This window comes from Trachemys scripta, chromosome 19 (assembly GCF_013100865.1).
Source record: "Trachemys scripta elegans isolate TJP31775 chromosome 19, CAS_Tse_1.0, whole genome shotgun sequence".
Lineage (NCBI taxonomy): Eukaryota > Metazoa > Chordata > Testudines > Emydidae > Trachemys > Trachemys scripta.
In genome coordinates this window covers 17,861,956-17,986,552 of record NC_048316.1, presented here as the reverse complement: position 1 = coordinate 17,986,552, position 124,597 = coordinate 17,861,956, and the positions used below count along the sequence as shown (strand labels likewise).

The following is a 124,597-nucleotide window of genomic DNA, read 5'->3' as shown; positions in this document are numbered from 1 at the left end:
CAGATCGCGATCACGGCTTTTTTTTAGATCGCGATCGCGGCTTTTTTGTTTGTTTTGGCTGCTTGGGGCGGCCAAAACCCTGGAGCCGGCCCTGCCCCTATCCCAACTCCATTTACTGACCTGCTCTTGGGTTGCACATTTTTATAACACTTCACCTAAGGAGATCTGGACCCCATCAACAGTTCTCTGAATACCAGTCACGAGTTACCTGATGTGGGTGGCCCCAGGAGCTTAGAACTCTGCTTCTCACGGTACAGTGCTGCAGAGATAACTGCATCAACCTCTAGCTTTTTACATTGCTGACACTTCTCTTCTCGGTATTTATAAAGCATGCTACTTTTATGGCTAATCCATTTTCTTGATTGCAATTACTTGGGAGCAAAAACTGGTTGATAGCCTATTGAAAATGAGAGCAAGAGTTCTCGTTCTAGATTTTGATTGATTTATGTGCTGCCTGGGGATCTCTAGTAGGAAGTGTCACTGACCTCCCTTTGTAAGGCATTTTGAGATCTACTGATGAAAAGTGCTATCTAAGAGCTAGGTGGTATTATGTACCAGTGTTAGACCAAGACCTGGACTGTACCAGGCGGTGCCTATCAGTTGGGGGTGGTCTTAACCTGCTATGAAGCCTGGGCAGCTCCAAACTCCTAGAGCTGTGGAAGATCTGTGGCAGGCTAAAGTATGCATAGCTGCATGGAGAGTGGGCAGTGATGGTACACATGGGCCCAGCACAGAATCTCATCAGTACAGTAGGGTGGGGGAGCACATAGTGCCTTTCAGCGCCATCAGTCTGCTGATGGATGAGAGAATCATTAAACAGATTGTAGTACAGGTGCTAGAACCAACCAGAGGTGGTGCTCTTCTAGCATGAGACCTCAGCAGCATGAAGAAATAGCTTACAAACGTTATAGTTTTGTTGGGTGGAGTTTGTAATATCTGCACTGCTTTTGTTCTTGCTTTTAAAGGAAAGGCATTCCTGCTGTATTGTCATTCAAGCAGCAGAAAGCTAGCTCCCTTCCTGGTCAGGCATTCTTTGCAAAATCAGAGCACTTCATAATGTGGGGGGATCTGGAGCACTGCTCAGCTTCAGAGATGCTAGGGACTTAGTACTGGGCTGTCTCATCAGCGTTTGCTTTTGTAGTGTTTCATACCACACAGAAGCAACTAAGTCAAATTAGCTTATTTTGCCTGTAAAGGAGGCTGGTTAAGAGTGTGTTAAGTTGCTCTGCTGAGGGATAACTGCTGTGTGCTTAATTCATGCTTTGAGCTGTTAAGGTGGAAAGTTTAAAAATCCAATCCAAGCAAGAAGACAGGCTAAATCTCTCTTAAACTGATTAAGTTGTATCTCCCAGACTATCCATATGAAGAAACTGTCATTTAAGATTTACAGCTGCAGGTCAGGTTTATTCCTAGCTTGTTTTTTTCCCTGTCAGTGGCATGACTAACTCATGTGGTGCACCACTGGGTGTGGTGTATTTAGTTATGTGAGATGCTGCTTTAAAAATCATCTCCTCACAAACAAAGCTTCATAATGCCTGTAAGAATTTGTTGTAATGTTTCTTCTCTGATGATTTAAAATGCAACAAAATGTACACATGTCCTGGATCAAAAGAGCTTAGGAAGTATAAATGGGCCTACAAGACTAGTGTAGTATAATATTAATTGATGTTGTCAATAATGTATTTAGAGGGTGGGGAGAAATCACGTTCGTTTCTAATCCAGCCAAGGTGGATTGATTTAAATCAAAGTAAATCCTAATTTAAATAATCAAATGGAAAGTCTCTATTTAAATCATTTATTTTAATCAGCTCTTCCATTTGTACTTCCTTTCTTTTTCTAAAGAAAGGTGCATTCTCATTGGTTGATATAACTATTAAAACATGTTGATTTTACAGCTAAATAGAACCGTTACAGTAGATTTGGTACATCTTTTTGCTATGTAGGAGGATACTACAGTATAACTATATACATTTATTTAAGCAATTATATAGCTTAATATTTTAGATTCTTATTAATTATTAATTGCACATTTTTAGTATGTTAGAAAATGGTGACTGATCTGCTTATTGACTAGATAATTAACCTTTTGCTCATGATTTGTGTCAAGCTGCATTAGGATGATAACTGGAATTTAAACACAAAACAGCACATAAAATATTTTTATTAAACAAAATAAGCCCTTAAGACAGTACATGATCTGTTGTGCCATATTTATAAAGCAAACAGGATGTTAGGAATCATTAAAAAAGGGATAGAGAATATGACGGAGAATATCTTATTGCTCTTGTATAAATCCATGGTACACCCACATCTTGAATACTGCGTACAGATGTGGTCTCATCTCAAAAAAGATATACTGGCATTCGAAAAGGTTCAGAGAAGGGCAACTAAAATGATTAGGGTTTTGGAATGGGTCCCATATGAGGAGAGATTAAAGAGGCTAGGACTTTTCAGCTTCAAAAGGAGGAGACTAAGGGGGGATATGATAGAGGTCTATAAAATCATGAGAGGTGTGGAGAAAGTGAATAAGGAAAAGTTATTGTTCCCATAATATAAGAACTAGGGGCCACCAAATGAAATTAATGGGCAGCAGGTTTAAAACAAATAAAAAGTTCTTCACACAGCGCACAGTCAACCCGTGGAACTCCTTGCCTGAGGAGGTTGTGAAGGCTAGGACTATAACAGGGTTTAAAAGAGAACTAACTAAATTCATGGAGGTTAAGTCCATTAATGGCTATTAGCCAGGATGGGTAAGGAATGGTGTCCCTAGCCTCTGTTTGTGAGAGGGTGGAGATGGATCGCAGGAGTGAGATCACTTGATCATTGCCTGTTAGGTGCCCCAGAGGGAGTGAACCTGGCATGGCCACTGTCGGTAGACAGGATACTGGGCTGAATGGACCTTTGGTCTGACCCAGTAAATCTGTTCTTATGTTCTTACGTTGACCTCGAAATGGATGGTTTTGCTCTGATTCTTTCTTCATATAGCAAAGCAGCCTTTAACTCAGTTTTTGATAGAGCACATGGATTCAGCATATTTTTTTTAATTTAAAAGATTTAAGAGATTATGTGTTTAGGACTTAAAATATTTTGTATTAAAGTCAGATTTCATTTTAATCAGGTTTATTTTTAAAAAGAAAAACTTTTCATAGTTTAACAAAATAAAAAAAACTAATTTAAAACAAAAATGATTTTATCCACACTGAATCCAGGCATCAGCCTCCAGCATAATTCAAATACAGTTTTGTTCTAACTGCTTTGGAAACGTGCATCTGTTTTAACAGCACCTACTTCATGTTTCAAATCCAGCTCCAGCTTTTTTTATCTTCCGGAGCCTGAAATATTCTGAGAATGCAAATGTCAGATTTTAGAAATAACACTAGTCAAATTCTGGTGTTTTAGAAGCAAATGATTTTAAGGTAAGCTTGCAAGTCTGCAGTATAAACCAGAATACAGTACTGAAGAAACTTGGGTACTTGCAGTGGTTAATCCTAATATCTCCTCGTTTGCACAGCAGACCTGATAGCCTCTCCCATTGCTCAGCAAGATTGAACAGTGAATGAGAAGGTCCTGTATTCTTCTCTGAGTGTAGCCTCTGTACATGGCCACTTGTGGGATCAAGATGGCTCTGCCTTGAGCATAGTCATTTGGCGCCACTCTCTCCTCCTTCCCATCCCTGAGTCTTCCAAGGGTGTAAAGGGGTGAGTGACCCAATCAGCATGCAGCTCCTTAATTCAGATCAGATGCATTGACTTTAGTTCATCCCTCATTGTTTGTTCTTTCATTCTGTCCTTTGGAGCTTTTTTATGTATATAGTTAGATTGCCCATCATTCGGCTTTTTGAGAGAGAGAGAAGTTGAGGAGGTGGCAGCAACCTGTGCAGCATGGACATTGTCTGGACTTGCAAAGGTGGGAGGGCTCTTTAGGGCCGGTTGTCCCAAACTAAAGATAGTTTTAATTAAGATACATTATAGCTCAAAGATATCTCATCATAGGGATTATAAATTCTAATTCCATAGTGTGAGACAATATATCCATGTAATGTTTAAGAAAAGTTTTGTAAATGAGTTCCAATAGTTCATGGATTAGGAATCCAATCTTATGGGGTCCCAGGGGCTTCTGTATAGATTATTTAGGTTAATCTTTCTATCTACCCAATGGGACTCAGTGCTCAGTCTAGAAGATACCCCATCAGAGATGCTTAGTTTTGCAGTTCTCAAACTGTGGATTTCTCTCTCCAGAGATAATATGCTTGTTAACAGGAAAAATGTTTTTAAATAAATAATATGTAGAGGTGAGAAATAACAGACCTCAAGCCTATTGTCCCTCTGCAAATTTGTGTACAGAGAGTCAGTCCCTTACCTCTCTAAAAGTGCAAAGTTTCAAAAAGTTCAATGAATAGAAGATTGTTGGGGGCGGAATAGATCTGGACAAGGAGAAGAAGTCTGAAGATAAATGTGAGAAGGGAGGGACAGGCAGTAGAAACAAAAGGGAAACTGTTTGAGCAGCATATTCCAGAAGTCTTGAGGTCTTTCTGAGTGTAGCCTTCATTGATCTGAGATTTACCATACCATTCTCTCACTAGAAGGGAAAACCTAGAATGGCAGCAGGCCATAAAAGAGACTCAGTTTGGGAATAAGAACCATTCAAGACATATGTTTGCTGATGATGTTTTAAGGAAAGTCACACCGGTGAACTGGTGGAAGTCACTTAAGCACTTGGAGTCAGAGACTGTTGAAGTGATAATCTCACTTTTAACAGCAGTAGCTTCTTCTGCCGCTGTAGAAAGAATATTTTCTTCCTTTGGACTAATTCATTACAAATGGAGAAATCATTTGAGACCTGAAAAAGCAGGAAAGCTTGTTTTTCTTTTCCAGATTATGAACAAACAGGAAAATGAAGGTGAAGACAATTGAGTTAGCTGCAGAAGCCAATATTTTGTTTCTCATATTGACCTGGCTGACATAGTCGATTTAATTTTTTTGTTTTTTTATTTTTCATTTAACTATTTTAGTTGAAAACAATTTTAAAAAAACAAACCTGATTTTAAAAAACTTGAATGTTTAACTAAATTCAAAAATTCATATGCTTGTTTTGTTAAAATATTGTATGTTTGCTGTTGAAGAAAAAAATCCAGAATACACAACATTGTTGTTTTAGTTAAATAAAACAATTTAAATGTCTGTCTGGTGATGTTTTCCTCCTAATACAGCATGGCAAGAGAATCCTCCAAATATTAATGATTAACCTGTTGAATTGGAGATAATTCACCTCCCAGTGACTTCATAAATATCTGCTTCTGTTACCTTTGGTAAATGAAATAACCAAACAATCATTCACTTTCAGATATAGCTGTAAAAGTAATCTGAAAAGTTTTCAAAATAAATCACTTTAAAAATGTATACCTTCTAAAATGAAACCTACATCTATCTCTGAGTTGTGAAGAATATGTATTAAGGTTATAAGAACCCACAAGAATGCACTTTTATGTAGAATCCATGATTAAATTAAGTCTTCCTGAGTAAATGATTAAATCCATGATTAAATCAAATCCACCCCGCTGAAGAGGATCCTAATGGGAGCAGGAAAGAAACCATTGATTATCTTTCATGTGGGAACAAATGATATTGCTAGATTCTCACTGGGACACATCAAGGAAGACTGGCTGGGGAAGATGCTTAAGGAAATGGAGGTTTAAGTGATCTTCAGTGGGAGTCTACTTGTCCATAGAGGCGGAGAGCAAAGGCAAGATGAGATTATGATGATGATCATCAGATGGCTCAGGGGGTGGTGCTATAAGGAGGGCTTTGGAATGTTCGACCACTAGGAGCATTCAGCTGTTCCATCTGAGTAGCATTCAGCTACTCAGATGGACTCCACCTGAGTAGAGAGGGTCATAGACTTCTGGGATGGAGGCTGGCATAATTGATTAAATGAGCTTTAAATTAAGAATTTGGGAGAAATGATTTGGAGCTGCTCATATAATCTCCACACCTGATTCTAATATTTAGCAGGAGGGAAATCAAGTAAGTGGATAGAGAGGAGGAGAATGGACAATGAGAGGAAAGATTGATACCGTCATTGGTACTGGCACTGTCAGGCAGGAGATACTGGCAGTAAAATGATTGTGCCTAATCAGGTGAAGAACCTGGGTAAGACCAAGCAGAAACAGCTGAGATGTCTGTACTCCAATGCAAGGAGCCTGGGTTGCAAATGGGAAGAACTAGATCTAATGGTGCAGGAGGTGAAACCAGGTATTATAGGGTTAATGGAAGCATGGTGGAATAGTAGTCATCATTGGAGTACAGGTTTTGAAGGGTATGTGCTGGTCAGGAAAGACAGAAATAAAGATAAATGTGATGTAGTAGCACTGTATGTTGTTGATGAGGTAGACTGTAAAGAACTTAGAAGTGATGGAATGGAATGTTTGGGTCAAAATCATTTTGGAGAAGAATGGAAACACTCTCCCCTGGGATAGTGCTTGGGGTCTGTTACAGACCCCCAGGATCTGATTTGGATATGGATAGCCCAGTGAGAGAGATACTACTGGGAATTGTGTGATTATGGGAGACTTTAATTTCTCCCATAATTGGCCTTGTTAGCACTACAAAAAGTAATTTTCCCTCTATTGATATTCACCCCATCTTGTCAACTGTTGAGAATAGGCCACTTCCACCTTGATTCAATTGGCCTCGTTAGCACTGACCCTCCCTCCCCCCACACACACACATTTGGTAAGGCAACTCCCATCTTTTCATGTGCTGTAATATATATACTGCTTACTGTATTTTTCACTTCATGCATCTGATGAAGTGGGTTTTAGCCCACGAAAGCTTAGGCCCAAATATGTCTCTGATATTAACTGGAGGACCTCATCTGGACTACTGCATGCAATTCTGGTTTCCCATGTTTGAGAGATGAATTCAAACTGGAACAAGTGCAGAGAAGGGCTGCTAGGATGATCAGAGAAATGGAGAATTTACCTTATGAGAGGAGACTTGGAGCTTGGGTTGTTTAGCCTAACTGAAGGCTCTGGAGAGATAGGATTGCTCTCTATAAATACACCCGGGTGGGAGAGGAGTTATTTAAGTTAAGGGCCAATGCTGGCACAAGAACAAATGGATTTAAACTGGCCTTCACTAAGTTGAAATTAGATGAAGATTTCTAACCATCAGAGGAGTTAAGTTCTAGAAGACCCTTCAAAGGGAGTACAAAAACAAGGAGTCTAGTGGCACCTTAAAGACGAACAGATTTATTTGGGCATAAGCTTTCGTGGGTAAAAACCTCACTTCTTCAAAGGGAGTAGTTAGTGCAACCTAATTTGTTTCAAGACTGAGTTTGACAGGTTTATGGAGGGGATGATATGATGAGGTTGCATACTGTGGCATATGGCCTATCCACGATTGCTATTCGCAAATATCTACAACAGTCAGAGATGGCTCAGGGTCTAACAGATTACTATATTTGGGGTTGGGGAGGAATTTTCCCGCAGGTCTGATTGACAGTGACTTTAGGGGTTTTTTTGCCTTCCTCTGCAGCGTGAGAGAGAGGGTCACTTGCTAGGATTATCTGGGTACATCTTATTTAATCATTTCCCTGCCGTTGCACTGGTGCCCCTTAGTCCCTCTTAGTCTCTCCGTGCGGCACATAGTAGGCTAGTCTCTGGTGGGCTGTATTACTTTGGTCTAACTCCAGTTGTTGGATTTAGTGTGCGGATGGTGTTGGCCTGTGACATACAGGGGGTCAGGCTGGATGATCTGTTGGTCCCTTCTGACTTTAGAATTTATTGCGCATTGACATAAGTTAATGATAATGTAAGTTTCTGTGAAACTGGGTATTCTGGAAAGTCATGTCTACATATTCAGAATTCCACTGAAGACCTCATGTCCTCCTATCCTGTCCAGGATTCAACACTTCTGCCTTAAAATTTGTAAAGTTAAATGCTTTATTGCTACCATCATTTTTGATGACGAGATCTGCATACTTATTTCTTGGGATATATCTGCCCAGTGCACAGGGCATTTGATTTGCAGCAGTCTGATGAGAATTGCACACTTACCGGTAATTCTTTTGGATTCGTCTTCAAATTTATAGTGAATCAGATTTAATGTTCCTAAGTAAAATCACCATTTAGGGTCTTGCTGTCAGTTCACTTTGTGCCATGTATAAGCTTGTTTCCTATCACCCCGTCTCTCTCTCTATGTACAGATTGTCTATGCAGAGAGGCCTCTAACTGACAACCACAGATCATTGGCCTCCTATGGCTTGAAAGATGGGGATGTGGTGATTTTACAGCAAAAGGAGAATGCAGAGCCACGGCCTCCAGTCCAGTTTCCAGGTGAGAAACTCTTCAGACTAACTCGCTGGGCTACCGGCTGTTGTCTTGCAGTCCCCCTGGCTGTACCCAGATGTCCATTGTACCCAGAAGATTACCTTTAAATTGTGGCTGTTTAGCCTCTTAATGCTCTGGAGGTTTTATTTATTGATTTGTGTGAAACTTAACTAATGCCGTCCTGTCACGGGTCTACTACTAATGTATTACATTTAAAACGCCCCCTTTTTCAGAGAGTTAATAACTTGGTGATGAAAAATATACTTGGGGCAGAACGTTGGTTCATTAGTAAATAAATACACCAAAATACTACTTTATATGTGTGTGATGCATTTCATACAAGTGCTTGAGAAACTTCACAATAGCCACCCTCATCAGGCAAAACTGTTCTTGTTTGGGGGTGGGCTTTTTCTTTGCTTTGGATACTTAAAGGGTTTACTTCTTGCAGTGATAAGTAGGCATGATTTAGTTTGTTGTTTGGGGGTGGGAGAAAAGTGACCAAAATAATTTTGTTCAGAAAGCAGCTTCTGTGAAATCATGTGGATTTTCCTGTTCCCCTCCCATTCAGTATAATGGTGCAATAATATGCAGTCTGTGCTGCTCTTACACATTAGAGGGCTGTGGCAATGTGTGCTCTGAGTACATATTGTTACTAATGCACAGAGACGCTGAAGCTTAGCAGACCCAATCACGTGATGCAATATATATTCAAAAGGTTCCTCAAGCCCCATAGTATGGAATTGGAGTCCTACTTCTACCACCCTTCCCCCCACTTTAATTCTTAGTCCTAAGAGTTTCCATTATAATTGTATCCCTTACCAAAGGAAATGTTGACCGCAGGTTATAGCAGGGGAATGGCCGTAAAGGTCCCAACTCTGCCTCAGCTGGAAGATTGGTGGCGGCAGTGCAGGACTTCAGTAATATTTTTCTTACTACAGTATCTTCTTTCATGTGAGGAATTCAGAAGTGCTTTACAGACGCTGTTAAGCTTCATAACCCCCTCGTGAGGTAGATTGGTGGTATGCATATCTCTGAGCTGGAGGGGGTTAAGTGAGTTTCCCCGTAAAATGGGCCAGATATGTGAATAGATCAGTTACATAAATATGTGATAGTATTCCTAACCCACTAACCTGAATATCAGGGGGTAGCCGTGTTAGTCTGTATCTACAAAAACAACAAAGAGTCTGGTGGCACCTTAAAGACTAACAGATTTATTTGGGCATAAGCTTTTACTCACGAAAGCTTATGCCCAAATAAATCTGTTAGTCTTTAACCTGAATATGTCGGTGAGGCAGTGAAGCTCAGACATGAATTGCTATGGGCATGAAATGTTACCGTAGTTTGTTCAACCATTCCACAGCTTTTCACTGCATTGTCCACAGCAGCTGAGAATGTGAAATGGTCCAACTGTTAACTCGTTTTTCCTTCAGGTCTGCCCAGGATAGACTTCAGCAGCATTACAGTGCCTGGGACGTCAGCGCAGCTGCAGGAGCAGCAACCAGCGCAGCGTCCTCGCCCATCACCTCCGGATACACCTTCATCCCCTCAGGGCTTGGACAATCCAGCACTGTTACGGGACATGTTGCTTGCCAATCCCCACGAGCTGTCCCTGCTGAAAGAACGCAATCCACCCCTCGCTGAGGCACTGCTCAGTGGAGACCTTGGTAAATTGGGATTTGGAGGCGATTGGTTCTTCCTTGCTTTGTCTGAGGCTGTTACGTGGCAACGTCTATCTGTACTGAATTCTAGTAAGAAGTAGTTATGGGTGTTCAGTCACACAATGGCTTCTTAGTGCGTTTAATGCTGACAGCATTGGAGATGGAATTCCCCTATCCCCAGAACAGGAATAGCACTAGCTAGCAACAGCTTTGCAAACTTCCTCCACGTGACTGCTGATATGCCTTGTCCCCTTTCTTGGAGGGATCACGTCTGGGGGGTGAGATCAGTTTTTAGGGCCAGTTCCATCCCTGGCCTCTGTACTGAGACTCCTGCCAACTGTACCAATTGGTGGTGGTAATCCTGTCCTCTCTACGACCCAGACAGGAAATAGCTCATTTTAAATCCCATCCTACCTCCCTTGCAAAAGCCTGGAAGATATGAATGTGTCACTACAGACATAGACATAAAAAAAACCTAAATAAGAAAGGCTTCGTATCTCACTGGCAGGCACCTAATCTGGCAGCCTTGTGGTCGCCCTGGGAACCAGTAAACAGTGTTTATTTCACTATTCCTTTTAAAGAGTTTCCTTAAATGTCTTTTTAAAAAAATTTAAATTTGGCTTTTTTAGAAACCACTTGTTAAAATCCTTCTGGGTGCTATCTAAGAGGGTGGTGCACTTGGCAGACTTAGTGGTATGATGCCCTCCATGTTCTGCTGGTGAACACCTGTTCTTTGCTGCTCACACCTTGTCTTATTTGAGCTTTATTTTATTTATTTTTGCAATAACAGAGCTCATATAGTATGAAAACAGATCATTTGGAGGCATTAAAATGCATGGTTATAAACCCTTACTAGAGATCCATTTGTGGGAAACAGCTTATCAAGAACTTGGCTACTAATGGGGAGGTTTGGGAGAGATGATGGAAGGAAAAAGCACTCTATAGAAGAGCCTCTCCCCAATTTTTCTCCTTTTCAAAGACTGCAGGCTGGGTGACTTCCAGTACAGGAAGGCTGGAGGAGAGAGCTACATGGCTTTTTTTAATTCTCTATATTGATTTTATATATATGAACAATTGCAAAGAGCAAGGGAACACAGTAATGCACAATACTGTATGCCATGTTACTAAAGCAAATCCTTTACTTTCCATAACAATTGTCTTTCATTGGCCCTCTCTTTTGAGCCTAGCAGTGTGTGTCGTATAGCGGAGAGCTTGTTGCAGAACCACGTGAGATGTTCTTCCTCCCCATCCTAGGATGAGAGCACTGCTTCTAGAGCTTGCCGCCCTTGATGGCGCAAGGACACGCTCAGTGGTAGTGGTGCAGAACACTAACTACAGGATCCCAGGACTAGTTCATCTGCCGCTTTTCTTGTCTAATCTGTACAGTAAACTCTCATAATTCAGATTTGGTACAGCTCTGTGCATTCATAGGATGGATTATCAGGTTATACTGTCAGTATTTGCTATCAGCATTTGGGCAGATATCCAGATCTGCTCTCACTGCAGTGTCCAAAATACATCAAGCTTCAATGCATATGTGATTGTGTTAGATGCATTACAGTACATCAGAAGGCACCAGCTATACAGAGCATGGCGCCATGGAAATCAAAACATCCTACTCCTTGCGGAGTAAATAAGTTTTCAAGGCCAGGTGTATTTGGAACCACTGCATTTCCTGAAGTGAAAGCACTAGCTACTGTTGACACAACTGTTCTGATTTCTGAATACAAGTGGTGTTAGGAATGCATTTTGTTGTGTACAAACCTTGAAAAACCATGGCTGAGATTTTCGACCCTTGGTATCTAAAAGTTGTGCGCCTAATTTTTTTTCAAAAGCGACCACTTCTTAACTCCCGTTAAGTGTAGCTTTAGGAATCTAACTGTAAGAACTCAGATTTGTAAATCTTGGCCTATGTTGTTTGGTTTTAAAATAAGACTACTGTTTGAAGCCTCCAATGTCATAGAACTTTGACTTTGCTCAGATGCAAAATTAATCTATGGCCAGTGAGTTCTGCTGCTGTCTTTTTGGCAGAACATCTGGTTTTGTCAGCAACATGGTCCAATACACAGCGCACCACACTGGGATTCAGAAGACCTGGAATGCATTCCTGGCTGTGCCACTGACTCTTTGTGACGTTGTGTAAACCAACTGACCTTGGTGCCTCCATTTCCTCATGTTAAAATGAGTATGGGTAATGACATCCACTTTCGTAAAGCGTTTTGAGATCTATGAGAGAAATGTTAAGTATCATGGTTATTGTGACTTCAGTTTCTCCTAATTGAAAAAAATGTTTGACTAAAGATTGTTCTACATACGAATGAATAATTTAGACTAGACTAGAAGAATACAAATGCTGAATTTCTGGATGTAACTTATTTGCTGCTTTTGGAGATGTTCTTGCATGATATCGTTGGGTAGATCTTGCTGCAGTAAAGCAATGAAAATATTCTTTAATTGCAGCTCTTTGATTTAAATAGTGTCTCTGCACCTTACATTTATTTGCAGACAATGGAAAGATAAATGTAGGGTAACTTCAGTTCATTCGGAACCTGAGAACTCTGTTATGTCTACGTAGGCTGTTGGGCATCAGGCCCAATGCGAAGCAGTTCAGTCCACTGAGATGGGAGACAAAGTGGGAATCTCGAGCGAGTACGTGATCAAGCCCGTGAGTTCTGTCTGTGCTGGCTGGTTTTTCAAGTAGCCCTGAAATAGAGCCCACTGCTGATGGCACTAGTCACTTTACCTTTCAATGGTGGCCAACATCTTTAAAAGACATTTTTTGCTACAAGTTTAATAGCTTTTCATTTGTAAGAGTAATTTCCAGTAAAGAGTATCTGTGCATCTAACTATGGTGTTTGTATCTGTTTTTGTTACTGCAGAGAAATTTACCAGGGTGCTGGTGGAGCAGCAACAGGACCGAGCCCGCCGGGAGCAGGAGAGAATCCGTCTGTTTTCAGCTGACCCTTTTGATCTTGAGGCTCAGGCAAAGATAGAAGAGGACATAAGGTAGCAAACCTAAGTCCAAGGGAGAGCTCTGGACCCCTTTGTGGGACCCTATTCCAGTTGAAAATGCATTTTTGGAATCAAGAGGGGCAGGGTTGATGCAGCATTGTCTCCTATTTGTTGACTCTGTCACTTCTTTTGGTGGTGTGGTCTCGCTCCCCCTCCCCCCCCCATAGCCGTCAGAGTAGAGGCAGTCTTGGTCATCTCTCTCGACACGGGGACTGCAATTTCCCAAAATCCAGTCAGAGTCTTGGTTCTTTTTCAGGGACCTTTCCCAATTCTGTGGTGCGTCTCCATGAACTAGCCAGTAGAGAGCACTGCATAGAAACTGCTTAACCAGAGTTCCCTGGAGACCCTGCAAGTAGCTGCTTGGGGTATATTGGATCCCCTCAAGCCTGAGCACCAGGACTTGCAAATGTAACCTCTAACCCATGTCTCCTGGGTATGTCTACACAACAAAGAAAAACTCGCGGCTGGCCTGTGCCGGCTGACTCGGGCTGCAGGACTGTTTCACTGCTGTGTAGACTTCTGGGCTCACTTCACAGGGTCCTAGAGCTCAAGCTCCAGCCCGATCCTGGACAGCTACACAGCAGTGAAACAGCCCGCAGCCTGAGCCCCATAGGCATGGGTCAGCAGGCCCAGGCCAGCCCTGGGTGTCTAATTGCTGTGTAGACATACCCATCGAAGCTTGGTCTACACTTAAAACTTACGCTGGCATAGCTCCCGGTGTAGATGCTTCTGACCGAAGAGTGCTTCTTGTCAGCATAGCTAACACTGGGGAGGTGGTTTCTCTACACCAACAGGAACTCCTCCTGTCAGTATAAGCTGCCTCTCCACTGGGCGGCTGTAAGTTTGGTAGTGCAGATATAGCCCAAGTCTCTGCTTAGTTGCAGATTTCGAGCATAGTCCTTGTCAGAAAAGTGGCTCTGTAAAAATGGCACCATGCTGCCCCGGTTTACTTCCCCTTTGTATCTTTTCTATGTAACTTCAGAGTCTGTAAGTCCAAACCAGGCTTCTCTCACTGCCAGTGCTACAGGCTCAGCTGGGTACTGCCTGTGGGAGGGGAGGTCTAATTCTTCTGTTTCTTACATGATCAACAATACATTTTTGAATCAGAACACAGTAAGCAGTTTTGCTGATGTATGAAGACATTCTGCTTCATACAATAGGCTCATATTGGTTTTGCAGACTTGGCAGTGCTAAAATATGCATTAGTAATAGGGAAAATAATCATTTATTATATTGTAATGACTATATTACAATATAATAAAGCATTTTGCACTATGTACATGTTAAGTATTTTTCAGTATTTCACAGTGCTGTTCAAACGCTGACTAAACAAAACATCCCCATGAGCTATTTAAGTGGTGGTGTTTTATAGAGAAGGGGAAACTGAGGCAGAAAGAGCAAGTGATTTGCCCACAGCTAGACAGTCATTTAGTGACAGTGGGGATTAGAACCTGGGAGATGCTAGTTCTCGGTATTAGTCTCTGATCACCTGACTCAAACCCCTCTATTAGATTTTGTCCCCATGAAAAGATGGGTTGGGAGCAGATGCTGTGTGCAGCATAATAAATGCCGCATTTTACAGAGCCACGTTTCTAACCTTTATGCACATTTTAAAGAAAATTGGGGGGCGGGGAGGAAACCGGGTTTGCTGTAATTAGGCTGATACTAAATATCTGCCAGTCACATACACTTCTTGCTTCAGACTGACTTAATCTTATGTACTGTAAGCGGGCCAATAGGTGTTGCTTTGAGCTAGATCATGAGTAAATAAAGCCAGGGCAGCCTAGTGCCTGTGTAATATGCTGCTTTGCAGTTGTCCACTGTAGCAATGTGAGACTCACCAGTGCGGCGCCTCCTGCTGGTCGCCTGGGAATTAGCTCTTTTCCAGCGTATGGAGCGCCCTCTGCAGGCCGGTGTCTTGCCTGCCCTGGCCCTGTGTCCCTCTCAGACCCTGGTGCCCCTTACCCTGGGGTTCTGCCCCAGCAGGAACCCACAGTCTGGGTCTCCCCTCCCAGGAGAACCTCCAACCCTCTAAACCCCACCTTGCCTCAGTGGCTACTGCCAGTCATCACCTAGCCCCCGCTCACTGGGGCAAACTGCAGTCTGTAATGGCCACTCATCACTGGCAAGGGGGTTGGACCAGCTGCCTCGGCCTAACCCCAGACTGCACCTCTGTAGCCCCAGTGCCTCCATAGGCCTTGCAAAAGGCCTGCAGCCTGGGGAGTTGCCAGGCTGGAGCTCCCCAGCTCCTCTTGCCTTTCCCCAGCACCACTCTACCTCAGGTGCCCTTCTCTCTCCACAGCTAGAGAGAGACTGCCCCAGCTCCCTTGTTCACAGCCCTTTTATAGGGACAGCTGTCTCCTAATTGGGTGTGGCCCCAGCTGTGGCTGCTTTCCCAATCAACCTACCCTATCGGCTCTGCGGGGCAGCCCTTTCCCAGGGCTGTTTTAACCCCTTCAGGGCTGGAGCAGGATGATCGCCCCACCACATCCACCTTCAGTTCCCAAGCAGCCACGTCTTAGAGCACTGCATATTCCTCTCCAGTGTCCCCTTCTAGAAGGTGTATGGAAGATCACTGACTGCCTCCAAAGGGAGTTGCATTCCGCCTTCCTGTGGTGGAGGGAGGATTTCTATAAGGTAGGAGAAGGGCAGGTTCCCTCCTACTGAAAAAAAGGGAACCTATCTCTTTAAACTAGAGACCCTTCTATATTGGTAGATGAGCTATTTCTGGCAGGGTAGCTGCAGACACCCAACGTGCTCAAGGTTGCTGCAGGCACGGAGCTGCATTTCATTTGGCTTCTATCGATCTTGTGTTCCTTTTTGTAGCCTTGAATTTGGAGAGAGAATTTGTGGTGCTGTCACGGCACTCACAAGAGTTTCATGTAACCTGTCCCAACCCTGATACTTGCAAAAGGGAAGAATCTACTGAAATGTTATACAAGCATTTTGAAACATAGCTTTTTGGGATCCTAGTGTTGTAGCAGAATGACTAACGAATGTGCAGCCTTTTGCCCCTGAGTTCTTTTTATTAACTCTGTAATGACAGCTTTTTGTTGTGAACAGAGAATCAGTTGCAGGTCTCCAGGTGCTAAAGTGCATCTGACCACTTTACTCCAGACTGCTGCATTGGGTCTCTTTAAAGTGCTACAAGGAACATTCTTTCCTTCCTGCTTGCCAGCAACCTGATGCCTCTGGATTAAGGCAAGATCTTTTGCTAACATCTGCTAAGTAGGCTGGTGTTTAACTGCTGAAGTACTCCTTTCACAAGCTCTTCATAACTGGTGGTAGTGGGGAGAGGGAAGATGACAAATCTGTTTGTAATCCTTGTAAAGGGGAGGCTTTATAAATATGCCATTTCTGCTCATGGAAGGCATGATTCCGGTTTCTGGTTTTCATTTAATTCAGGCAACAAAATATTGAAGAGAACATGACAATAGCTATGGAAGAGGCCCCAGAGAGCTTTGGCCAGGTGGTGATGCTCTATATTAACTGCAAAGTCAATGGACATCCAGTGAAAGCCTTTGTTGACTCAGGTGATTCTCCCCCCAGTCTCCCCATTTTAAATCTCTTTACGCTCTTTCCGCTCTCCCTGCTCCCCCTTCTCCAGGAAATAGTAAACCCCCCAATAGGTCAATTTATAACATTCCCTTTCCACATTAAAGAATTGTTACGAGATTTAAAAGGATCTAATTAAAATCTGAATGTACTTTCTGTCATTATTCAACCTAATTAAAAATATTTGCGATGTGTGTTGTGGTTAAAACATGACCAGGAATCAGAATTCCTGGGTTCTAATCTTGCCTTTGCCGCTGGCCAGCTGTGTAACCTTGGACAAGTCACTCTGCCTATGTGCCTCAGTTTCCCTAACTATAAAACTGAGATTTCCTTTCCTTTATAACACAACACTTTTCATCTGTAGATCTCAGTGTAAGTATTCAGCTTTATTATAACTCCATAGCCATAACCATCTTCAGGTGGCAGTGGGTGACCTTTGTGTATACACACAGAGCCATGGTATAATCAAATGCCTTTATGCCATAATGTAATTCCCTGCCTGCTACTGAATCTTAGATTAAAATCTCTGTACTGGAGGAGATCAAAATTTTTAAACTACCCCTTGGTTGTTTTTAAATATTGCTAACTCCTCTTGTCTCTGGTGGTAGGTGCCCAAATGACCATTATGAGCCAAGCTTGTGCTGAAAGGTGTAACATAATGAGACTGGTGGACCGGCGCTGGGCAGGCATTGCGAAGGGAGTGGGCACACAGAAAATCATTGGCAGAGTGCACCTAGGTAAGTAGCGGTACAACAGGATAACGTTACCTGTAACGGCTGCGGCTCTTCTTGGCGCCAAAGAGTGTCTGCTTTGATACTGTTAACCAGGGGTCTCAAACGCAAATGACCACGAGGGCCACGTGAGGACGAGTACATTGGCTCGAGGGCTGCATTACTGACACCTCTCCCCGGCCGCCCTCAGCCCCGCCCCCACTCCGCCCTTCTCTGCCCCCATTCCAACCCCTTCCCCAAAATCCCCACCCCAACTCCGCCTCCTCCCTGGCCCCAAGGGGTGCAGGAGAGGTGTGGGGTGTGGCAGGGGCTCAGGGCAGGGAGTTGGGGTGTGGGGTGCAGGAGGGATGAGGGGTGCGGCAGGGGGTTGGGGTGCAGGAGGGGTGTGGCAGGGGGCTCGGCAGGGGGTTGGGGTGCAGGAGGGGGTTCAGTGCAGGGTGCGGCAGGCGGCTCAGGGAAGGGGTTGGGGTGCAGGAGAGGTGCGGGGTGCAACAGGGGGCTCAGGGCAGGGGGTCAGGGTGCAGGGTATGGCAGGGGGTCGGGGTGCAGCAAAGGCTCAGGGCAGGGGGTTGGGGTGCAGCGGGGGTTCGGTGCAGGGTGCGGCAGGGGGTTCAGGGCAGAGGGTTGGGGTGCAGGAGGGGTGCGGGATGCAGCAGGGGGTTCAGGGCAGAGGGTTGGGCTGCAGGAGGGGTGTGGCAGGGGGCCTCGGGGTGCAGGGTACGGCAAGGGGCTCAGGGCAGGGGGTTCGACTGCAGGAGAGGTTCGGGGGGTGGGCTCTGGCCTGGCGCGCACCGGGGGCAGGGCAGGCTCCCTGCCTGCCTGCCCTGCCCCCGAGCCACTCCGGGAATCGGACGGAACATGGGGGAGCAGGGGCACAGGGGTGTGTGTGTTGCTGTTGCTTCAGGCACTGCCCCCATTGGCCGGGAACAGGGAACTGTGGCCAATGGGAGCTGCTGGGGGGGCGGAGCCTGAAACAACATCGGCACACACACACACCCCTGTGCCTCTCCTTCCCCAGGTTCCATCCGCTTCCCGGAGCGGCGCAGGGGCAGGCAGGCAGGGAGCCTGCCCTGCCCCCGGTGCGCGTCAGGCTGGAGCTGCTCTAGGTAAACGCTGAGGGAGGGTGGGGGACTGTGAGGAGCTCGCGGGCCACAGAAAATAACTTTGCGGGCCGTGTGTTTGAGACCCCTGCTGTAAACTTTGGGAACTGCTATAGAGTGGGTGAGCTTAATGTGATCTTGATAAATTCTTACACCAGAGACACAATAACCAGGACTCCATCACGTTTAATGTTTTCATACAATGATCCTAACACTTTAATTCCGGTAGGTCTAGAGCCCCCATACAAATACTGAGGAAACCTTGATTCCTGGTTCTAACAGGTTATAAATAGCTTTATTCTTTGGTATGGGGGATCAGGATGGGGGTAATGGGCAGTGTGAATTGTTCAGGGCAGAATTCCAGTGCAGCTGAGTGTCTCTCTTTCCGCAGTGAGGAGAGCACTTCAGGATATCCGTGTTCTTGCATAGGTTTGTCTGAAGAAAATGCCATACAAGGAAATATTCTCTTTATTCCTTAAGACGTTGACTGTGAATTAAAGCACCAAAACCAAAATTCCACACCCTGAGCAGCTGCATGCAGCTTCTTTAGCTCTAGCTTGAGGGGTTAGTTGATCAGTTCCTACTGCACTGCAGATCCAGTCAGCTTTTAAAATAAAGGGGGGGGGATAATTAGCCCCTGGGGGCTAGAAACTCACAATAATCACCAGCGCTGGCTCAGAGTAGACTTTTCCACAGCCAAGTCTATGTGCATTGTGCTCTGATTCCATAACCTACCCACGGAGACTTGATAAGCTTTCTCTTGGATAGAGAGATACGTACAGTAGAATCCTCCTGCTGCAGTGCTTGAACACTTCTAGAGGCTGGAGGGCAGGTAACAGGGTGTTTTCTGTGTGCTTCAGCTCAGGTTCAGATTGAAGGGGATTTTCTGCCGTGTTCTTTCTCTATCCTCGAAGAACAGCCCATGGATATGCTTCTAGGACTGGATATGCTTAAGAGACATCAGGTAATGGAATCCATTGGTGCTTGTTTCGCAAACGATCCTTGGCTCTTCCGTGAGTCCTTCAATGTAAAATCGTTATCATCCTTATGAATTTTTTAGGGATTAAAAAAAACTCTGACGAGATATGTTGAGATGGTTTTCCCGTAGATTATGGGGGAAGCACTTATACCTTATAGGTTGTAAGTACTTCGTATCTTGTCCCAGCCTAAAGGTCTTTGCTCTGAACTCTTGGTGCCTGGAAAATCCTCTGAGGTCTATACATGAGCCATTTAGAATAAAGACTCTGGGAAGTCCTCACTTGTAGCCGTAATCATAGTAGGGCTGAAGAGCAGAAGGGCCATAATTATTCAAGAGCTGGCTAATAGGAGCAGCTGTAAGAAGCCACTTGGCACATTGAAGGCACAGGCTGGTGAGTTATTTCTACCCAGCATTTGTTTTTAGATTTACCAGTTGTTAGCACGTTCTTGACCCTTCGTCCAGTGCATGTAACTTTGCACTGTGTTAACCCCTTGATGTTTGGAAGGGACATTTTTCTAGTGCATTGTTTAATGTGTCACTAATTTATGTATTCTGGTCCTGTTTTATGACTGACGGTCACCAAGACATCCTTTGCATGTGTCCTCTTTTCCCAGTGTTCCATTGATCTCAAAAAGAATGTACTAGTGATTGGTACCACGGGATCTCAGACAACTTTCCTTCCAGAAGGGGAGCTCCCAGAGTGTGCAAGACTGGCATATGGGCCAGGGCGGGAGGACATGCGGCCGGAGGAGATTGCAGACCAAGAACTGGCAGAAGCTCTACAGAAATCTGTAGAGGAAGCAGGTACCACAAGGAGCCAAATCAGAGTAACAATCCGCAGAGTGCTATCAGTGACATGTCAGCCTGTGTCCTGTACTAGAAAGCTCCTCACTTTTCTCAGCTGTTCTAGTGCATCTTACTGAATGTAATGCCAGTGATGAGCAGGGGGACTTCACCCTCTCTTGCAGAGCCTCCTGATTGCTGCACTCTTTTCCTTGGGAGATCTCGATCAGATCTCTCTTCCTGGACAATACAGGCCGATGGGTTGCTGTGCCATTTTAACTTGGTCTTTCTTTGTGGTTGACCAGTAGCTCTCCCATTCCTCCCTGCCTCCATAGTCCATTCATCTTGTTGTTTTTAATGTACAGCAAGGGGACAATTTCAGTTAAGTGATATTTTAGCCATTTTAATGGGGGGAGGGCTAGAGGGGGGCTTTGTGGCAACAGCCATGAGCCATGCTCTAATCCCCACAGTCTATACAAGTGCTAAAGGAAAATTGTAGTGAGCAGTTACAGAATTGTCAATTGATATTTATTTGCTCTGTAGCTACATAAATATATGAATTTTCTAAACTGTTTTTAGAAATACCTATACTGCTTCGGTTTCTCTTCGGTGACTAGTGACGGCATCTCAGAGCTGAAATACTGCTTTACTCTGCAGCTCTGAAAATCTGATTTTCTATTTATTCAAATGAGGAGTTACATTTACTGTATCCTAACCTACATCTTCGGTGTTAAAGGTGACCTGCAAAGGGGAAAAATAATGAGCTTGTGCCCCTTCTTTTACTGCTTTACAACATAAGAGAAGCTGTAAAGGACTGCAGATTCCAGTCCTGGGCTGGAAGGCCATGATGACAGGGGAACTAGTGAAATGGGGCTTGTCTGCACTGCAGATGCTCTATAGCATCAGAGCTGGGATGCTGCAGCTGTCACTGTAGCGTAGACACTTGCTGTGGTGATGGAGCGAATGTTCCTATTGCTGTATCTAATTCACCCCCTTGGGAGGCAGTAGCTAGGTCAATGGAAGAATTCTTCTGTCAACCTAGTGGTGTCTGTACTGGGGCTTAAGTCAGCTTATAAGAACAGCCAGACTGGGTCAGACCAGTGGTCCATCTAGCCCAGTATCCTGTCTGCCGACAGTGGCCAATGCCAGATGCTTCAAAGGGAATGAACAGAACAGGGCAATTATCAAGTGATCCATCTCCTGTTATCTAGCCCCAGCATCTGGCAGTCAGGCTTAGGGACATCCAGAGCATGGGGTTGTGTCCTGACCATGTTAACCAATAGCCATTGCTGGACCTATGCTCCATGAACTTATCTTACGCTTTTTTGAACCCAGTTATAGTTTTGGTCTTCGCAACATCCCCTGGCAACAAGATGACTGGGCACTGTGTGAAGAAGTACTTCCTTTTGTTTATTTTTAAACCGGCTGCCTAGTAATTTCATTGGGTGACCCCTCGTTCTTATGTTATGTGAAATCCCTTTTCCAAGCTGAACAGTCCCAGTTTTTTTAATCTCTTCTCAGATGGAAGCTGTTTCAGACCCTTAATCATTTTTGTTGCCCTTCTCTGTACCTCTTTCCTTTTTTTAAGATGGGGCAACCAGGATTGCACGCAGTATTCAAGGTGTGGGCGTACCATGGATTTATATAGTGGCATTATGATACTTACTGCCTTATTATCTATCCCTTTCTTAATGGTTCCTAACAGTCTGTTAAGCTTTTTTGACTGCCACTGCATACTGAGCAGATGTTTTCGAGCTATCCATAATGATTCCAAGATCTTTCTTGAGTGATAACAGCTAATTTAGACCCCATAAACTATGGCTCTTGGGGCAGGGAAGGGCAGGTAGTGAGTTTTTCACACCCCAGAGTGATGTAGCTAGGTCAACATAAGTTTTAGGTATAGATCTGGCCATGGTGATGGCCTAAAAGCAGAAGACTGAGCAGTTAGCCAGGCTGTTTGAAACGTTGTGGTTCTGTTTTTGTTAATGCATCTTTGACTTCAATGAGACATGGTTTGAGTGAAAAAACTTTAAGGATTCAACGTTCTCGCTCCAGTCAATTAAGGTGTTAATAGCTCGAAATATGCATCTCTTAGACCTCCCAGTGATCAAAATCAGGAAAGGCCAAACTTTGCAATCCTGATACTTCAAAGGTGTTAAAGGAAAAAACCTTCCAGTCCTTTATCCATGATTGAGATTGAAAAATGAATTTGTGCTTTTAAAAAAAAAAAAAAAAAAAAAAAAACTTTTGCAGGTCAACTTTAAAGTAATGGTTTTATTTGATTTTTTAATTAGTTTCTTTCTTGAAGACACACTTTAATTTTTAGAGATTTGCTGTTTGAGTGGAGATGCAGTGGCAAGAATTCCTTTCATATTCCGTTAGTTTTCTTTTAGCTAAACCCTCCGCTTTTCCTCTAACTACACAGTCATGGTCTAAGGAGTAAGTAATGACTTGTTTTCAAAACTAGGTCTTTTGTATTAAGGGGCAGCGCAGGGCTGTTGGCATGTGCCCTGTGGATCACTTCATCTTTTAAGGAAAATCTACTTTAAAATTTGTGCATAGAAGAAATATCTTTAGAGTAAGGCCTGTATCATGAATTGTGAGGTTCAGTACATCAAAACAGGAAATAGTTTACTACATCCTTGAATGTTTAAGTCAAATCTAAGTCTTTATTGTCTCGAAGACCTGATCTACACTTAGAAGTTAGGTTGGCATAGCTACTCGGTTCCGGGGTGTGAAAAAGTCAGACACCTGAGTGCTGTAGTTTTACTGACCTACCTCCCTGCAGTGTAGATACAGTTCGGTCAATAGAAGAATTCTTCTCTTGACTTAGCTGTCACCGTTCTGGGAGGTGGATTACCTACATCGATGGAAAAACTCCTTCTATCACTGTAGGAAGCATCTACGCTAAGGAGATATAGTGGTATAGCTGCAGCCCTATAGCTGTGCCACAGTAGCCAGTAGTGCAGACATGCCCTTAGTTTACAGTAGGGTGACCAGATGTCCCGATTTTATAGGGACAGTCCCGATATTTGGGGCTTTTTCTTATATAGAGGCCTATTACCCCCCACCACCTGTCCTGATTTTTCACACTTGCTATCTGGTCACCCTAGTTTACAGACAAGTAGAGAGAGGCATAAATCATAACCTGGATCCAGCCTTGCCATCACCAAACCCTGGCAAACTCTAGAGCCAGACTTGGTGTCTTAGAGTACGTCTATACTTACCCGCTGGTTCGGCGGCAAGCAATCAATCTTCTGGGATCGATTTATCGCATCTTGTCTAGACGCGATAAATCAATCCCGGAAGTGCTCGCCGTCGACGCTGGTAATCCTGCTCCGCGAGAGGAGTAGGCGGAGTCGACGGGGGAACCTGCCTGACGCATGTGGTCCCGCGCTAAGTACCTTTAAGTTCGAACTAAGATACTTGGACTTCAGCTACGTTATTCACGTAGCTGAAGTTGTGTATCTTAGTTCGAACTGGGGGCTTAGTGTGGACCAGCCCTTAGGTTCATCTCATTACCTTCAACAGGAAATGTAAAATAATATTAGTAGGGCTGTCAAGCGATTAAAAAAAAATTAATCACGATTAATTGTATTAAAAACATAAGCACGCTATTAATAATAGAATACCATTTATTTAAATATTTTTGGATGTTTTCTACATTTTCAAATATATTGATTTCAATTACAACACAGAATGCAAAGTGTACAGTGCTCACTTTATATTTATTTTTATTACAAATATTTGCACTGTAAAAAACAAAATAGTATTTTTCAATTCACCCAATACAAGCACTATAGTGCAATCTCTTTATCATGAAAGTTGAATTTACAAATGGAGCATTTTGTACAAAAAATAACTGCATTCAAAAATAAAACTATGTAAAACTTTAGAGCCTACAAGTCCACTCAGTCCTACTTCTTGTTCAGCCAATCACTCAGACAAACAAATTTGGTTACAATTTGCAGGAGATAATGCTGCCCGCTTCTTGTTTACAGTGTCACCTGGAAGGGAGAACAGGTGTTCTCATGGCAGTGTTGTAGCCGGCATTGCAAAATATATACGTGCCAGATGCACTAAAGAGTCATATGTCCTTTCATGCTTCAACCACCATTCCAGAGGACATGCGTCCGTGCTGATGACGGGTTCTGCTCAATAATGATCCAAAGCAGAGCGGACCAACGCATGTTCATTTTCATCATCTGAGTCAGGTGCCGCCAGCAGAAGGTTGATTTTCTTTTTTTGGTGGTTCGAGTTCTGTAGTTTTCACATTGGAGTATTGTTCTTTTAAGCATTCTCCAAACCTCTTCCCTCTCAGATTTTGGATGGTACTTCAGATTCTTAAACCTTGGGTCAAGTGCTGTAGCTATTTTTAGAAATCTCACATTGGTATCTTCTTTGCGTTTTGTCATCTGCTGTGAAAGTGTTCTTAAAAGAACAACATGTGCTGGGTCATCATCTGAGACTGCTATAACATGAAATATATGGCAGAATGCGGGTAAAGCAGAACAGGAGACATACAGTTCTCCCCCAGGGATTTGAGTCACAAATTTAATTAATGCATTATTTTTTTAACGAGCGTCATCAGCATGGAAGCATGTTCTCTGGAATGGTGGCCGAAGCATGAAAGGGCATACGAATGTTTAACATATCTGGCTTGTAAATACCTTGCAACGCGGGCTACAACAGTGCCATGCGAACACCTGTTCTCACTTTCAGGTGACGTAAATAAGAAGCAGGCAGCAGTATCGCCCATAAATGTAAACAAACTTGTTTGTCTTAGCGATTGGCTGAGCAAGAAGTAGGACTGAGTGGACTTATAGGCGCTAAAGTTTTACATAGTTTTGTTTTTGAGTACAGTTATATAACCAAAAAAATCTACATTTGTAAGTTACACTTTCATGATAAAGAGATTGCACTACAGTACTTGTATGGAGTGAATTGAAAAATACTATTCCTTTTATCATTTTTACAGTAAAAATATTTGTAATAAAAAAGTGAGTACTGTACACTTTGTATTCTGTTGCAATATAAATCGATATATTTGAAAATGTAGAAAAACATCCAAAAATATTTAATGCCAATTGCTATTCTATTGTTTAACAGTGCGATTAATTGCAATTAATTTTGTGTGTTAATCGCATGAGTTAACTGTGATTAATCAACAGCCCTAAATATTAGTTTTTCTCCCTTTAAAATGTTTGATAGGTAAAACCAAGGTTGGTTTTCCAAAGCCTCATCAGTCAGATTGTGACTTTGCAAAACCAAAGGTTCATTTTTCTCTGACCCTCAAAACTGAGCTCAAGCAACCTGAAAAGTTTGAGGTTTTAAAATTTCGCTGTTAGTCAAGTGCAAAAAGATTGCAATAACTTATTATCAAAAGCATTTTTGTGCTAATATCATTAAAAATGCTCAACTGTTCGTTCATTTGCCAACAGTCTCACCTGGGGGTTGAGACCAAACACGCAACGTTTCAGCTCTGAAGGAAGCTGAGTGATTTAACAGAGGGATTTAAAATAGAACAGATCATCTCTAGTTGTTCTGTAGCACTCGTGGAACACTTTGACATACCTGTATAAAATGAAGTAAGGTAGGTTTTGTTTTGAGTGATTTTACGGAGTCTTAGACATGTGACAAACCTCACGTTTGTGGGCAATTGTTAGCTGTATATTGAGTTGTCAGAATATTAACTCTTGTACCATCCTCGTCCTTTCCAAAATATTAGCTGCTTGCAGATGGCACCAAGAAAACCAAGAGAGAGAAAGAGAGAGAGGATATAGTTCAGCCCTAAAAGACTCTTCTTCCTGCAGGACCTCCTGTGCACTTTTATAGTGGTTTGAATTTTGACTCCTTTTTGGTTCATGATGCGCTAGATATCGCATTGTACATCATTAGATCAGTAAAGTTCCCATTTGAATATACCTGAATTAGTCCTGAGCCTTATTCGACCCTTTCCGACCCACCTCAGAGGGGCTCGGAGTTTGGAGTTAGATGCCAGTGTCATCCTGGTATTAGTCCTGCAGAGACAATATCAATGTATTCGTTACTGTGAAGTACCAGATTCTCCACGTGAACTCCATTTCTGTTCAAGGATTTGTACTCTTCCAACAATGCGCAATGCTTTCTCCCCCGGTGGATTCCGATGGTGCCAACTCCCTGTAATTAATGAGATTTTTAGGATATTGACAGCAAAACTACAACAAAACCTAGCAATAGCAGTGGTTCTCAAACTTCGTTGATCGCACCCCTCCCTTCTTTGTGTCTGTAGTCGCTTATGCAAATCTCCTACCCCCCAAAGTACATATACTCTGAAGGCAGAGCAGAAAGCAGCAGCAGCAGCGGCTGCTGGCTGGGCGCCCAGCTCTGAAGCCAGTGCTTGCGCCAGCAGCAGTGCAGAAGTAAGGGTGGCAATGTGAAAAGTGATATTTGTCAATATCACTTGTCACAGGAGACTTAGTGCCCATTGCCACCCTTACTTCTGCGCTGCTGCTGCCGCCTCGGGGCTGACAGCTGGAGCCCCCCATCACCACCTGTTGAGGTTTTGGGGGGTGGGTGGCAGTACTCCAGCTGCCAGCCCCAGGGCGGCGGGATTCTGGCTGTCCCCTTTATCCCATCCCCCACCTCCCGGTGTGCACGACGGTCCTTCTGCATGAGCCCAGCAGCCCGGGGCTGACAGCCAGAGCTCTTTTTAAAAAAAAAAAACCAAAACAAAACAAAACAAAAAACCGCACATCTCATGCCTCCCTTGACACATTCCCGTGCCTCCCTTGGGAGATCTATCCCATAATTTGAGCACCACTGGTATAGAGAAGTAATCTACCCCTTTATATAGCTGTACTTGCATCTAGAATGCCTATGTATAGTCCCATCATGTCTATTGCCCTTACTCTTTCCAGCCCAGGAAAACCCTATCAAATATGGTGCGTTTTATCGGAGACAAGTACTTTCCCATTAATTGTATTGATTTCCTTGACAGTGTTAAAAAACAAATCCTTCTGCAGATTCTGCCATGTCTTTGGTCCTTGATAGACCATGTTCAGGTGTCTGGCAGGACACCAGCTACTTCTGTTGTCTAAATGGATACAACTCCCTGATGTATCTGACTGATTAGACCCTTATTACAGATTCCCTGTCAACAAAATCACCTTCCACTGCACCAGGGGACAACCCTGTCCCACTTCCCCTTCCAAAGAATCGGGCTGTGCAGATGGGGGTCTGAGTGTAGTGTTGGAGACACACAAATCCCAGTCTTGTTTTTCACTAACATTCTGTTGCACAGGCCTCACTGCTCACCCTGCAAAAGACTGTGACAATGTGAAAGGCTGGAGGATTTACAGAAATGTTTTCTGTTAAAATCACAACTTGACAAAATTGTTGCTATAGTTACATTAAGATCAGCTGTGCAACCAGTAGAACAGGAGTGGCCCAATGTATCCTCTTGAGACTCCACATCCCAGCTTGATCTAAATGGAAAATAATGGAAACAGGTATTCGAGGAGACCAAACCAGACTTCTTACAAGACAGGCATAAACTTTCAAGCTAATCCCAGGGGCACATGTGAGCATGTTTAGTCAGCAGAACTCAATCCAATTATCTATTTAAAAGGAGGAAGACTTTTTGAAGATTTAAATGAAGGAAAGCAATTCAGTGTGTCTTAATTACCTCAGTTGTCCTGCTGGTCCTGTTAAAGGCCACTGAGTTTTGGAACCTGTGCACAGGGAGAGACAGATGACGACAAACCAGGCAGCGCAGCTAAAAGTTTTGGATAGCTGGTTGGAAATAGGAAACTTGGACAGAGAGATTCTAGTGTAGGGACACTCACTGTCACACTGAAGGTCATGCTGGAAATTTGACAAGAGCCTGAGAGCTGATACGTTTACCCAGAATCTTAGCAAAAATAAATGAATGCAACTTTAACTTGTTGGTAATACATCTTTCTTGATCAATAGAAATTGTTATCTGAGGTTACTAATAACCAGATTCACAGCTGATCAAACACATCCTCCCCTCTGCATGAAGATGGCTGCTGTTAGTCATGTTTCACCCTTGGCTACATCTGTTCAGTCCCTGGGGTGTTCTGAAAAAGTATTGCTGTCTGAGACTGAGCACTTCTCTGGTGCCTTTCACCCAAGGATCTTAAATCTTATAACCTTCAGGCCACACTCCCATTGTGAGGCTGGTATTATCCCCATATGTAAAATGCGGATACAGGTACATAATGGGTAAGTGATGTACCCAGGGGCACAGAGGAAGTTGCTGGCAGCAGAATCCAGGAACTGTTGCGCTGTCCCCAGCTCCAGCTTCTCTGAAATGTGCCTGCTGTGTATTTTCAGCAGTGCACAGCGAGCGAGCATGCCGTTAAACATGCCTTGTGCTGTGTATTTGTATTGAATACGTAGCTTCTCCTGCACGCCGTACTGATCAAATGATAGTACAGTAAAATCCTTAACTTGATTGAAGAACAGTTCCTTTCTGACTCAACATGGCAAAGTGCCCAAACACTCTTATATCGGAATGGCCAGCCGAACTTCTGGAAGGCAAGTTGACCACAAGGAGCTCCCCGTTCAGAACCGTATATTTGAAGAAGCTGGGGGAGGGGAGAGAGAGAGAGCGGTCACAAGACTATAACCATGCATGTTGTGTGCTTTGAATTGCTAACACAAGTTTGGTGTGTTGTGTTTCCTAATCCAAACAGAACATCAGAAGCCTTGATGCATGTAGTGTGTGTGTACTGCAGCTGGAGTGGGCCACAGACCAGGTATTTATAGCTACCCATTTATGAGCTTTCACTACAACTTTCACACTGCCAGCAGCAGGGCTAACCTTGCTTTAAACAGTATTATGGAGAAACCTATGGGATGTGAAATTGACCGCTCGTTCCTTTCAGAGGATGAAAACATTCCACCTCCTTTATCTAAATGTAACAAACCTATAGTGTTGTTTTTTCTCATGTAAACATTTGTTTAAACCATTTGTTCATGGAAAGGAGGGGCTAATAGTTGTATGAGCTTTCCTGCACTACTTTCCTAATGCACCTTATTTCTTACCCACAGCACCTATGGTGCATAAACCTGAAACTCTTGAGCAGAGATGGCTAGTCATATTGAACTGCGTGGTTACTTCGCAGTGTACACAAACAAGAACTAGAAGGACACCATCACACTGATATTTACTTGTGTCCTCAGCTAAGATTCAAACACAGGTCATATCTGTATTCATTTTGGATTTTTAAAGCAAGAAATTAATTGGTGTTGACAGCAAGTCAGGTTACCAATATACAACCATTGGCCACTGGTTGGTTGGGCTTTATCTGACAACAGATATAAAGAAATAAATAATATAAAGAAACCTGGTTAACTGTATGGTTATGTTAAGCTTCCTAACTGAAAGGCTACAACTTCAGCTTGTAATGGCTGCGTGTGCGGAGTTTAACAAACAAGCCGTGACCATGTTATAGCAATTGATAATTTTATTTTTTTAAAGATGCTAGCAGTACTGACGCCCCGTGGGTTACGCAAACCCAACTTACGCAAATCCACACTTACGGAAAAAGTTCCGTAAGTTAGAAATAGGTTGGGGGGAGGGAGGGAGTTTGCCTAATGCTTGGGTATACATTACCGACTTAAGCAAAATTTGAGCTACGCAAGGCGTTCCGAAACGGAACGCTTGCGTAAGTCGGGGAGCGTCTGTACCTAAACACTTGCAGTAAATTTATTATGCAAAGCTGTCTGATTATTTTGAAGTGTCTTGGGCACAACTAGATCATATGCATACTACTTTATTACACCTTGAAAACTTACACTCCCTTGGGAGAATGTTGTTATTCAGCATGATGCATTTGAATTGCATGATTAAATGCTAAATCTCTTTTGTATTACTATGTGGCCTTTCTGTACTGATGCAAGTGTTTCTCAGAGGCCCTTTTGGGTTCTGTAATTAAAAAGCTTTACAGGTTGCTTATTTTATCACTATGAAAATAGATGTTTTGAACTCATTAACTTTGCTCAGAGGTGAACCTGTCTCTTCCCATTATGGCAGACATCAGTAGCATGGAACAGAAAATAAATGTTAAGTGAATGAAGACGGAAACTGTCAAGTAATTTAGATCCACAATTTTTCTACTCTAAAATTGTTATAATCTGATGGTAAATGTTTTCTGAACTCTAAATATCTTGCTTTTTATCCACCGCTCTGAGAAATTAAAACAAATAATAAACAGTGGCTTTCTATTACTCTGTGGCATTTCTCTTTGCTGTTGTTCTCACATCTTTGCTGATATCCAGACAAAGAAAGGATCCTCTTGTTTCTTATGAAACACAACAAGGCTAGGGGAAGGGAGCAGGTATTACCAAATAGAAAAGGATAAACTTCTATGAAAGTTGCTTTTAAACTTCAACAAATAGCTATACAAGCTAACACCACACGCACACACACACACTCTGAACATTTATCCTGTTAGAGGGGCTGTATGTAATATTTGGTGGGAGGCATGGAAGCGAAGTTGGGATCTTAACTTTTTAAATTTAGCATGTTTTTGCTCTGAAAAGTGACTCTGTATGTGGAAACATAGGATTTTCTGTTTGTTTTTTCTCAATGACTTCAGATTATACTCGGTGGCTTTACTAGTTAAAATGTCTCTTCTAATTGTGAGTGTAGCAAACACCCTGAGATCTGAAAGTCAACCTGGTTTCATCCAGTCTCTCTCATACTCACCCGTAATAACGTATCTGCCCTTGTAATTTAATTACCAAATTTGCATTTATTCAAAGAGCTCTGGAAGGGCAGTTACATCTGATCTAGTCACAGTACATTCATGAGAAAGTGACACTTCAGGTGTAGTTACCAAACTGAAATGGCATACCAAACTGATATACAAAATGTATTCTGAAATTGTTATATTACGTAAAAATGTAATAGCTCTTATAATCCTAACTACTTCTTTCTCTTTCTATCCATGTATAGAGAATAGTGATAAAGAAACTACCTCACTGGAAATGCCATCTTTACCATCTTCTGATGGATTTAAGAGTCCAGTCCATTCTTCAGGACTAAGTTCCAAGGTCTGTAATCCCACAAATCAATTACTTGATCACTCCGTCTCCGCCCCTGCTTCAATTTGCTCACACAAATCTAGTCTAGCAGAGAGAGATCCTACAGCTGTGAAGTCTTTGGAGTCACCAGCTGAATGTCAGCTAGCTCCAGACCCTCTTCTGTTACAGAATCTTTCTGATTATGCTGCTCGTTCAGCACACAATGACCATGCTATCCAGACTGGAGCAGTAGCCTGTCATAGTCCAACTATACCTTCACAGAACACACTTGAAAAAACAGTCGCCGCTGACCGTCTAATGAAATATAATATTAAAGAACAAGCCCATGGTCTGGAATCTCCTATGGAAGTGACAAGAGAAGGCAGCTTGGCTGACACCACCAGCAAGCATGGGCAGCAGGCAGTTCTAGATGTACCATTGCCTTCAGAACAGCTGGAGCTGAACCAAATGAATGAGTTTCCTTTGGATCTTCAGACATACAAAGAACCAGTGAGTGAACAATGTCTGGATAAACAGAATGAACCAACTGAGCCAGACCATCCTTGTAATGTCAGTGCCCTTGAGTTACCTGCTGTGGGGGAGCCAGGCCTCACGAACATCCAGCCAGAATCACCCATTGACTCTCTTACTGAGAGACGAAAAAGTGGGCGGGAGACTATAGAGCTTTCGTGTGGGAAAGAAAATATCCCAATGTCAGCACCCCGTGGCTGTACACATACAGAAATCTTCATGGAAACGGATGTAGCTGAGCAGTCTGTCATCACAGTGCATAGCTTGTCAAGCAAACAGAACGCTCAAGCAAAGAATATTGGTGGATCTGTTCTGAACTTAGATTGTTCTTTGATGCAGATGGAGTCATCAAAGCATGACCCCTCTGTGTCTGTATTTTCGAGTAACCCGGTTTCCACTAGTGATTTACTGCAGCCTGAAACCAGCGTTGAAATGACTGCAGTATGTACGGAGTTACCTAATTTATCAGCTGAAAATAGCTCTTCCTCCTCTGACATTCATCAGCTGAACGGTGATACAGCAGCATCCACTGAAGAGCCAAGTTTATCTTTAACAGCAGCGTTGAAGGAGCTTCATGAACTTTTGGTTATAAATAGTAAAGGAGATTCTGTCATTTTTATGTCTGAAGAAGACACAGATCAGCCAGAAACTGTTCTTGAAGAGCAAATGGAATGCAAGGAGCTTTCTGATGATGAACATGCAAGTGTGGGTCCGGAGCGTGGGGATCTAAATAGTTCTTTTCATATGGTGATGCCTGAACATGTGAACCCTGAGGGGCTAGCAGGGGCACCATCTTATGCTATGGGAATAGAAAATGCTAGCATCAAGATTTTAACTAGCAGCCAGTCAACTGTTGAAAAAGATGCTCTAGAGATACAGAAATCATCAAGTAAGAGTAATTCTGTCATTCTGAGCTCAGTTGCAACATTTGAGCAACTACAGAGGACTGAGCAGGCAGAAATTTTACCTGAATGTTTAGTAAATGACCAAGTTCCAGCCAGTCAGACTTTAGAGCTGAATAGATCACGTTCACCTGAGCTCACGGTGGAGGATGACGTTCCTCGGGAGGCTCAGAGCCTGTTAACAGAAGTGTCTGAAATAAGTGACAGTTCCTCAAATCCTGAAGATCCAAGGCCACCATGTGGACTTGTTGAGCCATTGCTCTGCCCCCCAGTCAGCAATCTGGAACTGCGCTCCAGAGCTCCTCCGCTGCCTGTTTTCCCTGCAGCCGACATTAATCAGATTCTGTGCGCTGGCTTTACCATGCGGGAAGCTCTTGAAGCTTTGGAGCAAGCTGGTGGAAATGCAAACCTTGCTCTTCTCTTTTTATTAGCCAAGAATATTGTAGTTCCTACGTGACCATGGAAAAGATGGCCTGGCTGCTCCATCCTCCTTTTAAAGAACGTATCTAAATGATATAGAATAACCTGCAAGCTGAATGTGGTCAGATTTTTAAAAAAAAAAATTTCAGCCAAAGTAATTTATGATCTCTTCTGTGTGTGTCACGCGTTAAATTTGGGCCTTTTAAAAGAAAAGTCTTGGCATTGTGTAAACACATTAGCTTTGAATTTTCCTTGAGATAGTGCATACTGGAATAAAATTGTTTTTATTTAATTGTATGATTTTAGAATGAGCTCCGATATTATGAATTAAAAAGCAGAAGCCATTGAGGAAACCACCACCCCGTTCAGCAAAAAGCAGATTGTGAAATGAACTGAATGTGCATGTACGTGCATCCCCAAGGCAGTGCAGAGCATGTGCTGTTATAGGAGAGGCGCACACAAGCTAGGAATTCAGTATGGTACAAACTGAAACGAAGTTTGTTAAATTAAGCTGTTTGGAATTGTACCAGTCATCACTCTACTGTGCTTTATAATCTGATGCTGATGAAGAATTGTAGCGGCTACTAGAGGTATGTCAGTGCCCACAGGGCTCCGGATCCAAAAAAGTTTTGCGGGGATGTTCAAAGCTTGCACCTTTTTGTGCGTTGATAGCTGATGCCTAGGTTGCCAAAATGTATTCTGCTATTGGGCCAGCGTGTTAAAGTTTACATAGTGGGGCAGGGGGAGGAGGGAGATAAAATTTGGTGCTACCAAAAATAAGAGACAAGGCAAATGATCTGAAGATATCCTGGTGTTAATCTTTTATTTCATTTCCCCAGTGAAGGGTATTTTACCCCTTTATAGATTTGCCCATATCTTCCTCCACAGAGAAAGGGGGGGGAAGCCTTCTTAAGCAGATACCTTTTAATTTGTTTTGTTAAACAATTTCATTAATTGCATCTGTTGCTATGGCTCTTTTCTCCTTTTGCCCCAGTCCCCTACAAAGGCATATCCTGTAACTGTTCAGAGAACGAATTCTCTACGCGCTGAGTAGGGACATATAATTTAAAGGGCTGAAGACATTTCCTTTGCACTAGTTTATCTCAATGCTTGGGGGTGATCAACCCCTCAGCCCTTTTTAAAATGAACACTCCAAGGCTATGATCTTCACTGTAGAAATCTTCACTGCAAAAACTCTTTGTGGATCGCAGTGTAGTACCATGTGATAGATGAAGACTCTCCACATAAAGCACCTTGAAGCTAGGGCACTGATCTGGCTTCTGTATTACAACCATTGAAGCCTTTCAGGAGGTTCCCATCAAGAACTGCCTTTTTAGGACCCACAGAGACTGTGCTCAGGAAAGCCTGGTTCCAGGGAATCAGGTGCTTTCCTGGGGATGAACTACTTTCTCCTGTTTTACGGAGGTTCATGACACGATTGAGGAGGGGAAGAGGGAAAAGCGTGATACAAATTGTGAGTAGAAACCTTAAGCCGGTCCCATTTGCAAATCTCTGAAGTGGCTTCGCCTAAAATGTAATCTCTGACTTCCTGCTTCAGACAAATAAACTGAAGTCATAAGTCCACAGTGACTGGCGATCCATTTTCTCAACACATTACGTACGTTGGGTTTGTCTGGGGCTCAGAACTTGTCCCTATTTTTTCTTGCTTAGAATATTTGCATATGTGCATTTGGGGGCTTTCAGGGGAGCGATATATAAACCGCATACATTCAATCGGATATATAGACTTGTGCGAGTCCCAGATGGCAGTGAGGGATAACTGGGGTTGGGTTTTTTTTGTTTTTTTTTTCAGTGTGTAATGTAGTCAAGGACAGCTTTGAGGAGTCCTGTGAATACCCAATAGAGCTTTCACAGGAATTGTGACTATAGAACTGAACCTAGGAAACATCAGATGATTTATTTTAAACCCTGCTCAAGGCTTCTTGAGGAAATACTGGTGTTTCAGGATTTTTACCAAGCACTAAAGCCTTGATAAGCAGGTGGTGGCAGTAAGCACCTTATGAAATATTCTACAGTGAGCAGTACCCCTGTGGTAAGCTGTAGTGTCTTGGGTCATTATTGTAGAACTGACTTATAAGTGCCCTTTCTAAAGGGCCTTTGGAAATTAGATGTACTATCCTATCCTAGAACATCTCTGGTCAAATGGAACTGCTGTAGGAAGTTTTGAGGGGAAGTTCTCGGGCCAGTGTCATACAGGAGGTTAGACCAGATGATCATAATGGTCCCTTCTGGCCTTGGAATCTATGAAGCTATCCCTATTTGCCTCTGCTTCCAAACACTAGCTAGTAGTAAAGCTCCTTTCCTTCCCATCTAGACTGTTCTCAATCCAAACAGCCAGGCTCTGCGCCTAGGTATGCTCTTGCAGCACCATGGACTTCAGTGGGATCTTCTTGGAGAAGATGCTTGGCTGGTATATGCTGTCATAGCTCAGTTGAAGACACCTGCTGAGGGTCTGCCCTTTTGTGTATATGTAAGATCTGAACTTGCTGCCCTTAGCACACAGTTTGATTTACTGCCTGCTATTTAAAACACCAGATATTAGTCATCCGATGTTACAATACCCGTGTCAGATTTATGTGTTAATTTTTTTACAAGCAGTTGCTAATAGCTAAATGAAGTATGGCTGCTTTGCACCAGACCGGTTGAAGGTTCTAGTTTTATGGCCATAGTTAGTTACAGATTGCACCTGCACAATTTATGCTAATAAAACGTTAGCGCATCAGCCAGTTGGCTTTGATAGTTTTATTTTTTTCTGTCCTATACTACCGTTTTTAAATTTTTATGTTTTTGAACTCTTCCCGTGCTTTACAGAAAATAAACGCAAATCAGTACTGCTAGAATTTCCTGTGTCCCTTTCTCTAAATGGCTGGAAACAGAGGCCTGACCCCAAAATTGTAAAATAGCTGCAAGTACTACTTAAGATCTATCTAAACCTGGTGAGTTTAAGGTCTTTATTATATGAAACTTTACTTTGAGTGAGCAATGCAATGGGATTAAATTAGAGAATAAACAGAACTGAATAATTTTGTCTCTTAAGGAACAAGATCCAATAAACAGAATTATAAAATTGAAAAAAAAGTTTGTTTCTAAAACAATTTACTTGAATCTTCTTAATCCAATAGACTGCATAGCATTGTTTTTCCTTAGAGAGAGTGCTACCTAAGAACTGTCTTCTATTTTAACGTGTAGCACGAGTCCTTTTGCTGTGCAGTATGCTACCTCTGTACAAAGTGATGTGGAATCACTGTTGGATGACAGTGATAGGACAGACTACATATATTTGTCCTCAGAGGAGAGGATTTTGCCTCTTCCCTCTTTCCCCTTCTTCCCCCTCCCCTCACCCCCTCCACACAAAAAAAAGGATGGGGGGGAATAGCTCAGTGGTTTGAGCATTGGCCTGCTAAACCCAGGTTGTGAGTTCAATCCTTGAGGGGGGCCATCTAGGGATCTGGGTCAAAAATCTGTCTGGGGATTGGTCTTGCTTTGAGCAGGGGGTTGGACTAGATGACCTCCTGAGGTCCCTTCCAACCCTGATATTCTATTCTAAGAGTTCAGGCTTGATTTTTTTTTTTTACAGTGCAGATGACTTTCCTCCCCAAACTCTTAGAGGGGATTAGAATCCACCCTGTGTAAACCAATTAGCACAAATTAAGTATTTTGTCTGAGGATTAAAACATCATTTCTAATTAACATTTCATGCATCAGACAGAAGACAGGACTGCAATGTAACTATACCGTCAACTTTATGATCAAATCTGAGTTCATCTGAAGCTAACAAGGAAGGGGAGGAGTATACTGAGAACGAGCTGGCTCTGTGAGCTGGAGTGGAAGGCAAAATGAAAGAGGAGCAATGACAAGGGTGGAGAGAATTTTCTATTTGGTCTGGTAATCCTTTGACTGTCTCTTAATTCTTGCCAAGAAGTGGACCCATCTCAGACTGGTATTTTCCAAAAGTCTGTGTTCAGCACAGTTCATTGGCCTTTGTCCATTGCCAAATTGGAATTGAGCACTTGTTGATAGCTTCAGTAGAGGCACCAAAGATTGAATGGGCCGTGTAAACTACTCCCTGCACCGAAAGGGAGTCTTTCCAGATTCCTTGCATTTATTGAGTGCCTTAAATCAAAGGCTCTTGAAACTCTGCAAACAACTGAGTTAAATCTTGTGACACCCTGTTCAGGGAGGGAAATGTTTTCCCTATTTTACATATCAGGAAACTGGCCCAGAGAAGCTGCGTCTTACTCAAGATACCAGGAAGTCTTTGGTAGCCTTTGGCAAGTCACTTAACTTCTCTGCCTTGGTCCACATGTAAAGTGGGGATGATATTTCTCTCGCTTAACAGGGATGTTGGAAGGATTTGTAAAGCCCTTTGGGTCTGAGATGATGTAACTGAAGAGTATTATTTCTAGACTAAGGAGTACTGATGCTGTACAGAACTGGGGGCTTAAGGGGACTTCCAGTGGGCTTAGGATCCTTTTCCTGCATCTCCCTGTCACCTCCCAGCACCCAACCCCATCATCCCTGATGAGAGAGGGAGAAAGAGGGACCTTGGGGTGGGGTATGCATGTCTTTTCGCCTGGCTCCCTTTCAGATTTGGAGCCCTGTTGTTTTCTTCCCTTGCACCTGCCCATCCCTGGGATGTTCTCTTAACCTCCCCTCCACCTTGCTGGCTCTAGAACCTAAATACCATTCTCCTTAGAGGGCTGGATAAAGGTCATAACTTCAGTTTGGCTTTAAGGGAGCTAATGTGGCAGCCCCAGGACTGACCCCCAATGCAGCATCTCTGCTGAGTTCAGCCATTGTTCCTAAGAAACAATCTGGATTAGAGACTCTTTGTGCCCTTTGACCAGCATCAACCCTTCTCTCCCTATTCAGAGCAGTTACCCCAAATGGGAAGATTTCTCTTATCTGTTTCCCCACACCCCAAACTTTGCAATGCCTCTCAGTTCTGACACACAGAACCCGGGCTGCTCCAGCCTGGGGAAAACCTCTCCAGGAGCATCTGGGCTCTACCACCTTAAACAGACGTTGGGGTGGTGTTAGGCCTTGGTACTACACAGCGCTTTGCTCATGGGCCCTGCTCAGTTCATCAACAACTGGGTAAAGTACCCAAATGATAAATGTCCTGTGCTATAAATAGGACTGTTCCTACTCTTCCATCCTCCTACTCAACTCCAAAGCAAACCAGTCAACACAGTGACCCAACCACCCCTTTCCTAATGCCTCCCTGTGACATGTATAAGTGGCAGGGGAAAAAAATTTAATGGGGAACCACAGGAACAATCAGAAGCTTCTTAATAAAAATCCCAGTACGTAGGAAATCCTCTGTCGGTAGCCATTGTTCCTGTTGAAGGAATTCTCCCATTCCCGTATTTAAAGTGTTCTGTGAAATGGGGCCAGGGCTTACCAAACTATTGGCATCTGAATTTTTTTAGGCACGATGGATGTCTGCAGAAGAGGATGGTGCCAGGGATACGCTGGGTGGGGGAAAGGAGGGACCTCTGCCGTGCTGAGTAAAGTAGTGTGTGGAAACCTATCAAGAAATGGATGGTGGTGATGTGGAATGTATCATTTTACAGAGGAGGGCAAAAGACCTCCTTTGGTCCATTCCCCCTAGATTGGTCTGGGGTTTACTAGGATTATAAAGTCTGCTAGCCAACGAGCTTGGCTTGTGGAAAAGACCGTGGATCCATAATGTTAGGACTTGGAGGTCTGGCTGTTTCAGATGCTGCAGAGGGATCATCTTTACAGGTGAAAGGATACTGCCTTGATGGCCCATTCAATACTTGGCCTTATCTGTGAGGCTGACAACAAGGGAGGCAATTGTGATGGTGACTTTTGTGATGCAAGTACCAGCTACTGGGTAGGTTTGAAGTAGATTGGCCGGTGATCGGGGAAGGGGGAATCCTGCAATGCTGCTGCCTATGCTGAACCGTCTGTGGATAGCGGAACTTTGCTCTTCAGGGCTGTCAACCAGGCACAGCTTGACAATGTGCCTGTCTCTCCATCTCTATCCATGTCAAGCTGTTTGGTTACTATTTGACTGATGCTTTTTAGCTTAAGGGTTTTGCAAACTCATTTAAGGAACTTGAGGGAATCCGTACTCAGGAATCCTAAAGCTGGTTGCACTTGTCACTTGCTCTTCTGGGCTGAACATCTGTGTTTTTTCTTGCAGCTGGGTGTTGAGCAGGGAGGATTCCTTAATCCTGTAATGGGATGTAGTTCTGCCCTCCGTAATACACACAAGTCTTTTTTTATTTGACTTGATTTTTTTAATATTGGGGGACTGTTTCTCCAGGAAAAAATTGATGTACAAAAACCAGTTTGATATTTAAAAAAATAAACAAAAGTTTTATCACAATGTTGTCTGGTCAATTTGTTTACACCATTAATATACAAAGATCATTTCCTCTGCTTTGCGATATATTGACCTCTACTACTGGCCTTTCAGCTTCAAATTCTTATCCTTATTTCTCTCCTAAGTGAAGGTAATTTCTTTGTAATCTTTCCATTTTGACAAGTAACGAGCTAAACAGAAATTTACACTGTTGTAAAAATCCTCGCTTATGATGGGTTCAAAATAGTCATGTGAGAGCTTGATAAATTTCTGTTTGACATCCTCGGAGCACTACTTTAGTATGGAATCTTAACTAAGTAAATCACATGTGCAAGATGTTGCATTCTGATTGGCTGCAGCATGAATTCACAGAAACAAGTCAGGCCACCTATACAAATGATCTCTGAGCCAATCAGAACACAGACATACATTTTGTCTAGATCTTTAACTTAATCCTTTTTCCCCCCCCAAAAAAAAAACTGTTAAATTCATGACCAGAAATGAAAGCTCACATTAGAGTCTCTTCTCCTGCTCCCCAAGCCCATTTAACAGGAAGGGTATAAGCATTTTTTAGTGACGAGGTCACAACTAGGCACATTTGGGCTGTGACATCATCACAAAGGCCAAACTGGACAATTAGAACGTAGCTTTGGCTAATGGGCCAGAGTCTATTAGTTTTGAAAGAAAACACTTTTCCCTTCTGAAATTTGTGACAATAATGAAGCCATTTTTGATGGAGAAACTGCCCCAGAGTGCAGTGATTGGTTTCCATGTCTTGACCAAAATTAGGGTGTACTTACCCTTGAGGCAAACTTCTTAATTCACTAAGTCTTGTTCACCTCAAAAGTTGTCGTTACTGTAAGATAAGCTTTTCTACACTGAAAACCAAAGCTGTTTAAGAGCACTCAATAACAGAATGACAAAGGCGTCCATTTGAAATGTCTGAACATTGGTTTCCTCTTCACTTTCCTGCCAGGAGCAGGGTTCAGGGTTCTACGCTTGAGGTGCTGAGGTGTTAAACTCCTGAAAGGGTGCACGGGGCTGCTTGGGTGTTAGTGACGGCATCACTGAGGAAAAACTGAACCTTGACTGTGGCCTCTGCAAGCTAGATATGGAAGAATCTTAGAGATGGAAAAGGCCTAATAGGCCAGCAGTGAAGGAAAGTCCCTACAGAGCACTGTCTTGTTTTGGCCAGGGTTCTCAAACTGGGGGGTTGGGACCCCTTGGCGTCACGAGGTTATTACATGGGGGGTCGTGAGCTGTTAGTCTCCACCCCAAACTCTGCATTGCCTCAAGCATTTATAATGATGTTAAATACATTTAAAATGTGTTTTTAATTTATAAGGGGGGTCGCATTCAGGGGCTTGCTATGTTAAAGGTCACAGGTTCAAAAGTCTGACCTCCTGTATAACACAGGCCACAGAACTGCCCCAGGATAATTCCTAGAGCAGATCTTTTAGAAAAGCATCCAATCTTGAGTTAAAAATCGTCAGTGATGTCTTGGTAAATTGCTCCAGTGCTTAATTACTCGCACCATTAAAAACCTTATTTCCAGTCTGAATTTGTCTAGCTTCAGCTTCCGGTCCTTGGATCGCGTTAACCTTTCTCTACTAGAGTTCATTATTAAATATTTGTTCCCTGTGTGGGTACTTAAGTTGTAATCAAGTCGTCCCTGAACCTTCTCTTTGTTAAGCTAATTAGTTTGCGCTCCTTGAGTCTATCACTATATGGCATGTTTTTTAAACCTTTAATCATTTTCATGGCTTTTCTCTGAACCGTCTCCAATTTGTCAACATCTTTCTTGAACTGTGGGTACTGGACTCAGTATTCCAGCAGTGGTCGCACCAGTGCCAAATATAGGAGTAAAATAAGCTCTCTATCCCTACTCAAGATTCCACTGTTTATTCATCCCAGGATCACATTAGCTCTTTTGGCCACAGCATTACACTGGGAGATCGTGTTCAGCTGATTATCCCCCACAATTCCCCAAATCTTTTTCAGTCACTGCTTCCCAGGATAGAGTCCCCCGTCCTGCAAGTAGGGCCGACGTTCTTTGTTCCTAGGTGTATACATTGAAATTTAGCCATATTGAAATGCACATTATTTTCTTGTGCCCAGTTTACCAAGCGATCCAGATAACTCTGAATCAGTGACCTGTCTTCATTATTTACCACTTACCCAATTTTTGTCATCTGCCCGCTTTATTAATGATGATTTTGTTTTCTTCCGGGTCATTGTTAAAAATGCTAAATAGCGAAGGGACAAGAACCAATCCCTTCAGGACCCTACTGGAAACACACCTGCTCAATGACTATTCCTGGTTTACAATTACATTTTTTCTTTGGAAGTTTTTTTTTCTCCAGACATCTGAGCCTTGTCTATACGCAAGTTATTCTTCTTTAATTATACCTGTACTGGAAAGGGAATACGCTATATCCGTATAAGCACATTTAATCCAGTAATACTGCATCCTTACTTAGTTATATTGGTAAAACCGATCACTAAAAATCACACCCCCAACCAACAAAGTGGTACCACTATGGAAACTCTGTAGATCAGACTTCAGCCACAAGTGGATAAGTCTTGCATCTCGCACCTGTCTGCCCCTTAGTAGTTTGAGCGATGAGAACGGGAAGGAAGATGATTAAATGACACGCAGCACCTTGGAGCTGTCACTGAGCTTAATCACACAGGTTCACTTCTTACCTGCCTCATGCTCTTCATTAGTATTCTATACCTTACCTATATGTGATGTAAAGTTATTCATGATTCCAGCAATCTGCTGATTCAAACATTACGTGGCCAAGGGTCTGAGATGGCAGCTATAAGGTCTAGTGGCTAAATCTAGGGTGACCAGATGTCCTGATTTTATAGGGACAGTCCCAATATTTGGGGCTTTTTCTTACATAGGCTCCTATTACCTCCCACCCCCTGTACCAATTTTTCACACTTGCTATCGGGTCACCCTAGCTAAACCAGGAATGTGGGATTCGGGAAATCCGTGTGTTCTAATCCTGGCTTTGACTCACTCTGTGGCCTTGGGCAAATCATTTAGCACCTTTGCCTGTATCTCCCCATTTGTAAGTTGGGGCTGAGACATCCCTCATGCATGTAGAGTCTCATGAACAAAGCGTGCTAAGTGGTGCCATGGCTGCTAATTAAATTCATGGGCTACAGCACCTGAGGAAGTGTTGCCTTCCTCAGGGTTAAACAATGCAGAGCCTGCCAAAATGGTGACTAGTTTTAAGTCACCTTCTGTCTAATTAAAATTGCCAACATTTTTGACAGCTGAAGTTTGTGCCTGGCTTGAAGGCTTTGACTGGTTTCTCTGCAGCGTGGGGAGGTTCACAGGAATGCAGGTAGTTAGACACTGGACTTGCAGTCAGTGTTCATCCCGATATTCACTCCCTTTTGCCACTGTCAGTAATTACCCTTCTGCTCCCGGTATCAGTATCCCTACACTGTTGCAGATGGATCATGGCGGATTCTCCATCACTAACCATTGTTAAATAAAACGATATTTTTCGAGATCTGCTCTAGGAATGATTTTGGGGAAGTTCTGTGGCTTGTTATACAGGAAGTCAGACCAGATGATCACAAACGGTTCCTTCTCTCTTTGTAATCTATGAATCTACGTCCCAACCCTTTTTATCAAAGCAATTTAACTCTTCACTTTATTCTCCATAAGTTGTTCCAGCTCCGGAGCGGCCTTTGTTACTTGTCTGAATTCCTTCCAGTTTGTTGACACCTTTCTTCTTACTAAGGGACCTATGTCTGTAACACTGTTCCATAGATCGAGGAGTCCTTGTGGCACCTGAGAGACTAACCAATTTATTTGAGCATAAGCTTTCATGGGCTAAAGCCCACTTCATCAGATGCATGGAGTGGAAAATACAGTAGGAAGATAAATATATAGATACAGAGAACATGAAAAAATGGGTGTTGCCATACCAATTCTAATGAGACTAATTGATTAAGATGGGCTATTAGCAGGAGAAAAAAAATCTGTAGTGATAATCAGGATCGCCCATTTCAAACAGTTGACAAGAAGGTGTGAGTAACAGTAGGGGGGAAATTAACATGGGGAAATAGTGCCACAAGGACTCCTAGTTCTTTTTGCTGATACAGACTAACACGGCTACCCCTCTGAAACCTGTTCCATAGACGATTGCATTAAGCCAGTACAGAGAGAGGCTGTCGCCTACTATATACGAACATGTTTTGCATGTTGCAGAAGAAGGCGCCTGTAAGGTCTTGTCTACTCTGGCAAGGTTCTGCGCAGTGAAGCAGCTTTCTGCGCTACAACTCCTGAGGTGTAAACACTGCTAAGCCACTTAGTGCGCAGAAACTGCACAGTTGCAGCGCTGTAAAAAAACCACCCCGACGAGAGGCATAGAGCTTTCTGCGCCGGGTGTACAGTGCTGCGGTGCCAATGTAGACACGCTGGTTGATTACAGCACTGCAGTTGGCCTCTGGGAGGTGTCCCACAATGCCTGTTCTTGCCTCTCTGGTTATCGGTTTGAACTCTACTGCCCTGCCCTCAGGTGACCAACCCGTCATCCCCACCCCGTAAATTCCTTGGGAATTTTCAAAGTCCCCTTCCTGTTTGCTCAGTGACGCATGCAGTGGTCTCAGCGCATCTTTCCAGGTGACAATGCCTGTTCCATGCACGAGGCGATCCCCTGCTTGGAGCAATGCTGAGCTGCTGGACCTCATCAGCATTTGGGGAGAGGAGGCTGTCCAGTCCCAGCTGTGCTCCAGCCGTAGGAATTACGATACCTACGGACAGATGTCACGATGCATGACAGAAAGGGGCCATGACTGGGACACACTGCAGTGCAGGGTCAAGGGGAAGGGGCTGCGGAATGCCTACCACAAGGCACGGGAGGCAAATCGCTGTTGGTGCTGCACCTACGAGCTGCTGGACGCAATACTCGGTGGAGACCCCACCTCCACTGCGAAGGCCCCTGTAGATACTTCACTGGCTCATGTGCCAGTCAAGAGTAGACCGAGCCAGGAGGAGGAAATCTTGGGACAAAGAGGGAGAGGAGGACCCAGAGGCAGAGGATGACTAGGAGGTCAGAGATTCATGCAGCCAGGAGCTATGCCCTGGAGGAGGCTAGCCAGTCACAGCTGTTGGAGCTTGGCGAAGTGCAAAGAGGAGAGGAGGCCCCTGGTTAAGTGGCTTTAATTTTGGGAATCACTGAAGCGAGTTGTTGGGGGCAGGAGGGCTGGAGAAAGCAGACTTGTGTCTGCATGATGTGTGTACCACCATATGCCTAGTCTGAGCGGCAGAACGGGGTGTTGATTGACTCCTTCACTTCACAGGAATCTGCCTCCGAGGTCTCCACGAAACGCTCATGGAGATACTGGGCAATCCGCTGCCGCAGGTTCTTTGTCAGAGCTGCTTTGTTTCTCGCCCCATTAAGGGAAACTTTCCTGCACCACTCTGCCATCGTGGGGGACGAGAGGGACCATTGCTGCACACAGGTGAGCCGCATAAGGGCCAGGGTGGAAGCTGCAGTCTTGGAGAAGACCCTTCCTTGATTCCCTGCTCACCCTCACCAGCGAGATCTCTTCCATAATGAACACAGCCTGTGGAAAATGTGGGGACGGTAATGATTATAAAGCCCCCCTACAGTCCTGGCTCTCCCCAAGTGCCCAGTGTACACTAGGGTCTGAGAACACTGATTTTCCCTGCCCCTGTGGCTCCTCACCATTTTGGGGGTCTTGTGGCTCATGTGTGCTTGCCTGGGGTCAGCCAGTTAGTGACAGGTATGTGAATAGTGGCTGTGTTTTAAATCACTGAATCAATGGTCTGTGTGTTGCAAACAATACGGCTTCTATAAACTGTTGATTTTGCAAAAAGAACAGGAGTACTTGTGGCACCTTAGAGACTAACAAATTTATTAGAGCATAAGCTTTCGTGGACTACAGCCACTTCCGAAGAAGTGGGCTGTAGTCCACGAAAGCTTATGCTCTAATAAATTTGTTAGTCTCTAAGGTGCCACAAGTACTCCTGTTCTTTTTGCGGATACAGACTAACACGGCTTCTACTCTGAAACCTGTTGATTTTGGTTTCACAGATATGACCTTGGGAGCCCAGCCCTCCCTCTTTGTTATCGCCAGCCGAACGGCTGTGCAGAATTAGAAAGTGGCCACGAAGAACTAAAGAGGACTTTCTGTGTGATGTCATGATGCACTCTGCAGCCAAAAAACAAAAATTGAAGGAGTGGCGGAACAGCGAGAAGAGGGACCAAAAGGAGAACGCGGCGCGCCAGAACGAAGCCATGGAGTGGCTCTTAAACGTTATGGAGCACCAGGCGGACACGCTCCAGGCGCTCCTAGCACTACAAACAGAGCAGCTCCTCGCATGCGTGCACGCCCTCCCCTGCAGCCGCTGTTGCAAAACTTTCCCATGTGTCCCCCAGACACCACCAACACACTCTTATCAACCTCCTGGCTCCACTCTCTACCCGCAGCATTCCACTCCTCCCCCGTCACAGTCCAGCCCTGCGGATTCCCAGTACCCACTGCACTCAACATCTGTCCCTCTGCAGTTTAGCCCTGCTGAAGTACAGTACCTGCTGCACTGTACTCCAAAGGAGAAGGATGGATATGATACCTGGACATACACAAATCTTTAATCATCCTGGGATTCTCCCTTCCCCCTAACCCTCAGTGCAGATGTGGGTTTTTTTGTTTCTCTCTCTCCACCAGTTGTGGTTCTTTAATAAAAGAATTGTTTGGGTTTGAAAGCAATCTTTATTCAATTAATTGAAAGCAAACAGAGTCTTGCAAAGCAATAGGCAATTTTCTTAAACCTTCATAGTGCATCATCTGTACCAATCACAATCACCTCCTAGCATTACAAGCACTGCACTCCGGAGCATAGCAACAAATATTAGTGGATTTCAGCTTCACATTGCTGTCTCAAGACATCCCTGATCCTTATGGCCCCACGCTGTGCCCCTCTAATAGCCCTGGTCTCTGGCTGTTCAAATTCAGCCTCCAGGCACTGAGCCTCAGCAGTCCAGCCCTTAGTGAAGCTTTCACCCTTCCCTTCACAAATATTATGGAGCGTAAAGCACACGGCTATACGCATAGGAATATTGTCATCAGCCAAGTCCAGCCTCCCATATAGGCAGCGCCAGCATGCCTTTAAACGGCCAAAAGCACACTCAGCAGTCATTCTGCACTTGCTCAGCCTGTTGTTGAACCGCTCCTTGCTGCTGTCAAGGTGCTCCGTGTATGGCTTCATAAGCCGCAGCATTAAGGGGTAGGCGGGGTCTCTCAGGATCACAATGGGCATTTTGACTTCCTCTATGCTGATCCTCTGGTCCGGAAAGGAAGTCCCTGCTTGCATCTTCCCGAACAGGCCAGTGTTCTGAAAGATGCCTGTGTCTTTCACCTTTCTGGACCAGCTGCATTAATGTCCATGAAATGCTCTGACATTATTGACATAAACTGCTACCACTGTTATATATTTGCAGCAAATATAGTACAAAGGTGGTTGTGTGAGGTGTCTATGAAAAGGTTATGATTTGCTGGTTATGTTATGCTATCAGTATGTGTGTACCATTTTGTAGATGAAGTTATGAATATTGGTTATGTACTTGTATCTCAATGTGTTTTGATTCTAAGTAGCCTCAGTGAAGCATTTGGTCAGCTTCTTAAGAAAGGACTTCTCAATAAGTGCCCAATCAAGAAACACTTAACTGACAATGAACTTTGGGAGACGTCAATCCATATTTGAGCTTTCCTGGAAAAGTTCAAACTTAACATGTAAATAATGGCGTCGGCCTGCAAACTGAATCATGCATGGACATGTGACTTGCCCATGTGATCCAGACTCCATCTTGCTTCTTTGATTTTCTACACTAAGAACAAAGGGGTGTCCTTCCATGGGCAGAGAATATAAAAGGCCCTGAAAACCCCTCCATTTTGTCTTCAATCCTGATTCTGACCTCTGGAGGAACCTTGCTACAAACTCAAGCTCTGAACAAAGGATTGAGGACCCATCCCAACTGTGGATGTACTCCAGAGATTTGATTTGAACCTGCAGTTTATTCCATCACTGCTACAAGCCTGAACCAAGAACTTTGCCATTACTGAATGTAATTGATTCCATGTAACCATTTTTAGCTCTCATCTATATCTTTTTCCTTTTATGAATAAACCTTTAGATTTTAAAAAGAACAGGAGTACTTGTGGCACCTTAGAGACTAACAAATTTATTAGAGCATAAGCTTTCGTGGACTACAGCCCACTTCTCCATGAAAGCTTATGCTCTAATAAATTTGTTAGTCTCTAAGGTGCCACAAGTACTTCTGTTCTTCTTTTTGCGGATACAGACTAATACGGCTGCTACTCTGAAACCTTTAGATTTTAGATTCTAAAGGATGGGTGACAGTATGATTTGTGGGTAAGATCTGACTTGTATATTGACCTGGGTCTGGGGCTTGGTCCTTTGGGATTGGGAGAACTTTTTTTTACTGGGGTATTGGTTTTCATAACCTTTCGTCCCCAGAATGAGTGGCACTGGTGGTGATACTGGAAACTGGAGTGTCTAAGGGAATTGATTGTATGACTTATGATTAGCCAGTGGGGTAAAACTGAAGTCCTCTCTGTTTGGCTGGTTTGGTTTGGTTTGGTTTGGTTTGCCTTAGAGGTGGAGAACCACCAGCCTTGGGCTGTAACTGCCCTTCTCCAAGCAATTTGTCCTGAATTGATACTCTCAGAAGTGTCCCACCAAAGGCAGCATGATTACAAATGCCCATGGTGATCCATAAGTGCCTGGAGAACCACTGAGAAATACCTCTTCTGATTGATGTACTCAGTGGCTAGGAGTCTGGGGCCAGAATTGGAATATGCGTGCCATCTATCGCCCCTCTGCAGTTAGCGAAGCCTATTTGTGCAAAGCCATCCACAATGTCACGCACGTTGCTCAGAGTCACGGTCTTTTGGAGCAGGATGCAATTAATAGCCCTGCACTCCTCCGTCAACACGAGTCCAACTGTTGACTTTCCCACTCCAAACTGGTTAGCAATTGATCGGTAACAGTCTGGCATAGCCAGCTTCCACAGTGCAATCACCACGTGCTTCTCCAGTGACAGGGCAGCTCTTATTCTTGTGTCCTTGCTCCACAGGGCTGGGGTGAGCTCATCACACAGTCCCACAAATGTGGCTTTCCTCATGTGAAAGTTCTGTGGCCACTGCTTGTCATCCCAGACGTGCATGACGATGTGATCCCACCACTCAGTGCTTGTTTCCCGAGCCCCAAAGCGGTGTTCCACTGTGGTCAGCGCCTCCATGAATGCCACAAGCAATCTCGTGTCATAGCTAGTACACGTGGCAAGGTCAATGTCGAACTCCTCTTGCCTTTGTAGTTTAAAGAATAACTCCACTGCCACTTGGGACGAGTTACTGAGAGCGAGCAGCATATTGGTTAACAGTGCGGGATCCATTCCTGCAGACTGAAGAGGCAGCGCATGCGGTACATAAACCATTGAAAGATGGCGTCAAATGCGGACGGAAGCACAGGGATTGCTGGGATGCAAAGCAATGCATCACAGGGCATTGGGACAGGACCCAGGATGCCCTGTGACCCCCTCCAGCTTCCCACAACTCTTAGCAGCGGAAGAGGAAGAGATGCTCTGTGGGACAGCTGCCCAGAGTGCACCGCTCCGAATAGCGCCGCAAGTGTGAACACGCTATTGCGCAGACAGCTGACGGTGTGAACACACAACAGCGGTTTCCCTTCAGCGCTCTGAGCGGCGCTGGAACTCTGCCAGTGTAGACATACCCTGAATTTCATCGGCTGTTTTGGGGGTTTTGCTGCCCTATGACATGACAGGGCCCCATTGTGCTAGGCACTGACAAATGCACAACAAAGGCAGTCCCTGACCTAAACAACTTGTAGTCTGAGTATAAGACAAGAGACAACAGCTGGCTACAGAAAACAATGAGACAATAATATCCCCGGAGCTACTTTACCGAGTGACAACTGTCTCTAAACTCTAGTATCAGAGGGGTAGCCGTGTTAGTCTGAATCTGTAAAAAGCAACAGAGGGTCCTGTGGCACCTTTGAGACTAACAGAAGTATTGGGAGCATAAGCTTTCGTGGGTAAGAACCTCACTTCTTCAGATGCAAGACTTGAAGTGAGGTTCTTACCCCCGAAAGCTTATGCTCCCAATACTTCTGTTAGTCTTAAAGGTGCCACCGGACCCTCTGTTGCTTTCTAAACTCTAGGAGAAGGTGTCTTTCTGGTATTTTTAAATGTACATTTATACTTGTCTGTGTGTATTGTTCATAGTCACTTCTTTGTATCTTAATAGTTATGGTTTACTCAAGTCGTGCCACTTCACCGGGAGACCTGCTGATGCTACATCTGCCAGTAGCAAGAGGAGTGGATTGAAGGGAGTCTAACTGCTGTCTGGTTCCTTACTGTATTTTTGATAGGTTGTGCAATGCATTTAGGCTGAGTGCTTGTTCCTATCCCATGTTAATTTCCAGCTGAGACAGGCCTGTTCCTATTACTCTACATTTCCACCCACCCAGTTTTTTTAACGAGGTAAGAGCCATCTGCACCATGTCAAGTTGACTAGACCTCCCCTATATACCTGCCGCCCAGGGGTGCAATGAAGGGGCCGGAGGGCCTGACTATCGATGGAAGTGGCAGCCTGTTGGCATGTGTGGGATGCAGGGTAGGGAGTCTCCCCTGGGGTCCTTAAGCCTGGCTGCAGCTGCTGGGAGGCCCACCATCCTCCACCCTAGTAGCCCGGGACTGAGTCCCCTGCCCCAGCTCCAGGAATTATTGCCTTGGGAGTTCCTGAACAGCAGGGGACAGGGGTAGCCGGCCTGGCCCCCTCTCAGCCTCCCCCTGGGGCTGATTCAGGGAGCTGGGCCCCTTGGGCCCTGGCTGCGTGGGTAGAGTGGATCCTGGCAGGCCCTGCAGCAGATGCAGCCAGGCCCACTGCCCTGGCACCCAGGCCCATTCCTTGTGTTGTGTCAAAGGGCCACAATTTCCAGGGATGGCAGAACCAGGCAGGATGGGGTCTAGTGCCCCCACAATGGAAATTTAGTTATGGGGGTGATCTGTGTTTCCACCCCACTGTGCTGTTCTCTGTGAACGGTGCGAATGAATGGGAGCGAAGCGAAAGGAGGACCTGGAGGGGCCACAGCAGCACCTGGGACCCCAAAGAACCACGGCACCTTAGTAAAATTCTGGTTCAGTCCCTGCTGCATCCCCACGCGCATCTCCGCAGCCGAGGGCTGCTCAGTTCAGTGGACACGCTGCCTGGGAGAAGGCGGTGGGCAAAGAAGACAGCTCATAACCTCTCCCTGTCAACGTGCTGGGGGCAATGGAGAATGGGAGACATAAGGCAGCCTTAACCAAAGGGGTGGGGGCTATGGAAGTAAAGTAGAAACCTAGAGAGAGCAAGGGACAGGTGTGAGGAGCCCAAAGGGCTGAAGGCAAAATATGAGGGAACATACGCTGGTGCTAGGGCCTATACACCTGGAGCAGGCTCCGGGCTCGAAGCAAATTCCTGGCTGTATACTGTCTACATGCATTTTGGGATCAAAGTCGAAAGAATGCAAGCAGATGCATTTAGTGCTGGCCAGTGGTGCAGAACCTTCATTTGCTATGCACAAGTTTAATCCCAAAATACACCGTTAAACAAGAACAATGTTCCACGTGTGATCTGTCAGATCCCTTGAAAGGGAATATTTCACGATCCAAATTCCACTCACTGACCTCTTCTGTCACTTCCGAACAACTCCTTCCCGAGGCCACAGGGGCTAGTGGCCAGGGCACGGGACGTGGCCCTAGGAGAGCTGGGTTCTAATCCTAGCTCTGTCCGTGATGTTCGGTCTGCCTTGGGTAAGTCCCATCCCCACTCTGTGCCACAGATTCCCTTCCCACCTGTTGTCTTCCTTGTCTAGTTAGACTGGAAGTGTTTAGGGAGATACAGGGCCCTGATCTTTAGTGGGGTCTCTGGATAGAACAATAATAAACAGTGCTGCTATTTTTACTGCAGCAGTAGTTGGGAGATGGGAAGAAAAATGAGGATGACTTTATTTTTTTGGCTCCAGCCCTGTTCTACCCAGTGATCATCTTTCCCAACACACTTGCTCCCCAAGAGGTTCTCCCACGGTCTCAGCAAAGTTGCAAAACTGGCTTGGCTAACTCTGTAATTGCATTACGCTGGTGGAGTTTACCTCAAAAAACTGGCAAGCGCTCAGTGCTCCGTGCCAGAGCATCAGCCAGCTCACTGCAGAGCCCTGCCAGGGAATTATGTACCAGGTTGGGGAAACAGTGCAAATTAAACCCATTTCTCTTGTGACTTAATACGGAGATGAAACTAAAATCAGTCATCAGTCCCCACAGCGGGTTGCACGTCGTGTTCAGTAGCGTCAGCTCCTGGAGTTCAGAAAGCCTGAGTCAGAACCCCAAAAATCATGAGACTGGCCTAAAAATTGAGATTTTAAACCAAGACTAAATCAAGTTGGTCTTGTAGTTTATGAACTCCCCTGCCCCACCCCAATACAGGATAATTACAGCTTGAGAATCCAACCTTAAATACACACCATGTGCAAATATAGAGACACCACCACGCCGATTCCTCCCCTCATTCAATTCCGGCAGGCCTCCAAATCCCCAAGCAGGCAGGGTCCTGCAGTTGTCCCTAGTTCCCGCTTGCAAAGAAAGAGGCTTCCCTGGGGCTCTTACGCCCAGTCTTTCCATTCCTAGAGTCCCTGTGTATGGGGACGGCTGTCAGGCAGCTGCTGTCGAGGCTGGAGTGGGGTGGCTGCGCTCTGAAGCTCTGGCTGGCACAGGGGGGCCTGGCTCTGCAGACAGCAGCTATGTCTGCCCTCCGCACAGAAGCCTTTAGTGGCTGGATAGGGGAACTGCTGGTGGCTCTGGCCAAATTCCTGAGCTGCCTGTTTCATATCATGGTATTTCCCCACCCCCACCAAAAGGGGCCAAAATCATGCTGATAGGGTGACTTTGGGCAACGCCGTGTTTTATTTGAAATGATTTTCACCTTTCGTCCATGCTATTTTCTAAACCAAACTTCAATTATATTTTTCTTTATAAGAACAACTAGCATCAGCCCAGAGGTTCCGAAGCAGCCCCCTCCCCGATCTCTCGTGTCATTGCACTTCACTGTGTCTCAAACAAATGACACTTGGTTTTGAACAGGTCATTATTATACAAGCGGGGGGGGAGGGGGAAATCGACTTGCTGCAGATCAGTAACGGGATCCAGTCCTTTTTACTTCCAGTCCATAGTACAAAATCTACACAGGTCGGTAAGAGCTTAATCACATGAGATCCTGAGTTCTTCTGACTCCCAGCAGAGTTGATAAAAGTTGGGGGTGTCCAGAACCTTGCAGGTAGGGTGACCAGAGAGCAAGTGTGAAAAATTGGGACAGGGGCTGGGGGGTAATAGGCACCCATAGAAGACAAAGCCTCAAATATCAGGACTGTCCCTATAAAATCGGGACATCTGGTCACCCTACTTGCAGGATTGGACCCTAACTGACAGAAAAGTAGTTGGTTGGCTCAGGCCAATTGTTAGTGGACAAGTATCCATGTCTCTCAAATGACTGTGACAGATGGCACCAAGTGGCTCCCCGTTCATAGCCTTAGCAGAGAGGCTACAAGTGAAGCAGACCCAAGAGACAAAACTCCTTTCTCCCTCTTCGAGGTAGCTCTGGTGGATGGAGGCCTGGTGGCTGGGGAGGAAGCTAGCCCTGCCATTAACTTGCACCATCCCTGCTCTGTGAATAAGATGGCATTGGTTGTCTAGTGGCACCTCCTGCATAGCACGGGCCAGAGAACCTCGCCCAGTAATTTCAGCGTGAAGCTTCTAATTTCTGTTTGAGCTATAGCGTATTGTTTGCAAAGACACCCTAATCTTGATCTAAAGCTTGCAAGTGACAGAGCCGCCATCAGAGCCGCAGGTAGATTGTCTCAATGGTTAATTACCCTCACTTCATTTATTTCTAATCTGGATACGTCTAGCTCAGCGGTCGGCAACCTTTCAGAAGTGGTGTGCCGAGTCTTCATTTATTCACTCTAATCAAGGTTTCACGTGCCAGTGATACATTTTAATGTTTTTAGAAGGTCTCTTTCTATAAGTCTATAATATATAACTAAACTATTGTTGTATGTAAAGTAAATCAGGTTTTTAAAATGTTTAAGAAGCTTCATTTATAATTAAATTAAAATGCAGAGCCCCCCCGGACCGGTAGCCAGGACCCGGACAGTGTGAGTGCCACTGAAAATCAGCTCGCGTGCCGCCTTTGGCACACGTGCCATAGGTTGCCTACCCCGGTCTAGCTTCAGCTTCCTACCACTGGATCTCATGCTGCCTTCTGCTAGTAAAAACGTCATCTTAGATTCACAGATCCCAAGGCCAGAAGGGACCTTTTTGATCATCAAACCTGATCCCTTGTATAACACAGGCTATGGAACTGCCCCGAGATAATTCCTAGAGCTCTAGTAGAAAAACCTCAAATCTCGAGTTCAAAATGGTCAGTGATGGAGAATCCACCACAACCTTGGGTCAATTGTTCCAGTAGTTAATTATGCTCACTGTTAAAAATGCACGCCTTATTTCCAGTCTGAACTTGTCTAGCTTCAACTTCTAACCATTTGGTCATTATACCTTTCTCTGCTAGATTGACAAGCCCATTATTAAATATTTCCCCCCATGTAGGTACTTACAGACTGAGCTGCCAAACTTCAGTATGCCAGAAGTCTCAAGCTGTGAGGACTAAAACATCCCTGGAATTTTTTAAACATTCTAGATTACAATTTCCTAATTCTAAAATTGTTTTAAACCAACGTGGGAGAATTCTAAATTAGACTGAGTCTTGCAAGATAAAGAGGAACTGATCACAGAGCTAAAAATTAATGGTAGCCAAGGTACAAGTGATCATGACTTGATCACATTTGTAATGTGGAAACAGAATAAAGTCCAAACCAGTAATATGTATTGTGACAGGGCAAGGCCAGATAGCTATAGGAAAGTAGTGAGGAACAGGTATGTTAGCCCTAGGCTAAACAAATCCCTGTTACCATGGTAACCAAATGGTAGTTGCTCCAGGTTGATCAAGACACCTGGGGCCAATTAAGATCCTCCCAGAAAGCAGTGGAGACAGCTAGGTTGATTGGGACACCTGAAGCCAATCAGGGGCTGGCTGAAACTAGTTAAAAGCCTCCCAGTTAGTCAGGTGGGCGTGCATGTCAGGAGCTGTGGGAGGAAGCTGTGCTGTTGGAGAGACTGAGGAGTACACACCATAAGAGGTACAAGGAAGGAGGCCCTGAGGTAAGGGTGAAGTGGAGCTTGAGGAAGTGGGGGCTGCAGTGGGGAAGTAGCCCAGGGAATTGTATATGTCCTGTTTCTAAAAGGTCAATTACCATAGCTGATACTATTAGGGTCCCTGGGCTGGAGCCTGGAGTAGAGGGTGGGCCTGGGCTCCCCTCCTTTACCCCCCTGATTAATCACTGAGACTGGGAGACAACAGAGACACTGTGAGGGAGGGTAGCTTCTCCTCACCTCCCTTGCTGGCTTATGAAGAAAATGGCTCAGAAAGCTGTGACCCTTGTCTCTAGAGAGAGAGAAGGGCTACGTGGAGGGTCACAGTGAGTCTCTGAGGCTAGCGAAATCAGTCAGGAAACGCAGGACCCAGGGAGACAAGGACAGAGCTTTGTCACAGTATACTTTGTGCTTTAAAAGGGCCGATTTCACAAAGCTGAAAACAGATATCCGCCAAATCAGCTGGGAGGAAGAAAGTAATCAGAAAAATGTGAATGATAATTGGGAATTATTTTTAAGAACATTCTACTAAATGACTCAAAAGCCACCATTGTGGAAGAAGGCCTTATTGGTTTAGAGGGGAAGTGAAAGTATATATAAAAAAATTTAAAAAACAACAAATGGAATAAAGGGAAAGTTGCAAGTACACCTCTACCCTGATATAATGTGACCCAATATAACACAAATTCTGATATAACATGGTAAAGCAGTGCTCGGGGGAGGGGGGGGGGGCTGCGCACTCCGGCGGATCAAAGCAAGTTCGATATAACCCAGTAAGATTTTTGGCTCCCGAGGACAGCGTTATATCAAGGTAGAGGTGTAATACACATATTTCAGAAACTAGAAGTTGTAGAAAATTGATAAGAGAAGCAAAGAAACACAACAAGAAATCTATGGTTGGCAGAGTTAAAGACAATAAGGAGTTTTTAAAATATTAGGAACAAAAAAGAATCCTGGCAATGGTGTTGGTCCATTACCAGATGGAAATGGTAGATTTATCAATAACGATGCAGAAAAGACAGAGATGTCTAATAAATAGTAATGTCCTGTATTTTGGGGGGAAATGGATTATGTAGTCGTCATCATAATGATAACAACACTCTTTCCATTCCACTGGTATCTCAGGAGGTTGTTAAACAGCAGCCACTAAAGTTAAACATTTTTAAATCTGCAGGTCCAGATAACTTGCATCTAAGAGTTTTAAAAGAGCTGGCTGAGGCACTCACTGAGCCATTATTGTTGATTTTAAATAAATCTTTGAACACAGGGGAAGTTCCAGAAAACTGGATGAAAGCAAATGTTGTGCCCATACTTAAAAATGGTAAACGGGATGACCCATATAGGCCTATCAGTCTGACATGACTCCTGCTCAAGATAATGTAGCAGCTGATATGGGACTCAATTAATAAAGAATTAAAGGAGGGTAATTAATTAATGCCCCATCAACATGGGTTTATGGAAAATAGAGCCTGTCAAAATAACTTCATTTTTTTTTATGAGATTACAAATTTGGTAAGGCAATTGACATTTTTATTTAAAAAACCAGAATGATATAAAATTAACATTACATGGATTGAAAGGTAACTACCTGAACGGTCTCAAAATGGAATTGTAAATGGGGAATCACGAGCGAGCAGGTGGGTTTCTCATAGGGTCCAACAAGGATCCATTCTTGGCTCTACGCTATTTAACATTCAATGACCTGGAAGAAAACAAAATCATCACTAATAAAATATGCAGATGACCCAAAAATGGGGAAATAGTAAATAATGAAGAGCACAGATCACTAATACAGAATAATAAACTGGGTGCAAGCAAACAATATGCTTTTTAATATAGCTAAATGTATACATCTACGGAGCAAGAATGTCGGCCATACTTACAGGATGGGGGACTCTGGGAAGCCGGGATTGTGAAAGAGTTGGGGATCATGGTAGACAATGAGCTGAACGTGAGCTCCCAGGGCGACACAGTGCCCAAAAGGGCTAAGGTTATCCTTGGATACATAAACAAGGGAATCCGCAGTAGAGGTAAAAACTTCTCTACCTTTGAATTTGGCACTGGTGCAACCACTGCTGGAATACTGTGCCCAGTTCTGGTGTCAACAATTCAAGAAGGATGTTGATAAATGGGAAAGATTAAGGTTTCAGAGAAGAGCCACAATAATGATTAAAGGATTAGAACATATGCCTTATAGTTAAGGCAAAGATTTTTTTTTCATGGTTATTTTTCGTAAAAGTTACGAACAGGTCACGGGCAATAAACAAAAATTCACAAAGCCCGTCACTTATGCGTTATTTTACTAAAAATGCAGACTCCACCAAGCCTGGGATGCTGCAGGGCTGGGGTGCATGGCCCTCGCCAAGCCAGGGATACCGTGGCCCTGGAGCGTGCGGTCCCAGCTGCAGCCCTGCCAAGCCCAGGACACTGCAGGGCTGGGGATGGGTGCATGGCCCTTGCCAAGCCTGGGATGCCATGGGACTGGGGCAGGCAGACCTCGCTGTAGTCCTTGCCAAGCCCAGGACACCACAGGGCTGGGGCACACGCCCTTGCCAAGCCTGGGATGCCGTGGGACTGGGGCAGGCAGACCTCGCTGTAGTCCTTGCCAAGCCCAGGACACCGCAGGGCTGGGGCACACGGCCCTCGCCAAGCCCAGGATGCCGAGGGACTGGGCCGCGTAGCCCCAGCTGCAGCCCCACCAAGCCCAAGGGGCTGGGCAGGGGCGCAAAGTCTGGCCTCCTCCTCCTGAAGCCCTAGAAGTCACGGAACCGGTGCCGGCCGTGCCCTCCCTGACTAAATCGTGGCCTCGCAGTGACTGCGCTCCTGGAGCCCGCTCTTTAGCTTACCAAAGGGCAGCTGGAGCCACTCACCCTGGAGCCCCCTGAGACCACAGCGGGGTTTTCTGAGCTAGGGGTCGGGTGACCAGACAGCAAGTGTGAAAATCAGGACGGGGGTAGGGGGTAATAGGCGCCTATATAAGAAAAAGACCCAAAAATCAGGACTGTCCCTATAAAATTGGGACATCTGGTCACCCCAGCTAGGGGTGCAAGGAGCCGGGCCCCGGGTGAGGATGTGGGAGCTTGGGCCGAGCCAGGCGGACAATAGCCCAAGCGGGGAAGCGGGGCCCGCCCGGGGCTGACACCGGACCCGGGGCTCCCCGCGCTGCGGAGCCCGGGGGTGGCACGGGCCCGGCCCGGCCCGGGGCTCCCCGCTCCCCGGCAGGGGGCCGGCTCTGGCTCTGGCTGGGAGAAGCCGCCGCCTGCCCCCGCCTCTGCCGCCGCGTCTCCCCGCCCTCCAGCTCCAGCTCCGGCCCCGTCACGAGTGCGGCCGCGGCGCTGCTGCCTCCCCTGCGCCGGGCCGGGCTCCCCGCACACGGCGGAGCGGCCGAGGGGCCGGGGCCTGCGATGAGCGCGCCGGGGCTCAGCTGAGGGCCGGGCGGGGCGCGGGGCAGGGCCCCCCGGAGCCGGCAGGACGGAGCCGCCGGGCGGCTGGCGGGGAGGCGGCGAGCGGCTGAGGCCGCCGGGCCGGCGGGGGAGGAAGCGAGCGGCCGCCGGGGGCAGCGCCATGGAGCCGGGGGAGGTGAAGGACCGGATCCTGGAGAACATCTCCCTGTCCGTCAAGAAGGTGAGAGCGGCCGGGCCGGGGCCGGGGCCTCGTCTCCCGCAGCATCCCGGGCCGCTGGCCCCCGGCTCCCGGCCCCCTCCCGGGACCGGCTGGCGCAGTCGGTGGGGTCAGCTTCGCCCCCATCGCTGGCCCTCGCCATCCCCAAGCGCTTACCCAGCCACTCGCCCTCCCGCTCCAGCTGTTGTTGACAGGAGGGCTGGGCTGGGCTTTGACAGATTTCCCAAGTGTGCGGCTTCATCCTGGGTGCCAGCCCTGGCGGGTGAGTGTAGCCAGGACTTCCCTGGGCAGGGGGGTTTGTAATACCGTGTTGTCCTGCGCCGAGCAGGCTGAGAGGTAGTTAAAGGCAGACAAGTGCCCGGGGACTCCAGCCAGCCGAGCTGCAGTGGTGTTGGCCACAGTGGAATTAATTTCCAAACCAACCCCCTGTGTAGACCCAGCCTTGACATGCACAAGTTATAACAAACCGACCACAGTCGAATAGCAAAAGTCCCCACTTGGGCTACAACTCAGCCCTCTCTCTAACCACTGCATATGGAGCTCTACTTCCTCCAAGACATCACTCTCCTCTAGTTACCACATAGCTATTTTTACAGAGCTTCCTGAATTCATTGGTGTCTGACTTGGGCCCTCAAGTCTCCAGCCTTCCTGTTTTACTCCACAGTGTACATTCGTGTGAGATCAGAACAGCTCGTTAATTCCCTGCCTGCTGGAAATCAGGTAGCACCATAATAGACCCTGACAAGGCCCACATGGAGGTCAGGCTTAAGGTGAATTTTCAGATCTCTATCATCCTCGGCTTTACTAGTCCTGGTCTTTCCTGAGCAAGGCTGCTAATCGTTCTGAATTGTCATACTGTGTAGCATGGGTTTCAATATCAGTAAGAGAGTATTGGATCTCTGGTTTCAAAACCATTCTGAGCCTTCTAGCCATACAGAAAGCTTACTTTAATGTTCCCACCAGTTTGATTTATATAAAATAGCCAGGACTACACCCAGCATGCAAAGGCTGAAACAAATGATGAGTAGGACTGAAAAGCACCAGTGAAATCTAGGGCCAATAGCTCCAATGCCTGCCTCATAACTTCCTAAGCAACAACTTGAAATTGACCTGATGCCTCTTAGTTTTACTGCTTTCTACACTGTTCTGAGTAGCAACAGTGAAACGTGACCAGATTTTTGTCAGCTTCACATTGGGAAACCAGGGATCAAGGGCGGAGACACTGGAGAGTCTGTACTGCCGACTGGGACGTCCTGCATCAGGGCACATTCAGTGTGTTAGCTTCACAACCATAAGGGGTAGACAGACAGGGCTTGATTCAGATTTTATACTAGTGTTGCTTGCTTGCCTTCAGTGGACTTTTGAGTTTCACTGGTGTGAGATCAGGACCAGGCCCTCGGGCTTTTTCAGAACGAAAGTAGCCAGTAAATTGTACAGAAATTGGTAGTGGAGGCCCGTTCATTTACCTGGGAGAACATCCCACTGGGAAGTGGATTTGTCAAGCCCTGGAAAGGAGGCAAGGATATTTCTTTATTCCCCTCCCCCTCAGTGAAGTAATTAATGATCATGTGCCAAAGTATCATCAGTAGGTGAAAAATGTAAGGAAGTCAACTTGATTGGAAAGAGTAATTTACAAAGTTACAGCTCATTTAAGAAAAGCGACAGAACGTAGACCAGTGGATCACAAGAAGGGCCTTGTTAAACTATCTTTTTAAAATCCTGGGGGAAGAATGTTAATTTGCCAAGAGGAGCTGTGTGTCTTAAGTATGTAAAATAAGGGGGGAAATACCACAATACCACACTTGTTTGAATGGCCAAGCATGGCAATTGTTGGTATATTTCGCCTGCCAATTCTGCATCATTAAAGGCCAGGAGAGTTTTGCTGTTGACTGCAATGGCCCAGGCTCGCGCCCCAAACTTACAGAAGGACGGGCAGAGATTCAGAGTTAAAGAAATGTAAATTGTCGGCTTCATCCTGAGGGGTGCCAAGTGCCCTTGACGCCCACTGACTCGTTGAGAGGGCCCAGCACTGGCAGAATAGGCCCCCACTTGTAACTGGAGCAAGAATGCTGTATGTATGACCTTTCTCCTTAATCGGCGCTGTACGACGGGCATTGCCTTCGGGAGTGTAGAATTGTCTACCGTTTCAAATCAAATATCTGGGGGAATTGTGAGTGATGGGTTGATTTACTGTCTGTAGTTTGTCAGCTCTGTCTTCCCTATTAGATACCAGTTCGTTCAAAGGAAGACAGGTTAGTTTTTCTGGAGATTATTTGGACAGCTTAGTGATTTCATTATTTCTCTTTAGCTGCTCCTGCTTCTCTCCCTAACACCTGGCAGGCCCCAGCAGGCATCTGCACCCTACTGGGCCATGCTCAAGAAAGGTATTTATGTTAATTGTGGCAATTTATGGATGATTGTTTTTTTAAAATGAATGTAGGGCTTGGCAAAGCCACAAGGCCATCCCGCCGGGGTCTGAAGATCTCTGCAGTCACGTGTAGTCGGTGACACCGTAAGCTTCCTCACTGGGTGCCTCGACCCTGAGATAGGTGGGGCACTTTTAGAGGTGACAGAACAGATCAGTCTTTGGCTTCTCTGTAGAAATTGCCCCCCTGCCGTGGTAATCGTATGTACTGGGGCACTGGATGGAGACCACCAATTGGGTACACACAGTACAGTAACAAATGAACGCAGTCTAAATGCCTAGATTTCATATGTGCTCCTGACCAACCATCAGCTGGTAGCCACGTGCAATCAGAGATGATCTTGGTCACATTCAAACCAGTGACCCAAATGTGTCCCATTATCGGAGTTCTGTGCCATCCTGGTAGCTGCAGGCTCCATTGCAGAGGAGGAATTTGATATCTGCCTGGCTCAAACGCGGTGCCAGGATGTGGATTTCCAGTGCTGCCATTTTCAAAAGTTAAGAAATCACGAGCGAGGGCCCAAATCGTGGTTTTGGATCCGTCTCCGGGCGTGGTGTGACAATGGCAGCGTTGCCTGCCTGTGCTGCAGGAGCTCTCACTGAAAGACCCACCTGAGATCAGATCACAGCACAGCCTGATGGTGCAGGGGGCTTCCCGCTGCTCTCCAAGCTCCCAAACGGCCCATTTCTAATTCTGTCCCCTCCAGCCCTCTGCCAATTCTCTGCCCCAGACCTACATCGACTCAGCACCCCCTCCACGCCCCACATCTACCCCTTCCCCCAGCAGTCCTGCTCCTCTGCAGCTGTGGAGGCTTTTCACCCGCGGGGCTTGGGAGAGGGGTGAGCCGGGAGGGAGAAGGGCAGCGTCAGTGGTTCTTCACCCCTCCACCAGGCTTTGGTTCCAGCTCCAGTGTGTTCTTCTCCCAGGCCTGGCGTTGAAGGGACAGAGAGGAGGAAGAGAGATCAGCTGACTCATTTTTCATAAGAGAGGAGTGGGGAGGTGGTAGCAGATCTTCCTTCCTCTTCTGGAATCTACTACCCCCCCCCCCATCCTGTGGCCGTGGTATCTACTGCTTCCTCTGCCCCTACCCCAAAACTTCTCTCTGCTCCTAGGGGACGAGCTTTGCCCGTATCCTGCAGCTGCTCTGATTGCCTGCTCTTCCCCAGGAGAGAAGTGGGGAAGGCAGCAGCTGTTCAGAGTGGATTTCCCCCTGGGCAGGCTGATGCTGCAGCTTCTGGCTTCACTGGGAGGCTGCCTGCAGCAGCAGCCCAAGTCCGGGGACTCTCGGTAATATCATGAGAACTGGAACCGTCCCTCGGGATGAGCTGGCTCAGCGTGCCGGCCTCCATGGCTTAGGCTCTCCGTTCTACAGGGCCCGTTCCAGCACAGCCGGATTCCCCCCAGTTACACGACATGATTGATGGAACTGACCCCCTGGACCGGACTGTTTGGAGGTTAATGACTGTCTGGAATCTGCCGAGAATTGACCTGGTTCATCACCTTTATTTTGACAAATGCTGTCTCAGGAGTGGGTGGGGGAGGTTCTGTGGCCTGCAGGGTGCAGGAGGTCAGACTAGATCAGTGGTTTTCAAACTGCGGGTCGCGACCCAGTTCTGGGTTGCGGAATGGAAGGCACTGGGTCACAGCAGCTCTGGTCAGCACCGTCGACTGGGCCATTAAAAGTCATGTTGGCGGTAGTGCCTGGCTAAGGCAGGCTAGTCCCTACCTGTTGTGACACCGCGCTGCACCCTGGAAGCGGCCAGCAGCAGGTCTGGCTCCTAGGTAGGGGGGACATGGGGCCGGCTAATGGGAGCTGCATGGAGCCGCTTGTGCGCCTTGGCCTAGGAGCCAGACCTGCTGCTGGCCACTTCCAGGGCACAGCGCGGTCCGCCGTGCCAGGACAGGCAGGAAACCTGCCTTAGCACCCCCGCTGCGCCACTGACTGGGAGCCGCCCAAGGTAAGCCAGCGCCCCAACCCCGCGCCCCAATCCTCAGTCCCACTTCAGCCCAGAGCCCTGACCCCCTCCTGCACCCCAATCCCCAGCCCTGAGCCTACCCCAAACCCAGAGCCCCCTCCTGTTCCCCAAACCCCTCATTCCTGGCCCCACCCCAAAGTCTGCACCAACAGCCCAGAGCCCTGACCCCCTCCCACACCCTGATCCCCTGGCCCCACCCTGCAGCCTGCACCCCCGCACCCCAACCCTCTGCCGCAGCCACACCCCAAACCCCTCATCCCCAGCTCTGTTGGGTCGCAGGCATCAATACTTTTCTTCAACTGGGTCGCCAGAAAAAAAGGTTGAAAACCCCTGGACTAGATGCTCGTGAAGGTCCCTTCTGACCTTAAAGTCTGTGGGTCTTTGACTCCTCAGCACTTGCTATGTGTTTGCCTTTGTACTGACTACGGTGCGACTTCGCTGTGGCTTTTACTAGCCCTGCAAATGGCGAACAGCCTCGGCAGCCCAGTGTGTGATCCGTGCCTACAGGCCAGCTCAAAAAGGGCTGGGGCTTTTTATAACCTCTTCAGTGGAGACATTTTGTTGTCTTACGGTAATAATCTATGGGTAGCAAAGTGCTCTGGTCCCTTCCGCTCATGCTGTTGACCTTGGGAACTCGTATTTTTGTGTATTGTACCAAGAATCCTCTACTAACAAGAGTCATCGAGTGATTTACACCTCGTTATGACGTCCAGAAGGTTTCACTTGAAACCTCTTGACTTATGAAAAGACCTTACTCTCTTGTAGGCCCCTCACAAAAGGGGAGGTGACTCTAGCAAAAGTGTAGCTTCAAGATATACCCTGTACCTTCTGCTGCCCTTTGAAAGAATCACCTGTAGTCCATCATCTGTATGAGGTTTTATTAATGTCAAGCTGCTGCTTACTTAATAATAAATAGAGATATCCTATCTCCTAGAACTGGAAAGGACCTTGAGAGGTCATCGAGTCCAGCCCCCTGCCTTCACTAGCAGGACCAAGTACTGATTTTGCCCCAGATCCCCAAGTGGCCCCCTCAAGGATTGAACTCACAACCCCAGGTTTAGCAAGCCAATGCTCAAACCACTAAGCTATCCCTCCATGTTTCATCCATTCTGTGTGCATTGTAGCCCAGATCTTCAGCTGCAGCCAGGGTGTGCACAGAGGGTTTGTGCACACGCAAATGCAATCTTCTGCCATGTTTGTGTTTCCCTGATCCTGCACCAGCTGTGTGTTGGCCCAGTCCCCTGATGTTAGTTAGAGCAGCTGCTAATTGTGCAAGTTGAAGGGAATGTAAATAGGACCACATCCGCACGCTCTGCGGGCAGGGCCGGCTCCAGGCACCAGCCCACCAAGCTTGTGCTTGGGGCGGCACCTGGAGGGGGGCGGCGCGGTGCTCCGGCTCCGGCCACCGGGGAGAGCAGAGCGCCGGCCAGGCTCGCCGCCCTCCTCCCGGCGCTCTGGCTGCTGGGGAGAGCGGAGCCCCGGCAGGTTCGCCGCCCTCCTCCCGACGCTCTGGATACCTGGGAGAGCGGAGCCCTGGCAGGTTCGCCGCCCTCCTCCCGGCGCTCTGGACTCCAGCAGAGCCGCGGCGGGCTTGTCGCCCTCCCCCCCGGCGCTCTGGCCGGTCAGGGAGAGCGGGCCCGCGGCTGGGCTCGGCGTCCTCCCCTGCCACGCTGGGGGGGGGAGGCTTTTTTGCCTGGGGCGGCAAAAAAGCCAGAGCCGGCCCTGTCTGCGGGTACTGTCCCCTATGCTGGCTGCTAAACCAGCTATATGTCACCAGAGGATCCTGTTGCACTGGAGTGATCCTCTCATGGCAAGATACACAGCCATTTTGTGCCAGTGGAGTGGTGTGAAACAGCTGGAACACAGCTAAGGATCGGGGCATCTGAGTCCTTCATCAAGGATATCTTCTGCTGTATACATTAATGTTTTTAACGTTGTCTATCCAGCTAACCATGATGAATGTTGAAAAACAAGAAATAACACATTGTTCCCATCATTCACATTAGATGTTGCGGAAGGAGAAATATTCCTGGAGAACCTCTTAGTGCAAGTGTAACCCAGGGGTTCTCAAGCTTTCTGAAGCCAAAGGCAGCTTGTTTAAAAAAAACAGTTGGACAATAATTGATGACAAAGGTGCTAACAAATTAGCCATAAATATACCAGGACAGTTCAGGTACTTTATACACTCCTTCCAGAAAGTCTCACCAACCCCTAGGGGTGGGAACATGCTCCCCACAGCTTGAGAACTTCTCTTCCAGTCACCCTCCAAGGACATTCACAGGCTTCTAATATTTGTTTGAAGGTTCAGTTGGGAAAACTATCTGCTAATAATATAGTTCAACACAGATTGCTAAAAGCAAAACTCATCAACGAATCGCCGTTTATTTCTTCCAAGTATATTTGTCATTTCCGGCGTTCTCTTTTGAAATATCTACTCCCGTGTCCTAAGGGTGAGGGGATCTTTCAGTCACAAGTGGGTTAAATTATACAGGCGTCTAAAATTAAGCCTACTCACTGTATCTGTTAGAGAAAGTTTGGAAGCTCACGTGAACATCTGCTAGTGGAGAAAGCAGCAATGGTATTTTGAACATTTACATTAGTTCTCTAGACTGCTGGTGCAAACCTTTTCTCATGATGAGGATGGCTTGTCAGGTGGAATTGTAACTGTATTGCTGTGAATCTGGTACAGTGAGCGGTAACTGACAGCCTTTGGTCTCACTGCCTCTGATCTACCATGGCTGGTCAGCTGTCTTCAGAGTAACCCGGAGAATGGAAACCCATTGTCTGGGATAAAGACATGGCATTTGAACAGCGAGCTCTTGGCATTCCTTGGCTGTTTCATATTCATTTTAGATTCAGTCCAGGATATCCTAGCACCAGACAGATTCAGACAAACAGGAGGGAATTCAGAGAAGAGCAACAAAAATAATCAAGAGGTCTGTAGAGACTAACCTGTGAGCAGGGCCGGTGCAACCACTAGGCGAACTAGGCGGCTGCCTAAGGCGCCTAGTGATTGAGGGCGCCTAAAAGCCCGCTCAGGCGAGGAGGTGGAGTGGAGGTGAGCTGGGGTGGGGGGGCGCGGGGAGGGCCGCCCGCAGTAACTGGGGGGGGAGGGGGGAGCGCACAGGGGAACCGCTCCCTGCCCCAGCTCACCTCCGTTCCGCCTCCTCCGCTGAGCACACAGCGCCCGCTCTAATTCTCCTCCAATTGGCGCCGCAAGCCTGGGAGGGGAGGAGAATTAGAGCGGCGCCGGCGTGCTCAGTGGAGGAGGCGGAGCGGAGGTAAGCTGGGGCGGGCTCCCCGGGTGGGTTTAGCTGCCGTGGGGAGGGGCTCCCCGGGCGGGGTTAGCTGCATGGGGGGGGGGGAGTTGCTGGGGGGGGGGGGGCCCCCCGGGCGGGGGGCGGGGGGGGGGGGGGGGGGGGGGGGGGTAGGTGGGGGGGGGGGCGCAAGATGGAAGTTTTGCCTAGCGCGCGAAACTTCCTTGCACCGGCCCTGCCTGTGAGGTGATGTTAAAAGTGCTTAAGCTGTATTAAGTATCAGAGGGGTAGCCGTGTTAGTCTGGATCTGTGAAAAGCAACAGAGTCCTGTGGCACCTTATAGACTAACAGATGTATTGGAGCGTCTGACGAAGTGGGCATTCACCCACGAAAACTTATGCTCCAATACATCTGTTAGTCTATAAGGTACCACAGGACTCTTTGTTGCTTTAATCTGTGTTGTTTGGCTAAGGGATGGCTAACGAGGGGAACTTTGAAGGAAGCAAACACCAAGACGGTAGAAGAATTACTACGTGGTGTGACAGACAGGGGCGTGACTAGGAACAGTGGAATGAAATTGAGAGAGAGAAACCATCTCTAGCTGCTGGGATTCTATGAAAGATTGATGAAAAATCAAAGGCTGCTTCTTTCTGTAACGAGACACGTTAGTACCTACATGATTTGCACAAGCCTGATTTTTAGCCATCTTGATGTTGGTCAGATTTCTTTGTTCTAGTTTTACTAGCTAGCAGTAACAGACTCCTGCAAACCAGTTAGCTTGTTCTTCCTGTAGTGTCCAGCCTTGCTTGTTTGCTCTCCTGTGGAATCTGTGCCTCTGTTGTGCTGAAGAACTTGTGACTCTAACATCGGGAACGCGCTCCATTGTAGTCATGTGACACCGCGAAGTCTTGATCATCTGTGTCTGATAAATTGTACCCATAGCAGGCTACTCAGACCCAGCTGTCAAGACTAGGGTGTGTTTCAGGCCTTATTTAAGATGCCAACCATGTGTGCGATGGCCAGCTAAGAGGCTGCTGTCTAGTACATGCAAACAGGTGTCACCAGCACAAGTTAAAACCAATCTCCAGTTCATGTCTGGCTGCAACAGGGCTGTTTGTATAGATACAGTGCAAACGATTGGTGCCTGGAGTCGAATCCGTCTGTCAGAAAGAGCATACCTAACCTAAACGAAGTCCCTTGGGTTTGAAAATCCACATGTGTAGGACACCCTGGAACAAGGCAGTTCTAACGGAAGAAAATGACATCGGGGGGCTCAGGAGAGCTCCTAAGTAGATGGAGCCTGGACATGAGTAATGAGACAGAGAAGCTGTAAGCCTCAGATTCCACTCTGTTGCTTGAATGCTTAAAAATGTCGGGGCTTCGTGTTCTGTTCCAACCTGTACAACTTCTACCCTCTGTGGGTTCAGCGCCCTGTGATCAAGGCTCCTGTTCTGGTGCACCATGAACATGCATCTGTCTCTCTCCAGGCTGTTTTGACATCAGTGAAAATTGTTTCTCAGGTGGTAATAAGCTATTCAGGGAGAGCCTGCTAATGTGAGAGCAGATATCTGGACAATAGCACTATTGATTATAGCGCAAGCTGTGTTGGTTACCTCTATGTTTCCGGGGTGAGAATTAGAATGCCGGGATCGCTGCTTTGTCACATGCTTGTTCTAAGAAATGTTGGGCTCGATCAGGTGACCGGAAGTGTGCACCTGCACCCGGATACCCCACCGTCTCCTGCCTATGCAAAAGGGAAGGGACTTCAAGTTTTGCACATTTTTCATTTCACAGTCGTCTCTATGACTCTTGCTGGGAGAAGCGAGTTTGGTTAGAACCCAGAAGATCAGAGTATTGATCGGCTAATTGTGTTGATCTTCAAGAGCAAAATGAGATTCTCCATCTCCCTAGTCAATTGACTCTGCCTCAGGAAATGAGATCCAATAAACAGACCTGGAATGAGTAATAACGCCAGAGAGGGCATTGCTACAGGAGCTGTTCGTGGATAGAAATACCTTCTAGCCTCTTTGCTGCGTTGCTGCCCTTTGAAATTCACTTCATTTACTATAAAGCTTATTAATGAACATAAGAACATAAGACTGCGAAGAGTTACAAAGGGATCTCACAAAACTGGGTGACTGGGCAACAAAATGGCAGCTGAAATTCAGTGTTGATAAATGCAAAGTAATGGACATTGGAAAACATCATCCCAACTATACATACAAAATGGTAGGGTCTGAATTAGCTGTTACCACTCAAGAAAGATCTTGGAGTTATTGTGGATAGTTCTCTGAAACCATCCACTCAATGTGCAGCGGCAGTCAAAAAAACGAACAGAATATTAGGAAAGGGATAGATAATAAGACAAAGTATCATAATGCCTTTGTACAAATCCATGGCACACCCACATCTTGAAAATTGCGGGCAGTTCTGGTCACCCCATCTCAAAAAAGATAGATGGGAATTGGAAAAGGTACAGAGAAGGGCAACAAAAATGATTAGGGATATGGAACAGCTTCCATATGAGGAGAGAGAAATAAGACTGGGACTTTTCAGCTTGGAAAAGAGACGACTAAGAGGGGATATGATAGAGGTCTATAAAATCTTGACTGGTGTGGAGAAAGTGAATAAGGCAGTGTTATTTACTCCTTCACATAACACAAGAACCAGGGGTCACCCAATGAAATGACTAGGCAGCAGGTTTAAAACAAACAAAAGGAAGTACTTCTTCACATAATGCAGTCAACCTGTGGAACTCGTTGCCAGGGGATGTTGTGAAGGCCAAAACTATAACGGGATCCAAAAACTAATTAGATAAGTTCCTGGAGAATAGGTACATCAATGGCTATTAGCAACCCCATGCTCTGACTGTCCATAGGCTCTGTTTGCCAGAACCTGGGAGTGGACGACAGGGGATGGATCACTGGATGATTCCCTGCTCTGTTCTTTCCCTCTGAAGCACCTGGCATTGGCCACTGTCAGTAGACAGGACACTGGGCTAGATAGACCTTTGGTCTGACCCCGCCTGGCTGCTCTTATGTTTTTAAGTTCTAAGGCAGGCTGTGCCCACCCCCATTGCTCTGGTTCACCTTCTTCATTCTTTACCTCAACCCCCTCCCTCCTCCCTCAGAGCTGCAATTGCTGGGCTTGGCCAATGACTGGGCAACTAACACTGATGCTGAGGCACTAGACAAGAGCTCTGTACCCCATGCTTCATCCCTCATGGAGATCCAGGGTCACTCCTAACCCTTATTCTACTGCATGGGCTGGATTAAAGCAGGGGCTTTAGGGGCTGCAGCCCAGGGCCCCAGCTCAAGGGGGGCCCTGCAAAAATAAATCACAGGCAGCCATCTCCAACTCCGAGCCTCTAAAAGTCCCGCGGCGCAGCAGGGCTCAGGCAGGCTGCCTGCATGCCATGGCCCCACGCTGCTCCCGGAAACAGCTGGCTGCTGGCATGTCTCTGCAGCCCCTGGCGGGGGGAAAGGGGGCGGCGGCTCTGCACACTGCTCCTGCCCCCAGCACCGCCCTCACAGCTCCCATTGGCTGGAAACCAGCCAATGGGAGTTACGGGGGCGGCACTTGCAGGCGTGGGCAGCGCACGGAGACACCCTGTCCCCCTCCCGCCAGGGGCCGCAGAGACTTGCTTGGAGCCAGCCGCTTCTGGGAGCAGCGTGGGGCTATGGCAGGCAGGCAGCCTGCCTGAGCCCTGCTGCTGCGCCGCTGGCCAGGAGCCGCCTGTGGTAAGCACCTCCTGGCCGGAGCCTGCACCTCACACCCCCTCCTCCACCCGAGCCCAAGGTCAGAATCCCTCTCCTGGACTCCGTGCCCGCTCCTGCACCCCAATCCCCTGCCCCAGCCCCGTCCTGCACCAAACTCCCTCCCAGGAAAAATATTTGTATACAGGGGCCCCACAAAATCTAATAGCCCCGTGCCCACAGGAGAGTTAATCCAGCCCTGCTCACTGCCAAGCCCCTGGGCCAGCTGTTAATTGTCATTTTGGTCACATTGCTAGATTGAGCTTTTCAAACTCTGTTCCTAGCAAACTACAGGCTTTAAAAACACCTGGTTCCACTTCCACTGCAAAGGCTCCATACCAGTGCAGTCTAGCAGGGGACAGCCCAGCACAGGGTCAGTATATCTGTCACAGTGCTGGGGGAAAGAGCAGACTTGTGGATATGGTGCATCTTACCAATGGCTCACGTGGGCCACCAACCTAATTCCCTGGTCATGATCTTGCTAACGGTTGGAGTATTGTCTGTTCAGGGAAGGCTGTTTGCTCGCTATCCTGCTAGCTTGGTTGAAGATGTTATCAGCCCCTCGGGAAGGGGCTGAGAGGTTGGAAATGGAGACAGAAAGAAGCCCAATGCAATGAAAGTTACATGATCAACCTCCACTTCCAGTCATTGCACTGATAGAAGCGCTTCTTTTGCAATCTTGTTGCAGTAGAATGCTTGCTAATCTGGCACGTGGGCAGGGAAGGGGCTTTATAGTTCCCCACTTCAAATCAATGGCCCCGCAAGAACACAGGAGTAAGAGCTGGCCCAGAGGTGTGTATTGAGTACCCATATCTAGCTGTTTACTTTACTTTTTCAGAGTGTTTGTCTTGCCAGGGGATATCTCTGAAGCAGTACTCAAGAATTTCAAACCCAGATGAGCTGAGCATTCAGTAACCAGTCAGAGCCAGAGACCACGGTTGAGTCATGAAGATCAGTTCCAGGTGTGGAAGAAATTTCCAAATTCCAGTTTAGTTCTGTTGCTTTCAGTGAGGTTTTTTGTTCTCCTCCCCTTCTTTTCCCCCCCATCTCCCTGGGTCAGGAAAGTTTCAAAGCTTCTTTCTCTTACTCCTGGAAGAGAATGTGATCTAATGATTAGAGCAGAGGGGTCTGATGGGAGTCAGAATTTCTGTCCCAAGCTCTGCTATTCGTTTTCTGGGGGAGCTTGTACAAATTGCTTAACTTCTCAGAACCTCAGTTAATACATGTGTGAAATGGGAATAGCATTTACCTATCTCACGGGGGTTTCTGGAACTTTTTAACCCCTTAAAAAACGCCTTCCAGGCTTGGCCAAGGCCGCAATGCCATCTGGAGCTGTCCCAAGGCCCGGTATTTATTAATCCTCTGTTTTCTCCTGGGAGAGGTGGAAAACCTTCCTTCGTAAGCAACAGTGGTTTCTATGTCACTCAGTCTGTCTCAGGAAGAGATGGCATTGACACTAAGGACAGGTACATGCCTTTTGTGGAGTACTTTGGTACCAATATTTCAGAAATTAGGAAAGCAAAAAATACCCACTGATCCTCGCTTGCTTCTGTATTATCCATATTCAATACTCTGCCCCCCTTCCGGCTGATCAGTCCTCAGAAAGGCTTTTGTTACTTTTCATTACAGCGGTTTCCGTGTCTCTGTCCTGAAGAGATGTTCTTCAAACTTGCCATTGTGTTCTTGAAGTAGTGAGCACAGCCCACAATCTTTTCTTACTTCTCCATTTGAGCAAAGGCTTGCGACACTGCATCCAGCTTTTGATGCCTTAAGTCCATGTTCTGTGTTGTTGCAGCCTTCGACATCTACATTCCAGACTTCTGAGATGGGGGCAGCACCAAAGCTAACCTTGTAGCCAAGGCCAAAAGTTGCAATCTTTATAGCTGGACATCCAGCATTTCAGCTCCTTCTGATCTCACCACAGGGCAGATTTGGTTTTCCTGTAGGCCTCTTAAACTTTCTCCAGGGGGCTCTAGGCTATGATCTCTCTTGAGGAGCCTCTCCTCCAAAGACGTTGAAATGAAATGACATATCAAAACCAGTCCTCAGCATGGAGTAAACTGAAATGCCCTGCTTTATCCACGAGTTATCTTGCCAAAGGAATGGAGGTAGTGGGAAGAGGGCCTCTTCCATTGTATTCAACTTTTGCTCTGGAGTAGAAGAGCAGTAAAAAAGTGGATTGAAAAGCTTCCCACCCACCAAGACTGGAGTTCAAAAGTCAATTTGTTTTTCAAGAGTTGGTGAAGTTACTATAAAGCGGTGTAAGGAATGCCCCATCCTGCCCTGTCCTGGGTGTTGTGTTGAATCTGGCATTGGTGATTGCAGAAGGAATGCAGAACCCTCAGCTCAATTCTTGGCTGGTAAATGAAAAATGATTTTCAGTGACATTAGCTCCCCTCTTCTCTGAAGTTGGGTTATGGTATGTCCCATCTCTTCTGCACCCCTGTTTATTCAAACAAGTCCCCTATTCCCCATTGGACAAACATTTCTACTGTCCTTTGTTTACAAACAGATCTAAATTTATATCCATAGAATTATTTGGAATCTTGAGGAATTTTGTTCCTGTCCGGCTCCTCGCTTGGCTGGCAGGCGACATTGTTTTTGTTCCTAAGTGTCGCAATGACAGCGATCTGACCCTGTTCAGATCACGCTGTGTCCCATCGCGTGTGAAGCCGAGAAACGCCCGGCTGGTAATTGCAGGGATGCCTTTGGGATGTGGACACCAGTTACTTTGTCCAGCGGAAGGTCTATAGATAGCTTTGGCTCTGAATGGGGTGACGTCCCGCTCCGTCTCCTACAGCAGTGTTGCTTTTCGCTATCGGAGCTGAAGTTACTGGGTTAATCCCGGCATCTGCAGTGTGAATGAACCCCGGGAATGCTGAACTGAACTGAGTGTGTGTGGGGAGGAGACAGGTGGCTAAGTGGAAAGGCCATAGAATAATATCCTTGAAGGAAATGCTACCGCGCTGTCAAAGCTTCCCGGCCTTCCTCCTTGTCCAACTGCGAGTGTCTATATTTAAATTACCAGCTCAGCCCACAGCCACAGGCAGGAAATTACTTCACAGGAGAGTCACATGTGAGGGAGGATTTGATCACCACGCTCCAAACAGTTTCTTTTGGCCAAGTGACTAATTAGACTGAGGGAGGTTTGTTTTGAATTGTTCATTTGTGCTTTATAAGGATATTTGCAGGAGGCAGCTCAACAGGACATATAAAATGCACAGAGCTCTTTAAAGCAGGGCTGAGCAATACCGTGCGTCTTGTACAGCACGGAGCACGTTGTTGAAGATCTGCAAGCGATAAGCGGACAGGTTACAGGTGTGGTGTTGGGAAGTGCAGGTAGGGGTAGGGTGGTTACACAGGGTTGGCACAGGTTTATGTTTTTACCAGGTATATAGGCAGGTGTTTGGAGACACCTTGATGATCATTTTGCTAGCGCAGTTACAGAACCAGGGGTGGGTGCTTATAATGATCATTTCCCACCCGGGCTGTCTCTGGATAATTTTCAGCTAGTGGCGAGCCAGGCCCAACCATTTCATGATCTGATTAGAGCATCCATGTTTCAACCTGTGTTACCCAAAACTAGCTTTAAAGGGTTGTCACTAGCTTGGTTTCCCCCAGTCAGTGTGGACATGAGCTATGTAGTAACTAGGTCACAATCCCAAACTGGAGATGACCTCCAGAGGTTAGTCTGTACTACTGTGGGTTGGGTACCATGAGTTTCAGCTAAAATCCTGTCCCATCCCCACTTCCTTGATCCTACCACATCCTTTCCCTCAACTGGTTTCCGAATTAAATCCAAGCTTCCCATCCTCCCCTTCAAGGTTCTGCTAAATTCCACCCCTGGCTATGCGTTTGGTTTCCTTTCTTACTACTCTCCGGTGCCTTCATTCATTCAAGCTTGCAGCCAAACGGCTTCCTTTTCCCACTCCCGTTTTCAGGCCACTTTCCATGTTGTCTCGACTCTGGGAGCTCCCTCCTCTAACCCACAGTCCCTGGTGCCCCCCTGAAAACCCAGTGCTTCTGCCAGGTTCACTAGGATTGACCACCTGAGCTAGCCGTGCAGTCCTATAATAATCATTGTGGCTCAGGCCTGGCCTGTCTTGTCTCTTCATTTAGGCTGGAAGCCCCGTGGAGCAGTGGCCATGTGTGCCTTGTGTAGCACCAAGCCCCTGGCTGTGCTTCACTGAGAACTCTGTTCAATGGCTTTTGTGTGTGTCATAGATGCCGTCTCCCATCCATTGCATAGTGGTAGCACTTTATTCTGCCGTGTGGAGAGCGCCAGTTTAGTCACTGGATGCCCACTCCAGCTTGACGGGGGCCTGGAACTGTTGTGGGCTTTGCAGTCAGCCCCCAAGGGTAGTATCGCATCCCTTCGATGATAGGCATGTGGGCTGTGCCCTTCCTCCCAAGTGACTGCTCAGTGTTTTATTTCCTCCTTTCCTAAATGTTGTTCCCGCCTCTCAGCTGAGATTGGAAACTCTTTGGGGAAAGGAGTCTGGCATCCCTGCAAAGTGCCAGGCACGTCCAGAGTGCTACACAAGTAATCTGGTGCCCGTCTCTGCAGCAGCAGCTCTGATGGATTCTGCCCCACGCTGCCCGCTGGAAGGAATGCAGGCCCAGTCCTCAGGTTGTTTGCAAGAGGGGAGGTTCCACTTTGTCTAACACTGAGCAGGTGTGTTCTTCTTGGGGGCTGGGCGTGTCACCCATCCCTTGATGTATCTATGTGCCTGTAATTCACCTGCACGGTTCTGGGTCCATTGATCCACAGCCGTCGAGACCCCGTCCCCATTATTGACCCCGGGAGCTCTCTCTTTTGGGTGTGTTTGGTATGGAGATTTTGGGTTGCATCCCCAGTGCTAACAGCCCAGCAGCTCCGAATTAAAATGGCTTGATTCAGAGGCCCTGAGTCAGCCTTGGGAGGAATCACTGTGTGTGCGTGTCTGCTGTGTACAGGCGCCACACATTCACGGGGCTGGTGCTGTCACATGACCGTGAGCCTTTCAGCACAAACAAGTCACACGAGTGCATCGCCCAGCTCCTGACATTGCAGAGGAAAGACTCATCGCATGCACATGTATTTGCACTAGACTCGCCCCGGCCGTCGCTCTAGATTGGATGTGGGTGTGGCAGAATGGTAGCAAAGCCGGGCTTTGCACGACAGAGAATATGTACAATGCAGGGCTATGCCCCCGGACAGAGATTTATTTTTCTCAGATAAATATCACATGTATATGTTTGTGCCCGTTCCGTTTGTCGCTAATGCTAGGCTGCACGGGACCCCTTGGTTGTCTGCCCCTTGTGCGCTGAGTGCAGTTGAGGAGTGCTAGCTTTCAAGGCAGTCTGGCAGATAAGGAAGGGAAGGCTGCATTAGGAATCCTGCTCATCAAAGACTCGTGAGGCACCCAGTGTCAGTTCAAATAGAAACTGCCTTGCTGACTTACTGCATGCTGCCCGTAGGAGCACCAGAATGCCCAACACTGTTTTAAGGTGTTGCCAATGGCCCGTGCCCTGGCACCGCTGACACTGTGGTTCAGAAGGCAGATTCCTCCTCGGTGATGCCCTGTGTCAGAGGCTCCTTAAAGAATGCAGGAAGCATGTTGTGAAACTTCTGTTTCTGCTGACGTGCCTTCCCCTAGTGGGAAACGCTGCAGAAACTCCTTGGAGATGTGTAGAAATCTGGATGAAAAATGCTCAGTGGCCATCACCGTTCAGAGGCAGAGGAGATGATCTAATCCGGGGGATTTGCTGACTGTTTCCAAGCAGCAGGACAGTGTGATGCAGTTCCTTAAATAAAAAACCGGTTGAGCTCTCGGGACTGCTCTCCAGCGCCATAAACGTAGCCATGTTGGCGAGTCTTAAGCAGGCCGTAAGCTACGAATGGTGTTAGCTCGTTTCTAGCTGTGCAAAGGAAGAACAGGGACGGTAATTGAAACAGTCTAAATTGGTTTGGGGAAGGAGGGGAAGAAAATGAGGAAATGCTTAAAATAGTTCAGCTATGTGCTGTTGAGACCTGGATTCCTTCCCAGAAATGGGAAATTCCCATAGTCGGGACAGTGAGGTATTCAGGAGCTTTCAGCCAAGGATAATACACCATCATGACCTTCCAGGGCTGGGTGTGCATACGGAGACTCACTATACGACGGGCAGGTGAGGTGAGATGGTCAAGGGAAGAGAAATTCCCGAGGAAGGGGAGATAAAGATCATCCTCGCCATGTGATAGAACCTCTCAGCTGGTGATCTCAAAGCACGTTACAAGCATTGCTAGCTTAATTATACCTCATGGCAGCCCTGGGAGAGAAGCACGAAGTTACAAAACAAAAAATCATGAGTAGGATCCTCTGCTGGGGTAAATCAGCAAAGCTCCGTTGATTTCAATGGAGCGATGCTGATTTCCATCGGTTGTATGGCCTCTGACTCATAGTTGACTGAAAAATCATATGAGAAGTCAGCAGAGGGCCTGATTTTTCAGTTTGCTCAGCATCTGCTCCTTCCGCTTTCTCCAGTCAGTGGCAGAGCCGAGAATAAGAGCGTCAGTCCTGGAGGGACATATGTTAATGTCCTGGAAGGAGACCTGTCGGGACTCCTTGGATTCTACTCCTGCTCCCCTATGGTGCATGAATTGTACGTAGCTGGGATGAGCCACAAACTTCTACTCTCTAATTATGGGTCTGGCACTAACTTACTCTGTGGCAGGCACTTAACCTCCTTGTGCCTCAGTTCCTCATCTCTAAAATGGGGAAACGCTTGTACGTTGCGGGATGGAGTATTCCCTAAGCCTGTGCAGTGAGAGTCCCGTACTCTGGAGGAGTGAAGTGTTGGTACTATTGTAGTGTACATGGTGAAGGGAAGCCATTTGGGTAAAGGGAGCAAATGTCCATTTCATGCTTCCCGGGTGTGGTTTATAAATAAGGAGGAAAACCCCGATGGTGGGGAGTGCGCAGACCCTCCCAGGACGGGGCCTAGGGAGAAACAGCAGAGCCTCCTGTATTCTGTTTACTAGCAATATAATGATGAGTTTCCAGGTGGCTTAAATGCAGACTGGACTGTGTCCATTACACCACTCGTTTGGTCAGGAATCCAGCACTTTTATTCCCTAAATCAAGGCACTCTGTAAACGTGGCTTGTCCCAACCCTGAGCAACCACCTCCCTCAGAGCAAGGAGCGGCCATGGGTAAATATGTAGGGCCTATCAGAACCCACCCCGCTTTACATCTGTTACTCAATGGGACCGTGCCTTTAAATGTGACTTCATTCCTGGCCCTTAGGCCTCCTCACTGTGGGAACGTGTTAAAGCGTTGGCTGGAGATAATGGCTGTCATAGATGTTGAATAATTGAATATTCTGCTGTTCTTCCCCCACCCTGGAACTGCCTATTAATAGTGTAATCTTCCAGGGTATTTTCATCCATCAAAAAGCTGAGAAAATACGATTAGCTTTATGCAGCGGGGTGGGGAGAAAGGATTTGGAGGAATAAACTGGGATCAAGATTGAAGTGGGGTGTGAGCTCCAGGGGGGTTAAATGGTCTTTTTGCCAAACATGAACGGTGATCGCTTCTTACCACCTCTGCCCTGCTAACACAGACCAGCGCCTCCAGGATGGATCGCGGTTACTCTATAAACCTCCAGAGAAGCCAGCGCCTCCCTGATACATTTAAAAGTAATTAAAAAGCTTTGATCCATGTCTTAGTGGCACAGCCTTATTCGTGAGTCATTCTGGTGGGGTTGTGGAGCCAGTCCTGCCTGGAGAACTCGCTGCCTTGGAAGGAACAAAGAGAATGACTGCACTAAAAAGCATCTGATTCCACCTGGGATAGAGCCCGTGAATAATCTGAGAGCTACACCGGTGGCTTTATGATGGGTGTCTTGGAATGATTGCTGAGAGCTCAGATTGTGCCCAGCTCAGTTGAGAGCACAGAGGAAGATACCGTCCCTGCCATCTAGATTACACAGGACAGACAGACATACGCCATGTGGTCAGATGATTCAAGCTTCACCCTTCCATCCTAGGTTGGACTGGCAGCTCCGAGGCACAGCCGGTCTTTCTCCTGCTTGGGGGTAGGATTCCCTGGGTGGGATCAATTCTACACCAGAAACCCTTGCTCTGCAGGGCTCTCTTCTGCTTTGTCTTAAACTGGGCCTGGGATACTGGCCTGAAGTCTATGATTTGTAAGGGAGTCTACAGTGCAGTGGGGTTTTTCCAACGTTGAGAGTCCAGACAGCCCTTCCCCCCACACACACCTACTCTGCTGTGTTACTCCAGCATCAATCTGCACTAATTCCATTGACATTGAGCGAGGCTGGGTTTACACCACTTGGACTGAGAGCAGAATTTGGCCCTGAGTGGGAAGCAACTCCTAATTAATCCATAAACCAGTTACCATTTTAGATCCGACCAGATTTAAAGCCTCCGCTAAGATATCACGCTAAAGAAAAAGCACTTAGAGAGAATCCTGCCCCTTAATCCGTACAACCAAAGGCTTGGCTTTAATTGTCTGAGCCTGACACTTCACAGCTACTAGCAACAGCCTGGGGTCTGTCTGTCTGTCTAGCTGAGAACAGTGAAGCAGGGGCCACCTTGGATCGGAGGACTGCAAATTGGATGGGTCTGATGCTGGAACTTGATAAAATTCAGTCCTGGGCCAGTGCTGGAAAGGGGCTAGGTGCCTGAGGGATCAGATGTGGTTTTCTGGTCTGCTGTCTTGTAAGCTGTCGGAGCTAGAAACAAAAGCTGTGAACCACGGCTACCGCATAAGCAGCAGGTCCAGCACTTCTAACCTGGCTTCTCTGTTGTGCTCATGTGGCACCGTTCGGATGGTCAGTGTCTGAAATGCAGGGGCTTTGTCCATTTAGAAAATGCTGAGCGCAAACAGGCTGCATCGAGGGCCCCATAAAACCTTGTCTCAGCGTGTCTTCTGAACTGAGAGAGAGGCTAACGGTTAAAATCACACTGGCATTGAAGCTGGGGGTAGAAAAAAGATGATAATCAAACTGTGGTTTTCAGCGTTCATTATTAACTCAAAACTACTAACATTGGTCTTGACACAGGGATCAGAACGGGAAAGAATGTCAGTGGCTCTGATGAATTGTCTGGCCAAGGCAAGTATGCTCAAAATATGAGAGCTCCTTGTCTTCGGTCAAAGACTGCATGGGACGACTCTCTCTAGATATGACATTGGATGGTCTCCAACGCTCTTCTGCTTGGGTAGAAGAAACAACATTTGCCATTTGTTGCACTTGATTTCGCAGACCCAAAGCATGACCAATCGTGTCTTCTTAATTCCAGTCGTGGGCTTCCTAGCCAAGCTAAGCAGGGAGACCTCACTTTAATTCTTCAGGGTCCCTCTTCTCTGGAAACACTTCAGAGTCTGATTTGATATAGCTCAGTTGGAAAAGGTGACTGCAAACACCTGTAAAGCATGTGAGTCCTTCATTTGTTATACAGAAATCGCGCTGGTGGGAGTCTGAGGTCGTAAGAATTAGAGGTGATCAAGGCCCATTAGATCATTTCCCTCATTCCCTAGGAGCCTAGTTCAGGGTCACATTGTGCAAATCACGTGGTTCCTCACTACCATGCTGCCTATGTTATATGGGAGTAGTTAATGTGAGGCATATGACTAAGATTACAATGTAATCAGTAATCCTACTGTATGAATCCTGAGTACGTGTAAGAAATGGCCCCAAATAAGCTGCTAAGCCAGATGTATAATAGAAGGCTGGCAAGTCAGCGTGTGAGAGAATTAGGATTTAGAGCTAAGGGGATTTCTAGTGTCTCTCAGCATTTTTTGCAAAAACAGAAAAATAATTTACGATGTACTGCAAGAAGTAAAAGGTCTGGGCCCTCCGAGCCATCAGCTGGAGCAGGCCCATACTGCCGCTGTAGCCCCTCTCCTCGTCTCTTCGCTAAGAATCTACATTCCCATCCCAGTGAAAGTGCTGCTTGTGAAATTGCCTTCCTGCCTTTCTGACTGATGTGCTGGGCTGAGCATAAGTGCAACGAGAAAAGAGAGAGATCCATTTTCAGGCCATGAAATCTGATCTTAATGGAACCCAGGGGCTAATGGCGAAGACTCTTGTTTTATAAGCCCAATTATGCAACACTGTCAGAGAGCAGTCCAGTGGTAGAATGTGTGCAGTTCAGAGCCTTGCTAGCAAAGAGCCCTTTATCAGTATCAAAGACAAACAAGTGTCTGACTTAAGCCAATAGTAGTAAGGAAAGGGTTCCTGCCTCTCTCTGTCCTTAATCCCCTCCTGTGATTCTTTCATGTTGCTGAGGTCTCTGATCCGGGTCTAATCTTAAAGTACATAATGTGTGCTGCACTATCTAGGAACAGCCCTAGCTTTAATTGTCTTGTCTCTTCCCTGTTTACACTGATATCCTATCTGATCCACTGGTCATTTAGATCCAGTATGATTATCCAAACATAGCTCAACTGGATTTGATGTAGTAAAAAGTGTGGCTAGCCAATAATAATGTTCTTGTCTAGTTCCTTTCATTTGGTAACCTCAGAATGTCTTTTATAACTGAGAATGGAGCCTCACGACACGCCTGTGGAGTCGGTGATGATACTCCATTTTACACATTGGGAAACTGAGACACAGAGTGGGAAGGGGACTTGCCCAAGGCCATATAGTGAGTCTGTGGCAGAGCCAGCAATAGCATCCAGACCCCTTGATTTCATCATTTCAAGCTGGTTTTGTAAACTGTGAGCCATGTAAGCATGATTTGGTTTATAAACCCCCTGGAAAAACGGTGTCTAATGGAACCCCCAACATACCTTTTAACTCCAGTGCAGAGATGTCCAGCAGCATGACAGTGGAGTAACATGTTGAGTTGCATTTTTCTGAAATGAGCGCATGCTTCTGTGGATTATTTTGTTCCTCCCAATGCTTCAGGGTGCTCTTGAAAACAAGTTGCTGCACCGCTCTGAGCTAGATCTAGGTGTGACTTATTAAATTGTGGTTTATTAATGCTTTCCTGTAGTGCTTGCTGAGTTTCAAAGGGCGTATTCTGTTGCCTACATGATTACCAGCGGTGATAGGGTTTAGTGTATGTGAAGATTGGGGTAGAGATGGGCCAAATCCAGACACGCAAAGGGACTACATCTGAGCTTTGCAACTCAGACCTGCTGCTAGGTTTTGGAGAGCAGCCTCCTACGTGCGTTTTAATGTGCAGGAGTGGAGGCTGTTGATATCACAGAAGGCGGCTCAGAGCCATTCTTTAGCGAGGTGCTTCCATCTGCAAGAACAGCTGCTGTTGGGGAGAAATGACAGCATAACCTCTGCTCTGTTAAAAGCTTACGCAGAACAAATCTGACTGTTCATGTGGGCAGACTGAACTGGAGCTGGGTATTTAAACCAGGCCATGGCAGCTGCCATCCGAGTCTCTCTCTTTCCCAAGCCCAGGGCAGTTCTGTGACTGACCAGGCTGTCCTGAAAGGCGGCATTGTGGGAGCAGTGCAAATGAGCCGGCCTCTAGAACCCAATGCTGTTCTTTGCCCGTCTCGCGCATTCCGTGTGGACGATCTCCGAGCACTTTACAGACCTTAAAAACGGAAGTCTCAATACCGCCCTGGGTGGCAGGACAGTATCGCCACCCTTGTTTTATAGACGGGGAAACTGAGGCACAGAGGCACAATGACTCAGCCAAAATTGCACAGCGAGTCAGTCACAAAGCTGGGGATGGGAAACCCAGATCTCCTGCCAAAGACCATTCTCGAGACAGGTGGGTCAGTCTGAGGCTTAGTACAGCCAATTAGCTGCAATTATACTTTATTTATTACAAAGATGCATGACCATCTCCTTGCATCAGTGTAATAATAGTAATACTGGGCGCTTCTCCTGGGCCTGTAACCTGGGGGGCCCTAACTGCGTCACAAACATTGATGAATTCAACTCCAGCCCCTCCCCGGGTATTATCCCCATTTTATAGACAGGGAAACTGAGGTGGTGATTTGCCAGTGGTGCCCCAGTGAGTCAGTCAGAGCCAGGAACTGAACTCCCAGTCCTGCGCCCTAACCCCAAAGCCCAGCTAGCTGTATAAAAAGGGAGAATTGGATTGATGTGTCATGACCTTTTAGCGAGAGGCTTGGGGAGAGCTCATGTTACCTTGGAGCAGTTGTCCTATTGGATGATCACATGCCCGGCTGTGAGAACCGTGCCTACACATCAGAGATCCACACGCTCTCCTCACCCCAGCGATAACCTGGTTTCTTTAGTGACTGCCCGGGCAGAAAGGCAGAGGGGACTTCAGCACTGACCAGCAGAGACACGACATCCACACCCAGTGAAGTGCCTGTCTCGCTAGTGTCAGCGCAGCCATAGGCGCCGACTCTGGGGGTGCTCTGGGGCTGGAGCACCCATGGGGAAAAAGTGGTGGGTGCTCTGCACCCACCAGCAGCTCCCCGCCCCAGCTCACCTCTGCCTCCGCCCGCCTCCACCTCCTCCCCTGAGCACGACGCCAAGTCCTGCTTCTCCCCCCTCCCTCCCAGCGCTTGTGCCGCGAAACCGCTGTGGGGGAGGAGGAGGAGGAATGCGGCGTGCTCAGAGAAGAGGTGGGGCCGGAGTGGGGATTTGGGGAGGGGTCCAATAGGGGCAGGGAGGGGGCGGAGTCGGAGGGGGGGCGAGGGGGGGCGCGAGCACCCGCCGGCGCCAAGGAAAGTTGGCGCCTGTGAGCGCAGCTCTTGTGAATCCAGTGAAAATTGTTGCCATCTCTCGCTCGTGCGCACCTATGGCGTCTCCAGAGCAATGTTCTCTAGATGCTGTTGTACGTCCATACGCCATTTCAAGGCCTCCTTTGTGACATTGTGGCTAACATCCAGTTCACCTCTGAAGCCATATTTGAGGCACTGCCTTCTGATGTGTTGGGTGGTTCGGCTGTTCTCACCGCAGTTGCAGGAAGTAGTCTTTGATTTTCAGCTTGTGCATCGAGTAGCCACATCATCCATGGTTGGGGCAATAATAATTTGCTTGTTTGGAACGGTAGAGGAGGTCCAGACACTTTGCCGTTCCCTGGCTGGCTCCAGAGGCCTGGGGAGATCATAGCGCCATCTCTAAAACCAGGCTGTTCAGTACTTCTCGTTCAAAATGGGCCAAGATTGGCTGGTGTTTCCAAGAACTGATGACTCAAAGTCCTGAAGTGACTGGCTAGTATCCAAAGCATAAGGAATAAATATTTAGACACAAATACATGCTGGAAACATGCGACGACAATAAAGAAATATGAATCCTGCTCCGAAATCCCTTCCCTTTAAAAGCACAGCCCTGCCGGCTGACCTGTGGTGCATGTCTCTGTGCCGCTTGGAAAATCGCCTGCCAAACATGTACACGTGGGTGCAAGCTGGTGGGTTTTTCAATGTGCTCAGCAAGCCATGGGGAGAGTCTTGCAGTCCAGTATGTCGCCTGTCCGGTAGGGCACTAAGGCTGTGAGGAGATAGGAGTGAAGTCTGATGGAATTGCACTTGTTTGCCCCAGATCTGAATATGGCCCTGAAACTGCATATGGGTGAGTTAAGGGCTGGGGGTTTCCTTACATCAGGGCAGGTCACTGAAGGAATGTATGAATATGGCCCTAGAGATTGTAATGTCCTCTGCGTGGTAGCTGACACCGTCTCTTCTATTTTCAGTTGCAGAGTTACTTTGCAGCCTGTGAGGATGAGACCCCAGCAATTAGGAATCATGACAAAGTCCTGCAGCGGCTATGTGAGCACCTGGACCACGCTCTGCTTTATGGGTAAGATCTACCATGCTGTGGGATGATGCGTTCGGCCGGCCTGTGCCCCACCCACGTTACAGAGCTGGGCTTGAAGAAGGGATGGGGTGTTCAGGAAGGGGAACAAATGATTTCATTATGCAGTGTCCTAGTGGGATCCCCAGATGCATATTTTGACTACCTGCTTCTAAACCCCGGTGTCGAGGTCATCCTAGCTGGAAAAAAATACTGCAGGGCACCAAGATTAGGGCCCCAATTCTTGTTTCCTCCTTTCCAATCTCTTCCTTCTTTTGTCTTTGCCTCACCATTTGAAAGGTTCTCTCCCGCTCCCACCTCTCTGAATTTCCTCCCCTTCTCCCCTCTGTTTTTTATTCAGAACCCGGTGCTTGGGTTTTGAAAAAGTCGTCCCAATTAGGAAACCCTCTGTAGCTTATCCTGTCCCAGCCGGATGCTGAGACACCATGACGACATTCAAGGTTAGGTGGTTTCCAGTATGGACTATGGAGAGCGCATCCCTCCCTCCACTCTTTCTAGGCAATAACTTATTTGCTTCAGGGTCTGAAAGCGATGAATTATTTCCTTAATTATCCTTTCTGTTTCCATTCTCCCAGGCTGCAAGATCTCTCTTCAGGCTACTGGGTGCTGGTCGTTCACTTCACCCGCAGGGAAGCCATCAAGCAGATAGAAGTCCTGCAACATGTCGCCACCAATTTGGGGCGCAGTGAGTATTTTATTCTTCACCTTCTAGGGCAGCTCTCTCAGTGGGCGAGTCGCAGTTCTAGGAAAGCTGGCATGAGATCTGAGTCGGCGTTATTGCCAGACCAGGAAGTAGGGAGTCGTTGTGTGGTGACCATAGGTAGCACAGGCTGTTTGTTACAGAGGTGCGTAGATCACCTGGAGTGAGACAATTTTAATAAGAAATGCTGCAAGCCCAGTTACCAGGTGTTAGTGGAATGCCTCAATCCCCCATTTGGATGCTCAGATCTGGGCATAGAAGCCCATAGATTACTTGGGCCCTAAGACCGGGTTGAAACATGCAAATACAGATTGAAGTATCCAAATGCAGGATTTGGACAGCACCAGCACCAGAAAACTGGGCTGGGCATGGCAGTAAAGTGTCTTATAGGATGTCTCCTGATTGTCCCCTTTTGGGGTTTGCACACAGATCTCATAGCCAGACTTTTCTGAATCAAAGCTCTGGATGTGATTCTAATGCATCCCTGACACAAGCCAACCAGCCAGGCTGTGGAATTGGCTTGTAGGAGAGATTTTGGCCCTAGGTGATTTGTATAGGCCCCTCCCATTCTGTCTCGGAAGGTTACTGTGTAACTGCCACGGGTACTGAAGCACCTTTTCCTTTGAGATAGACAGAGGACATGTGATGTGAAATGTGCAGATGTTTTTTGCCCATTATTAAAAGTGCCTGGAACCAATTCACATCAAGGCCAGCTTTGAGCAGGAGTGCTGTCGAGAGCCCCCCTGCTCTACCAGATTATCCCTACTCTCCTCCCACCGCTTCTTCCATACCCCGATGAGAGGAGAGCAGAGCGCATTCCTCATCCTTCAGTGGAATTCACCTCTCTTTCCGCTCCCACGTTGTCCTCCAGCAGCTCCTGATTGTCGAGTATCCTGCTCATTATTTGAAAGGATTTAGGGAGTGATTCTTGGCCTGTTAATCCTGCCTGAGCTGTTCATTGTAATTAGTCGCCATTTGAAATAACAGGTGCTTTAGCTTTGGATTGCCCTCGTAGGGCACGTTGAATGGTTTCTGGTTTGTGATTGGTTGAGCACAGCTCTCTTCCGATCGTGGCTTCCGCTGCAAACGCTCATGCTCATGAATCTGAAATTAATTTCCTGCTACTGCTTTCTTCAAATCTCTGCGTCCAGGAACGTTCCTGCCCGTGCCCTGGTTCACTAGACTATTCACGGCACGGGACTGCAGACGGGGCTTGAACGGCCTCAGCAAACTGCTTTAAAAATAGGAATGAATATTTGTAGGTCTTTTTTTTTTTTTTTTTTTTCCCCCTCCCAGTATTTGCCCAGCTCTGGAAAGCAGGGTCTGCTGGTAAATAACCTTCGATGCTTGTTTCAGGTCGAGCTTGGCTGTACCTGGCCCTCAATGAGAACTCGCTGGAGAGCTACTTAAGGCTGTTTCAGGAGAATCTAAGTCTGCTGCATAAGTACTATGTCAAGTGAGTAGCCCTGTCCTCTCAGCCCTGTCAGCTGTCTCTTGGGCTCCGCTGCTGGTTACAGTCTCCTTTTAGGAAGCTAATCTCCATTTTGCTTGAAACAAACTTGCAGCAAATCAGGTTCCACTCCCTCCCCCAAGGTCTTTGGAAACACTGAATGGTTACAGCTGGGTTTCTAGGGAGAGGCCTGGTCGTAGACCTCAGTTGTGCGGGCACTGGATTGGCTAGTGCTGCGGACGGCATTGCTGGTGCACTGTGACATCCCAGGCAAAGAGGAAGGTGTGCCTGCTCTATGTAACCCTGCCTGGAGCGAGCCGGGGGACCCGCTCATGGAGTTTCAGCTGCATGGAGCCAGTCTCTCACTCCTGGATGGTGGCGTATGGCTGCATGGCACTTGCTTGTCATGGCCAACTCCTCCTTCTAAACATCAACAAGAGTATGGAGTATGTGGGACCGTGATTGTCTTTAATAAACTAGACAGAGACCAGTAAGGCAGGGATAAGGCACATTCTCTTACACCCTTTATTGACATTTGGTAACATTTGTAAAGGTGCATAAGTGACCTTAAGAGGCGAAAAATCCCACTGACTTTCAATGAGACTCCCAAGGGACTAAATCATTTTGAAAAATCCGACTTAGGCTCCTAAGTCCCTCAGGCCCCTTTGAACATTTTACCCATAGCAATTATTACATGGTTTATGATCCTGGCAGCCTCTCGGAATGTGTTCACAACTGTTTGGGCTACTACAGGTACCTCCTGAATGTCACACCTGCTTTGTGTTACTGTACTTTGCTTCTCTCTGTCTTGAATGACTTTGACCCGCTCTTCCCCTGTCCCCCCGCCCCACAGATGTTCAAAGGAGACCATAACTGTTTTTATTTTGCAGTGAGGGGCGCTAGAGGGCCTGCCACTTGACCAATGCTTGCGATGAATTTGGTAAGCATGTGGGCTATACATTTAAAAAAGAGAGCTCACCAGCTTCTTGGCTAATTTGATGCCCTCACTGCAGGTCTAGTAGATGTCTCTTGATCCTCAAGGTTTTCAAGGAGACTCTCTGTCTGCCTCTTTCTTCCAGAGGACAGATGGTTACGGCGTGCCCCGAAGGCTGATCTTAACTCAGGAAAGGGCAAATGTCTAAAGGAAGTGCAGCCAGCTGCTCTCTTGAGCCTGCAAGAGAAGTGTGCTACCTTCACAGCCATTCAACCCTGGTTTGCCTCGAGCACAGAAACCAAAGAGAAACCTTGACGTGCTAAAAACAATGCGATCCCTCTGCGGCTGTCTGACTCTAAGGTTGTTTACAGTGTAGCTCAGGGTCATGTCCTGGAAACCAGATGGGTGGAGAATGTGTTTTGATTTGTAAGATCATGTGCTCGGTGAGGACACTCGCAACTGTTTTGTCTCCATGCCAAAGCTGAACGTTCTTATATTTTATCTGTGTCACAGGAATGCCCTGGTCTGCAGTCATGATCACCTGACTTTGTTCCTGACGCTGGTATCTGGGCTGGAATTCATTCGCTTTGACTTGGATCTGGTGAGAATTACTGTCTTGTTTCACTGTCTTCGCTGCTGGATAGAAAGGCTGTAGAGCAGGAAAACCCCATACACCATTTGAAGCTGGGGCCAGCTTAATAGTTAATAAACTCTGCCCCTTGGCTGTCCACGGTGCCTGCCAGAGAAATGCACCCTCAGAACTTCTCTGCTGCAGTAGTTCAGACGTAGCCCTTGGTCAGAGACATCATCCAGTTTCACAAGTCAGCACTTCTCCAGTTCTACAAAAAACAACATTCTCCGCCCTGGCCCGGCCGGGAGAAGGCAGCATAGGGCTGTCATGTCAGGCAAGGAACAGGGGCTTCTACTAAGGGAAATTTTTGCCAAGCTCTGGCAAAGACTTATTATTATAAATCACTTGCCTTGCACCATAATATGCACATTGCTTTAAAGCCTAAGTGAAACACACATTCCCTGCCTCCGGAGCTCACAACCCCAGACCGATAGGACAAGATGCTTTCAGCCATTCAAGAAAGGGAAGTGGTCAGGCTCCTGGCTAGGAGAACATGGGGGGAATGAGTCTTGGAGGGGAGGCTTTGACAGGGGATGCGTGATAGATAAACACGACCATGAGGGCAGCATGGTAGAAGGCACAACAAATGGGAGAAGGAAATGAAGTGGGGGGAGGGCGGAGGTGGAGATTTGAATTGGGGGAGGGAGGGAGAGGAGAGATGCTGACGGAGATGAGTTGACATAGGGCCTTGCAGGTGGTGAAGGTGGATCTCATGTAGTAACAGACCAACGAAAGTGAGTCAGGGAGGGATTTCCAGGTTGGGGGTTTCTAGGAACCAAACACGTAGGTTCCAAAATCCCTACTTGTGGGGAAAAGTGACCGCAGAACTAGAGGAGATAGAGCCCATCATGTCCATGGACGGAGAGGAAAGAATGGAGGTTGTTCCCCGTGCTCCCATGCTGTGCTGTTATCTAAGCAGCACTGAGCGTCTGTAGCCACTCGGCTGCCAGGCCACCCTAAAGCAAAAGTGCAAAGAACTCTAGCCCTGAGGAGAGGAAATGGTCATGATGGCAGACTGTCTGTTGACCTTACTGCATGTGTGTTTAGAATACCGTGGCTACGAAGGTTTCTGTTCTGAACTTTGGACAGGAAGCTACACTGAAGCTTTCACTGAAGTCCATTTGAGGTGTGACGTTTGGTTCGCTTTCTCCATTGAGTCTATTTCCATCAGCTACTCTGTGGCTGGCACGGGTTTGCTTCCTGCTGCAGGGTCAATTTCCTGGTGGTGTCCCCTTCCTCCTCCGGTGTCCGGTCAGCACAAGTGGCCTGCTGCTGGATCAGCAAGTCAGTTTTGTTTCCTCAGCATCTGTGTGCTACAAGAGAAGAGATTGTGTTAGCCAGTGTCAATAACTGAGTTCCATGTATACATGTGTGGAACTAGAAATGCGATTAAATCCAACTCTGGCTCGTATTTCCTAGGGCTCCCTTTGTAGCTCTGCAATTATGGAACCAAAATATTTGATAACAGCCTGAGGGATAATGAAGTCATATGTCCAGCAAGGCTTCCTTCTCAGTCAGGGGAGAACTTTTCCAAACAACGGCACCAGTTCAGTCCCCAGTAGAGACTTAGTCACATCACGAGCTACCGTACAACCCTTGTCCTCATCAGGGGGGCTGCAAAGGCAAGGCTGAGGAGCGCTGACAGAGCTGTGGGAAGGGCTGGGCTAGCAGGAGGGTCAGGATTGAGACGCGTTGGCAGAGCTGGGTGGGGGAGCCCAGGAGAGGAACAAGAACGGGTCCTGCAGGGTCAGGATTGATGTGCAATGGTACATCTGTGTGGTGGAAGCTTGCTCGGTGCCGGACACAATTTGCCTGCTACTGGCTAGTGCTTTCAGAGTGAAGGAAAAACAAGGCACTGAAATGTTGTCTCTGCTCATCCCTTCGTTTATTAACCGTGCGTAACCAGGTTGTTTGGACATCTAATGTCATGTTTGTGTTCCACACGGCCGCCCGTGTTGTATAATGTCATCACTGGCTGAGTTGTCAGAGGAAAGGCTGCGTCTGATGCAGGGACTCTCCTCTCTGGCTCTGCTCTCAGGACGCCCCTTACTTGGACCTGGCGCCATACATGCCCGATTACTACAAGCCTCAGTATCTGCTGGACTTCGAGGATCGCCTGCCCAGCTCCATCCATGGCTCAGACAGCTTGTCACTCAACTCCTTCAACTCAGTCACCTCGACCAATCTGGAGTGGGACGACAGTGCCATTGCACCTTCAAGTGAGGGTAAGTGGCCACCCAGGACGGGGGGCAGGGGGTGGATGTGCAGCATCTGTTTGCACGAGAACCTGAATGCTACAGAAGAACGAGAGAAAAGCTCCCAGGTTCTAGGACAATACCCAACCCAGCAGAGGTCTGGTTGGCATCTCTTCTCACTGGGACTATGATTAAAGCTTTGTAGCTGAGCAACACCGGTGCCTTCCCATATATCCAATAATGTGCTGTTCCATTTGTTAAGAATCACTAACCCACTGGGCCAGATGAGACAAGCTGTGGGAACTGGGTGATGAGCCGATTGTAGTGGCCAGGAGTGGGCCCCTAGTTAGCACTCTGAGCCACCTCAGTCTTGCATGCGGAGGTGTGGCCAGTGGAGACTACAGGTCCCAGCATGCTTTGCTCCATCTTGACCCAAACTGCCAGACTCTCCTGCCTAGACTGAAGATAAAAGTTTTCCAACCCACATTTGTCTTTGATGTTTTCTTTGCATCAGGACACCTTCCAGTTCTTCAGTCTTAAAATTCCACCGGTGCTACAGGGCGGGACGCTCCTTTTTGCAGGAGCTCACTGTTATTCAGTGGAATTCTCCAGCGGGAAAGGTGGGGCGGTAAGGCTCCGATTCGGTTTAAAGCCCAGAGGATGGACACCCGTCTCCTTGGTTTAATTGCTCCTATACATCCACCTGCCCTTGGGCACTGATTGCAGGGAGGCTGGGCTTGCTTCTCCCCCTGGCAGATTCAGCAGCTACCTCTGTCAGGCCTGAAGAGCAAAAGCCAGAGTCTGCTTAAGCACAGGCCTCCTGCTTCAATGTGGTGTTTAGGTCGTTGATCTACAGAGGTTCATGTATAACAGTTACACCTGCGTGGTGGGTTAAAATGGACCCGCGAGGGCTGGGAAGGGAAATAAAACTCCAAGCATTAGTCTTTAAGCCCTTTCCTCTGGGCTTTTTCTCTTGTCCACAAAACAAAAACAGAATCAGCTGAAAAGCCCTGGGCAATCGTTCAGCCAATCGGCAGGGGACCTTGCCTCAGGCCCTGTGCTGTGGGGCTCTGGATAGAGTCCATGATTGGGCCAACTTGACAGGACTGGGATGGCCTTTTCAGTGGGATCTGCCAGTCCCTATTGTCGGTTTGTAAAATAGAAACCGGGGTATTTACAGGTTTTAAGGGAGGAGGGTGGCCCAGTTGGGATAAATGTCTTCCAGCTACACACAGTAGTGAAGTTCACAGCAATTTTAACTAAGTCAGCAGCCTTCCTGACCTCCACAGTACAGCCAGCCTGTTGTTACTGTCGGAAGGCAGGCGGGAGCAATGCTGAAAGCCCCAGCCGCACAGAGTGGAGGCAGGGCAGGGTAGAGGGCAGACTTAGCAGTAATCAGTCCATTTTGTATTGATCTCCAAGCCCTGGGTCTCTGCCATTATACTGGAGACTTGGCCCAGACTCCTGGTTCCCAGCGTGTCAGGTCTCCGTTGTAGATGTAACCCACCCCCTGCTCTGTCGCCATCCGCAGAACATGTCTGGATCCCGGGAATAATCGCTTATGGAATGTCCATTCGTCTGATATTGCCATTGTGTGGCCACCGTGTTAATACAGTGCACAAAAAAGCTTAAGGGTTAAAGGCAGGAGATGCAGCTGTGAGGCTGAAACTCCCAAGAAGCTGGAAGTGTGATTTAGAAATGGGAACTGGGAGTCCCAGCTGCTAGGTGCTGGGTTTGGCTCTGGCACAGATTCGCTGCGTGACCATACTGGCTGTCCCATCCCCCTCCCACCGCGATGTAGGGGCCTCAGTAAAATAAAGTTTCCAAAGTGCTTTCGAACCGTTGGCTGGAACGTGCAATCAGCACACAATGTTATTTACACGGGCTTACTGCAGGGTGTCAGGTGTTGGGTTCTGCGTTATATATGAGCAGCCCCCATTCCTCTCAGCGGGCTGTTGACTCTGAAGCATAACAATGACAACTGGACATTAACTCACTAACTGTTTCACTGCTGATCGTTGTAATAGGAACACCCAGATACTCTGGGATTGTAGGTGGAGCTTATTCAGAGGACCAGTTTTTCCCTTAGTCTAGCCCCTGGCTTTGTAAACGTTACTGAATTAAACATCACAATACCTCTGGGAGGCAAGTGTATGTGGGGAAACTGAGGCACAGAGAGGGTAAGTAATCACCAAGCTGATCCCTCAAGTCATTGGTGGAGCTGGGGTTGGAATTCCTGGCCCCCAGCCCAGTGCACATGCCTTTAGGTATGCTACACCAATCATCCGTTTTCCAATGGTAACTTTACAACCCCTAGCATAATGGGGCCCCGATCTCTATCGGGGGGGGGGCCTTAGAAACTACTTTAATACAAACAATGGTAATTAGTAAGGCTGATTTCCTTTTACGTACACGTTTCCTAACCAGTTTCTCATTCTTTTCAGATGATTATTTTGTTTACCCCTCATTGTTCACATGCTCCCCATGTCCCCCATCCCTCCTGACTACTTGTGTTTCTAATCCTTCGTTTTATCCCTCATTTTTGTAGATTATGATTTTGGAGATGTCTTTCCCGCAGTGCCGTCCATACCCAGCTCAGCCTGGGAAGGTGGGACATAGTCATCTGTTACCATGTTTATCTCTTCTGCATCCTTTCCATAGCAAGCTTGCTGCATGCAATTGATTTTTTTAAATAAGAACGAATATTCTGATCTTGATGGAATTCTGTAGCAGCAGAAACAAGCTCTGTGTTGAATGGATCTTCTGACCGCAGAGTTGGAGCTCTGTGTCACCTACTCCGTATGCTCGGGTGTGAGGTTTCCCTCCAGTTACTGAGCGCTCCACAGAGATTCTGACATTACTATACGTCACAGAACGTTGTGACTGTTTCTCCTGATTCTGATTAATGTGTCACTTGCACCTGGCATACGTGTCGACCGATGGTTTTAAGATACCCTGCTCAGGTCATTTGTAGCTGAACTTTCTATCAAGTGAAATTGGATTTGTTTAATAAAATGACTATCTAATATATTATGGGAGCTGGATTAATAAGGGAATCTTTTTACCAGACTAATAAAGAAACCTGTTAAATTACTCCTGCCATGAAACTGACACACAGTGATCAGGGAACATCCCAAATGTATCAGGTATTTATAAACTAAAGTACCAAAGCGTTCCTTCTCAATATACAGCTCTATATTTCCTTCATGTGGTAAAGAGCAGATGTGTTGATGAGCAGATGTGTGCCTGGATATTGCAAGAGATCTACATTCATAAATTACCCAACAGGATATTGAAAATGGCTTCTGATGGAATTCTACTTTTAATAGAATTTTTGTTCATTTTTAAGTTTTTGTTTTTGTTTTTTTTCTTCTCCCCTTCACAGGCCTTGACTTAGGGGCTTCCCTCTTGGGTTAAACTACCTATCAAAGCCATAATGACCTTATTTTGTTTGGTCATTGCTCCCCTTTTTAGCCCTGGCTGTCAGCAATCTCTATTTCTTAGAGTAAAGGGCACATCTCCATTTTATAGGAATCTATTCTACTTTCTCTGCCTGGAATACATCATCTCCACTCACATAAAGACACGACTAGACAGCTCTGTGTATTGTTCATATATAATTGGATTAGGAAATCTGTCTTCTTTACCCACGGAGGAAATATACGTATATATTTTCTGTCATTTCTACCTAAAAGCTTGATAGATTCCTTCAGCTGAAATTGTTTTGTATTATTATCATCAAACCAGTACCTCATACAGCATTTTGGTAAAGATCTGCTTGAATTCCATTAGGATGGCTTTTGGTTTCTAACATTCTCTCTCTCTATAAACTTTCTCTCTCTCTCTCCAAGCACAAAAGACACTCTTTGGTTTTCAGAGCACATTCTGAGTTGCCGAAAACACAAAACCACTGAACCTTTTCCTGTTGCAGTCACATGCCGTTAACACAGGGTTTGGCCTAGCTCTGGAGTTCTCTGCAGCCAGGGTACTAACAGCGTCTGCTATTCTGACCATTCCTGGAAAGAGTGGAATTAAATAATCTGTATGTGTTTCCTCACAGCCACTGTTCCCTCCAGCACTTCCTACCGAGGGGTCCTGGAACTGTGCTCCCCCCAAAAGCCAATGTTCCCCCACCTCTACCCACAGCAGCTCCTGCTAGAGAGGCTGGGAGCTTTCTTTAGCCATAATGTTTTGATTGGGCCCTTTGGTTACCGTGGATGGAAGAAATTAGGTTTGATGCAGCTGTGGATTGCTGGACAGGGGATATTGGACAGCACTCCTGGTTGCTGGCTTTGGTGTTGGTGTTTAATGGGGGTGTAGTAGGTGGGTATGGTGCTGTACGTATTATCAATTATTATTGTCGTGTCATCCCCCCTTTCCTCCCCGCCCCCAGCCAGGCAGCATCCAGGGTGTCATCTTATGACAAGCCTGATTGGCTGTTGAGAGGTTGTGATTAATTCTAGTGTTTCATACCAATATAACAATGGTGTTTGTTCCCTAAACTTGTAAATACATTTTGAAAACGCAGAGAATATTAATTTCATTTTTTAGAATAAGAAACAATGGGCTACTTAATAGTCTGTGTTGTTGTGTGGGCTGTGGTTTAATCCTCCTTACTGTGCAAGATCTGTGCTGCTTCTATGAGCAATTTCCATTCATGCCACTATAACACAGCCCCAGCTGTGCAGTCTGATCCTTGGGGGCATGGAGCCACCCATGGGGGTCAGATTGCAAGGTTGGGCCCTAAACAGAGGTGAAAGTAAGCCGGTGCAGTATGGTACGGCGTACCGGCAAGAGCCAGTACGCCGTGCCGACTGGACTGGCTTCCGCGGCGGTGATTTAAAGGGCCCAGGGCGCCAGCCGCTGTGGGGAGCCCCGGGCCCTTTAAATCCCCACCGGGACTCTGGCAGCTGCGGTGGTTTAAAGGGCCCGGAGCTACGCTGTGGCCGGAGCCCCGGGTCCTTTAATTCACCCCTGAGCCCCGGGGCTCCCAGCCGCCTCTGCAGCTGGTAGCTCTGGGGTGATTTAAAAGCCCGGCCCCGCCTCTTCCTGTTGAGGCCCCGCCTCTTCTGGTTGAGGCCACGCCCCGCTCAGGACTCCGGCCGTACCGGTAAGTCCTTTAAGTTACTTTCACCTCTGGCCCTGAATCATAAGGATCCGATTTTGCAGTACTGATCAGACCTCCCTGCAATAACCTTGCTTGCATCAAAAAGACCCTTCTCTCCTACCTTAGCTTACTAAATGGATTTCTAATCGTATACACAAAAATCAAACAGTTAAGAATTTGTACCCCTCCCTTCACCCTTCCCCATTTAAATGGACCCTGTCAGAATAAACCCTGTATTTTAGACAAAACCAAATAACCTTATTGGTAATAAAGATAACAAATTAGGTGGCTGAAATGGAAATAGAACTTAAAAAGTCATTTCATTTTTCTGTTTTACTCAATTTGGATGGTGAAAATAGACCAGTCAGTTTCACTTTTGCATCTAGTCAGTTTCACTTTCACTGTGGTTTCAGATCTGTCACTGATATGACAGGGCAATGTTTAAATTTAAACAAAAACACTGTTTCGAAATTCATATTCACAAACCATCTCTTAACATTGGATTTTATAAAAACCTGTTTGTTTTCCTAATGCAAAACCTACCTGTCAAGTGTACATTACTGGACAGAGTCGCTTAATTCTGTTAAGTGTAGCAGGCTATTGTTTCTGTTTCTTGATTGGCTGAGCCCAACGCTTTCGATTGTGGCTTCCACTGCAAACACCCGTGATCATGAATCTGAAATTAATTTCCTGCTAACATTTTCTTAATATCCCTGCTTGCAGGAACATTGATAGATTCTTATGTGGCCTGAGAATATCTGTCTAAAGGGCATGGTAATATTCCTTTACCTGGCTTGATTTTGTGGACCGATAACCCTGAGCGAAAATTGCATGAGTCCACAAATCAGTATCTTCTGTCCATTACCACTAACATCGGCCCAGCCGGTTGTACTAAGACTTTTTTGTTCTCAGTGTCGTTTCTTCTCTCTTGCTGCTGGGTGAGTGATGTAGTTCTCTGCCCACACCTCAGGCTCCTCTGTTTATTGTCGACCAGGAGAAAAGTAGCATCTGCTGTAACGGTCCGTCCGCTGCTATCTCAGAACTTCTCTTTCCAAAGCAGAGAGCTCCTGGCAAAGGGAGTCTGAGCATTAATGTAACCTGAGCTCCATAGGGAAAAGGCAACTAAATCCACCGCTACCCCTTAGTGGAGAACTGGCCGCCTCTGCTCGGATAGTTTCTCTGAACTATTTCTCTGATTTCTCATCAGAAACTTGGTGAAGTTAATGAAGCTCTTCTTTCTAGGGGTCTTATATCACCAGACCTATAAGAACAGAAGGATAATTTCTTTACTGGTTGGCCCTGTGTTGCAGTTACTGTGCTCCCAGCCAGTTAAGGTTGGTCACATCAGTCTTGGCCCCAGTCAGTGCCCCTCCATAAGCAGGGGTGGTCGTGTTGAGCAATGCAAGATACTCAATCCACAACAGCTCCTTTGGTACCTGCCATCCCTGCATGGCAGCTCAGAGAACAGCTGTGGCTTGGGCCTGAAGAAATCCGTGTAATTAATTGATGCTATTCAGGTCTCCCTCTCACACACACCCAACTTGTGAGGGAAGCTTTGCACTTCTCCAGCACTGCCTGTGTATGTTTGCATGACCCTCCCCCCACTGCACACGAGTTCTGAGCCCGTTGAGGCTAGAGGCAAATGGCACCTTGGTCAGGCAAAACCAGCCTCTGATTCCAGTGTCTGCAGGTTGCGTCCCCCAGTGTCCAGTGGGCGTTTCTGAGCCTCCTGCAGGCAGCTGCCGTTTCCTGAGGAGCACAATGGAACTGAGGTCTGATTTTCTCTATTGCCTGCCTGTGATGTACCAGTGCGGACAGGCCCTCCTGTACCAGGAGCTCCCATCAGACTGTGATCCTGTTCGAAGGCTGCCTGGACAGTCACAGTCCAAACATTAAACTTCTGTTTTCAGGCATTACTTTGCATTTGCTGGGAAAGGTCGATTGATACTGGTTCCGTCTGTGGCACTGGGCTCTCTCCTGCCTGCCCCACAGATGCCCTCCCGCTACTGCGTGCCCGCTGCCTGCAGGAGACTCCCAAATGCTGATTCTTAATGAGCAGTTTGATTAGCAAGTCTACTGGATAGTTTATACCCAAGCGGTGCTCTGGCCAGGACCTTTCAGAGTCCGCATTGAGCACCATGCGTGCAGCCTCGCTCTGTCCAGGTCCAGAAGCTCAGTGGGGAATTCCTGCTCCCGTACTAGCAGCTGACTGGGTTTTTTCCCCTCTCCTCTTTCCCAGATGGAGACCTAACAGACACTCTCAGCTGCCCGCACTCCTTGGCCTCTGATCTGAATGGCGGCAAGGCTTCCGTGAAGAGTCCGACCCAACGCTACAACCCCTTCAACGAGGAGAAGGCTGAAGTGCTGTCCTCCACCGAAACCACCCCTGCACACACCGCCTCCCTGGAGCGGATGGACACCACGACGGAAGGCACGGACCAGCTGGAGAGCGGCACGGAGCTGGAAGTCATCAGGTTGGTGCCATGCCTCCCAAACACAAGGAGAGGGGTCTGCAAGCTAGTTGTGGGAGGGAGCTGGCATTTGCCATGTGCTCTCACTTGGACCACAGGGTGGGTTATTGCTGGAAGTGGGAGCCCGGCAGGCAGAGATTCTGGGTTCTTGTTTCATACCTCCAGGGCCAGACTTTCCAACGTGCTCAGCACCCATCAACGCCCATTGGTCTCAGTGCGGGACAAGGCAGCGTTTCTCCAGTGTTCTCAATGGGAAGTGCCAGATGCAGAGGTCTCTTGAAAATCCGGCCTTCGAATGTTAAGAACCTGATGCTATAGCATGGGGAGCAGAATGAAATATCGTCAAATAAGAGCCACAGTTGTGGTCCCCTGGCACTGACTTTCTGATCCCCAAGCATGCGGGGCTGGCACTAAGAAAACAATCCTTTTCATACGTATTAGCCCCTTTTTATTCCCGCTGCCCATCACAGGTATATCTCCCGTATTACCCTCAGCACAGCACCCTGCATTTAGCTTGGTGCATAGCAGCTGTTTCCTGGTGCAGGATCTGAACCTTCCAGGTCTCCCCCTCCTCCTCCTGCTAACGGCATCAGCTGAGTCATTCCTTCACTCAAGGCTGCCAGCCCTGTTCCCCGATGGCCTCGAGATGCCTGACCAGCCTAGAAACAAACCCCATGGAGGACATCAGTTGGTGGAGGCTGGTTCTATGCCGCCCCCTTGGTAGGCTGATGAAGAGGCCGTGTGCAGGGCGGCCTTGGCACAGCCTGACCTGTAGCTAGGAAAGTCCACCTGGTGAGAGCTGTCTATTTCTAGGCACCAGCAGATCTCGTTCCTCAGGCCCCGGGGCAGCTGGCTGGCTCTAGATGCACCCGTGCCTGACAATGTATCATCAGCAGAGAAGCCACATGTTGTTTTAAACGTTTATCCTTTCAATCTGCAGGCCTGTATTGCTTTCTTGGCCTGTGACTGTCTGATGGGGGATTTCAGAGTAGCAGCCGTGTTAGTCTGTATCCGCAAAAAGAACAGGAGTACTTGTGGCACCTTAGAGACTAACAAATTTATTAGAGCATAAGCTTTCGTGGACTACAGCCCACTTCTTCGGATGCATATAGAGTGGAATAAATATTGAGGAGATGTATATACATACAGAGAGCATGAACAGGTGGGAGTTGTCTTACCAACTCTGAGAGGCCAATTAAGTAAGAGAAAAAAAAACTTTTGAAGTGATAATCAAGATAGCCCAGTACAGACCGTTTGATAAGAAGTGTGAGAATACTTACAAGGGGAGATAGATTCAATGTTTGTAATGGCTCAGCCATTCCCAGTCCTTATTCAATCCTGAGTTGATTGTGTCTAGTTTGCATATCAATTCCAGCTCAGCAGTCTCTCGTTGGAGTCTGTTTTTGAAGTTTTTCTGTTGTAATATAGCCACCCGCAGGTCTGTCATTGAATGACCAGACAGGTTAAAGTGTTCTCCCACTGGTTTTTGAGTATTAAGATTCCTGATGTGGTGATTCCAGATTTGTGTCCATTAATTCTTTTGCGTAGAGACTGTCCGGTTTGGCCAATGTACATGGCAGAGGGGCATTGCTGGCACATGATGGCATATATCACATTGGTAGATGTGCAGGTGAACGAGCCCCTGATGGTATGGCTGATGTGATTAGGTCCTATGATGATGTCACTTGAATAGATATGTGGACAGAGTTGGCATCGGGCTTTGTTACAAGGATAGGTTCCTGGGTCAGTGGTTTTGTTCAGTGATGTGTGGTTGCTGGTGAGTATTTGCTTTAGGTTGGGAGGTTGTCTGTAAGCGAGGACAGGTCTGTCTCCCAAGATCTGTGAGAGTAAAGGATCATCTTTCAGGCTAGGTTGTAGATCTCTGATGATGCGCTGGAGAGGTTTTATTTGGGGGCTGAAGGTGACAGCTAGTGGTGTTCTGTTATTTTCTTTGTTGGGCTGTCACTGTTTGATAGTGCCTCTCTCCAGAGCAACCCCCAAGTGACGCTCCTGGCACGCAGCAAGTGCCGCGGGCTCTCCAGTGACCACAGGACCTCTGTTTCATTTCTCATCAGAAAGTCAATACTTCCAAGAGCACAACGAGGGCATTGATTGAGACCAGACTGAAGGGGAGGGTGCCCCTACTGAACCACTAACCCCCCCTTGCAGTAATACTCTGGGGTCTCCCCAGAAGTCTCTTGCCCCTGCTCAGCCTGCGGTGTCCCAACCTGGTGCATGTCCAGCTCCCTGACAGCTGGGGAAAGGGCGGTGCTCTCACAGCTGCAGCTTCTGACCTGCCAGGCTTTCTCCAATGCTGGGAGACCAGTGAGCAGGATGCGGATTGCATCGTGCTTTCTCTGGGGAATCACCCTACACTCAGCACCCAGCCAGTGGGAACGGGATAATAGGAGTTCTGGCCCTTACTAGCCGCAACCCTGACTTTGAGCCTGTTCATGGCTGTGGCATGAGCACCCAGAACGCCGCCTTCCACATTTGTATGGGAACCACAGTGTCCAGAGTGTCTCTAACTAGAAAAAGGATCAGTGTGGTGGGTTTACTGCTCCCTCTACTGGCAGCTAGAGGCACTCGACATTTATGTTGAATTTCCTCCATAAATTGGCACCTTAGAGCAGAGGGGGGCAAATGACGGCCCACGGGCCACATCCGGCCCGCAGGACCCTTCCCTCTGGCCCCCAAGCTCCTGCCAGAGAGCGGGGTCAGGACTGGCTTGTGGCGGGGCCAGCCCAACTCCCCAGGCAGCGCGGTGAGTGGGGCGGAGCCTAGCTCCTGGCCCCTCCCCTTCTGCTCCCCTGCCTCCCTCCCAGTCACAGTTCCCCCAGCGCCTGGGCAGCGTGGCTGCAGCTCTGGCCAGGCGGCACGGCTATAGCACCGCCTGTCCTGGTGCTCCAGGGCGGCATGGTCAGGGGGCGGGGAGCAGGGAGAGTTCCGGGGAGAGGCGAGAAACAGGAGGGATTGCAGGGGTGCAGTCAAGGGGCCTGGGCCCTGCTGCCGGGGACAGGGGCAGAGCAAGCCAGGGTCCCCCTCCACCCCCAGCATATTTGGCCCCTGTCCCCAGCAGCGAAGCCCAGACAGGGAGTGAGCCCTGCCCGACTGCCAGGGAGAGCAGTCAAACGAGCAGGGGAAACGCACAGGGAAGGGACCGAGTCCCTCTTTCCCCCCACCCTACAGGTAACATGGGGCAGGGAGAACAGGGAGGGTTGGATAGGGGCGGGGATCCAGGGGGTGGGGAGTAGGGGGGATTGGATAGGGGACGGGCGTCCCAGGAGGATGGTCGGGGGCAGAGAGCAGGGGTGTTTGGACAGGATGCAGGAGTCCCAGGGGGTGGTCAGGGGTGGGGAGCAGGGGGACGTTGGATGGGGGTGGGGGTTCCGGAGGGCTGGGGCCAAGCCACGCCTCGCTGTTTGGGGAAGCATAGCCTCCCCCAGCCTTCCCTACCCGGCTCTCCATACAATTTCTGTACCCGATGTGGCTCTAGGGCCAAAAAGTTTGCCCACCCCTGCCTTAGAGACTAACAAATTTTATTTGGGCATAAGCTTTCGTGGGCTAAAACCCACTTCACCAGATGCATGGAGTGGAAAATACAGTAGGGACGTATAAATAAACAGCACGTGGAAAGATGGGAGTTGCCTTTCCGAGTGCGGGGTTAGTGCTAATGAGGCCAATTCAATGAGGGTGGATGTGGCCCGTTCTCAACAGTTGACAAGAAGCCACATCCACCCTGATTGAATTGGCCTCGTTAGCGCTACAAAAAGTAATTTTCCCTCTGATATTCACCCCTTCTTGTCAACTGTTGGGAATCATAGAAGATTAGGGTTGGAAAAGTCCTCAAGGGGTCATCTAGTCCAACCCCCTGCTCAAAGCAGGACCAATCCCCAACTAAATCATCCCAGCCAGGGCTTTGTCAAGCCTAATCTTAAAAACCTCTAAGGATGGAGATTCCACCACCTCCCTAGGTAACCCATTCCAGTGCTTCACCACCCTCCTAGTGAAATAGGTTTTCCTAATATCCGACCTCCCCCACTGTAGTTTTAGATCATTGCTTCTTGTTCTGTCATCTGCCACCACTGAGAACAGCCGAGCTCCATCCTCTTTGGAACCCCCTTCAGGTCATGGAAGGCTGCTATCAAATCCCCCCTCATTCTTCTCTTCTGCAGACTAAATAACCCCAGTTCCCTCAGCCTCTCCTCATAAGTCATGTGCCCCAGCCCCCAGTCATTTTCGTTGCCCTCCACTGGACTCTCTCCAATTTGTCCACATCCCTTCTGTAGTGCGGGGACCAGGTGTGGCCTCACCAGTGTCGAATAGAGGGGAATAATCACTTCCCTCAATCTGCTGGCAATGCTCCTACTAATGCAGCCCAATATGCCATTGGCCTTCAATTAGGGTGGATGGGCCACATCCACCCTAATTGAATTGGCTTCGTTAGCACTGACCCCACTTGGTAAGGCAACTCCCATCTTTTCACGTGCTGTATATTTATACAGGCCTACTGTATTTTCCGCTCCATGCATCTGATGCAGTGGGTTTTAGCCCACGAAAGCTTATGCGCAAATAAATTTGTTAGTCTCTAAGGTGCCACAAGGACTCCTTGTTGTTTTTGCTGATACAGACTAACATGGCTGCCCCTCGGAAACCTGACTCCATAAACTGGAAACCAGATCTAATTGCCATGGTTTTGTCCAGTGGATTTGAGACCATTCAAAGTCCTTGTCAGTTTTGCTCAGTGTCAGCTCATGGTATCTCCCGCTGCCAGTGGAGGGCATGAAAGAAGCTGCTTTGAACTGGAGGTGGCTCAGAGTGACGGGGAATTAAACCCTCTCCCTTATCAGAACACTGGTCCCGAAGAATGTCACATTTTCTGCCTTTCTTGAGAGGCCTGGCGTGGAGACAGGGAATATTTTGAACGCAAGTAGAGAGGCTGCAAGAAGTCAGATGGGCTTGCCAGAGGCAGGGAAGTCCAGTGCTTAGAACAGGACGAACGAGAGTCGGGAGACTTGGATTCTTTCTGCCACTGACTCTCACCTAGTGTCCTTGGGCAAGTCACGTAACCTTTCTGCCTCCGTTTCCCCATGTGAAGCAGGGACTAATACTTCCAAGCTGACAGGAGTGTTGTGCAACTTCAGTTAATGGCAGCAGAGGGCAGTGTGGTTCTTGGATGAAAGGTGCTGTTTATGTGCCTCTGAATCTGATTAAATGCTGGGTCTTTTGGGTGCCGTCCTGTTCAGCTCTGAAAATACCACCCTGGGCTTTTCTCCTCTAGCCCATTGAGTGCATCCGAATCCTTTGATTAGTAGAAAAACTACCCTGCGCGTATGAGGAATAACCCGGTGCTCAAGAGGGAGACCCAGGGAGTCCAGGGTTCCCGCCCATGGGCACAGAGGGCACGGTTAGGCTCTGGTAACATCAGTGCAGGTTTCTCCCCTTGCAGATTAGCTAAAAAGAAGAAAACCGGCAAGAAAAAGAAGGTGAAATTGGAGGAAATGGTGACCCCCTCTGCCCCCAGTGCCACGCAGGCTGACGGGGATGGTGGCCCGAACAGACTGAGCGAAGGAGCTGAGCTGAAGACAGACAGCAGGCCGCCCTCTCCAGAGGGCCAGGAGAGGCCAGGAGAGAGCAGCAAGCACTCGACCCTGAGCCAACTGGGCCTGCGGATCCCAGAGATGAAGGACACCTCCATGGAGAGCGTGGGGCAGCCACTCAGCAAAGTGATCGACAGACTGAACGGGCAGCTGGACCCCAGTGGCTGGAACTGCCCCGTCGAGCCCCCCGATCAGTCCTTTCGGACTGGCACGCCAGGGGAGACCCCGGATGGGCCGCCCTCTGGCAGCTATAGCGAGGGGATTTCGACCCCCATGGACTTCTACCGCTTTACCGTTGAGAGTCCAAACTCTCCTGTGCCAAGTGGTGGCGACCATGACCCTGCAGGGGCTGGCCAACCGCCACATGTTCCTGGTAGCCCTGAGACTGCTGGACAAGAGGAAGAAGGAGGAGAGGGAGAAACGGCTGGGGCGGTAGAGGACGCTCAGGAGGAGGCAGATAAAACCCAAGCCAGCGAAATGGAAACTGGCCACACGGAGGCGCTCAGCAGGCTGAAAGGAGACCAGCCCAGTCCCTCTCAGAGCAGCGCTGATGACTCCGGGGTGGAAGAGGGGCAGGGCAGCCCGTCGGAAATGGCCCATCCGTCGGAGTTCAGGTAAGGTGGAGCGGGAGGGGGTATCTTTGCAGCGGCCCGGCTCCGGCTCTGAGGATCTTTGGGCGGGACCCGGAAAGCAGCAACGTGGGGAAATGGCTCTCAGGATAAAGTTTCCCCTCCATGGGCAAGAGGAGAAGCTGCGTGCGAGACCGTTTGCTCCCCTCCTTGGTCTGAAAGAGCTGGGAATCAGGGGTGATTTTTCGGGCAGGGTGGAATTGGGGGTTTCTGTAAGAGTTGGCTCGTTTTAGCTGGAGTTTGCCGTTGGCTTTGTCTGGGTGCTGGGATTAGGGTGTTTAAATGATTGACTAGGGTGCCTAGGGCAGGGATGGAGGCCTTGATATGAACTGAACAGAGCAACCCATGAAGCAGGGGAGGCACTGCCCACCCATGTAGCCCCAGGTTTCCCCTCTGGGAAGGCAGGCCCTTCCTGGGAGTGCAAGCTAGGCTGGGGGCGGGGCGCAGGAGGGGGGCAAGAATAGCTGCCTTACCCCGTATATTCAACTGCTCCAGTGGGTGGCCATCTGGCCACATCCCCTGCTGGCCCTTGGCACAGTGGCCACAGACGCAGCTCGCAGGTGAGTGGCAGGTTCAGAGCTGAGGCCACCCCAGCACTCCAGAGCTTGCAGTGCGACCTCGTCATCCCACTGCATGCTGGGACCTGATAGCGTCCACCACTGCATCTCTGGGCTGCACTCGGAGCCCCTGAGACATGTCTCCCTGCACATCAAACCCTCCTTCCCACTTCTCTCCTCACTCAGGGTGGATAACAACCATCTATTGCTGCTGATGATCCATGTCTTCCGGGAGAATGAGGAACAGCTGTTCAGGGTAAGTCTGGCCACGTGACGGCAAACTCCTGGCAGGAGCTGTGGTGCCGAATGTGGGTTATTGACTGAAGGCTGAGAAGGAGGCATTGGCATCTGGGAACTGGTGGGTTCCACTCCGTACGTATTCCTTGTCTGTCCGGCAGGTCCCATCTACACTAGGAAAGCTGCTGTGGTGCTGGGTTCAGTAATCTCATCAGTGCATGGCCCAGTTATATCACGTCTGCCTTGTGGAGTAGGTGAGACCTGACCATGCCCCGGAGCCATGCCATAGACCGGGGCATTCCTCGGGTGGGTCTCATCTGGGCTAGAGAACCAAAGTGCACGTTAGCCATGTTGGAGGCACCGCGTGCTGCCCAGATCCCGAAGCTCGTAGCTGTGCATTGTGGAGGTGGATTTGTGGCCCTGGTTAACCGCGAGCTGGGAGCTCTGTTCTTTACGAGGCGTCTCTCCTCTTCTCACAGATGATCCGAATGAGCACTGGGCACATGGAGGGGAATCTTCAGCTGCTCTATGTCCTGCTAACGGACTGTTACGTTTACCTGATCCGGAAAGGTATCCCACCCCAGTGGCCTCTCTGAATTACCATCCCAGGAGGCACCATGGAGGCCAGCAGGGGGTTTACCTGTAGATATATTGGGAGGGTGGCGTGTGGAGTACATACCCCTATGGAAAGGGCCACCTGCCCCACAGGTTCATACACAACCAGCTGGCTCCAGGACATTCGTAATGCTACGTCTCAGCTGTTGGGGGAACCGGAGAGGTGCAGGCCTGCTTAGGTGACAGGCACTGTGCCTCACCAGCTAGGCTGCCAGGGACACTCCTCCTGGCCCCTGGAAGCTCAGATCCCCTCCCCCTGCTCCTCAGAATCCCTGGGCTGCTAGTTCTGCAGACTGAACTCCTGCTGCTAGGCGGTGGGCGAGATGTAGGCGAATCTCTCCTGCGTTTTGGGAGTGTCCTCCCCACCTGCTCATACCCCTGTCCTGTGTCCTGTGCTAGGAGCAGCGGAAAAGCCGTACTTGGTGGAGGAGACCGTTTCGTACAATGAGCTAGACTACATCTCGGTGAGTCCAGGCTGAGCTCACAGCAGCTCATCCAGGCCTGTCGCTCGCAGCAGTGCGCCGGGGAAAGCAGAGGAGATGTGCAGGAAAACGCCTCTTGTTTTGCTTGGCTTTTCCAGTCCCGGGCTCTGTCCCTCCTTCTCTCGCTGTTGGGACGGGAGAGCATCACAGAGGTACCAAGAGGGGCTTTGTGCCACTCGGAAGCAGCAATTCCCGATGGAGTCAGGAGCTGTTGGAGAACGCTGAAGAGCGAATCTTCCATGGCCGGGAGGTTTGCAGCTTCAATGCCGGCAACCTAACTGGGGGTGCAGAGGGAAGCGCCTTTGCCTCCCCAGCCCTCTGGTGCCACCTGTACCTGCCAACATCATCCGTCCCAGCTGTATCACTTGGGGGCTCCGACATAGCCCCCGCTGCTGGCTCCCCCTATGGCTTTTAGCCGGTAGTACATCGGCCTTTCCAGGGCACATGGGGGGGGGGGGGGGGTTTCCAAAGCCTTGTCCCCATCCCACTCCTCAGCCTCCCTAATTGTGCGTTACCACGGCAGGTTGGCCTGGATCAGCAGACTGTGACGTTGGTTTGCACCAACCGTCGGAAGCAGTTCCTGCTGGACACCGCCGATGTGGCCCTTACAGAGTAAGCGAGACTGGAGTGCGCAGACGGGTTGATCTTTCCATGTGCCTGGGCCTGTTTGTCGGCCACTTCCCTTACAGCTGTGAAATTGCTTGTGAAGCAAATGCAAGTGATTCTAGTTAAGGGTAGCGTTTGGGGAGGGGCTGGATCTCATCATCGCTCTCTCTCGTTGCTGTTTAAAAGTCCCAGGGCTGTTGCTCAGATTGGAGGGTTGGTTTCACTACCACAATTTAGCCCCACAAACGGTTTGACTTTGCTTGCAGTAAAAGTTGCAAAATGCTCCCTCTGCTGGTTGACATGTGGTGCTGTCTGCAGGGCCTGCTGCTTTAAATCCCTCTCGAATTATCTTTGCACCGCTTGCTGTGTTTGGTTCCCAAGACCCACCGGGGTGACCGTGTTTTGCTGTGAATGGCTTTGCCCGTTCTTATTGCAGAAGAAAGGTTTGACATCAGCCTTCCCCCCATGATCAGGCTGTGACTGACTGGCCCCAAACAGAACAGGGATGAGGACAAATTGTCGGGTTTTGAGTTCACTGGCAAATCTGCAGCTCTGCTCTCACCATGTTGGGCCAGGGAGAAGGTGGCTTGTGCCCTCTTGGACTCTTCAGGCCCCATGTGAGTTCTTAGGCAGCTCTCTGGACAGCTCTCTCCAAAGCCCCCTGACGTGTTCTCTGTTTTCCTTCCCAGTGTGTTACTTCAACAGGGCTTTGTAAGTTCAGGGCCCTGAGAGGAGCATTCTCGGACTCCTTCCCAGCAGCTTCAAAGCTTCCATTTCCTTGGACTCTTACTTTCTATCAAGACCCTTTAGTGCCTTTGGGCCCCCACCCTGCAGTTGGATCCATGTAGGGTGAACCCCCCTGCGATATGGGTAGGGGGCGTGGGTCTGCCCCTGCGGACCTGATTGCAGGATCCCAGCTCTCCTTGTGACCTGTGCTCCAGAGGGGGTGGGGGGGTCCGAGAGGTGACCTCAGCGAAGATCTCCATTCTCCCCCCCTCCAGGTTCTTCCTGGTCTCCTTGAAGTCAGCCATGGTCAAAGGCTGCCGAGAGCCGCCGTACCCCAGTATCCTCACCGACGCCACTATGGAGAAGCTGGCGCTGGCCAAGTTTGTGGCCCAAGAGTCAAAGTGCGAGGTGAGGTGGGAATTAGGGGTATCTTGAAATCTTTTCTTCACTGACGTCTCTTCTTCCCAACGCACCTTCTGCGGAGAGGGGCTTCTCTCCTGCGCTCTGCTCTGCAGTGCCCTCTTCCCACAGGCATTAACCGATCTGTGCAGATCAGTCCTCGCCGCCTGTCCCTGTTGTAGTCTGTTCGCTGCTCCACACCACCCCAGAGGTGGCTGCAGTTTCAGTAGCGGGGTCCTGCAGAGTTGTTAGGAACCGTGTGGAGACGCTCCAGTGGAAGGTGCTCTGTGTTGTATTAAGCCATGTGCCATGTAGTCCCTGACAGGAGCGATTCTCTGACTTGCTGCCCGATCCTTTTCTGTCCAGGCCCTTAAGGCTCTCGGCCAGTCCTGGAGATGTGATTCCTGCGGTACGGGCTCCCCTGCCGCTGTCCCTGGGATTAGCCCCGTTGCTGTTAGGCCTGAGAGATTGGTAACACTTTGCTCGGTCTGCCTGTCTGTCTCTCCCAGGCTTCCGATGTGCTCGTGCGCTTCTATGGCCTCGTTCACTGGGAGGACCCCATGGATGAGGCATTGGGACCGGCCCCCTCTCTTTACACGTCTCCTGAGAACTCGGTCACTAAAGAAGGCATCCTGCATTACAAGGCTGGGACCTCGTACCTGGGCAAGGAGCACTGGAAGACCTGCTTTGTGGTACTCAGGTGGGAGCTGGGGCTGCGTTTACAGGGGTGCGCTGACAGGTCTGGGGTGTGAAGCGCTGAGGGAAGGCAGTGCAGTGGAGAAGTCTCATTGCCTGGTACGAACGGCCTTGTCTAGGGGGGCCTGGACACCCCGGGCGAGTTCAGGATGGAAAGACACCAGAACGCCCATCCCGACCGTCCGCCCTTATTGACCTTAGCAGATTGGCACCATAATATAAGGCTAACTTTTATCCAGGAGCAGGAGTGGGCCTTCTCCACACCCCTCACCCCTTCAGATCTCCCCCGCAGCTGCTAGATCGGGTGTTGTTTGGAGCCCACTATTGTTTCTGCTCCAGTAAAGCCAAGTGACCCCTCAGGGCAGAGCCAGAGCTGGGACTTGAGTCCAGTCCTGGTCGTTCACAGCAGCAGCCCTGGGAGCTTAGCCCTGGGCCAGCCTGCACAATGTTAATGTCGTACCATGATAGAGAGAGAGAGAGAACCCCACAGGTCATGGGTCTGATTGTCCTGAAGCCCAGGGTAAAGTCCCCTGATCGAGACTGTATCCAGTATCCAGGTGCAGAGCTGACCTGTGCTTCCTTAGCTCAGGGGCACGCTCCGGCTACAGCCAGCCTGTCATAGCATCGTGCGGCCCAGTCCCATCACAGCCTGTGCTGTGCTAGCAGCAGGAATCCAGTGTCTAGTAGGGAGGGAAGTTTCTATGACCGCTGCTGGGCTAACGCGTGGGGAGGTTTGTGGTGCTGGTCAGGCGGCGCTAGCTGAGTTATCCACTTCGTCTTGTGTTTCCAATCAGCAGCAATGGGATCTTATACCAGTATCCAGACCGCACTGACATTATCCCTCTGCTCTCCGTGAACATGGGGTAAGTGGCATTAAGCATGTTAGCTGTGGTGCAGTACTGTAGCAATGTTCCTCTCCCTACTGAAGTTATACCTGCCGTAGGCAGCTGATGGTGTCACTTGGTCTCGTTAGAACTGACCTGTGGAGTGAGCTAGGGTGTCTTTGTCTACTGGAAGGGATGTGTACACTAAGTACATCTGTGACATCTCTGCACCTCCCAGTGTCTCTCCAGGAGAAGGCAGCAGCCCACATTTAACCTGAAGCTGAGAGCGTGGATGGTCTTGGATGATTGATAATGAGAGCCAGAGCCTTGTACCTGTAGTTCACCAGCAGCAGGGATAGAAAGTCAGTGATACCTGAGGGGCATTTGGCCCTGTGTGAAATGAGTTGGGAGTCAGGCCAGTCCCTACGGTGCAGGGGTCTGTGTTCCACATCAGAGACCACCATTACAGACAGCCTCCGGCCGAAGGGTGAATGAGCCATGGAGACTGGACTCCCCCTCCTCCCCCTACGTCCCTGCAGGTCGGGGCTGAGGGACATAAGCCGGGGAAGATGAAGCCAGTTGCACTGTGCACGTGGATGTGTGACTCCATCCACCTCCCAGGACTGTTGGTCCAGCGCTAAGATCATTTGAAGGATACGTCTGCTGGGGATAACTAGACAGGAATTCCCCAGCCGTTGGCAGGCTGTTAGCAGTGATCCCAGGGTGCAGAGATCCCTCGCTCTCTGCTGAGACCTGGCTGAAATACAACACGGCAGAAACTTTTCTCTTTCTGTGTTAAGTCAAAATTGGTAGAGATCTGGGAGTCAGGACTCCTGGGTTCCATTCCTGGCTCTGCCACCGACTCTTGTGTAACCTTGAACAAGTCACTTAGTCAAGGCCTCGGTTTCCCCATTTATCGAAAGTGGGTTATTGTTTGAAGCTTTAGGCCTAAGCATGTGCACAGGTGCCTGTGAAATCCGGGGGAGCCCCAACCCGTATCTGAGAGCAGAGTATTCCCGTTAGCAATGCTGTGTGCTTTAAGGGCTGGTCATGGCAGGACTACCGTCCTCTGACAGCAGACCATGGGACTGGAGGCTTGTTTATGTCCTGCCTGTTTTACACACCCAAGACCCTGGGGTCTGACCCAAATGAAATACATCAGGCTGCCCGCAGTGCACAGCAAACCCTGAAGCCAGGTTTCTAGACCATAGTGATTAGAACCAACACGTCGACTTGCACCTGGGAGACTCAGTGCTGCCCGCAGGGCCCGGAGGTGCCGGACTCACCGGGACTTGTTTCACCGAGCACTGAGCTGACCAGAGGGTGTTACACTAGCCCAACGGGAGGTGGCAAAGGTCTGGGGTGATGGAGAGACCAGCAACACCACGGGATGCCGCAGACTCTGAGCTACCTAGAGACGGCCCAAAGCAGGCCTAGTCGTCGCTGCGAGCTGTCGGAGGGTTATAATTACCCTGGGATTGGGAGCTTCTTGGGCAGGGGTTCTCAGACTTTTGTACTGGTGACCCCTTTCACGCAGCAAGCCTCTGAGTGTGACCCCCCTTATACATTACAAACACTTTTAAATATATTTAATACCATTATAAATGCTGGAGGCAAAGCGGGGTTTGGGGTGGAGGGTGATAGCTCGCGACCCCCCCCCATAATAACCTCACGACCCCCTGAGGGGTCCCGACCCCCAGTTTGAGAGCCCCTGTTCTTGGGCAACAAGTGCTGCAATGGTACATCCACGCCGCCACCCCCAACTGACATTCCCTCCATCCACTCCAGTCCGAGCTTCCTCCAGCTTGTCATTGGCCTGGTCGTCTCTGATCTCTGCTCTCTGATCCTTTCAGGGGGGAGCAGTGTGGCGGGTGCCGGCGATCTAACACCACAGATCGCCCCCACTCCTTCCAGGTGATCCTGACCGACCGTCCTTCCCTGGAGCTCAGCGCCGAGAACGAAGAGGAGATGGCAGACTGGATGCAATACTTGTGCCAGGCCGTCTCCAAAGGGGTGAGCAGCTCCCCATGCGCTCGCTGATCTGTGTGCGGCACGAGGCCACTTTGCATCGTGCCAGGCCATGAGCCGTTTTCCTGACCCTGAATGGAAACCTGCCAGCCAATGAAACCTTTGTGTAGCACTCCGCAGTTAGCGTGCAAGAGGTGGGGGGGGCCTGCGGTCCAGCATCATCGTCATCTCTAAATTACACACAGTTTTGTCCATCTGCTTCACATCCATCCCATGTGTAAAGGAGCCAGGCTCTCCGGCCCCCTCCCTGGGGGTTCGTTGGAACCCCCCTGGTTGTAGCTGATAATTCTGAAGCAGAACCCTCTGGGGTCACTTTCCATATTGGGGCAGTGCGTGGTCCTCCGTCCCCGGTTTGTAAAGTGACCCTGCCGGGAAGTGACCCGGGGGCGGTGCTTGGTCCTCGGTCCCCGGTTTGTAAAGTGACCCTGCCGGGAAGGAGACCAGGCTCAGGAGAGGCTGGGGGCTCAGACTCTGGGGCAAGGAAGCAGCTGGTGAATCAACCACTGCTTCCCCCTCAGCCAACAGACCAGCACTGGCTTCGAAGCACACCTGTCTGTTCTGCCACTTGGCCAGCCCCTCCCCAGAGCATCTGAGCTCTGTCCTTTGTAGGGCCTCTGTGACTGGACCAAAGGGGCAGCTCTCAAGGGATCCTTAAGATAAATAGTGAGGCAGGGCTTTGTGCCCAGCCCAGGATTTGAAGCTGCAGAGGCGACCTGGAGTAGGATCTTGGAGAACGGGCCAATGGCAGGGCAAGATCCTCTGCTGGCGTAGATCAGTGTGGCTCCATTGAAGTCAGTCTGGGCCTGGGAGTGGCTTCTATCTCAGGCGCACGCAGCAGTGTCCGGAGAGAGACCTCTGCACATACGTTAGGGCTGGATGAGAAGCGGAGAATTGTGGCCTGCAGCCAGAAGGGTGACTGGTTCTCATGGTTTACCCTCCCGCCAGGTTATCCCCCAGGGCGTGGTCCCTACGCCCTGCATCCCCTGCTGCCTTGTCATAACCGACGAGAAGGCCTTCACCTGCCACGAGGACTGCCAGACGAGCTTCTTCCGCTCCCTCGCCACCGTGGAGCTGCCGGACGTGGCCACTGTCTCCACGGAAGCCGGCAAGGAGTACTGTATAATAGTGAGTGTGGGCGCGTGTGTGGGCCTGACTGGCGTACGGGAGGGGAGCTGGCTCCAGTAAGTAACTGCTGTGCCTCTCTGTTGGCGTTTAGGAGTTTGCTCAGGACCGTCACCAGTTCCTGCCCCCCTGGGTCCTGTACTTTAGTTGCACTACGGAACTGGAGAGGTTCCTCGTGGTGCTGAGCACCGTGTGGAGAAATATCTACCAGGTAAACAGGCCCAAGGCGGCACCAGCTCATTGTTCGCAGGGTGAGCTGCCTGTTCCTGCATCCCTAGCTGGGTTAGGAGGCCCGATTCAGGGAAGGGGTGTGGCTCTCTGGCCTTGCAGAGGTCGGCCTGCATTGGCCTACAGCTGGGTTGGGTTCAGACTCTTGGCCTCCTTGCTTAGGGCGGGAGAGCAGCAAAACTCCACTTAGCCTGCTGGGTCAACAAGGCCCCCATTCCTGCCTTCTGCGGGTCGGGTTTGGTGGCCGTGGGGAGAGCTGTGTGCCTGTGAGGGGCAGCAACCGAGTGGTGTGCCCAGGGGAGCAATGGGCGGTACCCACCGCTGGGGATCCTCGCTGGAGTCTGCAGCTCACAGCCTGCATTGGAGACAAATCAGCTGTGATGTGTGTCCTGGGTCCAGTGGGAATTGGACACTGATTTAGACCATCTAGTGTCTGCTCAAGACAGGCTCTGTCCAGGGATAACAGTGGGGGCTGTGGGGCAGGACTGCGGGGTATCAGCAGAGCTGGGGTGTGGGGAGTGCCACAGGTCAAGAGTGAGGGGCATTGGGGTGAAGACTGGAATAGCCGGGAGGGCCGCAGGGCAGGCGGGAGAGGCGTCAGGAGAGCGTGGGGGGAGGCTAACCGTGACATAACCCATCCCCCACTCTGCCAGTGCTGTTAGTCCTGCTCTTTCCCAGACCCTAGTTCGTCTGTAGAGCCAAAGCGGTTCGTGGTGGTGGCAGGTTCCTCAAACGGCCACGTGCCGTCCACATCCTGGGCAGTAACCCCCGGGGCCCCTCGCCGTGTTACAACCTCCGCCACACAGCGGCAGTGACCTGTGGCTCTGCGTGTTCCAGGTCGATCTCCGGCACAAGGCTATCCAAGAAGCCTCAGTCAAGAAGAAATGCGAGGATGCCTTGAGCCTGATCCGCAGCGCCTGGCAGCGCAGCGACAGCCTGTGCCGTGGCCGGGCCTCCCGGGACCCCTGGTGTTAACAGAGGGAAAGACACAACCCCGCGTTATAAGAGGCACAAACTAACCTACCCACCCCGACACTAACTCTGCGGGGCAGTCTTGTCCCTTTCCCGGTGCAGGCCGGCGGACTCTCTTTAGCAAACAAGCTTACGTTCTCCTTGGCAGTGTTTGAACTCGCTGCAAGCCCGGGGTTCCCAGTGCTGTCCCTCTAGCTGGGAACGTATGTGCGGATATCCTGGATCGGCCGAGCGCTGCCTCTCAGCGGTTGCAATGGCGGAGTTGTGCTTGTTGAACGGAAGCCTTCGCGCTGCACCATGGTACGTCGCTTCTCTGCTGCGTGGCAGCGGGACCATACGGTACCAGGCCCACAGCGTGGAGATGGGGGAGCTTCATCTAGATCAGCCACCATGCGTGGACACCTGCACCAAGTTCTTTGTGCAGAGGGCCTTGCAGAGACTCTGGCCAGGTCCAGGCCCTCCTCCATCACCCAGCTGCCTTCGGGCAAGTGACGTAAAGGAATAATAACCTAATATTAATGAGGGAGGGGTGGGTCTGGGCAGGGTGTTCGCTCGTTGCATCATTGGGCACCAGCCTGGGTCCGAGCGCTTGTACTGACTAGTTGTTCATTTTAGAACACGTTCGGTTGTAAATGTGGTGAGACTGGAACACTAAATAACTGCTGCGCATGTTTTATCCTTGCTAATACAATCGCAAACTAACGCACTGCTTCACCTCCCATCCCCCCCCATGCCTCTCCTTGACCGTTTGTGACCTGCATGTGCTGGGTCTTCTGTGCCCAGGAGATCTCTCTGGTGTTAATCGATCTCTGCCCAGGGCACACAACCTGTCCCATCGCAGCCCTACAAAGCCGCAGCGAGAAACAAAGATGTAGCTCGCGTGGAAGAAGTTGCACTTGGGCTGGCTTCGTTTTTGGGCTGCGGTCGTGGGTTCCTGGGTCTGATCTGATCTCTAAAAGGGGAAAGAACGGGAGAAGATGGAGCACAGCGTTGAGTTTGATCCAAAATTAACCCTCTTCTGGAAGCACAAGCAGCGTGTTCAGCATCAGAGATGTTGGCCGTTGGTATGTAGGCCCCTCTCTCTTCCCCCCACTTGCCCAGTGGCTGCTGCTGGAGTTGTTAGGAGTTTGACAAAGGCGAGGGGGAGTGTGTGGGAAATGTTGAAGCAAATCCAGGCAATCTAATGTGGGAGGAGCAGAGAGATTTAGACACATGGGGATTGAGAATTTCAGAGTATTCTGGAGGATTTAGACCAACGCCTTCCATTCGTTTAACTGGAACATGTGTCTAAATCTCCTGGATTGCTTTGCAAATCTCAACTTTGAGAGCGGTAATACAAATATTGGAGGGGGGGGGGGGAGGGATCTATTAACCCTCTGTGTGCAAAAGCAAATCCCTATGATCTGGGGCCATGTAAGGTAAGAGCAATTATCCACTATGGAGAGTGGTTTGGGGTTTTTATTTGTTTTGGGATTTTTTTAATAAGTTGGGAGACCTAATGTAATATATATTCATGGGGCCTTTTTTCCAGGAGGTGAACTATGTGACTGAATGTACGTGTATATACATCTGCTTCCTCTGCCCCAGAATAAATACTCATTGGTAACTCGGTATCTGCCCTGCTGACGTCTGGCTAGCTGGAATTCTCTCGTTGGTTTTCCTCTGTGGCTCGCTCTAAACCATCATTGGTAATCTATGGGCCAGGATCACAGACAGTCTGGGGTCTGAGGCTGGCCCCATTGCTGGGAGGAATGAAGGGCTTTGAGAACCGAGCAGTGGGGTGTTGAAGACGGACAGTTTGCTGTGAAGGGCTCTGCTCACAGATGGAAACTGGAGGAGACCCTGAGCCACACAAGGAGTCTTGAAAAGAAAAATCCCTGCCTCCTGTTACTGTGTTTAGCTGGGCTCCCCTGGGCCTGACCTAGGCTGTGTCTGCGCTAGATTGTTGCCCGGCGTCCTAGACCTACGTATAGTTAAAGTGCTAGCACTCCCCTGGGGGGCATGTAGGTCTGTCAGTGTAAGGTGCTTCCTACTGGTACCATGGTTCCCATGCAGAAAGGGGCACCCGCTGACCGGGTAGAAGGCACCTGGGTTCGCACGAGGGGTTGTACTGGAAAAACAATCACACTCCTGACCTACTGGGAGAGCAGGCCTTGGACTAGACCTTCTGGGTGTGTTGTAACATTGCCAATGGATTGACAGCTCCATAGACGCTTCTTCCGTGTTTGACCCTCGCTCGGCCTAAGGTGAAGCAAGCCCAAGAGCAAACGTTGGTGAAATGGCTCCCGGTCATGTGAGTTAATGTGCTTTGGCGATTGGCTAACAAGCATTACAGCCTGGCCAGTAGCTATGGCCTAGGTGCAGTGCTAGATACATCCAACTGGCTGGGTGTGGGGAGAAATTCCCTTTTATTGGTTATTTTTCTCCTCTCCTTCCCCCCCCATCGTATTTGTTGTGCCAATCTCTGGCCCAGCCCCTGAGTGAATCACTCCGCTGCGTTAGCGCCCCGGGCGAAGGGGTAACAGATTTCCCTGAATCCAGCCGCGCGTTTTGCTTTGGGTGGTTTTATGAGACAGGCGTTTAACCTCTTCTCAGAGCACGAGCACTGGCAGCTCATTTCGGATTGCACAGACGTTGCAAATTGGCCCTCGCTCCTCTCATATTGCAGATTAACCTTCACCCAATTACGCTCCCTCCGTCTGTCCAGATTCCTGTTTCATTTGGGCCTGGCGACAGCTCAGGGTCTGGACTCTCTTGTACCATGCAATTGGCACCTGCTCCAGTGACTGCTGGTCTGTGCTCCTCAGCTTGCTCTACTCCTGGGGGGTATCAGCAGGGTGGCCCTGGCTGGTGAGAGCTTTAGTTTAGGACCTAGGTTTGAGTCCCTGCTCTGCCACAGACTCACCGTGTGGCCTTCGGCCAGTCACTTGGGCCCAGATCCTCAGACGTATTTAGGCACCGGTGATTTCAGTGGAAGTTAGGTGCCTAAATACCTTTGATGACCTGGGCCTTAATAATAATTGCCCTGCCCTGCCCTGCCTCCCAGGGGGGCTGAGGGGATAAATACATTCGAGATTGTGAGGTGCCCAGATACTGCGGTGATGGGGGAGACGTTCCGTCCCCCAGAGAGACACATACGCTCAGCAGAGACATACTGACGAGACACATCCCTCCCTCTGGCAAGAAGGGAAAGGGGAATTGATATGGACCCTTTGATCACCCCCAGTCTGCCTGGTTAAGGGGTGTTTGGAGCTCCCAGTGTTCCCCGCCCGTCCTCTCCAGATGTGGGCCATTGCTCCCCGCTGACCACCAGGGGCACTACGGTAACACTGTCATGCCTGTCACCTCATCCCAGATTAACCCTTTCCACCCTGACTCCTGGGAGGGTGGCTATGAAAGGTGGGAGAGAAGGGCCCCCTCTCTGATTTTGGGGGTCAGACCCCTGACCCCAGTGCCCAGCCCTGATTCTGGGTTATGCAGTCACTGACGGTGTCTTTGAGGGGGTTCCGTGTTTGTCTGACTGCTCTGTGGGCTGTGTCGAGGATTCACTGGGGGCAGGAGGCTGGGAGGGATGGGGGGAGGTGATATCAAGTCTGAACCAAAAGTCAGCTGGGTGAGGTAACAGACAAACATTCTCCTCGGCTGGGAGCTGGTGATTAATTTACCAGCTTGTACTATTAGTCACTTACCCACCCACATGGCCTGGGAAGTGACCGGACTCAAATAAGGGACCATATGCACCTGCTGGCTAAGGCAAAGGCCTGGGAATTAGAACATCTGCGGGCTCCTCCTGGTGCTGCACTGTTTTAGTGACCCACTGGGCAGGTCTCTTCCCCTCGCTGTGCATCAGTTTCCCCATCAGTATAATGAGGATCACACGGACCCTGCAGGCATGCTGAGAGGATTAAAGGGAGGTTCTGCTCTGTAAAGTGACTGCAAAAATGCGCAGAGCTTCAGCGAGCGCTGTGCGTGTAGCTTCCTGTGCTTAGCGGGTGGGGAACAACCGTATCATTCCACCTGGTTGATCAGCGATCCCCGGAAGATGACGCTCCCTTCCCTGAATTCTCTTCCCTCCCTGGACAGCTGGCATCGGAGCAATGCCGGAATACACGTCAGATGGAATCACATGTTGGTTCTGGCCTAGAATTGCCCGTAAGGCCAAAGCCCAGGTCCTGTTCTTGGGCAGGCTAATCAGGTAACCGCAGCCCAGAGCCACAGCTGCAGTTAGGGTCCTAGGTCCCCTTGATTTCAAGGGAAGTTGGGAGCCCCAGAACCTTTGGGGATCTGGGCCCAAGCCTTTTCTCCTTCCGAAACAAGGCTGTTTTGCAGGAACCCCTCAGCCAGGGGACATGCTGCTTCCCAAATCCCCTCAAGTGGTTGCCATCTTTTATTAGCCAATGTTCATCGTGTCATAGTCCAGGCAGAGGAGTAGTCCAGCCCGGGGGGAGATGGTGAAAGTTATGAAGGGCCCTTAGCAGCCTGCCTCCTATCGACTTTCAGTGAGAATTACGTGCCTAACTTTGATTAGCTTCCCGGCTGGTGTGGGCGGGCTCAGGAGGAGGCATCTAAGAACAAGTGTGAGGCGCAGGATGGATACCGACCCCTGCCTCTTTGGCGTTTGGGCCACTGGTCTTCAGAACCCCGCCCTGGTTGGCAGCCCAGCGTCTCCCATTAGATCACAGGGACCATGGCATTGCCCCAGAACCCCTCTTGAACCCGGATCTGAGCTCACCCTAAATCACCAGCTGCGGGTGACGGGAGGCAGGGGCTGCTATTTTCATGGCATTTCTCTGCCCTTTGGAAGGTTGTGGGGACAAGGGTGTTACTAGAAACAGCGGCAGGGCAAAGCACAATCCAGCCTGCTGCTCCGCCGGAGTCTGCAGCTGTAACCCTGCAGGCGCTCACCTGGAAGGCAAAGCGCCTCGGAGCTGGATGAACTAATGCTCCAAACTCTCCTAACTGGCCACAGCACCAGGAGACTGCAGTGACTGAGCCAGTTCAGACGGGAAACCACCTCCTCCCACATCTCCATCTGTGATGAGAGGATTTAAAGCACAGATGGCACCTGGGCGAGGGATCTGCAAAGTGTGGAATCCAAATTCCCAGCCTGTAAGAGCTCCCCCGGGGAGCCAGTGACCCTCTGCCCTGTTTTACTGTATTTCAGTGTACTGGGGTGCACCACTGGAAGGAGAGGGCGGCTCTGTTAAGGACCAGTCAAAGGGTCACCCCATGAAATGACTAGGCAGCAAGTTTAAAATAAACAAAAGGAAGTATTTCTTAACACAATGCACAGTCAACCTGTGGAACTCCTTGCCAGGGGATGTTGTGAAGGCCAAAACTATAACAGGGTTCAAAAAAGAACTAGCTAAGTTCCTGGAGGATGGGTCCATCAATAGATATTAGCCAAGATGCTCAGGGACATAACCTCATGCTCCAGGACCAGGTGCCCCTAAAACTCAACTACCAGAAGTATCTGGCACCAGCCACTGTCAGAAGATGGGATACTGGGTCAGATGGACCAGTGGTCTGACCCACTATGGTTGTTCTTATGTAAAATGGCTTTCCAGGGACACGCTGATGTGGACTGAATGATATTCGCAACCATCACTGGAGTCTCCACTCACACCAGACTAACTTCACAGATGTCCGTGCATTCACACCTGTGTTACACTGGTGCTTGTGAGAAGAGACTCAGGCCTCATGAGAGGTAGTGTGGCTTAGTGGATAGAGCCCTGGGCTGGGATATGGGGTCTAGTCCCAGCTCTGGCACTGACCTGCTGGGTGACCTTAGGCAAGTCACTTCCCTGCTTGGTGCCTCGGTTTTTCCATCTGTGTAGTAGGGATAACGATCCTGAGCACTGCAGAGCACTTTGAGAGCGACTGATGCAACGCGGTAGATAAGAGTTAGGGGTTATTATTAGGAGCCTGGAAACAGCACCTACTACAATGGGTCCTGACTGGGGCCTTTAGGTCAGTGGTTCTCAACCAGGGGTAGGTGTGCCCCTGGGGGTACGCAGAGGTACATCAACTCATCTAGAGATTTGCCTAGTTTTACAACAGGCTACATAAAAAGCACTAGCAAAGTCAGTACAAACTAAAGTTTCATACAGACAATGACTTGTTTATACTGCTCTCTATACTGTACACTGAAATGTAAGTATAATATTTATATTCCAATTGATTTATTTTATACTTATATGATTCAAAATGAGAACGTAGGCAATTTTTCAGTCATAGTGTCTGTGACATGTGTATTTTTATGTCTGATTTTGTAAGCAAGTAGTTTTTAAGTGAGGTGAAACTTCGGGGTACACAAGACAGATGAGACTCCAGAAAGCGGTACAGTCGTCTGGAAAGGTTGAGTCACTGCTCTAGGTGATAGGAACACGACTGCAGGGACAGGAGCCAGTCTGTGGCGGTAGCAGACACGTGGGGCTTTAGTCACAAAGAGCTGGGCCTGGCTTCAAGGGGATCCGTCACCAGAGACAACAGGGCAAGCCCAGTAGGCCTAGAGAGATCCTGACTCTGGTGCTAAGGCCTTGCGCATGGAAGTCCATAAGGAGGTTGGCGATCTCTAGTGTTTGCATCCTCTCCCAGGGAGTGCTGTACGTGTGGGGATGTCTCCCCCCCGCTGCACATCACGCTCTGTCAGACTTCAGCAAACGGACCCTGGTGGAACAAAAGCCCCGACTCGGCCTTGTGCATTCCTGGATGGCAATGGGGAAGGAGCAGCCACGCCTGTGTGCTTGGAGCGGAGAGGCTGCCCCTCTCCCAGCTCGGGGCTGGGTTTGGGAGCTCACGTCCGGGCACAGCTCAGGGGCTGTGGTGTGTAGATTAACGTTCTCAATCGCCCGCAGCAATAATCACCGCTGGATCCCGCACTGCCCACAGGCCAAGTGCCGAGAGGGGCTCCGCCAGGACCGGGGCTCAGGCACAGATACAAAGGTAGCCACTGGCCAGGCAAAACGATTGCTCAGGAGACCAAGGCTATTTCACTGGTGTGTTGACTTCCGTGCAGTTTGGCCTTTGCTTTCCCATGCCACGTATTTGTTTCAAGGGCATTTGTCTATCAGGTGAGGCAGTCACTGGCTCCCTGACAGGCTCATCTAGCCAATAAAGCCCCATCAGCCATTGCCCTCGCAAGACGGATTCTGTTTGTTCGGTGCTTTGAGTTTATAAGCGCAAAGTATGATGAGGTACATTAAAGTGACAGGGGCTAAACACTACAGGGAGTGGGGCTAGATTGGGCAGAGTGAGCTCGAGGCTGGTTGAGGGGGGATGGGGTGAGCAGGACTTGTCGGCAAACTACAATCCATTTCTGACTCACGCCTAGGGCCCCAAGTCACGTGCTGTTTACTTACCCAGTGCACATTCCCTCCCCCGCACCCCCCATGACATTGTAAAGCTATTACAGTAGCGCTATTACATTGCTCTGCTATGGGGGACAGAGCCTATTTGCTAACAGCTGAGGAGGGTCAAGAACCTGCTATCCCATGGGACAGACCATAGACCTGCGGGACCGGGGGGGGACCTCGAGCACGCATCAAGTCCAGCCCCCGGCCCTGGTGCAGCTCTTGTTGTTTTGGCTTTGTTAGCCTGGCTGAGGTCGGGAAGGCTTGTTTGCAATGACAGCAACTTGTGTCTGGCAACCGCCACGTACTGCGTGTGCAGCAGCTGTTGTGTATGTGTTGGGGGGTGGGAGCCCAGCCAGGGACCTAGGTGCTAGCAAATGTTCCTCCAGCTGGGGGCCACACACACGTGGGAAAAGCCTTCGGCCTGATGGAGACCTGCCCCAAGGAGCTTTCGCCCTATGTGCTCCATGCAGCCGTTGTGCTAAAGGGCAGCTGAGCAGCGAGCTATAAACAGGGCTCTCAATAAACACAGCCCCAAATAGAAAGTCCAGCCCGAGACTGAGCTCCGGCTGGGTTACATTACACAGGGCGGAGCAAGGGTGAGAAAGGGCCAAACCAGCCCCACCAGGACATACCCCGGTGGCTTTCCAGACTCAAAGCACTTTGCACCCAACCCCACCGATAACCTAGGGAGGAACAGACAAGCCTCACAGAGGAAACTATGGCCCAGTCACGGGCCATGAGAACACCTTCCTAAGCCTGCATTGGCTCCCCTTTGGTCTAGCTGTTTCAGGGCCCAGCATGGAAGAGAAAAACTTGAAACCAGCCTGGCCCTTCAAGTAATGCACAGATTCCTGTTGCTTTCTGTGACCAAAAGTTGTCACAAGTGCAATGAGGTGGATGGTTCCAGGGCGTATTTGTCTAGCCCAGTGGTTCTCAACCTGCAGCTCCATCAACACACAGCTGCAGCCCATGTGACATCCTCAGGGCCATACAGATCGTACATACACTGTGTGGATGCAGCCCACAATGGTAAATAGGTTGAGAACCACCTGGATTCTAAACCAACACGCAGGCTGGGACAGCAGATCAGGGCTGAGGTGTGGTACCAGAACGGGTGGGGAGCCAGGAGTGGGGTAGCTGGGCTGCGGGTCAAGTTGAAGAGGTACTGTATTGGCATAATTGTGTTGGTGGAACACCAGGCCTAGTGCGAGGGGGTTGCAGGTCAGGTGCAGCGGCCTAGCTGTGCATGGGGAATCTTGCACAGAGATGACCTGACTGTAGTTACCTGGTGTCTTGCATAATCCTTAATTAGTTAAATGCAGGACAGTCAAACGGCTGGTTTTCCTCCCAAGGTGGGGTATAAAGCCCCCAGCCAGCTGTGTGCCACGTTACATCACCTTATTCTGCAGATTTCTTCTTGAAGCCACAAACAGCTTGTTCCTTCCCCAAGCCAGAGGCTTCCCCACTGCAGCTCAGGATGCCTAGAACAACTTCCCTTGGGCTCGCTGGGTCACTCAGGGCTTAAATTCTCATAGATTATTTCCCAGAGGCCCTCCCCTCCCCCCCCCCCACACACACACGCATTTGGGGCTCCAGGCTTCAGCTGCAGCAGGGGGTCTTGGGGCTTTAGCCTGGGAGGGGTGTCCACTGCGGCTTCAGTCCTACAGGGGCACCAGGGTTTCTGCCTCACGGGGCATGCCGGGCTTCAGCCATGGGGCCTCATGGACCCTTTGAAACCAGCTCACAGCCGTAAGAACATAAGAACGGCCGTACTGGGTCAGACCAAAGATCCATCCAGCCCAGCATCCTGTCTACCGACAGTGGCCAATGCCAGGTGCCCCAGAGGGAGTGAACCTAACAGGTAATGATCAAGTGATCTCTCTCCTGCTGTCCATCACCACCCTCTGGCAAACAGAGGCTAGGGACACCATTCCTTACCCATCCTGGCTAATAGCCATTAATGGACTTGACCTCCATAAATTTATCCAGTTCTCTTTTAAACCTTGTTAGAGTCCTAGCCTTCACAACCTCCTCAGGCAAGGAGTTCCACGGGTTGACTGTGCGCTGTGTGAAGAACTACTTCCTTTTATTTGTTTTAAACCTGCTGCCCGTTAATTTCATTTGGTGGCCCCTAGTTCTTATATTATGGGAACAAGTAAATAACTTTTCCTTAGTCACTTTCTCCACATCACTAATGATTTTATAGACCTCTATCATATCCCCTCTTAGTCTCCTCTTTTCCAAGCTGAAAAGTCCCAGCCTTTTTAATCTCCTCATATGGGACCCGTTCCAAACCCCTCATCATTTTAGTTGCCCTTCTCGGAACTTTTTCAGTGCCAGTATATCTTTTTTGAGATGAGACCACATCTGTACGCAGTATTCAAGATGTGGGCGTACAGATTTATATAAGGGCAATACGATATTCTCAGTCTTATTCTCTATCCCTTTTTTAATGATTCCTAACATCCTGTTTGCTTTTTTGACTGCTGCTGCACACTGCATGGACGTCTTCAGAGAACTATCCACGATGACTCCAAGATCTCTTTCCTGACTTGTAGCTAAATTAGCCCTCATCATATTGTACCTATAGTTGGGGTTATTTTTTCCAATGTGCATTACTTTACATTTATCCACATTAAATTTCATTTGCCATTTTGTTGCCCAATCACTTAGTTTTGTGAGATCTTTTTGAAGTTCTTCACAGTCTGCTTTGGTCTTAACTATCTTGAGCAGTTTAGTATGATCTGCAAACTTTGCCATCTCACTGTTTACCCCTTTCTCCAGATCATTTATGAATAAATTGAATAGGATTGGTCCTAAGACTGACCCTTGAGGGACACCACTTGTTACCCCTCTCTATTCTGAGAATTTACCATTAATTCCTACCCTTTGTTCCCTGTCTTTTAACCAGTTCTCAATCCATGAAAGGACCTTCCCTCTTATCCCATGACAACTTAATTTACATAAGAGCCTTTGGTGAGGGACCTTGTCAAAGGCTTTCTGGAAATCTAAGTACACTATATCCACCTGAACTCCCTTGTCCACATGTTTGTTGACCCCTTCAAAGAACTCTAATAGATTAGTAAGACATGATTTCCCTTTACAGAAACCATGTTGACTTTTGCCTAACAAGTTATGTTCTTCTACGTGTCTGACAATTTTATTCTTGACTATTGTTTCAACTAATTTGCCCGGTACTGACTTACCAGTCTGTAATTGCCGGATCACCTCTAGAGCCCTTTTTAAGAATTGGCATTACATTCGTTATCTTCCAGTCACTGGGTACAGAAGCTGATTTAAAGGACAGGTTACAAACCATAGTTAATAGTTCCGCAATTTCACATTTGAGTTCTTTCAGAACTCTTGGGTGAATGCCATCTGGTCCCGGTGACTTCTTACTGTTAAGTTTATCAATTAATTCCAAAACCTCCTCTAGTGACACTTCAGTCTGTAACAATTCCTCAGATTTGTCACCTACAAAGGACGGCTCAGGTTTGGGAATCTCCCTAACATCCTCAGCCGTGAAGACTGCCCCGCCAAGGGGTTTGAAAATATTTACCAGAGCTCAGCTCCGGCTGAATTGAATCCGTGCCATCACTACTCTCCTCCCACTGCCCTTTGCTTCTCTATGGAGTACGACCAGGCTGGGCGAGAGAGCTTCTCCTTTGCAGTCCCTACTGGCTGGATCAGCCTCACCGTGTACCTCTGCCTGAGTAACAGTCCAGCTCCTTTTGCATCTCATCTGAAACGTTCTCCTGGGCCGACAGCTCATCCTCTCTCCAACGGACGGGGGGAGCGTTAGCAGGAAGTAGGCTGTGGTGAGGGAATGGCTCCCAGGAGCAACAACCCGCTGTGTGTGACCCAACTGAGCACCTAGGAGGTGGCCAGGCAACTCCTCGGGCCAATCTTAGCATGAACGCAGCATGCGCAGCGAGCATGAACAGTGAGGGTCAAATACCTTGCCAGGCAGCAGCTCTCCATGAGCAGCTCAGATCCTCTTACTCAAGGTCAGTTTACACCATGGATGCCAAGAATCGGGCCAGTGCTTTCTAAGGCAGCCTGCTTCCTGAATCACCGTATGTCACCGGCGCTGGGCGGGCCTGTGTAGTATACAGGGCCACCTGAGTACCCCACCTCAGCTGTGCCCACCATAGCAGGGTCACCCCCGGGCAACCTGCACCCCCATCATGCCCCAATACACTGGGTCACCCCAGGGGAGCCCGAACTCTGACTGTCTCCCACACACCAGGTCACCTCAGAGGAGCCCACACACCGACTGTGCTCTGTTCAATGGGTCACCCTGTACTTTGCACTGCATACGCCATGTCACCTCAGGGGATCCCATACCCAACTATCCCCGTTCACTGCGTCACCCTGTACCTCGACTGTGCCGCATACACCAGGCCACCTCAGGGGATCCCGAACCCCAACTATCCCCGTTCACTGCGTCACCTGTACCTCGACTGTGCCGCATACACCAGGCCACCTCAGGGGATCCCGTACCCCAACTATCCCCGTTCACTGCGTCACC

The 124,597-nt window shown here is 48.3% G+C and overlaps 2 protein-coding genes across 7 annotated transcripts in view; both read left to right on the top strand.

The window, feature by feature from the left end:
* LOC117867780 (protein DDI1 homolog 2) overlaps nucleotides 1-38,750 on the top strand; it is a 44,267-nt gene extending 5,517 nt beyond the window's left edge. The window contains exons 2-10 of one of the 5 annotated variants that reach the window (XR_004643500.1): nucleotides 8,206-8,335; nucleotides 9,760-9,993; nucleotides 12,867-12,993; nucleotides 16,405-16,532; nucleotides 17,163-17,291; nucleotides 19,246-19,349; nucleotides 19,979-20,168; nucleotides 31,114-35,991; nucleotides 38,488-38,750. Coding sequence is in view for 4 of the 5 variants with exons in the window: in XM_034753038.1 (XP_034608929.1) it covers nucleotides 8,206-8,335; nucleotides 9,760-9,993; nucleotides 12,867-12,993; nucleotides 16,405-16,532; nucleotides 17,163-17,291; nucleotides 19,246-19,349; nucleotides 19,979-20,168; nucleotides 31,114-33,071 (3,000 nt within the window). In the remaining variant the exon portion in view is untranslated. Of the gene's footprint in view, nucleotides 1-8,205; nucleotides 8,336-9,759; nucleotides 9,994-12,866; nucleotides 12,994-16,404; nucleotides 16,533-17,162; nucleotides 17,292-19,245; nucleotides 19,350-19,978; nucleotides 20,169-25,875; nucleotides 26,133-28,846; nucleotides 28,910-31,113; nucleotides 36,401-38,487 lie in introns of those variants that run through there. The other 4 variants (XM_034753041.1, XM_034753038.1, XM_034753039.1 and 1 more) reach the window with 4 other exon arrangements.
* A 19,447-nt stretch (nucleotides 38,751-58,197) lies between these two features.
* PLEKHM2 (pleckstrin homology and RUN domain containing M2) lies at nucleotides 58,198-114,317 on the top strand. Of its 2 annotated transcripts, XM_034753181.1 has the most exons (20): nucleotides 58,198-58,345; nucleotides 83,381-83,487; nucleotides 84,078-84,187; nucleotides 85,559-85,658; nucleotides 87,100-87,187; nucleotides 89,256-89,442; nucleotides 91,961-92,020; nucleotides 96,759-96,993; nucleotides 102,440-103,204; nucleotides 103,963-104,032; nucleotides 104,493-104,583; nucleotides 105,028-105,092; nucleotides 105,634-105,722; nucleotides 106,718-106,850; nucleotides 107,351-107,541; nucleotides 108,335-108,400; nucleotides 110,215-110,374; nucleotides 111,335-111,514; nucleotides 111,606-111,722; nucleotides 112,577-114,317. In XM_034753181.1, the coding sequence occupies exons 1-20, from the start codon at nucleotides 58,286-58,288 to the stop codon at nucleotides 112,712-112,714; spliced, it is 3,012 nt and encodes a 1,003-aa protein (XP_034609072.1). In that variant the 5' UTR covers nucleotides 58,198-58,285; the 3' UTR covers nucleotides 112,715-114,317. The 2 variants fall into 2 exon arrangements, with proteins under 2 accessions (XP_034609072.1, XP_034609073.1); XM_034753182.1 differs by lacking the exon at nucleotides 91,961-92,020.
* The last annotated feature ends 10,280 nt before the right edge of the window (nucleotides 114,318-124,597 follow it).

Coding starts and splice junctions, on each gene's coding strand:
- PLEKHM2 (XM_034753181.1), top strand. CDS start 58,286: ATGGAGCCGGGGGAGGTGAAGGACCGGATCCTGGAGAACATCTCCCTG. Junction 104,584..105,027: donor CGTTTACCTGATCCGGAAAG/GTATCCCACCCC, acceptor GTCCTGTGCTAG/GAGCAGCGGAAAAGCCGTAC. Junction 108,401..110,214: donor CTGCTCTCCGTGAACATGGG/GTAAGTGGCATT, acceptor TGATCCTTTCAG/GGGGGAGCAGTGTGGCGGGT.